A 144,179-nucleotide genomic window follows, 5' to 3' on the forward strand; every position below is an offset into this window, starting at 1 on the left:
CATCTTGCAAGGCTTTCCTATGATTACAATACCATTTACTGATCTTTAAAATTGTTTACCCCCCAGAATCTTCTCTGAGGTTAAATTTTAGGAGCTAGCCCTGGAATAATGGCAGTTAGGATTTCTATAAATGCTACTAGATTTGCCAGCATGAGAAATTGTACTTAATCACGAAATATCTCAAGGGCAACAGTAATGATGTTTGCTTTACAGTAAATAAATGTGCTTCAACTTCATCTGATAGTTCAGTTTACAAGCTTGTTTGATCCTTGCGCTGCTATTGAGAAAATGTAATACAGCTGCCAAATTTGATGAGGTCTTTGAAGAAACACACGCAGCCGTAATGCTAGACAGGAGCTTGAGAGTTTACAACCCCCACCATTCCTCTCCAGGACACTATCAGCTGTGCCCAAGCCCTTCTTCAAGTGCCTGTCACATCACTCCTTAGCAAGCAACAGCACCTGTACAATCTTCCCTTGCACATCTGTTTAACAATGCATAACTATTATTGCCATTTCAAAGGTTTTCATTCAACATCTAACTCTCATCTTCCTGCCTGCAGTTTTAGTCTATTACCTCTTGTTTTACCAACGGAGAAACAGACGCATGTGTTTCTTTATAATTGTGTTTGGGCCAAAATATTAATCTCAGGATTTTGAGACTAAAAGATTACTTAATCTTCTAAACACTCCTTTACTTCCTTCACAGCATTATGATTGAAGAGAACCCGTTAACCGACTGCACACACACATGCACAAGAGAAAAAGAATTATAAGAACAATATAAAGCAGCATATGGTAAACCAATTTATGTCTGTCTTCCTATGGCAGGTCAGGTACTGAATGGGATTCATTTCCCAGAGTCGTTGTTGGCAGTGTGGACACTACAGTGGTGGGTAATGTCTGGAATACTGAGTGCTCTGTGGTGACTAATTGCATGTTTAATATTTGTGAGATAAATTAATTAGCTGCTTGTTCCCTATGAATAGCCTGGATTCAAATAAAGCTCTCAGATGTGAGGTATGGTAGATGTACATGTGTTAAAAATAGCTCCTAAGGGGGGTGGGGGTGTGTGTGTATGCATATATATATGTATTTCAGTCTGATACTACAAAATTTAATTTAGCTTTGCCTTTAGCTAGGAGTTGCCTGGAGACTGGCTAATAACAAAAGCACTAAAGAATTTTTTTCTTTTTTCCTTCCTTTTCTTTTGAATATTTTACCCCTTCAGCCTTGATACAAAATAGCTAAACAAGCTGTACGCCATGGCATTCATTTATGCAAAACCTAGTCTAAACAGTGGATGGAAAAAAAAAAAAATGCTGTGGCTTTTACCTAGTGAACTAAAACTGCTCCTGGTTTAAGTCCCAGTGATATGATTTAGCTAATTTAGTAAAACAGTCTAATCTGGATTGGCTCCAAGGTTGCTTCATTATAAAATGGGACCAGTCCAGTACTGCTGGAGTGTCAACATGAAGTGGATTTAGTTCTTGGAGACTTCAGAAATCCAGGTGTTACTGATTTTATTATCAACTGAAATTAAATTGTGTTTGATTTTAATATAAGTATAGAATTGAGAGATATTTTAGTAAAAATCATTTTACATTTATTTGTCCTGGGTTGCAGTGTATTCTATTAGCATCCTCATGAGCTGTCGAAATCAGGTGGGGCAGTGTTTCATTTCTCCCCCCCCCCCCCTCCAGACTATCTTTCTGTTAATGGCCCGTCGATGCCTTGCAGCATGACTCATTATCCCATTGTGAGATGCTCCACCCAGAGGGAGAAAACCAGCATTCCATCCTGGATATAACCTGAGATTCTGAATACCAGATCTCTCTTTTCCACTGGATTTCCAGAGGACAGGAGCTACTCAGCCACCACTGGACTTTTCTGAGGAAGAGCAGATCTGGTTTTTTTTTTTTTCTTTTCTACAGGATCACTGCTTCGGGGGGACTGCAGCCACCTTTCTACCAGACTGCTACCACCACCCTGATTAACAGGGTGTCAGGTTGTATCCTGACTCTGTCAGTTTAACCCAGTGTTATTTGCCTTTTTTTTTTTTTTTTTTTTTTTTTTCCTTATTAAATTGTTATTCTGACTTCGTGTCTCCCACTAGTTTGTTTTCAAACTAGCACATATTTTGGTGCCCAACGTGGGGCCAGGCTGTTGAGAAAAGTCAGAATTACAATTTTGTATTGTAAAAGCCACCTACTCGCTATGATGTTCAACATGCTTACATGGGTCTTGTATCTAGCTCTCTATATTTTTCCGCACATGGGGAACTATCTGCCAATTTTAATGCTCCTGTGTAGACCAGGGTATGGTATAAAATTTGCTTTATTAGTCTATTATGCCTACTGCATGACAACCACCAAGACAGTGAACATAATTCGGAATATATACTCAACTTTGTCTGCATGTCCTACTTTAGGCTGCTACATCTGGGGCCTCAGCAATCATACCCATACCCTGGGGGGAGGATTAAAGAGTGTTCTTTTCCAGCTTTTCAGGCCGGACACAGCAGTTTTTGGAAATATTGAGTTCCCTGTGGATGTTAAAGATGGCATAATCTTCTTGTCAGTTCTTTTTTCTTTTTTCTCTATGACCTGCACTGTGTACACCATGCTTAGGATCAGAGCTATGACACAGCATCCTCAGGATGAGAGGGAAAAAAAGAGCAGAGCAACAAGCACCATGTCTACACAGACTATCACAGAGGAGAAAGAAACCAGATACAAGACAACAGCATCCATGTCTACGCAGACTGACACAGAGGAGGAAAAAAACAAAGGCGCTGAAAACATCTCCACACAAACCATCACTGAACCAGAACAGCCTAAACCGATTGCAGTTGCCCCCGTGCAGAAGAAGAAATCAAAAAGCAAATCAGTCCGCATAGTGACTGACGAGGATGCAGCAGGACCTTTGCACCCAGCAGAAGAGGCAGAGCCAGAGATCATCACTCGGTCGCTATCCCTGGGTGAGCTGCGTGACTTGCGGAGGGAATTCACCCGCCAGACAAACGAGTCTATCCTGGCCTGGCTGCTCCGCATCTGGGACGCTGCAGCCAGTGACACCATTCTGGATGGAAGTGAGGCCAGGCAACTGGGATCTCTGTCCTGGGATGTGGTCATTGACCAGGGGATCGGGAGAACCCAAGAAACTCTCAGCCTCTGGCAGCGACTGCTGACGAGTGTAAGGGACAGGTACCTTTGTAAAGAAGACCTCCAGGTGCAGCAAGGAAAATGGAACACAATGGAACAAGGTATCCGGTGCCTGAGGGAATTGGCTGTGCTGGAAATAGTTTTCTCAGAAGATGAGAGATTTCCTAAGAGCCCAGATGGTGTCCAGTGCACGTCACAGATATGGTTGAGGTTCGCACACCTTGGACCAGAGATGTACTCCCGTTACTTGGCAATGCTGCAATGGAGGGAAGGCGAGGACAGGGTGGGTGTCTTGGTCAACAAACTGAGAATTTACAAGGACACTGTCACAGCCCTGTTTTGCACCCATGTCTCCTCCGTAGAAACAAGGCTGGCTGAGCAAGTCCGAAGCTTGATTGAAGAGGGCCATCAGAAACTGAAAAAGGAACTCAAGGAAGAGATTTACCACATCTCGCCAGAAACAAGAGTCTCTGCCATTAGGAGCAGGCGTCCCCCAACCAGGGAGAGAGGATACACCCCACGAGGTAATCTCTGGTTTTTCCTTCAGGAACATGGAGAAGAAATGAGTAAGTGGGATGGAAAACCCACCTCCTCTTTAGCAGCCCGGATACGTGAACTAAAAAGAGGGACAACTACCACAAGAAGCTCATCTAAAGTCAACGCTGCCCCAGTCTCTCACGCACAGAATTCCAGACGGTATAGGGATGATAATATGACCGATCCTCTTGAAGGGACCTCAGGAGCATATTCACCGGAGGGAAGCAACATGTACCATGACCAGGAATAAAGGGGCCCTGCCTCTAGCCAGGTAGAGGAAAGGGATAATCGGATCTTTTGGACTGTGTGGATCTGATGGCCTGGCACATCTGACCCACAAAAATACACAGCTTTGGTTGACACCGGTGCTCAATGTACTCTGATACCATCAAGGTATGTGGGAACAGAACCAATTTCTATATCTGGGGTAACAGGAGGATCCCAGCAGCTGACTGTACTGGAAGATGAAGTGAGTTTAACTGGGAATGAGCGGCAGAAACACCCCATTGTGACTGGCCCAGAGGCCCCGTGCATTCTCGGCATAGACTATCTCAGAAATGGATATTTCAAAGACCCAAAAGGACATCATTGGGCTTTTGGGATAGCTGCTGTGGAGGCAGAAGATATCAGAAAACTGAGCACATTGTCTGGCCTCTCAGATGACCCCTCTGCCGTGGGACTGCTAAGAGTTGAAGAACAGCAGGTACCAATCGCCACAGCAACAGTGCACCATTGGCAATACCATACCAGCAGAGACTCTGTGGTTCCCGTCCATGAGATGATTCGTAAACTGGAGAGCCAAGGGGTGGTCAGCAAGGCCTGTTCACCTTTCAAAAGCCCTATATGGCCTGTGCATAAGTCCAGTGGAGAATGGAGACTGACGGTGGATTACCGTGGCCTGAATGAGGTCACGCCACCATTGAGCGCTGCCGTGCCGGACATGTTGGAACTTCAGTACGAGCTGGAGTCCAAAGCCGCAAAGTGGTACTCCACTATTGACATTGCCAATGCCTTCTTCTCCATTCCTTTGGCAGCAGAATGCAGGCCCCAGTTTGCTTTCACCTGGAGGGGTGTGCAATACACCTGGAACCGACTGCCCCAGGGGTGGAAGCACAGTCCCACCATTTGCCATGGACTGATCCAGACTGCACTGGAAAAGGGTGAGGCTCCAGAACATCTGCAATACATCGACAACATCATCGTGTGGGGAAACACAGCAAAGGAAGTATTTGAGAAAGGACAGAGAATCATCCAGATTCTCCTGGAAGCCGGCTTTGCCATCAAAAGGAGCAAAGTCAAGGGACCTGCCCGAGAGTTCCAGTTCCTGGGAGTAAAGTGGCAAGATGGATGACGTCAGATTCCCACCGAGGTCATCAATAAGATCACTGCAATGTCTCCACCGACCAGCAAGAAGGAAACACAAGCTTTCCTAGGCACCATAGGTTTTTGGAAAATGCACATTCCCTAGTACAGCCAGATCGTGAGCCCTCTCTACCTGGTTACCCACAAGAAGAACGATTTCCACTGGGGCCCTGAACAGCAGCAAGCCTTCGCCCAGATCAAGCAGGAAATTGCTCATGCAGTAGCCCTTGGCCCAGGGCTCTACTCTGCAGCCGGGAACTATGGTCCGTCCTGGAGCCTCTGGCAGAAGGTGCCTGGTGAGACTCGGGGTCGACCACTGGGATTATGGAGCCGAAGCTACAGAGGGTCCGAAGCCAACTACACTCCCACAGAGAAGGAAATCTTGGCCGCCTATGAAGGAGTTCAAGATGCCTCAGAGGTAATAGGCACAGAAGCACAACTCCTCCTGGCACTCCGACTACCGGTGCTGGGTTGGATGTTCAAGGGAAAGGTTCCTTCCATGCATCATACCACTGACACCACATGGAGCAAATGGATTGCTCTCATCACACAGCGTGCCCGTATTGGAAACCCTAATCGCTCTGGGATTCTGGAAATTATAACGAACTGGCCTGAAGGTGAGACTTTTGGATTATCTTCTGAAGAAGAGGAAGAGCAAGTGACTCGTGCTGAGGAAACCCCACCATATAATGAGCTACCGGAGACTGAAAGACGTTACGCCCTCTTCACTGATGGTTTCTGCCGAATTGTAGGCGCTAACCGGAAGCGGAAAGCTGCAATATGGAGCCCCACACGACGAGTTGCACAAGCTACTGAGGGACAATGTGGATCGAGTCAGGTTGCAGAGCTCAAAGCCGTCCAGCTGGCTTTGGATATTGCTGAACGAGAGAAGTGGCCGAGGCTCTATCTCTACACCGACTCATGGATGGTAGCTAATGCTCTGTGGGGATGGCTGGATCGCTGGAGAAAGGCCAGCTGGCAACGCAGAGGGAAACCCATCTGGGCCGCTGAGATTTGGCAGGACATCGCCACCCGAGTAGAGAAGCTAACCGTGAAGGTTCGACACGTGGGTGCGCATGTACCCAAGAGTCGGGTGAATGAAGAGCATCACAACAACGAGGTGGACCGAGCTGCCAAGGTGGAAGTATCTCAGGTGGATCTGGACTGGCAGCACAAGGGAGAATTATTCCTAGCTCGTTGGGCCCATGATGCTTCTGGTCATCAGGGGAGAGATGCAACCTACTGATCGGCCCGTGACCGAGGGGTGGACCTTACCATGGACAGCATCTCACAAGTCATCCACAGTTGTGAGACCTGTGCTGTAATCAAACAGGCCAAGTGGGTGAAGCCTCTGTGATACGGTGGACGATGGTCAAAGTACAGGTATGGGGAAGCCTGGCAAGTTGACTACATCACCCTTCCCCAAACCCACCAAGGCAAGCGCTACTGGATGGCTGGAGACCTACCCTGTGCCTCATTCTACTGCCCAGAACACCATCCTGGGCCTGGAAAAGCAAGTCCTGTGGAGACATGGCACCCCTGAGAGGATCGAGTCAGACAACGGGACTCATTTTAAGAACAGCCTCATCAACACCTGGGCCAGAGAACACGGTATCGAATGGATATATTATATCCCTTATCATGCACCAGCTGCCGGGAAAGTTGAACGCTGCAATACACTGCTTAAAACCACCCTAAAGGCACTTGGTGGGGGGACCTTCAAAAATTGGGAAGTGAACTTAGCAAAGGCCACCTGGATGGTCAGTACCCGAGGGTCCATCAATCGAGCTGGTCCCGCCGAGTCTGAACTCTTGCACTCAGTGGATGGAGATAGAGTCCCTGTGCTACACCTGAGAGGTATTTTAGGAAAGACTGTTTGGATTAATCCCACCTCAGGTAAAGGCAAACCCATCCGTGGGATTGTCTTTGCTCAAGGACCTGGTTACACTTGGTGGGTAATGCTGAAAGATGGGGAAACCCATCGTGTACCACAAGGAGACCTAATCTTAGGTGAGAACTGTGTGTAGGGTTCATTGTATACATATATGTGGGGGGGCGTGTGTAGAGTTTAAGGAAGGTATTGATTTGGGATGATGGAGGTGATAATAGAATAAGGGGTGGATTATGTCCTGGGGTTGCAGTGTATTCTATTTACTCCCCCCGCCCCTCCCCCACCCCCCCCAGACTGTCTTTCCGTTAATGGCCCGTCGATGCCTTGCAGCATGACTCATTATCCCATTGTGAGATGCTCCACCCAGAGGGAGAAAACCAGCATTCCATCCTGGATATAACCTGAGATTCTGAATACCAGAGACGCTCTCTTTTCCACCGGATTTCCAGAGGACAGGAGCTACTCAGCCACCACTGGACTTTTCTGAGGAAGAGCAGACCTTTTTTCTACAGGATCACTGCTTCGGGGGGACTGCAGCCACCATTCTACCAGACTGCTACCACCACCCTGATTAACAGGGTGTCAGGTTGTATCCTGACTCTGTTAGTTTAAGCCAGTGTTATCTGCCTTTATAATTTTTTTTTTCTTATTAAATTGTTATTCTGACTTGGTGTTTCCCACTAGTTTGTTTTCAAACTAGCACATTATTGTATTTTGAATCTAGCAACCAACTGCTACTCTAAAATTCCCTGTACAGCCCTGTACCAAGGCCAAAGGGATTGGTCATAATTGTTTAGTAGGAACAGTTAGAACCTAGGTAACAAAACACAAGGTGATTTGTAAACTGATTTATAATACATGTATAGGACTAGAAGAATGCAAGTAGTTGTCAAGGTCCAGGATTAATGGGAACTGAGGGCAGTAACTGTAACAGCTTGCAAGTACCTGACAAGAAAACTGTGTCCTTAAGTAAAAGGTAATTCCGGCAGGGGGAGATCGCGACCACTGACCCATGGACCACCTACTCACATTACACCCCAGAGCCATTTCTAGACATTTCTAACCTTTACGGCACAGAATCGGAAATAGGAGTAGAATATGTTAATGATTTCTTGGAAGTTGTATGTTTATGTATGGATAATGACTATGTATGAGTAAGTTCTATATAAGGTGTATGATTCTGGTGCTTGGCACGTGTTGTTGGTGAGAGCACTCCCCTACACGTCTGCCGTCAATAAAGAAGTGTCTGCTTATCTACATCACATTGGTGTCGATAAGTTATTTTTATCACGGTTTTCCATGACAGTTCTGACGACCCAGATAGGACCTCGCTGAGAGAGACTGGAGGAGTCGAGGACCTGATCGGTTCCAGCCGGCACTGAGGATTTCTTGGGGACACCCATCGATCCCCGATCCATAAGGCTCTTTGGGACATCCCCTGGATTTTGGTAAGACACCTCTTTTGTATTGGGATAAGGGGGTTAAAGTCCCACTTTTAGTGGGTTAGAGTCCCACCCGTGGAAAGTGGGTTAGAGTCCCACTGTATAAGTCTGCCTGTCAGACACGGCGAAAGCTGCACAGGGTTGGACCAAAGGATCCTAGTGTAAAGTGTATGCCTAGGCGTCTCCCATAAGACATAAGCGAAAGCTATTGCAGGGTTGGACAATTGTGGATTGGGAAACAAGAGAACCTATACACTATAGAGTTCTCAAAGGTAGTGCCTCTAACGAGAAGTTAGAAGTTTTTATGCACTCTAGTGTGGTACTGTTTATTTCCTCAGTTGAGTATTGTGTGGTAATTAAGGACTGTGTTATATTGTGTTACATACCTTTATTTATGGTAATAATTGTGGGAAGGTGTGAGTGTGTTTATAAGCGTGAGATGTGCAATTGAGCACGAAGCGAGTGCAGAGTTCGGATCCGCAGTTCTGTTATCCCACGAGGGGTGTAGCCAGAGAAGAATGAAGTGACAGACTTGAGTGATTGTAGATTGTGTTAAAAAGTAACTGAACCATGGCATCTAAGCTGACTCATTTGTTTAAAAGTAAAATTATGTATAATCTGGCTGCAAATGACAAAGTTCTGAAAACTTCTCTGTTAGGATGTTTATTAGCACACTGGGGAGATTTGCAGGATGATTTGCGAAAGAGTCAGATGATTGAATATAGTAATCACTGGTGGCCTCTGTATACTTTGGATGATCAGGAAAAAATGGCCCATGAATGGGACACTGGATTATAATACCATTTTGCAGTTAATGTTGTTCTGTAGAAGAGAACGGAAATGAAGTGCCACATGTTGATTTATTTTTCTATTTAAGACAAAAGAGGATTGGCAGAAGGGATGTAAGTTGATTAGTAGGGATAATTTAGTAATGGCTAGAACTTCTGATGATAAAAAGGTGAAAAAGTGTTGTTCAACATGTGAGCTTGGAAAAGATTGTTTAAAGGAAAGAATTGCTTCTGCTGAAAAGGATGAAGGGCCGGAATTAGATATATCCCTTCTGCAGAGAGAACGACATCGGGGGCGAGAATATAGAGAACAGGTAGAGGAACCTGGGAGTAGTGGGATAGAGGATGTGGATGAAGGGCCGTCTGAGGTTGTAATTCATACCCCTGTTCCTCGAAAGAACTCGGCAGCAGGTACAAACAATAGCTCCCCTGCAGCAGGGAGCTGGCAATGATGGGCCGGTGTATGTGAAAGTGCCTTTTCAGTGACGGATTTGATGGCTTGGAAGCAGGCAGCAGGAGTGTATAGAGAGGATCCTGAGAGAACAGGCAGAGTAGTAGATACTATCATCAGAACACAGAATCCGGATTGGAGTGATTTACAGGTGATGTTATCTAATTTGTTAGATGATACAGAAAACCAGATGGTATTGAAGGCTGGCAAAGCACAGGCAGAAGGGACTGTATTGAGTGGGACGACAGGTGGAATATTAGAGCAGAATTTTCCGTCTGGGGATCCGCAGTGGGATCCAAATAATGTGGAGCACAGAGAAAGACTGAGTCGGTATCAGAAATGGATTTTATATGGAGTTAAACATGCCATGCCTAAGTTTCTGAACTGATCTAAATTGTATGAGGTGAGACAAGGTAATAATGAATCTCCCCCAGCGTTTCTGGAAAGACTGAAAGAAGCTGCCAGGAAAAAAAAAAAAAAAACCAAACCTGATTTGAGAGTAGAAACAGAGGCAGCTCAGATATAATTGGCCTTGATTTTTATAGGACAGTCGGTATCAGATATAAGAAAGAAACTGATTGATAAATTTTTGAACTATAAAATTTTGGAGGAGTGTGAGTCTGAGTATAATACTCCTATTTTGCCAGTCAGAAAACCCTTGGGTGAATATAGGTTAGTGCAAGACTTGAGAGCAGTGCATCAAATACTTAAGGGTATGTATCCTGTAGCAGCAAATCCTTACACGCAGTTAACATCTTTAAAGGAGACTTACTAGTGGTTTACAGTGCTTGATTTAAAAGATGCTTTCTTTTGCATACCTTTTTAAAAAAAATAAAATTGTTTCCTTTTGAATGGGAAAAATCCACAAACTAGATGAAAGATGCAGCTGACATGGACAAGACTACCCCAAGGATTGAAAATAGCCCAAAAATTTTTGGAAATCAGCTGGCAAAGGAGCTTGAAACTGGGAACCAGGACAAACCAAAACCTGATCATTTGCTTTTACAGTATGTGGATGACACACTGATTGCTACAGAAGAAAGATTTACCTGTATACAGGTAACAATAGATCTTTTGAATTTTCTGGCACTGAATGGGTACAGGGTACCCAGGAAAAAAAAAAAAAAAAAAGCCCAAATAGCATGTCAGACTGTGATATATTTGTACTTTGAGATTTCAAAATGGCAGCAGCAATTAGGAAAAAAAACGCTAAGAAGACATTTGTGGTATACCTGAGCCAAAAAATATTCATTAACTCTGAGCATTCTTAGGAATGACAGGGTGGTGTCATCTTTGGATCATGAATTATGGTCTAATAGCTAAACTTGCTATATGAGGCCCAAAAGAACTCTCCTTTTATATGGGGCCCACAGCAACAATGGGCTGTCACAGAATTGAAACATGCTTTAATGTCTGCACCTGCCTTAGGACTTCTGGACTTAACCAAACATTTCCAGTTGTTTATTCATGAGAGGCAATGCCTCGCACTAGGTGTGCTGACTCAGCGGATGGGAAGCTGGACGCGGCTGGTTGGATATTTCTCCAAACATCTGGACACAGTGAGTAAAGGGTGGCCAAACTGCCTTTGAGCTGTGGCTGCAACAGTAATGCTCATACAGGAAACTCAGAAATTAACTTTGGGAAGCACAATAACAGTCTATGTCCCACACATGGTGATAACTGTTTTAGAACAGAAGGGGGGACATTGGCTATCTCTGAGCTGAATGATGAAGTACCAGGTAGTACTGACTAAACAAGATGATGTGAGCCTAAAAACAACTAACCTGGTAAATCCTGCAGTGTTTTTAAGTTCCACAGAGGAAGAAGGACAACTGGAGCAGGACTGCTTGGCTACTATCAAGTATATTTATTCCAGTCGAGAAGATTTGAAGGATGTACCATTGGAGCAACCAGACTAGGAATTGTATACAGATGGTAGCAGCTTTATGGCGCAAGGAGTTTGATACACTGGATATGCGGTAACAACAGACACCACAGTTATAGAAGCAAAGGCACTGACGAGTACCACATCAGCTCAGAAATCAGAACTCATTGCTTTGGTTTGAACCTTAGAACTAAGTGAAACAAAGTAAGTAAATATTTGGACAGACTCAAAGTATACTCTTGGGGTGGTACATGTCCATGGAGCTTTGTAGAAAAAAAAAAAAAAAAGGGGGGGGGGATTATTATCCTCTCAGGGATCAAATATTAAACATCAAAATGAAATTTCTACAATTATTACAGGCAGTTCAAAGACCAGATCAAGTAGCAATCATGTGCTGTAAAGCACACCAAATTGGGAACACAAAAGAAATTGTTGGAAACAATTTGGCTGACCGAACGGCAAAGAAAATAGCAAAGGAACAAGCATTCCAAATGGCATTAATTCCTCCAAAACAGTTACCCCTCATAGACGAATAGTAGTTCCACCTTTGTTAATGAAAGAAATAATGCAAACCAAACATCAAGAATGTCATCAGGGAGCAGAAGCTTTAGTAACTTCTTTACAAAAACAAGTTATATCTGTTAAAATGATGGACATGGCTAAATTAATAACTGCAAAATATGAAGTATGGTTTAAAAAAAATAAATAATCCAGTAATCAAGAAAAGAGTTCAAATGGGTAGGTTAAAATTTGTTACAGAACCTGGAGATTATTGGCAAGTAGATTTTTCAGAATTACCTAGGCAAAATGGGTACCGATACATCCTGGTGGGTGTTGATACTTCTACAGGATGGCCAGAAGCTTTTCCCTGTCGCACCACACAAGTCAATGAAGTAGTAAAGTGGTTACTATGAGAAATAATTCCAAGATTTAGAGTTCCTATTGGAATTTCGTCTGACAGAGGTCCACACTTTGTTGCAGAAATAGTCCAAAACGTTAGCAAAATTCTGGGTATCCCTTGGGATTTGCACACTCCATGGAGGCCACAATCCAGTGGGAAAATAGAAAGAATGAACCAGACTTTAAATAGGCAAATAAGTAAGATCTGTCAAGAGACCAATTTAAAGTGGCCTCAAGCACTTCCATTGGCATTATTACGAATCAGAGTACAACCAAAGAGTGGAACCTCAGTCAGTCCTTATGAACTACTGTATGGAAAACCTTAAGAGTCCCTAGAACCAAATCCAAACATACATGTAAAAGGAAAACAGGATGTGTATAACTATTTGCTTTCTTTAGGAAAAACTTTGACTGAGATCCGGAGCGCAGCGGTGTAGCATAGACCATTATCCTTAGAAACTCCAGTGCATGACTTTAAACCAGGAGATTATGTCTATGTGAAAACGTGGACTTCCGAACCTTTGCAGGAACATTGGAAAGGACCTTTCCAGGTACTGTTAACCACCTTCATGGCTATCAAGATTGCAGAATCAGATGCTTGGATACACTATACTCGGGTGAAACAGGTGCCTGCTCCCTGGAAAATTATAAGCTGTGATCCAAAGACTTTAAAACTGGCTCTGAAACATGTCTCATATTTTATATCAGTTTGTGATTGTTCCCCTTATATTGGCTTGGAAGGTGATGCTGGTGAGATCATGGGTTGATTTGGTGGCTAGGAACAAAAGGCAATCAAATACAGAACAATTAATTAACATTCCTAAAGGAATGCCTGAAGAAAATTTGATGTTAGGATTGATTAAGGGATTTGCCAATTTGCAGAATGTTACGCAAATTACTGCCTGTTTACCAATACCAAGAGCAGTAGGTAAATCTATTCCTTGGGGAATCTTAATTATGAATTTGACCAATCTGGAACATAAAAATAAGACTACTTACTGCAAACAAAAGCCAGTGATTCAATGGTATAAACAAGTGAAGGTTATTAGGAAACAATGGAAATCACCAGGAAAAAAATCAGACTGTGAGAAACTACTAAATTATGACTTTGTAACAGGGTCTCAACCTAGTGCTTTGGATCGAGTTCCCCTCCCAGGAGGCCCAAACCCTAATCTAGGATGGTGTTCATATGATGAACAAATTAAAAACAATGTGAGCAGGAGCATCATGGAATGGCAGTGTAACAAAACTGGGCAAAGTACCCAAAACCAGGCACGGTGGGACTCGGTATGGTCTATGTCCATATTCTCATGATTTCAGTACATGGCCAGAACCCCTTGGTGTTTTACTTGGGAGAGTACCTGGATTAACAGAGTGTTTGCAATCCTTCCCTTGATAGTAGATAAAGGCACTACCCGACTAGAAAAGGAGCATGTAGTACCATGGTGGAAATGTGAAAAGGTATATGATTGCAGCAATGCAAACTTAATAATTCGAAGAATTCCTCATTTGGCAGATGCTCTGAAGTTTGGTTCTTATTGTCAAGGGTTTTATAATAACCTCACCATGACTAGCATCTTTACACCCAGAAGAGGATACTTTTTTAGTTGTAAAATCTACCATTCAGAGTCCAGGGCACTTAGTTTCGGCATTAAGTGATGGCACCTGGACACCCCACTTACCAGTAGATGGTAAGGTGAAACAAATTACTTTAGGCCTGCCAACATTGTGTCTGATTTGGAAGAAATCACCATTCAAGGGCTCCCTGGAAATTTTAAAATTACAACGAATTAAAAGGTCTGAAACAGATGATGACACCTGGAATGAACCATCAACAGGAGTAAAAATTGGCTGGGCTTTAGAGTCTATTTGAATCCAATAGCGTCCTATAGGAATAGAGAATGGCTTTATCACTTAACAGGACAAGTAGAAAAATTGGCCAGTGTTACAAAAAAAGGATTTAAAGAATTAAACATCCAATTACAGGCAACTTCCCGAACGATACTTCAAAACGGGATGGAATTAGACATGCTTCTGTTAAAGGAGCATGGAGTATGTGGATATCTCAAGGATAGATTAGATCCTTGCTGCATTCATATTCCATATGTCACTCAGGATGTAGAGCATGATTTAGATCTATTAGGTAAAATTTTAAAAAAATCAAAACAAAACAAAACAAAAGCCAGAAACAATTCGAGAAGATTATGTCAGAAGATTGGCTAGGAAAAATTTTTAGTGGATTAGGATGGAACTTGAGCTGTTGGCTGAAATCCCTAATCAAAACTCCATTTTTGCTACTAATTGTCCTTTTGATGATGATGTTGGTGTATGCCTGTCTTAAAAGACAGTTTACTAATAGACTTGCAATACATCGTAGAACTATGAGAGAAGTACCCACTATGCCACCAGACTACAGCCCGCCACCACCATCATCTGGCAAGACAAACTTTGGCTTCGAAGATGAAAACGAATAAAAGGATGAAAGTATTGAAATGATTTTCAACACTTTCAAAGGGGGGAAATGTTACTGATTTTATTATCAACTGAAATTAAATTATGTTTGATTTTAATATAAGTATAGAATTGAGAGATATTTTACATTTATTGTATTTTGAATCTAGCAACCAACAGCTACTCTAAAATTCCCTGTACAGCCCTGTACCAAGGCCAAAGGGATTGGTCATAATTGTTTAGTAGGAACGGTTAGAACCTAGGTAAGAAAAACACGAGGTGATTTGTAAACAGATTTATAATAGATGTATAGGACTAGAAGAGTGCAAGTAGTTGTCAAGGTCCAGGATTAATGGGAACTGAGGGCAGTAACCGTAACAGCTTGCAGATACCTGCCAAGAAAACTGTGTCCTTAAGCAAAAGGTAATTCCGGCAGGGGGAGATCATGACAACTGACTCATGGACCACCTACTCACATTACACCCCAGAGCCATTTCTAGACATTTCTAACCTTTACTGCACAGAATCGGAAATAGGAGTAGAATATGTTAATGATTTCTTGGAGATTGTATGTTTATGTATGAATACTTAATGACTATGTATGAGTAAGTTCTATATAAGGTGTATGATTCTGGTGCTCAGCACGTGTTGTTGGTGAGAGCACTCCCCTACACGTCCGGCCGTCAATAAAGAAGTGTCTACATCACATTGGTGTCGATAAGTTTTTATCTCGGTTTTTGGTGACACAGGTAGCTGCCCTCAATTGGCAAAATGCCTCTCCCTCTTCTGCTGCCATGTGTTGGGGCTGTGGATGAGTCACAGCTCCAGTGACACAAAAAGACAAGCTACTGCACCATGTCTCCACAGCCAGGGGTATATGATGACTGAGTTTTGTTTGTTGTGATTTTCCTGTCAACCTGAAGTCCTACGGAAACAAGGTTTGTAAAATTACTCCATCTGCATGCATTTCTGCTTGTACCCAGTGCCCAATAACTTCTAAGGCTTTTTCTCAGAAACAGTGAAATCTGACAGAGGATTACTAGCCTCAGAAGTGAAAGAAGTTTCTATAATTTTCCCAAAAATAAGTGGCCAGGGTAAATGAAGGAGATTTTATTAATATTCTCACCCATGAAAAAAATGAATCTGCACTAGCTGGAGTTTATCTGTCCTGCTTTGTCCTCATCTAGGAGGATCTGAATACAGCTGGAAATGTTTGCAGTGCTTAAAAATACCTCAGAATCCTGGTGGGAGGGGGGTCTATCTCTGCTCTGCCAGCCCCACTTACCCTGTCGCTAATGTTTTATACCAGTCTTCATAAATCCAGCACACTTCTTTGTATATGTGCCAGCATGAATGCTGTCATTAACACCCAGCAACCTGATGTTCTCAAACCAGATGACACCTGAAGAACAGAAATCTGCATGCCAGGATCTCCTCAAAGAGCATGGATAACAAGACCTCTGTCTCGATCCAATATTGGGGAGGGTTCTTAAACAATCCGAAGAGCGAGATTAAGACACAAATGAGGTCAGATGCCGTACACCTTATGAACTTTATTTTCTATAACAACTGATAAGCGCGATAGTACAGAGAGGAAAAGAAAGGAAAACGTCAGAATCCCTAAGCAAGAAAATAATAGAGATGCAGCTAATTACCACCACCACGACCAGGGATCCAGCGATGTTCTGTCAGCTCGGTCCCGGTGCCGATGATGATGGTCCACACTCCTGGCTCCGCCAAAGTCTCAAGCATCCGTTAACAGGCATCCAGCAACAGGCAATAGGCAACAAGCATCTTCTGAGAGGAGTATGCAGTCTGTCCTTTTATAGTCCCCATCCCCATGATTTAGTCCGCCCATTTTCACAGGGCTCATTGTAATATGTGCTGCCCCGTGGTCCTCCATGCATGCATGCCCAGGTATTTATGGTGGTCATGCTGGCGGGGGTGAACCTGTGGTGCCTTCACCCTCTACACGTCTTCCTCGCTGCCTACCGTCTCGCACCATCTACCTGGCTCATGCACTGGTGTAGCTTGGTGGTCGCTACCAAGGCTGCTGTTGTTCTAGCCTTGGGCGGATGTCGTGGTTTTGTCGGGGACTATTTGTCTCCTTCAAGGCATACTCCTTCACAATAACAGGATGCTGAGGCCAAGAAGTGGTAGTCGCAAAGCAGCAATGTTGAGACAAATGAAGTCCAAACAGTCCCTTACGATCTCCTACAGCTGTGTCCCAAGGAGAAGTCTTCATTTAGCTGGGGCAGTGGAGAAGTGGGTATTACAACACACTGAAGTACAGCATCAGGTCTTGTCTTGGTGTGCAGGTTTAACCCCTGCTGGGATCGGAGAGCACGTTGCTGTTGCCCTTCCCCCACCCGCAGCCGGTCGGGCTGGAAGTTAAACACAGACCCCGGCTAAAATAAGAAGAAATTTAATACAACAGTGTGATAAAGCAATCTGAATAGCAGCAGTGGCAATGATAACAACAATAAACAGCAATAACAGTGAACAAGACAAAAGATATACAAAGAAATACCGCAAAATGGTCAGGGAGCAAGCCCGCTGTGTGTATGGCAACCCCCAAAACCCAAAGTGAAAGTAAAAGGGCTCCATCCCTGGACCTGACGTCAACATGGTATGAATAACCCGGCTGGAGATCCCTTCCCCCTCTCTCTTTGCTGGGGAAAACTTGACCCTATCCCAGCTGAACCAGGACACTTGGCTACTACCAGTCTTTAAGGATTATGGTAAACATAACAAACTGAAATAAGGATCATTACTGATCTGAGGAAAGCAAAGAAAAAAAAGCAAAAAAAAAAAAATCTCGACAAAGTTGTGGGGCCCCTTAAAAAACGCTAGCCCTCAGGCAATGTTAAGTAGATAACATTCTTACAGAAAACAAGATAGATAGTAAACTAATCCCTGTCTTTGACATAAAGGGGGACCCATACCAGCTAAAGGACTTACTTCCTGGGACATCTTGATAGACACAAAAGTTCCAATTAACAAAACAAACAGGTAAAAAGCTGACTCTACAACCTGGAGAGGAGCCAAAGGTCCAGAGAGCATGCGCAGGAAGCAAAGTTGAAAAGTTCATGAAGAGAAAGGAGACATCTGGACTTTGCTTAACAGCGGGACACCGTGAAGAGGACCACATACTTCTCCCCTTGAATAATTATAATAATCACACCTATTCCCTGAACTAATTGTAATAACCCAGCCCTTCCTAATGAATATGTATGTCATGTTGTAATAAATATCTACTTGCCAGAGACGGTGTGCAAGCTTTGTGGAGAAATCCCCTTGCACCCCAGCCAGAATAAACATGCCTGCTTTATAACTCTCTCTGAGTTGTAGAGTTTGTTTCCGTGCCTCATTTTAGCACCCCAGATGGAACACTCTCTACTCGGCTGCTGGAACGACTGAGGGGCGGACGTCCTAGGTGCACCCTAAGCTCTCCTCGGAGGAACTCCACTCTCAGCTGTTCACTGAGGGGGCAGACAAGAACCATCTAAATTGCGGACAAAGGTATGTTTATAAGTTGGTGGGCTGCTGGTAAGGCGTGCAGAGACGTCTGGCGCACAGCGTAGTCCCTGGAGGGTACCCGTTTGGGTTTGGGGGCACTACGGGAAGGGTTTTGCTTGTAGGTCTTTGGGGCAAACTATCTATGACTGGTATATAAGAGGTAGTTTACGTTTGGGCAGAGTGTCGGTAAACTACTGACATCCTGCGTTGGAAATCCTACCCCGCCCTCCTGGGCTTTCAGAAATCTCTTATTGAAAGGCATTACACAGGGAAGTTGAAAGTCACATAATGCGAGCCTTGCACAGACCTCTTATAAGAGAGGAACGCAAGCAAGATAGCTATCATTAAAATTTTACATCAATGTGGCTATAATTGGGATATTTGTGATAGCCACTTAAGATTACTGAGATGCACTTAAATGATTAGAGCACTTAAATTGTTACATCTTGCACTGTGCACTAAGTGTTGGTTTACATTAACTGGTTTTGTCTTTGTGGCAAATAGTTAATGGTTTATGATTTATGCTACACACGGACTTGTTGTTTTATCTTTGGTATATTTTGTGGTATGAGTGAAAAGCGTGACGGGCCCTTTAAGTGTGATAGAGTGCTTGTGTACCTGAGAGACTAAGTGCCTTCAGAGTAATAGAGTGCCTGTGTGTCTGTGTGCCTGCATGCCTGCAGGGTGTGAGTGAGATGCAGCATCGCAGTGAAGCGAGTGTGGAGTCCTGATCTGCAGTTCTGTTATCCCGCGAGGGTTGCGGCCAGAGATGAACAAAGCGAATGGCAGACTCTGTAATGGTGTTAACTGAACCTATTGTCAACTGCTGGTGTCCTATACACGGGTGTCGGGATTTTTCATGTTACCCAATCTTTGTTATTGAGTGTTTTACTTGTGACAATTATGTTTGGGATGGGTTTGGGAATGATTTTTATTGTGAAAATTGTAAAGCACTGGTCAGATTGGGACAGAATAGAGTGCTCGGAAGAGCTCATACAACTAATTTGTGGAAATTTAGATAGTGTAAAGAATCAGTAAAAGAATTCTTTAATGGAGGTCTGAGACTGTATGGACAGGACAAGTTAATATTCCTTAGTACAGAGCATGTCCTAGTGCCTTCCTGCTGTGTCATCGGTGTTGCTTGCTTGTGTGTTTGTTCGGTGTCTACTTTAGCGAGGAGGCTGTGATTCTGTGTCGGTTGTTTGGAGTCGGGGTGTATGCGCTGTGTTGGGAGGGACCTCTCAGAACACAGGGATGCAGGTTGGAACTTACGTGCTGCCTCCCTGAGAGGACCACTCCCCTGCTTTATACATGAACAGGGTTCTCGGGGAACAGAAAGCATCTAATTAAGGTGCAACATCCTAAGAGTGAATAGGGGGAAGACTGGATAGTAATATTTTTTGTGTTAATTAAGGTATGGCCTCCTGAGAGAGAAAAGGGGAAAAATGAATATTAATGTGTGACCCTCTCAGGATAACTCCTTTGTATTAGGAGGTGGTGGGAGGTAGCATTCCAATCACTGCCCAGACTCAGGTTCAGCTATACAGGCCCCATTCAGAAAAGCGATGGGACTGGGAAGAATAACCTGAATTAAAGCCTCCTTTAGTATGAATAAGTTTAGACGCTTGGAAGGAGGTAGTGACAAACTACCAGGATGACCCACAAAGTGACACAAAAAGATTTGAACTAAGACCCTGATTAGAAAGATATAGACTTAATGCTAAATGCTATGATGTAAATAGATAAACAATTGGTTTTGAAAACAGCTAGCCTCTTACTCTGTTTTGAACCAACATTTAACACCTATGGACAAAGATTTTATAACTGTGGTTGGAGCAACTGGCCAGACTGAAAAGGCTTTCTTTATGCAGCCTATAAAGTATAAATTACGAAAACAAAAAGGTATATAAGTTTCTTTATTTGCCTTGATTCCCTAAACCATTATTAGGGAGAGACCTGTTAGAACAACTAGGAACAAGGATTGGTTTTAGTGCCAAAGGAACTGAGTTTAAAATAAAGGAAGACCAATTAATCAAACTTTTAAGTTTGTCTTTATTACAGACTGAAAAGGAGAGCACAATACCAACAGAAATTCTGGACCAGGTATATCCAGGAGTGTGGGCTTCTGGAATACCAGGTAAGGCTAAGAATGCCAAATTAATAGAAATCAAATTGAAACCAGGAGCTGCTCCAGTGAGGATTAAACAATATCCTTTGTGTGCAGAAGATCAGATAGGGTTTAAAAAAAAAAAAAGATAAATTTTTGCAATTCGGACTGTTAATTGAATGCAAACCAGGGTGTAATATCCCTGTCTTTACTTATAAAAGAAAAGAAATCTGATGGCAAGTGTTATAGATTAGTTCAGGATTTAAGGACAATAAACAAAATTGTATAAGACCTATATCCTATAGTGGCAAATCTTTATACTTTGTTAACTAAATTAAAAGGAGTTCAAATATGATTTACCATATTGGATCTAAAAGATGCCTTTTTCTGCCTGGCCTTAGCAAAAGAAAGCCAGAAGCTATTTTCTTTTGAATGAGGAAACCCTGATACAGAACAAAAGTTAAGGCTGTACTCATACATTAACTGTGCCTTTCCCTCTCTCCAGTACAAGTTACAGGATAACATTAGAATCTGATTTGGCATATAGGGACTGCTCAATGCACAAAGCCGAGTATTTTAATGTGATATCTAAACTCTGGTCTTGGATACATAACATGAAAGTTTCATTTCTTATAGCCCTGGCCTTCACAAACAAATTCTTTGAAATACAGGTGCTCAATTCTTAAATCAGGGAGGCAACAGAATGGCTTGAAGTAATTCTAGTTTATGTTTTCGTAAGATTCCCAGGCACAGTCTATTCTGGTCACCTCCTCTTCTCTCCTAGCACAGGACCTATAGCATCTGCACAGGTGACAGTTGTTCTATATGCAGGGTGAGTGCAATACTGAAATTACCACAGATCAGGTCAGGAATGAAACAAACTGGCAGACCTCCCATGGAGTTGCCTGGGCTAGGATGTCACATGAAATTCTCTGGTTTATGAGCACCAAACACACAGAAAGAACAGAAGTGAAACCAACTCGTCTCTGGGGACCTGTGTCATCTGTGCAAGAAATGCTTGACTGGGAATTTTGTGTTTCCTTAAAAGCTAATAATATTAGAAAGTTCTAAGAAGTATTTGGGAGGGGATTTCTTAGAAAATAAATTACTTTTTGCCCAAGGATAGTACACTATTCCCATGGTAAATACTTGTAGAGCCTACAGACAAAACCAGGATTTACGTATCTTCTACAAAATGCCCTCCACTAACAGCATTTTCTGTTGTTCACACACTTTCAGATGCTTTCTGCAAGTCAAAACACATGAAACCATTGCACTTGGTAGAATTACAAGAATGGACCTGAGGTTTTTTTCTATGCAGCTGAAGTTTGGGCTGCGAGATCTGCAAGGCGGAGGGAGTCAGGTGAGACTTTGAAAAGTTTATACATAAGCATATGCTCTCTTTCAGTGCCAGATTTCCTGTACAGCCCCACTTGTACTGTCATCTACTGCCCTCTACGAATAAACCTGTTATGTTACTCTGTTGCTTATGTACAAACTTTCCTGACTGACAGCAAATCTGTAGGTTATCCAGAAATAATATAAGTCATTCTCTTAGAGCACAGAATTGCAAACCTCTGTTTTAAGTATTGGCCAAACTTTTTCTCCCCCCCCACCCCCACCCCCACCCCCCCCGTATTATTTACTTACTTTAATAAATAATCTAGGCTCTTGGCAAATATATTGCTTTTATTATGCCAAGCAAAGAGATCAGCCCATATTATTCTTCCACTTTCCAACATCTTCATCTCACAAACAATACAAGAATCAGGAACAAAGACTGGCGCATCCATAACAGAGACAAGACATGGCTGACATGTTAAGATGTGTGACAAAAGGGGGACTTGACACTGTGCTCAATGCACACTTGGATTTGCTACTTTTGAGGTGCTAACAGTAAATGCCATAGAACTCTATTTAATCAGCCATACCTCCTGTTATCAGTGGTAATGCTCAGCACTTCAGCAATTATCTCTTGTTTATCCCTGGCCCCCTGGAAAGTTATGGGACTGCTGCTTTCCACATGCAGGTTGTGGGGGAATGGGTTTTTGTGCAAGACCTCTGATGGAGGCTGACCTGAGAGCAGAGCAAACAGGGGCCAGGGTTAGAAATTTTTTCTCCCACAAGATTTGTCTGAAATGGCTCTGCTAAAGACATGTCTTCTTGCTGGCTGCAGATGGACTAAATTCAGAGATAACATCAGTGATTGAGATCTAGGGGATTTATTCAAGGTGAATTTAGGAAACTGAAGGTTTTTTTACAATGTTGTTCTCCTTTCATATCACCAAAAGAAAGGTTTTTTTCCACTGTATTTAAATGTATCAATCCATACTATTATTTGAACTACTACTAAAATGAGGAGATCCTTAAGGTACAGACCAGACTTTATTTTAATGTTGCCCAGCTTGATATCTTGGCTAATGAACCAGGCTCCAAGATATTTTCACAATACAAGCACATAAATCAGAGTACTTTCTCCTTTTTTCTTCCTTTTTGCAATCAGCCAAAATCATCCTTCCACTAAGTAAGTACATAGAAACACAGAAGGCAGGACAACTGGTGGCCCAAAGGACAAGCAATTTAAAGTTATGGTGGACTTAGTGCTCAGCTAGTTCTCACTGATGCTGTGAATGCAAGCATGCTTCCCTTAAGTGATATGCCCACGTTTTACACACATTGTATATTTATAGATTCACATATGTGCACAAGAATAAATCTTACAGATGAAAGGCAGCCACTTGTTGGGTGTAATGCAGAAGCTGGTAATTGCCACAGACCTTTTGCTTCTCCTCTGAACAAGCAGGAATGCCCAGGGTGCATGTGTAGGGACACAGCTAATGCTTCACACAGTCAGTGACAAGGGTGTCCCTCTCATTGATGGGACTATGAGGCAAAACTCCAAACCAAGTACAAAAAATGTGTCTGAGCCAAAATACACCATGACCAACGCAACTTCCATTGAACTCTGTGGACCTTGGATTAAATCCTAGAACTATTACGGTGTTTTTCATTGCTCATGCTGATTTTTTTCTACCATAATTCCTTCAATACTTAAAATTGCTAATTCAATGAAATCTGCAGTTTATATGCCCAGCTCAAGTACATCTTTCGAAACACAGGACTTCTTCATAAACCCCTCCTACTATATCCTGAGATGAGGCAGAAGAGACGATCTAATGATATGGAGGTTAGGATGTGGCATTCCTACCTCCCTAAGAACAACTGCATGAAAGCCTGAAGAAACTTTTCTAGAAAGATGTGGGATGTGTTACAGGATACAGGTCTCTTCTTAGGCTTAAAGAAACTCACAGCACTTTAAAAATATTGCCAATAAGTTCATCCCACTTTCATAGCATCACTGGGACCTACTCAACTGAATATGAGTCACTTTTATTTCCAGAAGTGCTTCACAGTATAGCAGCATGAGTAGGCTTAGAAAACTATGAGTCACAGCTGGCACAACTCATAACAGGTCAGTGAAATGGCATGAGATTGTCAAGGAACATTTCCAGAAAACAATTATTAACAAACAGCTATTCACATTTGTTATCAGAGTTATTATATCAGAGAAAAAATACTAGTTTAATGGCTAGTTTAAGGGGGAAGGGGTGGGGGGATTAACTAAAGAATGGTTAAAAGGGCACATAAGGGGACACTGACATATGCTATGCTGAACCCACACAGTACCCAGGCTTTGTTCCTCTGATCAGAATATTTTACAAGAACCAATATGTAGTACCTGGACTGTCAGCTGTGGTCTACCCATGTTGGCATCCCCCAGTCAACCCATATTAACTACCACAATAGGTATGTTAAATAACAAACATATACAAGGTCACTATCTGGATGCATTTTTATAAGCCTGCCTGTGTTATCCTTCAGCCTGTCATGAGTATTCTAAAAAACATCAGTACATGAATCCACACTACCAAATCAAAACCTAACAGTCAACTACAAATACCTATCCTGGGAGCCTGACAAACCTGTATTTTGTTGCTGAAATTGCTATTTAGCAGTACTCACTATTTCAAAAGATAACTTGCCCCTTCCTCCTGCTATCATGGAGTGGTATCCTGGATACCTCAGCCACTTTCCTGCCACTCACAACAGGAAAACACCTGGCAAACTGTGAAAGTACATCCTGGCAAGCATCAGCAAGGTTGATGGTTGATACACAGTAACTACTGTGTATTCCTACACAACCCTTTTACTTATAGATACTTGCATCAACAGATGTGTAAATTAATTATTGCATGAGGAGGCCAGCATTTCAAAATCAGACCATCTGGCCCATGCAAACTTATTTGTCTTAGCCCTACACATGCCATTAACTATTAATACCCAAGCATACATCATGGGAAAAGTCTAACAAAATAAAATCAATTGTTAAATCCACTAAATTAGGGCATCCATCACCCCATGCTAATCCAATTATACTCAGCTCTGTTAATTATGCACTTTTTTCAGTTCTTGGTCTAAAAAAGGATTTTTTTTTTTCCTAGTAAAAGAAAACATCAGTCCAGTTGAAACAACAACAACAAAAAGGGAATTTTTTTCCAGCAGCTTGACTGAGCTGGCCTGATTGATGGCTCTGATAAAGTGGTCCATGCAACAAGCAGTACATGTTAAGATGTTAGCCCCTGTTGGTTTCATCTGAGTATTTTTTTTTTATTTTTTTAAAATAGTCTCTTATCCTTTTTTGTTTGTTTGTTTGTTTTTGTGTTTTGTTTTGGTTTGGTTTTTGTCCTACGTGAATAGGATTTGTGCAAGGTTTTAAAACTTTGAGCTATGCACACAAAATGGAAAGGCAGAGGGTTACAATGTAAAGCAGTACGTGAAAATATCGGTGCTACTGCCCTTGGGGTAAAAAGCAAACAGCAGCAACAGAAATTATCTCTTCTCAAAGCTTATAGGTAAAGACAAAGAATCGTGTGTATGTGTATGTATGTTCATACATATATACAAAAACCCTCATATACGTGATTATCCACACACATTTCTAATCATTACTGTTCTTTAAAGTGGCATGCAAATGAATGGAAACTGCTGTTGACTTCTAAGCACAGTAAAATAAACAAACAGAAAATTACCACACAGGCTGTAAATGTTGCCTGAACAATAAGAGCAAATAAAAGTGTCAATAAATATAATCATTCTTTTTAATCACATAATGACCACAACCAGAAGTTTTAATGTATCTATTTGAATTTGTTTATCCAATTGTTCTCAACTCAATCAGATCTCAGAATATGAATACTTGTGTTGTAATCAGACAAAGCCAATTTTTATACAAATATATAATTTTATGTGGGTTCAATCAATTTAGGGTGGGAAGCAATAGGCAAAGCAGCGCTACGTGCATGGAGAGCCGCAGCTCTGCCACACACACACCGAGTTCCAAAAAACAGAGGTTTTTTATACTTCTGTGCCACCGTCTTTAACCAATCCTCTCTCATCAGATGATTGTCCTGCTTTTTCTCCATTGGGTCCTTTGAGATGCTTGAGTCTTTGTCCTCCTCCTATGGGGTCTTTTGGAAGTCTCGAAGATTTGGTCTCTTGGCGCGCTTTTCTCCTATTGGATCTTTTAAAAGCCTCGTGATTCCATCCTCTGGCGGGCTTTTCTTCAAACAGCAGTTACAGGTTATCTCTAGGTGGGGGGGGTGTGGGGGGGTGTGGGGGGGGTGTGTTCCGAGAAGCGGTTACATATTAGCTCTAGGTGATGGGGTTTCCAAGAAGCGGTTTACCTATCAGCTCTAGGTGATGAGGTTTCCGAGAAGTAGTTACATTTTCCAACCGAATGTCATACTTTATATTTTATCCATATATATTCAAACATTCATTGTAATATAGGTTATAGTAACTGCAAATAATTTCAAAACCCACACAGGGTACCATATTCTATTTTTACAATACTTTAGACAGCAGGATAGTGTGGTTTAACATTTACAGACCATTCAAACCTATTATACCCGCCTTGCTTAACTTAGCAAATTAGTTACAATAGTTTATTACACTTGCAAACTCTATGCTATGAGAGTTTGATTTGCAAAACTAGGATAGTTCCATTGGTGGTGTGGTTGCTTAAGCTGTTGCTGGGTAAGTTTTGTGCTTTGACTGAAGAATGTCAAAATGTTTGGAAAGGGAGAAAGGTAGTGGTCAGAAACTTATAAACAAATTCAGAATTCATTTTTGACAAATGCTATTTGTAAATGTGCTTTCTGTGATCCCACACACTGTCTGAATCTGATCGCTGAACTAAACATTATAGGGTCAGAGGAGGATGAAAGCATAAAACTGTCAGCAGCATTTGCTGCTGGGAATCTAAGTTCAGCATCACTGCAGTCTGCATCAGTCTTTAGAAAATGCATGGAGGTCCCTCCATTGACTTCAGTACATTTGATGTCAGATCTTTCTGAAATACAGACGTTGTTAAAGATTAGTGAATTAGATACAAATAATCTTCCTTCAGGCAACTCCACTAATCTGCTCTTTACCACAATCTGCTATTGTGGTAAAGGCTGAGCTAGTTTTTCTTATCTGAATCAGCAGATTGTCCCTTCCCTCTTATGGAAAGGCTGGCTGACAAAGATCAGTATTAAATAAAAACCAGTTAAACCCAATTATGTATTCAAGAAGATAACTGGAACAGCACAATGGAAGCTGAAGAAATACTCCCCAAAAATCAAGATTCCATAGAAGGTAATCCAGAAGTCTGAACAGTTTGGTAAAACCAAACAGGATACATGCATCAGCATTTGCAGACTCAAGAGTTCTGGTGGCATTTGCATTTCTGATGACTATGCATGAAAATTGGAACACCAGTCTCACAAATTAAACTGTTTTTTTTTTAAAAAAATATTAAAAATAACTATATTACATGTAGGATAGATAAAATAAATGTTGTGCCAATTCACTTTGGTCTTCAATGCAATAGTTTTAACAAAATCTTAGGGCATATCCATCTAAGGCTTTTGAAAAAGCAAAGATATGCTGAATTCCTGCTGTGTGCTTCTTATACGGCCTTTGGTGTGAAAGCATGTTGGTCTATAACTCGTCTAGCCAAGGTGCTAGCACAGTACAAGTTATTATATTTACTACAGTTAATTTTATTTCAGTAATATAATACAAACAACAATGATAAATAGAAAGGACTTCTCCCAGCTTTTAAGTGCCTGTGAAAATAAACACCACACACAGCAACTTCCTACAGAAGTTCAGCTGCAGCCTCCTCCCACAGATTCCTGCATGAGCTCCTAATGCTGCAATCTGCATTGGAAGGGGATGTTTTTGGAAGTGTCTGTTGTGTTAATAGATAATAATATAATCAACATGGCTCTTCTCCTTTAGACAGTTCATATGCAACAGTAGCACACCCTGCTGCCTAAAAGAAAAGGCAGTAGAGCACAATTCTCAGACGAAAATGTCTTTTTACTTTTCTGTAAATTAAATTGACTGTATTATTTCTTATATTCTCTCACATGGGATATAGTAGATGGGATCCCTAAATTTTTATCACAGAGCAAGTGCTAGGAATAGGAAGGAAAAAGTGATACCTTAATGAAAGTACATTGTTAGAGGACATCAAGCTCTTTATCTAGACATTATCAGTTAAAGTGATCTCGAGTCAGCTCAAAAGCCAGAACAGAAGGTAGTTTGGTGACTCATTTTTATGCTACAGATGTCAACATCAAAAGCTTCTTCAGGTCCACAAATAGCTAAACTGAGTCCTTCTCCCAGCACAGAGGGTAAAGTATTTACATAAACTGATAAACTCTTGGGAGTATTCTTTGCAAACCAAAAATGAGACCTATTTGCATCACAAAGTGGAGTAAGTTTGCTTCACAGCACCAGATATACAGCTGCTCTACTAAGTATGCAAAAATGAACCCTGAAGACCCAAGCTCACCTCCTGTTCCCAGAGACAAAGAGAACTGGAGAATTTAGAGAAGCACACTGACAAATACAGTATTTTACTCCTAATACACACACACAAGCACACATGCTACAGCCACAACCCATGTGTACATCGAGTAAAACAAAACCGCTGATTCCAGGCTCTTTCCCTTTCCTGTTTTAACAGCATTTAGGAAACTTTCAGGAAGACCAAATACAGAGACCTGTCTATGTACGGGGCTGAGATGTTGGGAAACATGCTGGCTATGTTACTAAAACTCCTGTTTACACATTCAAGTCTTTGGTGTGGTTCAGCAAGCATTTACACTCTTTGAAGTGTTATAATCAGACAAAGCCAATTTTTATACAAATATATAATTTTATTTGGGTTCACTCAATTTAGGGTGGGAAGCAATAGGCAAAGCAGCGCTACGTGCATGGAGAGCCGCAACTCTGCCACACGCACCCCGAGTTCCAAAAAGCAGCGTTTTTTATACTCTTGTGCCATCGTCTTTAACCAGTCTCCTCCCGTCAGATAGTTGTCCTGCTCTTTTCCATTGGTCATTTGGGTTGCTGGGGTCAATGTCCTCCTCCTATTGGGTCTGTTGAAAGTCTCGAAGCCTTGGTCTCCTGGTGCGCTTTTCTCCTATTGGATCTTTTAAAAGCCTCATGATTCCATCCTTTTGGCGGGCTTTTCTTCAAACAGCAGTTACATGTCAGCTCTAGGTGGGGTTTCTGAGACAGGGTTACATTGTTCCAATCCAAATGGCACACTTTACATTTAATTGTTTAACATTTACAGATCATTCAAGTGTACCTACCCGCCTTCCCCAGCCTAGCAAATTAGTTACAATAGTTTATTACAGCACCCGCCTTGCTTAACTTAGCAAATTAGTTACCATAGTTTATTACAGAAGTATGTTCCTGAGAGCACCACTCAGATATAACATAGTCATGCCTGGACAAGAAAAGACTTTACTTCCTTCTCAGGAAACTCCATTACGGAAGGCTGTAGATGCCTGGTGTCATCCTGCAGAGTGCCACTTACTGTCTACCACAGCTGCTAGCAAAACCATCTCCCAACGCTCACTGCGGACTCAACTAGGTCTTTAAAAAGCTCAAGCTGAAATGATGCATTTCCTGGAACATACTGAATCAGACTTCTAAGAAAAAGCTGGCAGACTTCAAATCACATTCAGACTTCACAGACTCGTTCCACAGACCCCAGTTAACCTTCCTGCCTTTGTATCCATACTCATCCTGAGGATATTGTTCTAGATCCAGCTTTTCAGTGACCTCTGCCCAAAAGCACCATGAGGTGAAAGAAGATTACTCACACCTCAACCTGCGGCAGAGTGGTGGTGGGATGTGTAGGAGGAAGGCTGAAGACCAGATTGCACATCATACAAAAACTGGCTGGATAGCCAGGCCCAAAGGGTTGTGGTAAATGGAGTTAAATACAGTTGGTGGCTGGTCACGAGTGGTGTCCCCCAGGGCTCAGTTTTGGGGCCACTCCCGTTTAACATCTTTACTGATGATCTAGATGAGGGGATGGACTGCACCCTCGGTAAGTTTGCAGATGACACCAAGTTGGGTGGGAGTGTTGATCTGCTCAGGGTAGGGAGGCTCTGCAGAGAGACCTGGACAGGCTGGAGCCATGGGCTGAGGCCAACTGGAGGAGTTTCAATAAGGCCAAATGCCGGGGGCTGCCCTTGGGCCACAACAACCCCCAGCAGTGCTACAGGCTTGGGGAGGAGTGGCTGGAGAGCTGCCAGTCAGAGAGGGACCTGGGGGTATTGATTGACCGCCAGCTGAATATGAGCCAGCAGTGTGCCCAGGTGGCCAAGAAGGCCAATGGCATCCTGGCTTGTGTCAGCAATAGCGTGGCCAGCAGGGACAGGGAAGGGATCTTACCCCTGTACTCGGCACTGGTGAGATTGCACCTTGATTACTGTGTTCAGTTTTGGGCCCCTCACTCCAAAAAGGACATTGAATTACTTGCATGTGTCCAGAGAAGGGCAATAAAGTGCTAAGGCTTGGACAAGCCAGAGTTGACCTATAGATGAATCCTCTATATTTTATAACTGAAAACCATTTTGCTAGTAGGTATTGTACTAAATTATAACAACCCACCTATGCTGATGTAAAAAGTGCTAAAGCATTGTAATACTGAAGTCTGAACAACAGGCCCCAAGCCGAAGCTGCTAACTTGGTATGTAAACAATAACAAAGTATGTAAACTCACTAGTGAAAGAGGCAGCTTAGACAAAATATAATCAGTAGTGATGAGAGAATGTATCCAGCTTCCCTTGTTTAGCCTTGTTCAAGGCTGAGAACCCAAGTATCCGGCCTTGTTAGAAACTCACCAGGCTTTGGGTGGAATCCAACAGGAGAATGAAACCAGAAATTTTCCGCTCAAAACAAAGGTGCCAGCTATTCTGGCTGGTCAATCTCTGGTATATAAGGCTGGGCCTGCCCACAGCGATTTTGGATGCCTCACCTATGGGTGGACTCACTGCGTAGGATTTCCCCCCTGCCAGGACAGGCTCTCCAAATCCTCGCTGTGATTGGGGCTCCCCAATGACTGTGGATCTGGATAATGATAATATAAATCATGTAGCAATGATTTGGTGCATTACCCTTTATTCTTTTGTTTGTTGCTTTAAGTACACTATTCTGCTTTTTCTTACTGCATGTTTTCTGTATTACACTGTTACATCACTTGGTTATCACCAGTAAAATACACCTACTCTTTTCACTCTGGTGTCCAAGTTTAATTGCTATCCTTAATCAGCAAAACAGGCAACGAAGCTGGTGCAGGGTCTGGAGCACAGGTCCTGTGAGGAGCAACTGAGGGAACTGGGGTTGTTTAGTCTGGAGAAGAGAAGGCTGAGAGGAGACCTCATGGCCCTCTACAGTTACCTGAAATGAGGATGCAGAGAGATGGGGATGAGTCTCTTTAGTACAAAGTGATAGGACAAGAGGTAATGGCCTCAAGTTGCACCAGGGAAGGTTTAGACTGGATATTAGGAAGTATTTCTTTACAGAACGGGTTGTTGGGCATTGGAATGGGCTGCCCAGGGCAGTGGTGGAGTCCCCATCCATGGAGGTGTTTAAGACTCGGGTTGACATAGCACTTAGGGACATGGTGTAGTTGGGAATGGTCAGTGTTAGATCAATGGTTGGACTAGGTGATCTTCAAGGTCTTTTCCAACCTAGACGATTCTGTGATTCTGTGATATATCACAACCAAAGCAATTCATTAACAAATAAAATGGTTTCTAGAATAGCACTTTAGAAGCACAGTGGGAACTCCCATAAATAACAATGTGGGTTGTTTTTTTTTAAGCACAAATGCACATAAAATCTTTCCATAGGGTAAAGGGAAAGCAAGAAAATCAGCCCAATCACAGAGTTGGTAGTCAAAATGCACCTACTTGTTATTCCACAGGGAAACACATATAGTTGAGTGGAGGCAGCATAAATTTATCTATTCCACCTGAGGAGGCATTTTGCATTCCAGCCAGCCACGGAATCAGAGGCGCCTGAGCTGTGCAGGACACAACACCACTGTCAGGTATTTCAGACGAGTCTGTGGGTGCCGGCATCAGCCTTGAGGCTGAGAGCAGAAACTGCAGCCTGGCTGACCACAGAAGTAGGCCAGGATGCGCAGGCTCTGCCATTTCCTACATTTGGAGCATTTGGCATGGCAACCTTTAATGTTGTTAGCATAGTTCCTTGAGATACAGTAGGTATTTCTTAAAATTGCCAACAGAAATTAAAAATACAGAACTAAGTGAGACCATCTTGTCTAAAATGCTTTCAAAGCTTCAAGCAGTATGATAATAATATTAACATTTATTGAGTACTGATCTAGAGTACAGCACACTGCGATAAGCGAAACTAGGCAAAGAAGTATTTGTTGATGGTAGGGTATGGTTTGGTAGGGAATGTTCACTCTGCAATGCCTGGGCATGTGTGTGTGCCTCAGCACACAGCCAACTGTTAGGCTTAATAGAGATCTTTTCCTATACTTCGCCTGCCTACTGCATCATTTCACAGCAAGTAAATTCATGGTCGCATGAGAGGAGACAAATCATAAAATAATTATATGTAGAGAAAAGGCTTTAAAGAATCATTGCACAATCCAGTAATTAGAGAGTTCATCTCAACATAAACATGAAAGCAGCTAAATTAACCATAAATCTGCCATTGCCTTCATTTTTAATGCTTAACACTGATACTCATTTAGCCGAATCTAGATGTAGCACACAGCATTTTGGTTCCTAAATAACAGAAGTAAGATTACATGCAGTGCAGGAGGACCATCTTTCTTGAAGAACTAGAAGGTGTAGGTTGAGCATATATTTTGGGAAAGAACTGTGCCACCTGACTGTTAAACATCTCACTAGAAAAGCCAAGTCAAGAACCAATACTGAATTCATTTACCATGACACTTAGTGCAAGGCTCGGCTAGGGATCCAGTCAAGGATCCAAAAGGCCTGTCTGTAGTCCTATTTCAACAGCTCAGTTACTCCTGGTATTCTAAATAGCTTTCTCAAAAGATTAATCATGCTCAGTTTTCAGTAAAATGTGTAAGATTAAGGACACTGACATATTCCAAGATCGGGCCCAGTAGAACTGATATTACTCAGAGAGCTTATTTTAATGTAAGCATAGACAAAGAGATGTGGGTGATTACTGTGTTTATGTGAAGAGGATAAAAGGAAAAATTTCCTGTCAGTAGGAACTACTTAACTAGCTTAACTAGTGCATGGCATACTCAGAGGGACTAGCATGAACAGAGAAAATCAGAAACTGCTTATAATGGATGCTTTGCATGCACAGTCATACCTCTGGTACATGAGCATATACCTACACATACTAAAGATGCAAACAGGATGCGGTAGGGGTGTCAAAAGCTGAGGGATGTTGTTAAAAGTAACTGTGGCAGACACTTCTGGCACGTGATATTTCTTGTTCTTGCTAAATCAAAATTCTCAAAGGAAAAGTGGTGAAACCTGGATGATACATATCAAGAGATAATGCGGATATTCTCATGGATTCATTTATAGTGGAAACCTTAGTTGCAAAAAAGCATTGAATTCTAAGTCAGGCCATAGTGCCTACTTCACAGAGTTTTGTTTATTTTTCATGAGATGCAGAATGAAACAAAATTAGGTCACAGGAGACTTCATATTCCAAGCAAATGCACTTATTAGTGGAACTAAGTTTTATAACTGTTTTAAAAACAAAACACACCACCAGCATGCCTCTGAACCGCAGGACATCTACCAGATTTCCATGAGGAAGAAGAGTTCCTACAGCCTCTGGCTGTGAGCCAGATAACAGAAACTGTTGCCGAACATTCAGCTCTGGGGTGTGCTGGCCCAGGTGAAAGGCAGCAACATGCTCTGGGATGTTCAAGGTCTGAGATTGGATGCAGAGGAGGAATCCAATGCCAAAACAGGCTGCTCTTAGCCTAATGCCTTACACACATTACAGTCAATTCTTACTGAGAAGCAACCTGGGGGGCAAAACTGTGTGAGCTGTGTGATGCCCAGGGCCAGAAAAGTGCTGATGTACAAAGACAGCAGTAGGAGGACACAAGAACACCACCCGTGTACAGCAGCCATCAGCAAGTTTTTCTCCTAAAGCACAAAGACTGCACCCTTTTACTCTCTCTGCAGCACAAACTCAAACGTGTTAGTGAGGGTGAGTACCCACTTCCACCAGGCTGTTGGTGGGGAGGCAGGCAGCCAGCTACGCTCCCTCAAGGGCTACCCTGAGACCCTTCACGAGGGTTGGGCATCACTTTGCTCAGTGATCCAGGCTCTGTCCTCTCCTGCACAGGCACCAATACAGCCGAGCCTTGAGCAGACATCAAGTAGCTGAACATGGGAACAGACAGGTAGAATGCTACCTGGGTGTACTGTTGCCCTAAGAACCCAGTGGTGTCTGTGATTCACAGAAAAAAGACTCTACAACTTGAATAAAGTTATAAAACAGGTATGTTTACTCCAGCACCGGGGTGCAAGGGGATTTCTCCACAAAGCTTGCACACCCACCGCACATTTTACCAAAAATTTATGGAGTGTGAATATACTTATTCAATGGATTACATAACACAAACGTCCATATGCATGAGTAAGGCTGGGTTAGTTAGAAAGGCTGATGTCAACAGTTTATGTCATCTTTGCACCTGCGCATTGCCTCCTGGTGGGCGTCTTCGGGGATCTTTGGGAGGAAGGCTCATAGTCTTTCTCACCTTGTTTTCACCCCGGAGCATGTGCAGATTCCCTTGGCCAATTTCTTGAATAACAAGAGTGGTTTTCAGACGGTTTACTCATTCTGTCTTATCTAAGAGAACCAACAGAACTTCTACCATCTATATACGGCTATCTTTACTCATTACCAAGACTCCAACTAGTTAGAGCACACCTGTTCCTCAAGGACAAAAGCATAATATTTTGCTGAACATTATAGTTCTTGGTAGATTTTCACAGTGATCTGCTTTGTTTTATGAACACAGTAGTCCTTGGTAAAATTCCACAGAACAGTCTGGGCAAGCAGGATTCTTAGCAATATTAAAAATTACTATAAGTAATACTAGAACTTGCTATAAGTAAGTAAATAAGTTGCTAAGCAGTTTTCTATAAGTAAGTAAATAAGTCTCAAAACAAGTAATCATTCTCTATATCATCTGCAAGGAGGGGTGGGCTCGCTGGAAGCTCATTCCTTCACTCACAGGTCTTCAGGAGCAACACAGGGCTGCAGGAGACAGGGTGCCTGATGGCATGGCCCCTCTGAGGCTCAGCTGGGCAGCAGGGGTCTGGCACTGACTGCAAACCAAGATTTACTGCTTGTCAGCAGCTCTGACATTATCCAGTGCTTTCTCTGGAAATCCAGGTCTGTCATTGCAGAAACAGTCTCTTGTTTGCTTCAGTGAAAAAGACAGCTTATGTTTTTTATCCACCTTTATTTATTTACAAAGGAGATCCTGACCATCAGCTCCTCTTCATAATGGAAAAAAACAAAAAGACTTAGAGTAACAGGACAACAGGCTTTTGACAAAAAGGGATAATGGTACTTGTTGACAACAGAAATGGATTAAGCTGCACTTTAAAGGGTAGCTGATGTGACAAGAGACAGCCCAGAGCATGAGAGTTTTATGGTTCTGAGTGTAGAGACTTATACAAAAAAAATCAAAAATCAAAGGGTCTTTCCACACATTATCAGACAGAGGAAACATATTGGTGCTTCTAATCATAATTGCAAATAAAACAAACACCTCTGGGGAAAGTCCATTACTGTCACTGTCATTTCTATTAGCACAGAAAAAGATCAATTTTGGGACCAAAGAGGGGAGGGGTAATTGAAGTGTTAAGGCTTGGACAACTGGACCAAGCCAGAATAGATTAATCTATAGATGAATCCTGTATCTTTTATAACTGATAACCATTGTGCTAATAGGTATTATACTAACAGTATAACAAACCACCTATTCTGATGTGTATTGAAGCCTGAACAACAGGCCCTGAGCCAAAGCTGCTAACTCAGGATGTAATCATTAGCGAAATATGTATGGAAGAGGTAGCTATCTTGAATGTATATTTATCTTTCTTTGTGTGTGGATTCAGCAAAACAGTAATACAGCTTTTTCTCATTGGGCTGGACTCCACAGGAGGCTGCTGCCTGGCACCAACCTGTCAAGCAGGGATGCTCCTTGCCAGCAACATGGCAGAAGACCCTGGAGAAGGGCTGGAAAACTGACATCACACCCACTTCCCAATCTTCATTAAGATTTACTGCAATAGAAAATGGTAATGCACAGATCCTGCTCCTTACTATCCCCACATTTCCTTCAGGGAAGGAAAAAAGGATAGGACCTCTCAATATCAACTATCAGAATAATAGTTATCCCTTGCCTAGTTCCTCCTTCAAGGGCAGGGGAAATGAAGTGCAAAACTCACATACTTCTAAATCAAAGTCTTTTTCTCAGGACTCGTTTGGGAGATAAAGCATAAGGAAGGTGCTTTAGGACACAGAGGATGAATGTGCAATCACCTTTGGCTTGAAACAAGTGAAAGAATGTAAGGGAAGAAGAGTCAAGATAGCAGCAGGAAACAAATAATGTAACAAGAGAAAGTTAGAGCAAATTCATGTTTAAACTGCAGCAACATAGAGTCTAGAACCAGCATATTGTATTAAAATGCTTTGTATGCATGTAAGGGAGTATGCCTCTGCAGAGGGAATGAAAACTAGAGAATCTGATGTGGTAGAGAATGAGGTGGAGAGAGATGCAGGGGTCTCTGGGGTCTGATGGAAGCTGCAAAGAGCAGCCTGGGATGCTTACGCATGTGCTGAACCAGTTCTGCTTTTAGACTGCACAGCCTGCCAGGCTTGGCTGTCTGGGAGCACTGAAGTTTTAAATAGAACATGACTTGCCAAAGGCAGATTATAGCTAAATACTCATCTCTTCTTCCTCCCCTATTCTTGCATAAAACCTTTCCCCTTGACTTGGAGGTGGGGGAAGACCTCTCAACTGGAGCAATCACACTGTAGAGTTCAAGATTTTACGTGGAACAGACTTATTAAAAGGTGGAGATATAGCACCCATACTCATTCTCCACTCTGTAAACAACAGCTTGAGGCAGCTCAGGAAGGCAGAGAAAGGGCCATGCCTCAGAGCCATTTGGTGAACATTCACTTTGCTTTGTCATAACAATAGAGAGATAAGATGTTCTCTGCACACTAGATTTTTTTACAGTCGCCTAAAATCTGCCTTCTTTCTAACTGATTCTGCACATATACAAATAGTCTATTGCAATTTGCGGGGAATGTAAAGCCATATTTTTTACAGTACAATGTCCTTCTGTATGCATTTTCTGGGCAAGGATGATAAACGGTTTAAAAACAAGGTAACCATTGCTGCCAGTTGAAAGTCCCCTCTAACAGCCTTAATACAAATCACTTTAACCTCTTCTCACCCCTGACCTCCCCTCAGTAATGTAAGCCCTCCTTTTACAGCCTTTTGCAAACAATCCATAGAAAGTGCTATAAAAAATAAGAATCATTATTATTTTGCTTCCTTGTTATTGTCCAGAATACAGGTATATATCTAAGGTTGTATAATGAACAATTTGAAAAATGAGATATGACCATGTAGATTTAAATCATAATGCCTGTGCAAAGACAAAGCAGGTTTAGGATTACACAGACTTTTACTCTCAGCTCTAATTGCCCACTGAGGGGAAGGGGAACATGGACAACTGGCACAGCATTTGAAGGCCATTATGACAAATAAACTAGGCAAGCTGTCCACCCCCAAACCCACCCTTCCCTCCAGTTTGACCCACTCCAAACCGTTTCTCAGGTTTGGTCTATCACTTATATTACTACAGACTGGGTGAATAAAACTAGGGAGTCAAGTACTACCATTGACTTTGATAGAGGTACAAATGTCTATAAGGACTCTAGGATGGTAAGGAAAAGGTCCTCAACTAAAATTTAAATACAAATTTAGCATGACTAAAGTCACAATATTAGGCAGTTATATTATGCCTGAGGGAATGCAGAAATGCTATCATAATCTCAGTTTAGAATCTCTTTTTCAGTCTTAAATTTCAGAGGGTCTTTAAAGTTAGGTTTACAGTTCTACTCTATTTGTAGAAATCCACAATTTTACTAATCATATACTTGAAAATAATAGATAAGTTGTAACCCAAACCCACACAGCAAACGCCTATGCAGGACTATGCCCTTGCACATCCACGTCCTGTAGCTTGGAAACTGCCCCTTTTCTGAAGGACCACCTGAAACTCCTGCCCATTCTGCCTTTGAAGAAGAGGACAAAGCCAGAAAAACATAAACCAGAGAAAAGCTAATTTGAAAATGCAGCTCCCTCCTTTCTGTGACCTGCTGGGTTGTGTGCCTTTTGTAAATGGCTCTCAGCCCCTCAAGTTGCCACCTTCAAGGGGTGTGCAGTGCTTTGTCCTCCTAGCTGGGCAGCAGCCTTTCCAAACACAACCCTATTATTTCATAGGGTAAGTGTAATAGCTCATCTTATTTTCCAACAGGGATGAAAATTAACGGCTGCTGCTTATGTGCCACACTTACTAGACCTTACATAAGTGACAAAGACCATCCTGGCTCTGCTGAAATGAAGCCAGGAGAAGTCATCTGGATAGCAGGAACTATCTATTATAAATAAATCTTATGCATGCACACAAAGAGAAGTTTTCACCCACACTAAACACTTTTCTCCAAGCAAGGTGTCTGCTTTGTACTCCATGAACAGGAAAATCACATGTCCTGATCTGTAGATAAAAAAATGCTCTGGAGTAAAAGAGACGGGATAAGCACTTACTCCAACTATCACAGTGAAAGCCTTGAAAATTAGCCCAATGACTAAATTCATCTGTATTTCTGAGAGGTCTAATGCCCATGCACTTAGACAGAAACAGAATGGCATTTTGTAAAGCCCCTTTTACACTGTCTGTGCTTAATTTTAAAGGGCTCATTCACTCCAAATTACCTCACCACCAGTCTGAAAATTGTTGCATGTCATTTTCTGCAGTCATCACTTTCCTCCCTTCAAGTACACAAGGACCCCATCCAGCAGCTATCGCACACATCTTCCACTGCAGCGAGACAACCAAGTGCTCATCCCCAGCAGTAACCATGCTCCTGACCAGCTCCCTGACAGTTTGACTGCATATGAACCATACATGGGATTAAACTCCACTCAGTTTGACTACTGTGATTTTACTGAAGCAGCACCATTTTGATGTAGCATTAGCAAGAGCAAAATCCAACCATCAATACAAAGTTGTACTTAACCATATCAGGAAAACTCTGTGGCTCTAGGCTTCAGCCGCTTACTCCCACCATGAGGGCTTCCTACAGATTCAGCTCCTGAAGCACAGGAGTCCTAACATGTCCTGTTAGCACAACATTTAATAATTCTCTCACCAGAGAGAAAACTATGCTTTTCTGAGATCAGTTCAGAGGTAACAGTGTTATTCCCAATTCCCCAGCACTGGCTCTCTTTGTGACTTTGTGCATGTCACTTTGGCTATATCTGAACAGCAGATGACAATGTAGATCGGTGCCTGCTTAGTTGAACTCCCCTGCGTAATTGTAGTAATGACAGCAGCTGGCACAGACTGTCTTACACAGCTGGCACAGCCTTTAACATACACCATCTACCCAGGGCCCACAGAGGTTCTGCACAGTGCTTGCCAGCACAGGCTATTCTTACCCTTACAAGCATGGTACAATTAACACATCACATCTTTATTCTGCAGTGTAGCCAGATCTCAGCCTCATCTTTGAAATAGCAGTAACTGTACTTCCTACACCACAGGGATACTGTAGGGTTATATTTGTTCAGGGTGGTGCAGGGCTCAGATAATATGGTATCTAGGGCCATGGGCCTACCCACAAAGGACAGATGTTCTTTATGAACAATCTAGTTCATAGATACAGAGACCCACTGTATTAAAAGCAGACATAAACCAGTCTGGCAATGGCAATGTTGCTGCTATTTAAACTAGGTGTCATTTCAGGAAACAAAGTCTTTAAGTCTTTGTTGGAATTCATGATACTGATCAAAATGCACACCTTTTAGCAGTCCATCAGCCTTCCTGTTTCTCACAGTATCACAATTTTTACAGTGCAAGGAATGGATCATCATGGAGAGAAATGTTTTAAGTAGGAGTCCAAAGGAGAACTCACTGTATGGAGAAGAGGATCTTTCAATACACACATCTGGCATCAGCGGTGAGCATTCCATCTCCTCTGGGCACTTCTAAATAAGACCTGAAAGCCAGGAGCTGAAAACTGACTCTAACTTTTCTTTGTGACTGCATCATCCCAGGAAAAAATTATGTTTCTTTGGAGACAACATTACACATTTGAACAGCTTTCAGAAATTAGTCACAAAGGCAACAGCAGTGTAATTGGAACCATAAAGCCAGGCCTGTGCTGAGCAACACAGAATTCAAGACTAGGTCTTCTGGTTAGCCGGAGTCCTCTGCAGAGATGCCTTCAGGTAGCAAAGCTCCAAAGCAAGCAAAGGGATGACTTATCAAACTCAGACACACTTCCATTATGCATCAGCCTGCTGAGACATAATACTGAATTTTGCCATAGCTGTTTCTACTTTAGCTTTATTAGCAACAAAATACACATTATGTTATTATGCAGAGCATAAGAGTGTTTATCACTGTAATTTTATCTCTGAATTTCCTAAAACAACAACAAAACACCAAAAGACAACCACTCAAGGAGGAAGGGGAAATAAAGAAACATATTTTAGTCCAAAAAAATATAATCTTTTAAACAAATGGCTCAGTACCTACTGTGAAATCCATTCAGAAGCTCAATCAAGTCCATGCCAGGGCTCGTCAGTGCTCAGAACAGCTTTGCTTTTATTCCTGTGTCCTCCCTTCCAGTGAAGGAGGATTGCATTCATGGGTATCAACATCTGATCCAGACTCATTTCTAGATCAAACTGACATTTGGAATGGTTTGATGTTTATGGGATCTTTACCCAGAATGAACTATTTGAAGTTCTTGGTTTTCCTCCTGCTAATAAAGCAGCAGCAAAAATAATGCTACTTGAAAATAAATTACACTTAATGTCAAGTAAGTCCAGTTGCCATCACAGAACTTTTTATTGCCATCACAAGAACTTGTTTAATGAAGGTCATGTTAACTATTATTATACTTATCAGCTTTAAGTTCTTTTATTTCTAACAGTGGAGTGATGATCTCATTTCTTTAAACACTCTCTGGGATTCAAAGCCATATTTTCCCATCTCTTCCTTTAAAACATCGTTTTACTGTCATCCTCAACATATCAGTCAGCTCAGGAATCAGAAAAGGGACAAGTTATTCTACATGATAGTAGTAAAAATGAAACACGGGCTGAAGCTGAACTGCCAGGAGATTAATTAAAGTCAGAGATGCTACTACTCACAGGGTAATTTCATGGGCATTCTTTTCCTTGTAAATCAGATGAACTGGTAGCCTCCAAAGAAAATTAATGCTAAAAAGATTAAAGTACTTGATCATATCACAAAGTCCATTTTCCAACCCAAGTGCCCTAGGCATCTGGTATATATGTTGAGGAATGGATAAAGATCAATGGAAAGTTCTCAATAAGATTGAAACGAGAAGAGTCTTTTGGGGTAAACAAACCCAAAACAAAGAAAGAAAGCAGCTGTAGGGGTATGCTGTCGGTTTTCTGCTTTGTTTCCTGTTAGCTGGGAGATTCCTCCCTTTTAGAACCCTCCAACATGGAAGGAAGTTTTTGCAGCATTCTAGCTCCTTTTGCCCTGCTGCTCTTCCCACATCCCTGTCAGTTATTCCCTGGGCAGCAGACACCAGTCAAGTAGAACTGGAATATCTCTGAGAGGCTTCACCTATCGCATCCCCTGAAATACTTCCTTTTGGTAAGTGGCAAGGAGAAAGCTGCTTCTCCCTCTCAAAAGAAACATTTCCATTCAGGATTTGGCTTTCTCTCTACCACATCCTTGGAAGATGTTCTTTTGCAACCATTATGGTGTCTTGTAAGACGAGCAGCCTAGCTGGACTCCTCTGCTGAGGCCTCATTTATTATTCAATACAGTTGCATGGATGAAATGTACTGCAACACACTGGCTCTTTCACACTGTCTAAATAGTGTAAAACAGATGAAACCACACGAATGAGTTACACTGAACATCAATAAATACTCCAAGTCAGCTATATGGCCACTTTGTAATAAGGGAGAAGCAAAGTTTAGCTTGAAGTAGAGATACATGCAAAAGAAAGGATGGGGGTGGAAGAGAGTGTCTCAACAGCAGAAATGAAAGCCAGGGTGGGGGTAAGTCTTCAATGTTGATTGAAATAGGTTGTTTGGTCCAAAACCAGAAGTTGCATTTAATTTTCATGTTCTTAAAAACTTTTTGTCCAATTTCTATTTAAATACAAAAAAGTTCTTTTCACATAAAAATGTTTCATTTTTAAAAATATTTCTACATTTTTGTTTTCTAAACAATTCTTCCGTCACAGCCTAAAACATCTTATTGTTGAGCTAGATCCATATCAATAAATATTTTTAACAACTCTGAAATGCATAGCCTGGATTCACTAGAAAGTGTAGGTTGTTCAACAGGGAAGACAGACATTAGAAGAGAAGTGCGCTGGGAGAACTCTGAATTACAAAAAATATCATTGCCACAGAAGAACTACTGAGGTGGCAAGGATGAAATAAACTACTAAGTGAAAGCTACTCAAAATTTTTTGTTAGACTGACTATTAATAGCATTTACTTGTGCCCAGTGTGACTCAGGACATACCATTATAGTAAAGTAAGAGAGATTTTCATGTAATCTTAAATTTTTAAGGCGTGACCTATACAAAAGCCTCTCAGCATTACTGGCAGAAACAATAGCTATTTATTTTGTAATATTTTACAAGAAGAGGGTCCAAGTAACCAGAAGCAGATGACAAGATGAAGACATCAGTAGCTGGAAACAGCAAGTATCAGGAAATTGGCAACCACAGAATCTGAGATAGCAGCCTTATTTCCTAACACTTAAAATAGTATATAATGTTAGTATTTATGGAGTTACAATGCAGCAGCTCATTGCAAACATTTAAACTTTTTATAGCAATCTCCACAGACTTGATTTTTAAAAGGACTAGATGATCACAGACCATGCCATCTGTTTACATTTTTGAAAAGACTTGGACCCTAGAAGGAAAGCACTGGGGCCAAAGCAGTCAGTAAACAAACATCTTCCCACTTACCCAAGGGTACCTCAGAAGTTCTGCAACAATGAAGCTTCTGCTGCAACCTAAGCAGAATTTTCTGCCTATTTAAACCCTATTCACAGCTTTATATTCAAGCTGCTCTTATGGTACAGGTGAAGTGCTGTTTTATTACCTCATGGCTGTAGTGGACTAAAAGAGATCAAGAGGAGCCATGAGAATGGCTGAGCTGCACAACACCCTTTCTTAGTTGGGTACTCGGCATAATCCTGTTCGCAGTGTGCCACAGACTTCAGGGTGCTGCCAGGCCCAAAACAACTCACACATCAAATGAGAACCTATCATCCTGCTAGTGTCCCCAGCCTGAAGCAAGCATTCACAGCCACCTCACCCAGGAGCACCCAAGAAAGCAGAAGAAAACCTATGCTGTTAATTCCTCCAAATTAAAAAAAGATATGTACCTTAGGTCAGCAGACAGTGCCACTCAACAAGTACCATGACACCTCTGGGTGATTTAATGAGCTGGCTACTACTGGTATAGTCCATATGGGTAGACCTCCACTATCTATATTTACACACACACACACAGATTGGTCATATCTTTGAACAGCGTATGAAGAACAATAAAGGATTTAACTGAGGTCAATATTCACGAGTGCACACAATTCAATCGGTTCAGCAGCTAAACCAAGACCCACTGCTATTACAGGGCAAGTTTGAGGGATATCAGCTGCACTGAATTCATCCAGACACAAAAGCAGATATCAGGATCAGAATCCAATAAGGAGAGAAGATTCATAAGTAACTGAATTAAATGCAGGTAGTCTATGTAATAGATCAGATAATTCCTTGGCTGTTATTTGATATAATGTTACTGTATTTTCTAATGCCAATGTTATTTTATTCATTTGCATTTTCAAAGAAGTATGTTCCTATTTAACAAATTGCCAGATGGTTTCCCATCTGACTGTATGAAGAAATTACAGTAGAGATTTTTTTTTTATCAGATTGGCAATATCAGGGGAGATAATATGATGCCCATGGCACCATAAAATATTCAACATTGTGAATAAAGTTCTTGATAAAAAGACCAGCAGAAAGCAGTATTTTATTAGAGCAGTGTGCTTAAAGCATGCCTTTAAATGATATAATTTAAAAATTAAATTTCATTTTAATAATTTGATTATTGTTAAATAACAATGCACAAATTGTATCCAAGTGACTGCTTAAAAAAAACCAAAACAAAACAAAACAAAAAAAACCAAAAAAACAAAAAAAAAAAAACCTCCCCCACAGATTCTGCTCTGCCTTGCCAATTAAAAAAAAAAAAAACGTATTAGGAATTAGAAATTTTCCCTTACAACCAGCCAATTCTAATACTGTCCTGGAGAGCTCCTTTCTTGAGTTGCATCTTAAAAAGTCTTTTGCAGTTCTAAAAGGAAGCCATAGATGGTCATCATGACCAACTTCCTGCCCCATGGAGCTCAGCTGTACACCTTCACTGGGTAACAAGCTCCTGCCTCTGCAGTCAGCAGCAGAGGCTCTGCTGCCTTTAAGGGCAACAAGTGAGCCCTGGCCACAAGGAACACAAGAAAAAGCTAACACTCAGCATTTCACAGCAGTGGGTGTTCAATGATCAGACACTGCACACAAGACCATGCTGCATTTTGTGGCTTCTTGTGAAAATGGACACTTTCCAAATAAAAGCATCTTTCACTAAGACTAAAAAGAGCCTTCCTCGCCTTAGTGGCAGTACTGTAAGATTTTTGCATTTAGGACAGTTGCCCATCTTCCACCTGCAGGGTAGGTTAGATGTCCCAAGCAGAGAACTGCATTGATATCTGTGCACCAGTGCATTGTATATCAAGACACTTCTAAGGAGAATTGCTCCAGCTTCCAAAAGAATCAAGTCAGCCCTGGGTAACCACAAAAAAACAGGAAAATAAAAGGATGCTTTAAAAACTGCATTCTATTTCCCTTACTCTCATTTTTTATACCAAATTCATCTGACAGTGACAAATCTGATATATTAACCTATATTGAAATTCGTCCCTTTTTTTGTCACAGGACAAAGACAAGCATGTAATGGAAGAGAGAAAGATATGGAGCTCAAAAAAACTAGGCAAAGACATTCACCACTTAGTATCTGTTTCCCAGAGGCAAAGAACTGTTAGACTTTGTTCATAAGAGCCACCACAAGATTTCTGTTACAACCTTTCAAAGATAAATTTGTATTCATAAATAATATGTAAAACTATCCCAAAGCAAAGTACTGCATGAAGAGTTTCTCTGATAAAATTTCATGTGAAGTTTTGAAATACTACCATCTTACAACAGGAAATAAACTCTCGGTTTGTTCTTTTACGTCTACCTACAGGCTGCCTCTTTTCCTCCATTAAAAAAAAAAAAATAATTGAATGACAGAAAAAGGAAGAGAAAAACGCAATTAAATACCTAAATTTAGAGATATAGAGGGAAGAAATTGTCCAGCTGGCTTCTAATGAAAAAAGTGTTAAAAATCCCTATAAATATTTTTGTTGAGGGGATGATGACACACACCCCATTTAATCTTCGAAAACAAAAGCTGTCCCACTTATCTGGACTAAATTAGACTGTTTCCTTTCTGACAAATCTGTGTCTTAATCTCACTGCTTGAAAGCTTGAACCATAGTTCATCTTTAGAGGTAACCTGCCACAGAACATAACTTCATAGTTCCCACCAAAGGAAACAACTTCAAGTCACATAATGCAGAAAGAGCTATGCCTCCAGGCACTCCATAATAAGTATTGTTAAATATTACCCAGCCAGGGTTATATAAATCTTCAAATATTCCCCTCCTGTCCCAGACTAAACCATATGTAATTCTATAACTGAAAGTACTACTTACTTCTCTTTCAGATTAACTAAAAGAATTGATCTATAATCAGAGCAGCTGTCTCACAATTAAATCTGTCCAAAAAAGCGTATTAATCTGTGGGGGAAAGCTGTCCCATAAAGTAAAAACACATGCAGAGTATTACTCAGCAGACTGGCAAATAACATCAAATGCTTGGGAAGGGGTTTAGCTTAATCCACTTCTTACAAATACACAGGCAATGGAAACATTGTAAACTAGAAGTATGAAATTTAAAGCAAGACTTTGACAGAGGAAGCTTCTGGCCACTGAGGATATTTGAAGACTAACATCATCTACTCTGTTCAGTTTTTAGAGCTGGTTGGTCTACATGTGTTTTACAGTCACATCTTTGGAAAAACTTAGAAACGCTAAATGAAGATATAAACTATGCATTACAGATGCTCCCCCCCCCCCCCCCCCCCCCCCCCCCCAAGGAAAACAGCTTCTTGCCTTCAGTAGATGTGGGCTGATTTATTCCAGTCAGGCAGTCAGGACTCCAGAAGACATTTGTACACTTAGAGAGGCTTTGTGCCATGTTGTAAGTTCTTTAATTTATGGAAGTTGCTACTGTATTTTCTTTATACTTTCCACTTGAGAACATTTTTATGAAGAAAACATCATTTTGCATGGCTCCATATGATTTTTAATTATACTTCTCAAGTATCAGATAATCTCATAAAGGTACACTGTGCATGAGGGTGTTACCCTCCTCTCCCTTAATTAATTTTTAATGCTCAAAAATTGCAGTTTTTAAAGAAAACAATTTAAATGATTCATCAAAAAACCCCCAACAATGCCCTTTCAGGATGACTCAACCACTTGCATTTATTATATTAGCTCAAGTCAGTGAGCTAATTTGGAACTATTTTGGAAGATGAAAGTCATGGAGTTATGAAATGGAAAGGGGATACCACACCAAAACAGCCCACATTTCTCAGCATTTTTAGAACCAGCAGAAAGAATGGCTAAGGCACGACATGTGAAGTACAATGAGAGCTGAGGGATCACTGAGAAGGCAATAACCAATAACAGGCATGCATGGGAGTCATGGTGAGATTGAAGTAGAGCCACAGGGATAAGCCAGTATTTTGATACTTAGGCAAGCTGAACCAGGAAGATTTCCTCAGATACCCATCCTCACTACCCTTCTCAGCGGGCTCTCTGGGCACTAACTAGGGACTGCTCCTTTCCAGCTGCTGCTTGAGTTGCAGCGCCTAGCTGAGCAGGATGCTCACACTGACTCCTACTCTGCTTCAGGCACTGCAAAGTTGAGTCCTTCTTAGGTCTGAACCCTTGTTTTTCCTTCAAGGAACAAAATGCACTGTGGGGTAAATGCTAGATTTAGCATTCTTCAGTTATGCCTTTATTTTACTTGCCCTTTTCTTCCCCCCTCCTCTCCTTCCTTTTCCATTTTTAAAATGGGATTGCTCACTCATATAGTTTCACAGTTAAGTGTAGCTAATCAAGTGTGATAAAGACCGTCTCAGTGAAGGGGTTCCTTGAAGGTCAGCTAAAAATGGTCCATGTAAAAGAATACTGTACCCATTTGAATCCCTATAAAGTTAATCCAAGCAAACAAGAGATAATTTCAAAAAGCCAGACCTTGGGCAAAATGTGACATCATGTTATGGCACTTGTTTAGTGACAGCTTCATGCAAAGCTGCCACCTACTGAATGATCAAAAACGATTCTGGTATTTTCACCATGTCTCCTTAATAACTTTTCGCTTTAGTCTTCAAGGGGATGCCCAGAACAGAAGAGATCTGAAAACAATCCCAAAGATTACCATACCGGCAACCTACATATAGTCACTTGCACCCTTATTTTTGACAGATAATAGCTTCATTTTTCTAGGCATTTTTTTAAACAATATTTTATCAAAAATCACTACTGAAATCTTTCATCTGTAGTGGACTTGTGATTTTAGGATACAATTATATAGTCTTGCAAAAAAATTATGGCATCCCCTTTTCATGCCCCCCTTACATAAAAAGGAAGCGCTAATATGTTTACATAGGTCCCCAAAGATATCTAGCTGAAAGTAGCTTAACAAGAAAGGAATGGCAAAGGAAGGGTCACCTTCCAGACAGTGATTGGGACTGACTGTCATCACTCCCTCAGTGAAAAAGAAAGGATGTTCACTCTTCAGTACTGGGAAGCTAAAAACCTTACGTGATGTCAATTTTTATGTTTTGTGCAAGCAGCAAATCATAGTTCTCACAGTGAGATGACTCCACAATAATTTACACATACATGAGAATAAGTAAAGGACAGCATATAACTAAACAGGACAAAATGTCATGAAACAGAAAAAATAAGCCTGCTGCACGAAGCCAGAAAAAAAAAAAATCCGAATTTGTTTAGAAAAGCAATGTGCTGCTTTGATATTATGCTTCTATTTCAATCTGTTCTATTTAGTTATGTCAAGGAGAATGTTCAGCTAATCAGATTTCATAGAGTACATGTTGAAAAAAATCCATGGCACAATGGCCAAAGCATCAAAGGTTTTCTCACTAATTAAAAAATGCATCACTACTAAACTCTTCTAGAGCAATATGCAAGAGATCCAGTTCCAAAGGCTCAGCTCATTCATTATTACTTTTCATTTTGAATGAGAATATAAAGTTAGCAGAGGCTGGAAGATTTTGCTTAGTTGCTGTATATAACTATGGCCAAGTCAAATAATCTTAAACACTTGGCATACCATTCACAAACTTTCTTTGACCCTTAGTTTTTCTGATTATAATTTCTGGAAAAAATAATTTGATACTTAATGTATATTAAGGTCCAGAGCTTGGGTCTAGGTCTATACCAATGAGATGCAAACAAATCTTATTTTTTAATTGCATGGTTACAAATTTTGTTAGTAAGCATTAAATTATTCTCTTAATTAAGCAATTTAAATAATTGCAGTACGAATGTCAATTCTTGATGCTCATTAATATTCCACTCTTTAAATAAGCATCACTGTACGGAGAGTGGTATTCAATGAGGCATTGGAGTCATTAGAATAATTTTCTAAATATAGGTATAACTGTCACCTAAGTGGCCAAATTCCTACATCAGTTTCATCAGCATGATCCAGAATAGATCTGTAAGCTAAATATAGAAGCAACGAAAATAAAGGACAGGAATGAGTAGGCTGCAATCTAAGCAGAAGGGGAAAGCAACACAAATATCTCCAAAATGTCTAGCTCTCATGCTTTACTGAAATTGCTTAATATGCCAGGGAGGGGAACAGATACAGTGCAGTTTTACAAGCCATATATTCTCAAAGAATTCACACTGTTATAATGCACATACACGTAATACGTGCACACGCACAGAGGGAATATCATCACTTCATTATTATTTACTCTCAGAGACAAAGAATAATACATAAAATACCCAGAAATGACAAAACATACAGCTTTTCCTAACTTCAGAAAAGCTGCAGGAATTACAGAAGAGACTCTTCTCCACTAGCTTTGGAAATACTGTCTGGCCTGGAACAGGGTCACCTACCTGATGTTTTGCTGATCAGGGATACCAATTAAACTCAGACACCAGAGTGGAAAGAGTAGGCATATTTTATTTAAAATAATTAAATAATGTAACAGAATAATATAGAAAACATACAGTAAGAAAAGACAGAACAGCATGCTTAAACAAATAGGAAAATACAGGGTAATGCATCAAATCATTACTACCTGAGAAAGAGAATAGTCATTAAGAAAGATACCTCACCACTTGCATACTTTACCATCATCCAGATCCGCAGTCACTGGGGAGCCCCGGTTACAGTGAGGATTTGGAGAAACTTTCCTTGCACGTGGGAAATTCTACACAGTGCGTCCACCCATAGGTGAGGCTTCCAAAGTCGCTGTGAATGGGTCCAGCCTTATATACCTAAAAATTAGCTAGCCAGAATAGCTGGCACCTTTGTTTTAAGCGGAAATATCTGGTTCTATTCTCACGTTAGATTCTCCCAGGGCCTGGCCAGGGCTCAAGGAAGAAACTAAGGTAGTTTCCCAGCTTATCTAATTGATTTAATGCCAAGGTCTCACGCCAGGTCACAGGGCCAGACAGCTGTCTCTGCAACCCTGTTATCTTGCCTATACACAAGGAAAGATAAGGATATATATAGGTGTATATTTAGCATAAACATGTTGTAGGGAAACTTATAAAGAAAAATGGTCATACAGTATTGATAGTTGCAAGTTGGACAAACCTGACTGGCTTGCTGAACTGCAGCTGTCCTTGGAGTCACCTTTGGAGCCATATAAGGCAAAGCCCTGGAGTAAACAACAGGGTTAGCGACATGTAGAGCGGGGATGCTGCAGCCACAGCGGGGAGTGCCCTCAGGTAGAATTGCCTCGTGACCGCTTACACTGCGCCGGTGAGGAGTCAGCTGTGGCGCGTGGACTGAGCTCAGGGACCAACCACGAGTTGTTATTGCGCATGTGGTTGTCACATGCACTGCATTTACATTACATATACTGGCCAGTTGCCTAATAAAGTTGGAACAAGTCGGTAAATCATATTGGTGTGTACGCTTGTTACCCGGGCTCTACCCCTACCGCCACAACATGTTTAGTACAATACCTACTAATACAATGGTTGTTAGCTATAAAATACACAGGATTGATTTATAGATTGACTCTGGCTTGGGCCCATTGTCCAAGCCTCAGCACTTCGATCAGTTATCTTGCCTATACTTAAGAAAAAATAAGGAGATAGATAGATAGATAGATAGATAGATAGATAGATAGAGATAGAGATAGATATACTCAGGATAAACATATTTAGTACAATACTTACTAGTACAATGGTTGTCAGCTATAAAATATACAGGATTCATCTATAGGCCAGCTCTGGCTTGGGCCTATTGTCCAAGCCTTAGCACTTCACCTGATAGTTGCAGTTGTTCATTGCAGTGGAACAAGTGGTTTAACTGATGACAACTATGGTAGCAGGAGCTATAGGAAGACTAGAAGGGTGAGATTTCACTGACATCGTCTCCTGCCCATCCCCAATTGCCACAGGCTGTTTTTTCCCCTCATCCTAAAGCACTCTGCTATGGCAGAGTTGCATTAAGTCAAATCCAGAAGGATTTAAAAAGCCTGTGGATCAAGCCTTCACAGAGAAAGGAACAAGGCCCCATACATCTGATCATCTGCCCTAGGTATGCAAACAGCTCTGCTCATCACTGTATTATCATAGCATATCACATGGGATATGTGCCCATCTTGTGGGCATCCCTTCCCACAACAGCTTTTGATGTAAAGGAGGGTTTACTCAGGTGCTTTTATAAAAGCTGAGGCCCAGAGAGACTAAGGCAAGACAGTAACCCTGTGATGCAGCATCAGCCTGAACCTCCTGACAATTAGGCTAGAAACCTGGAATGTGGTTGTGGGATCTCATCAGTAACTGCCAGACAAAACGGACAGCAGATCTCTCAGCAATTTACATCAATGGGCTCGCAAACTCTTTAACCATTTATATTTAGCCTTCTAGTCAACACAATGGAAATTAGAAGGTCCTGAAAGCCCATATAATAGCTATCCCCCCATGTAAAACCTATCCCAGTACTTCACCAGACTACAAAACTCCACTTATGGAAAACTAAGACCTCAGGTACAAAAGACCAGAAGTTGCAAATGACAGCACATCACAGGAAGATAAGAGAGACCATGAGTATCTCCAGAGATGTCTCACTCCAACATTTGAGCATTTCTGTGCAAGTTGCCCACATGCAAGGAAGCAGTCTACTGTCCATGTCACAGAAATACTCCACAGCCTTTGGCAACCTGAAAATTCCTCCTTTGAGCAAGACTTGAGACCAAAATAAACCTAAAAACTTGAAAGAATTAGAATTATTTCATTAATACAGGGGCTGAATGTCAAAGTTAGATCCAAACCTACCCCCTACCCTAAATTCTACCCCCACTGAGAGTGCTTGGATTTGAAGTTTGAGCTCAGGGCCAAGTCCAATTAGAAAACATGTTTTCTGTCCCACAAAATACCTAATTCTACTTTTGTGGCATGTGGCAAGGGGAAGAAAAAGGGAATATGGATATAAAGGGAAAACATATTCAATTTAGGAGATTCAAGCATATAAGTGTTTCATTCTGAGTACAAACCTGAAGACATTTTCTATTCCAGTGAGGTGCATAATAGAGTTATGCTGAAGTCTCTCAAAGTCATTCAATTCCCAACACACATTTGTTTTCAAGAGAAGCAGCAGAAAAATCAGAACTCCAGTGTTGCAGATACATATGTCCAAGACATGTCACAACTAGCACATGAGGAGTTCTCTTACACTGGTCTACAAAACTCAACATTAGTCAAGGTGAGAAATGGCAACTGGTGCTGCGCACAAACCACTGCTCAATGCTGCCAGATAGGCCCGAGTCAGCTGGCTGCTCTTGTCTTTCAGGCTCAGTTGCAAAATACAGAACCAGGTCCAAATCTTAAATTCTCTAACCCTTAACCACCTGGATCAAGGGGGACTTTTCTCATTTGGCCTCTATACCATCTCAGAAACTAACGAAGAAAAAAATTCACTCACCTGCCCAAGAGCTGGCACATATCCATCAAGATATAGAAGTTGATCTCCATATACTTTCTACTCATTTATCCAATGAGTAAAGAACAGTTACATAAGTTGTACTGATATCTGCAGGGATGTAGTCAGAGTCCTTCATTTCAGAGAAGGTAGGGAGGGAGAATTCAACTTATCTTCATCCATTAATTGGTTACTTTTCTATCTTGGCAATGATAGGAGGGGATGCAGGTTATTGATTGGCTTTAAGTTAGGATCTGTATACAGTGCAGGCAGATGAAAATGAAGTAATATTCCTTTAAGTTCAATTAAAAAGTTACTTTTACTATTAAGAAGTAATTATTAAAAATTATTCTTTCTCTAGCTTCTAACAAATCTCTGAAGCCTCTCTTCTCCCACTGTTCAGCACCCCAGGTGACAAGATAGTAACAGCAAAGTGCCAACATACTAGGCTGAAAAGAAGGAATACAAGGTTCCTTTGATCCCAGGTCACTTGCACCTTCTAAACCTGACCCAACGCACCAGATGCTGATGATTAGGATAAGATCAAGCCAAGCCACTGCACAGGATGTGGCTTCACAGGGGAGAGTGCTCCACAAATGTGCTGGGCACAGGCCCACCCACAAAGAGGACAAGGTGAGAGCAGACTGCATGAGCCTACTTCCATACCATTCCAAAGCTTCAGGGTTTTACAATTCAGCTGAACCCACTTGTTTCGGTTGAGTGCAGTTTTCTTTCAGGGTCTCCTGGAAAGATTCTGTAGCATAGGTACAGAAATAGCAATTGAAAGCTTGAAGCAATCTCCATAACAATCATCTATGAAAAATCCCCCATGACATTAGAGCCCATGAAGTGCTTTGAGCTCAGTCCTTATCAAAATGGTGCTATACAAACAACACACAACTGTAAGGAAAGAAGACTAGTTACTAATAGAAAGCAGTACTGGTAGCAGTAACATAAAAAAAATATTACTAGGATTAATATAACATAGTACAGCAAAAAAGCAATCTTGGTTTCATATCAAACTATTGATGCTATGTGGGATAACATCTCTGACAGAACCCTCAATTTCACAAGTCAACAGTGGGTGACCACATTGATTGACTTACTCACAAACTAGTATCCGGCTACAACAGGAAAAATCCTGGCATCAGACGTGTAATCAGCTTTGATAACACAATACCTTTTATGACCTGTCCTAGTGCATACTGTCCAGTCAGACGAGCTTAATCAACTCTATAGGCTCAAAGACAAACTGTCCAAGCACTCATTACCCTTTTTTTGCACTCTGCAGTGGTATGTTTCATTTTCCTTTGAGGCAAGGTGCCAGTCACCACACTGATAGTTAACACCAACCCTGTCTAGGAGCTTCCTATCCCTCAGTTAAGGGCATACCTGTAATACCATACATGCAACCAGCTGTCAATGTCTGGAGAAAGAGGTCTTTGTATTAGCATTTCAGTTGGCACCTGCCCACACTTCAAGCAACATCTAACAGGGTGAGCGGACAGGGCACAGACGCTCTCCGGGTTCCTGAACTTATCCAAGCTAGCCACTTTACGGTCCTCCACGAGTAGACCAAACCATGGTCTCCACTCACATCAAAACCACCGCCAGAAAGAACGTGGCGACCCAGATGGAGCTGCCACACAAACATGCAGCGGTCCAGGTCCCAGGCTGCAGGGAGTGCCTGAGCCTATCAGTCCTGCCGGAGGGCAGCAGGGACAGCACCTGTGTGTGCTGCCATCAGCTGGATGACCTGCTCAGCCTGTAGAGGAACTCAAACAAGAGGTTGAGAGATTAAGAAGTATTAGGGAGTGTGAATGGGAAATTGACTGGTGGAGTAACACCCTAGCACCCCTGAAGCAACAGGAGCTAATGGAAGCTCCAAACAAGGCAGGTAATCCCTCATCCTCTTGTTATCAGGCAGAAGGAGGGGCCCTAAGAGACGAGGGAGGCTGGAAACAGGTCCCTGCTTGGGAAGGCAGGAAAATCCTCTCCCTACCCTCCATGGTGCCCCTTCACAATAGATTCGGGGCCCTGGAACTTTTGAACAAAGAAAAGAATGAGGAAGAAAATGAGACAAATGAAGAAGACCAAGGTCCACTAAGGCCAGGTCACTTCAGACGAGGTATTAAAACCAGCTCTGAAAAGAACCCCAGAAGAGTCATTGTAGTGGGTGACTCCACTCTAAGGGGTGTCGAAGGCCCCATATGCAGATCAGACCCGCTTCACAGGGAAGTCTGCTGCCTCCCTGGGGCCCGCATCAAGGACCTCACAGCAACACTCCCTACCCTAGTGAGACCGAAGGATTACTACCCTCTCCTGGTTTTTCAGGTAGGTAGTGACGACATCACCAGGAGAAGGCCTAAAGCAATGAAGAGAGACTTCTGGTCCTTGGGAAAACTTCTTAAGGGGTTGGGGGCACAAATTGTGTTCTCCTCCATCCCTTTGGTTGGGGGGATGGATGAAGAAGATTACAGGAGAATTCAGCAGATGAATGGGTGGCTCCAAGACTGGTGTTACCATCAGGGCTTTGGATTCTTCAGTCACGGGTTGGTATACAGGGCACCTGACCTTTTGACATTAGACGGGATGCACCTGCCCCAGAGAGGGAAGGGGATTTTGGGCAGGAGTTACCTGGACTCATTGAGAGAGCTTTAAGCTAGATTTGAGGGGGGAAAGGGGCAAAACATCGGCCCATCTGAAGTGCATGTATACCAATGCACACAGCATGGGTAACAAATGGGAGGAGCTTGTAGCGGTGATGAAACAGGAAAATTACAATGTTGTTGCTATTACAGAAACATGGTGGGATGTCTCCCATGACTGGAGTGTGCCAGTTGATGGTTACAAGCTCTTTAGGAGGGACAGGCAGGGAAGGAGAGGTGGTGGGGTGGCTCTGTATGTTAAGGACTGTTATGATTGCTTCGAGCACAGGTGTAGTGAAGACAGGGTTGAGTGTCTTTGCATTAGAATCAGGGAGAAGGCCAACAGGGCAGATGTTGTAGTAGGAGTCTACTATAGGCCACCCAGCCAGGACAGAGAGATGGACGAGATATTTTATAGGCACTTAGGTGAAATCTCCTGATCCCTTGCCCTTGTTCTTGTGGGTGACTTTAACTTCCCATCTGCTGGAAATACAACACGGCAGAACGAGACCAATCCCAGAGATTCCTAGAATGTATGGGAGACAACTTCCTGACGCAGCTGGTGAGTAAGCTGACCAGAGAAGGTGCCCTGCTGGATCTCCTCTTTGTGAACAGAGAAGGGCTGGTGGAAGACGTGGAGGTTGGAGGCCGAATAGGGCACAGTGATCATGAAATAATAGAGTTCTCTATTCTTAGAGAGGTCAGGAGAGGGGTAAGCAGGACTGACATCCTGGACTTCAGAAGGGCTGACTTTGTCTTGTTTAGGCACCTGCCTGAAAGGATCCCCTGGGAGACTCTCCTGAAGGGTATAGGGGCCCAGGAAGGCTGGGTGCTCTTTAAGAAGGAAGTGTTAATGGCTCAGGAGCAGGCGGTCTCCAGGTGCTCTAAGAGAAGCCGACGCCAGAGAAGACCACCCTGGCTGAACAGGGAGCTGTGGCTGCAACTCAGGGAGAAAAGGAGAGTTTACAGCCGTTGGAAGAAGGGGCTAGCCACACACAGTGATTACAGAGAGGCTGTGAGGCTATGCAGGGTGGAAATCAGAAGGGCTAAAGCCCAACTGGAAATTTAATTTGGCCTCTGCAATCAAGGATAAGAAGAAAAGTTTCTGTAAGTATGTCAGTAGCAAAAGAAAGTCCAGGGAGAGTCTCCATCCCCTGCTAGATGCAGGAGGAAATTTGGTAACAAGTGATGAGGAGAAGGCTGAGGTGCTTAATGCCTTCTTTGCCTCAGTCTTTAATAGCAAGGTTAGTTGTATTGATGAAACCCAGCCTCCACAGTCAGAATACAGAGACTGGGAGAACGACCCCCCTGCAATCCAGGAGACAGTCAGTGACCTACTGCATCACACAGACACACACAGGTCTATGGGACCGGATGGGATACACCCAAGGGTGCTGAAGGAGCTGGCTGGGGTGCTTGCCAGGCCAGTTTCCATCATTCACGAGCATTCCTGTCTGACCGGGGAGGTCCCGACTGATTGGAAATTGGCCAATGTGAGGCCCATCTATAAGAAGGGTCGGAAGGATGATTCGGAAATTGCAGGCCCGTCAGCTTGACTTCGGTGCCCGGGAAGCTGATAAAGCAGCTCATCCTAAACACCATCATGCAACACATGAGAGACAACCAGATGCTCAGGCCCAGTCAGCATGGGTTTACAAAAGGCAGGTCCTGCTTGACAAACCTGATCTCCTTCTATGACAGGATGACCTGCTTATTGGATGAGGGAAAGGCTGTGGATGTAATTTACCTTGACTTTAGCAAGGCTTTTGACACCGTTTCCCACAGCATTCTCCTGGTAAAAATGGCTGCTCGAGGTTTGGACAGTCGCACACTTTGCTGGGTAAAAAAAAGGCTGGACGACCGGGCCCAGAGAGTTGTGGTAAATGGAGTTAAATCCAGCTGGCGGCTGGTCATGAGTGGTGTCCCCCAGGGCCTGATTTTGGGGCCACTCCTGTTTAACATCTTTAGTGATGATCTGGACTAGGGGATGGAGTGCACCCTCAGTCAGTTTGCAGATGACACCCAGTTGGGTGGGAGTGTTGATCTGCTCGAGGGTAGGGAGGCTCTGCAGAGAGACCTGGACAGGCTGGAGCCATGGGCTGAGGCCAACTGGAGGAGTTTCAATAAGGCCAAATGCCGGGGGTTGCCCTTGGGCCACAACAACCCCCAGCAGCGCTACAGGCTTGGGGAGGAGTGGCTGGAGAGCTGCCAGTCAGAGAGGGACCTGGGGGTATTGATTGACAGCCAGCTGAATATGAGCCAGCAGAGTGCCCAGGTGGCCAAGAAGGCCAGTGTCATCCTGGCTTGTATCAGGATTAGTGTGGCCAGCAGGGACAGGGAAGGGATCTTGCCCCTGTACTTGGCACTGGTGAGGCCGCACCTCGATTCCTGTGTTCAGTTTTGGGCCCCTCACTACAAAAAGGACATAGAGTTACTCAAACATGTCCAGAGAAGGACTATAAAGCTGGTGCAGGGTCTGGAACACATGTCCTATGAGCAGTGGCTGAGGGAACTGGGAGTGTTTAGTCTGGAGAAGAGGAGGCTGAGGGGAGACCTTATCACCCTCTACAGCTACCTGAAAGGAAGCTGCAGAGAGCTGGGTTTGAGCCTCTTTAGCCTAGTAGAAAGTGACAGGACAAGAGGGAATGGCCTCAAGTTGCGCCAGGGAAAGTTCAGACTAGATATTAGGAAGTATTTCTTTACAGAACGGGTTGTTAGGTGTTGGAATGGGCTGCCCAGGGAGGTGGTGGAGTCCCCATCCCTGGAGGTGTTCAAGAGTAGGGTTGATTTAGAGTTTAAGGATATGCTGTAGGTGGGAATGGCTGGACTAGATGATCTCCAGGGTCCTTTCCAACATAGATGATTCTGTGTAACAATACCATTTTTCTGTTATAAAGCACTCCTTATCTACAGATTCCAAAGTGCGCAAAAGGAAGACCCTTCCCATTTCATAAACTATCCTAGATATGGGTAACAAGGTATGGCCAGGGGAAGAACTGAGATTACGCCTTGGATATCCCACCACTCCTCCAACAACTAGGCATCATTGTTCTGTTCACCACTCATTTACTAAACTTAGGCTCAGAAACATATATATTGGTTTGGACAGAGGTTCTGCCACAGGGCAGGGAGAAGTGGCACTTTCCTGTTGACCGTATTTTGCCTAAATATGGGTCTTTCTTACCTCCAATCTACAGGTTCTCAGTAAAGGCAAGCTAGTCCTTAACTATCACAATATACAACACAGGAAGACCTGCAAGGTGTAGAAGAAACTCTATGCTAAGAAAGTGGGGCTCTGTCTACAGTGGGGAAAAGTTGGTCTGAATTTTAGTTACTGCTTCAGCATCTCCTTTGCACGGCAGACAGAGAAATTGGTTTAGTGCTAAAACCCTCAGGGAGACTGCTTTCCCTTTTAGCTTAACTGTTTTAATGCTCCTTGTTTGACTATATTAAAACTAGAAAAAAAAGGAAATAGAAAAGGTAAAGTTTTAAATAAAATCAAACACACAAAGCACACAGTAGCCTCTGAAGTTCCTCCTGCTGGAACCACAATTTCTTTTTGTAAGAGAGGAAAACTGCATGCCTTTTGGCAGCAGCTACACAAGTTCTCCTAGCTTACAGGACTCAGCCCAGCACGTAAAAGGGAAAACTGAAATAAAGCAAAAAATGTTCTGGTGTCTTGATATCCCAGTTTCTGTTGGCCAGCAGAACAATGGACAGGTGCCTCTAGAAGGCAGCGGACTTGGCCTGACATTGCACTCCCACACTGCTCCACAGCTTGTCAGAATGTTGAATATGGGTAACATGCTCATTGCATTACTCTAGGCTTGAGAGCTGCTTGTCTGCAATAGGACATCACGGCACAGTGCACCTTGGAAGGACACTACTTCCTTCAGGAGTCTATAGGTCTGTCTACCCAAACATGACCTTATGTTACTGCTTCTTCTAGCACTGAAGTGCTGAAGCAATCATTTACTAAGTGTGTTACACACACAGATTTATAGTTGTGTTTCCTAACCCCATGAGTGATAAGGGATAAAAAAAATAATGTCTTAGTCTTTTCTTGGGAAAAAGTAAAAGTAATTTGTCTCATCAAATTTCATCCCCGTCCCCTCAAGGAAATTTCTAATTGCTCCTCATTAATTTCAGTCTTTGGCTTCAATAACATTAGTGAGCAGTTATGCTATAGCTTTTATGAGTTTCTTCAAGAAAGAGTCCCTAGTTTGCTCTGAACAAATTCAAAGACTAATCCATGCATCATTTGCCATTGAAAGATATAACAAATGTATAGACGCAGACTGTGATGACAACATATGTACAATGACATGTTACTATAGTGTGTGATGTATCTCTCACAGCACAGGGAAAGGTACAGGTGATATATTAGCTAATGGAATCCATAATTTCTAGTGAAAAGTCTCTGGATATAAAATTATCAATTTCATTTTTGGGCCTCTTGCTCCATAAATTGATTTTCTCCCTTACATATCAGCATCTGCATTCATCTGCTCTGTGGAGTCTAATCTCTTTCAGGGCTTTCTGCAGCCAAAAGCAAAAGATAAAAGATGTTTACTCATGAGTTGAGCTACCACAAGCCAGTGCACCCCACACAATCTCCTCTTTCTTTCTAGAGAAGGAGAAGTTGGAGTTATTGCATATGTCTGCCAGTGGAGTGCCAAAGCCTTCTCTCAGTAGAGTCCAGCAGTCACAATGAAGAGGCAAGCACTCACCTCATTCCACAAATAGCCAGTCAGGTGCTTCACTAAACCCTATTTATTGCGTTAAACAGTAAAATGACTCAAGTGTTTAGGTGAGCTATGTGAATGAGTGTCTACAAAACACCACTTGATCGCTTACAAGATGTAGCCTGATGTCTGTAAGACATCCTGTGAAGTTATATCTGGTATTTTATAGGTGCTGTATTACAGAAATCTCTACCATTAAATTCAAAATGGCAAGGGGAAGAAAATAGCTTTTTTTTAGCATAGTAAGACTCTTGTAACTGCCTATCACAAAGTATTCAATGGAAAGAAAGGTGCAGAGCCTGCAAAATAGTTGATTAATTTTACCCAGCGTCCATCTTTAATTATAGGGCACCCTAAATGCTAATAACATAATCAAATCCTCACTGTTGTAGACTCTGAATAATCATATGTTGTGTTGTGGTGGTTCTGCCTCTCCAGCAATGGGAACAGAATGCCAGTTTGAACACCTTTTTCTTTACACATACTTCACACACATATTTCTCTGCTGTGGCTAATAGAGCTAAGAATATAATGACGGTGTATAGGATAAGGTGCAGGGCTGCTGAACTTCATGCATTTTTCTACCGAGACAAATATAGCAGGCTGGGCAAAGCTGCCTCGTGACTCCCTTCTGAAGTTACACAGCTGCATGCTTGCTTTTTGGGAAAGCTCACCAGGCTGAACAGACACAACCAGAAGAGGAGCTGGGTGAGAAGAGATTAAGCAGTCCACCCAAGGCCGGTGCCAGGCCTGTGAACACAATCCACATTTGTTGCCAGACCACTCCCCAGTGCCCACACTGATGCTTCAAGATTCAATTGAATGATTTGACATTTATGCTAAACATATCCTTGACTTACCTATAGACATTTGCTAATGCATGAAAATAACTTTTCCTCTTTGAAAAACACTACTGATTTTGTTTCAATTCAGCATCCTCTTGCCCTCAGCCCCTTTGCTGTGAGAGCCCACTGTATCTGTACATAGACAGTGCATACATCAGAAGTACTTCAATGTCAGTGCTCATCTTTCATAAGGACTTTCAGGCAAGTCTATGATTAAAAGTAGATATTCAAGCAGAAGATGAATATACTATGTCCTCAGACTCCTTAAGTCATAATCCATATTTATAAAGCAAGACTAAGGCTTCTGTTAAATAATTACATCTTTTGCCTGCTCATTCTTCCTCCCCACCCCAATATGTATACACACATGTGCAAATGCATATATAGCATTCAAAGTGAACACTTACACATCCTAAAGACAGAGTAATTTTGAGCATATGCATGCTAGAGTTTAATTATTTTGCAAGACTTGCAGTAGCAAACTTAGTTCAGATTGAGACAGCTTCCTCTTACTCATCATGAATAAAAGCGAGAATAGCATGTTCCAGAGGAGCTAGAGCACTCTGTAGTTAAAAAGCCAAGCCCTAGGGAAAGGACTCTAGTAGCCACAATCATTCCAACTCCAGGTAAATATTTTCTTCCAAGCAGAAGTCTATAATTTGAAATTCCTGAGATCCTACTTGGTCAGGGCTTCAGAGTGGAAGTTGCTTCTTTAGGAATCAATGAAAGCCACTTTAAAATGTTTGACAACCACTGAATTGAGAAATCATATGAAAAAAATACAACAGTATCTGAAATATTACTTTTCAACTAATGTTGATGTCCCCTCTCTTATTTTAAGTCATCTTTCTCAGCAATAAGCAGTGCCACTGGATGACACAAAGTCACTGCAAGAATCAGCTTGCTGTTAAAGTCAGAAATCTGATTAGAAGGAGCATTTGGACCCATATCCTAGAAACTTAAGCCTGTATTTCTTCATACATCCTCCTCAGGGTTACAGATTTCCTTACAGAAGATGGAGAGCACCAGTGTCACTAAGAAGGATTCCACACAACAAAACAGAAAAGCACTGCATAGCTGGAAAATGGAGCTTTCATGCATATGTGCATGTACATGCATGCACACACTTCCAATTCATCAGAAAACGAAAAGCTTTTTTCGGTAAACTGAACACTCTCCATCTTTAGTAATCCAGTTCTGGAAGCAGAAATGCTGTCAACAACATCAAAATAACATGCTGTGAACAAAAATGTTTCTTGACAGAACCCTGTGTTTTGCCAAAAAAAACTTTATTAAAAAATTCCTAGCAGCTCTCATCACTCTTTTCACCTCTCCTAAATTTTGCCTTCCAATATGCAAAATGAGGAGAAAGCAGTGGGAGCCCACATACAGCTCTCTCACATGGTCTCCGGTTACCCAAAAGCAACTTCTATGGCAAATTTGTCACCATAGACCTAGTCTCAGATAATCACAGTCAGTGAAATGTATTTGGCTAATTGACATGTCTCTGATGAGATTAGTTTAAAATCCAAATCCCTTAGGCAGAAGTATAAATCGCAGCCACACTGGTCCATTTAAAAAAGTCACAGCAGCAGCCATAGCTGTCACATATTCTGGTTGCTGACAGAGCCAGACAAGAGGAACACCCATGGAGCAGTCTTTAATTTGAAAATTAAGCACTCCAGCACTGAGCAGGTCATCAAGACTTCACTCAGAAAGTAGAAGTATGTGAAATGCAAGTGATAGCACGTTGCAAGGGGGAGGCAGGGGAGGGCAGCAGGCAGAGCATCACAGAAGCAGCTCCTGGCTTCTTGTTTTATTCATACCATTAATGGCTCAGAAAGACAAATGAAAAAACTGCCTTGTCCCCATTGCCTTGCTTGTGGCTTAGCAGTATCAGAGCGATTTGGTTTTCCTCTTTTTCCCATCCATCTCCAAAAGAGTTAAGCGTTACTTTTCATAAAGCGCTAGACTGGAATTGTATCATACACCCTGATCAAGAAGCAGGATGTAACCAACCTACTCCTGAGCTGTCCTCTCATCTCTCTTGTCAGCAGAGAAACAGAGAGACTTATTGGTCTTGACCTACAATAAATTAGTTCAGCTCTGCACTGCAGCAGATGAAGGAAGTCAAGGCTACACCTACAGCCTCTATAGAAGAAAGACAAAAAAGTATTGCTGAGACTGCAGTCTGATTACTCTTTGAAAGACTTTTTGTTAATTGAGAGAGGCTCCAATTTTCCATGCAAGCATTTGTGCCTGCCAGTAGGGTATACACACAGCAAAGAGAGGTTGGGCTGTTGAATTTTCACAGGGTAAAGATAGGCCCCTAGAATATTTAGTACCTCACCAATAGGATTGTGTTGGTTTAGGCCCTGCCGGGACTGGAGACCACGTTGCCGTTGTCCCTCCCCCACCCTCAGACACAAGTAGGGCACGAACCCCAGGTTAAAATAAGAAGAAATTTAATACAACAGTGTAATAAGCAATCTGAACAACAACAGTAGCAATGATAGAAATAAACAGCAATAACAGTAAACAAGACAAAAGATATACAGAGAAATACCGCAGTGAACACAGCCAGCCCACCGCATGCTTCCCGCGACCAGAGCCACAAAGGGAAGCTTCCCCGTGCTGCCATGCTGGACCTGACCTCAGCATGGTATGAATAACCCACCTGGAGATCCCTTCCCCCTCTCTGCTGGGGAAACTTAACCCTATCCTAGCTGAACCAGGACAAAGATATATTTACACATAAGATAGATGTATTGTCTTTCACTGCAATCCAAACAACAGTGTGAGGTCTATTCTGCATCACTTAGCACACTGCAGTATTTCACACCAAAGGATATATTGTTTCTACCACACACAGCAATTGCACCTGAAGAATTCAGTTTCTAACCACAATTTAGAAGACAATAAAAGCAAAATAAAACTGTTAGTAACCAGTATGCGTTTGTTATTATATTTGTACTTTATCTCAGTTAGAAATCAGGCTAAATTCCTGGAATATTTTAATATATTTTGCTGCTGGAAAAAATCCACAACAAAATGCAGTCATTGCATTTGTGACACATGTTCTCTTGCACAGTCCTAAAGATGATCGTATTTTTCATCTCATGCCATATAGGACATGCACTCTGCATTTCACTCATTCTGCCAGCTACTTATAGTTTTATGTTGCAGGTTTCCTTACCACTGCGTGTATCTAGTTCTTAAGAGCATCATTTATGACTAGTACTTATTTGGTGAAACAGATACAGGATGCAGTCCCATTAAGACACAGGACAGCATCGGCATCTGAGACTTGCTTCTGCTTTGTCTTTATGAATATAAAATACTACAGACTTTGGAAGGAAGAAAGCAGCATCATCCTTGCAAGCGTGTTTTATGGGGTAGGTAAATCTTGCTTATAACAATAATTGATGTACTTCTGGCATACTAGTATTGATTTCTGGACACAGTATAGCATACATGAAAAGTCAGATAAGGTGGGGTAGAAGTTCACCTCACCAAGCCAAGGGGTGCAAAGTGGTGACAGCTAAGTTACAGTGTGCTAAATTGAACAAAACTTTTGCAAATCACCTCTTAATAACTTAATTGCATCCAGGTTATCATCACAAAAACATTAGTGATAACTGCAGTCCCACTCTTGCCAGCTGGCTTGTCTGTGGCTGTCACAGAGTTCCACTGCTCACAAACCAACCCCATGTGGACTTAAATGGCTAGGAGCAGCTTGTCTGATTTATGTCTCCAAGACTGTCCTCAAGGCAGAAAAGGATTTGTTCAGCCATTCAGGTCTCTCTCTCGGGAAAATCTTAGGGAGCCCTGAAAAGGAATGTCTTTATGGGTGCTACTGCTTTTGCCATCTACCACTGTGAGCCCTGGCGCTGCCATGAGCCAAACCTTGCTGTCATCCCAGCACAGGTCTATTCACCTGAAAAGCAATCTTGGGGACTGAACTTGCCTCAGACAGAACCCCCCTGGGGCTGCCAGCATCTTTGCTCTCATTAGAGCAACTCCTCTGCCATATGGAGTGCACACACACTTTACAAGAGGACACAGAAACATGCACCCAGAAACATAGGTCACAAAAGAGTAGAAGGAAAGCATTTAAAGAATTAATGGAATAGTTACTGAAGGTTCAATATCAAACATCCACTCCTTACAAACATGAAGCTTGAAACATTTCTGGACCTATTTCCCTACCCCAGATTTGGTCCTAGCTGGCAAGCGCAGAGAAGCATGTCTTGCACACACGCCAAGTCTGTGAGATGAATGCAGTGAAAATCTACCAAGTGTTCATATCCCAAAAGAAAGTTTATGACAGTTGTAGGAACTGTTTGACTTCAAACTCCAAAATACAAATTTAAGTGCGAAAAACACCCAGAGAAGTTTCAGCAGCACCTATATTTGTTTAGCATTTAGTAAAGGCAAACTGGCTCCACTACAATAGAAACAAAGCTCCCAAACCAACCTGGGATTTAAGTCTTAAAGCACACTTTTATTCATGAAATTGCAAAATGGCCAGTCCTGTTCTGGCTGATTAGAATAACAGAATACCCTCAGAAAGACTGCTCATATATTTCCTGGACCTCAGCAAATCAAAATCCAATCAGTTTTACTGAGATTTCACACTCTCCCTAAGTGAGAAGATGAAACTCCAATTAAAAAACAAAAACCAACAAAAAAACTACAAACAAAATCCCCGACCTTTTCCCAGCTACAAACACACAAGTTATTTCAGTACTTCAGTTAGCCCATACAACCGCATACTGCTTTAGAAAGCCTTATTTTTTTGCCAGGACTGTATAAAACTTGCATTTTACTGTATCAACTCCTCCAGAGGCACCATCTAGAGGAAGAGAGAAATACATTCTGGAGAGCTGGTGGGTTTTCTCAGCATACATCAAGGTGTATGCAGTAAGTGACATTTTGTAATGCCCACAGCATGTTTTTAGCAGAAAACTGACCCAAGTGATCTAGCATAGTATGACATCACATTCAGTGTGACATCAGAGCATGGTAACACCTTTGCCAACACAAGTTATTTTACCATACACTGCACAGTGTCCTGACCTAGCACAGTCCTTTACCTATGAGAATAGCCTTTATTATATCTCAAAAATAACCCAACTTCTGACATGTTGACTTAAAATGTACTTCCCTTTGATTTTTAAGTCATTACTGGATTGTATGGTCAATTCTGCACTAAATACTGCTTCATAGAAATTTTCCCTGATTCAATTATATATTTATTAAAACAAACTCAAATATAATTTAGTTTAAAATAATTTAGTCAGCTCTATTACTTTTCAGAGTTGAAAACATTCGTTTAAGAGAATCTGAACCATGAGGTTATAGACTATTCACTGAATAACTTATTAAGATGCAGCCAGAAGACTCAAAGTTAACTTTTGAGAGTACCTGGGCAACACTCACCTTCATCTTTTTATGAATTTACTCTTCACAATACTATTTAGCTAAAACTCCTCTAATCATCAGAAAACTTGTCAATGCAGTTTATCTAGTTCCTACAAGTATCATCTATTTTGCCTTAGACATCACCTGAGTCAGTGCCCCTGAAGCCCTTCTCCATGCACACCAATGCATCCTTTTTGCAGCTATTTGTCAACATTTGTGTTTCACAGTGTTAACAAACATACACCAAGGAGGTGCTGCTCATTTGCCTAACCCAAAACTCATCAACCCCCACAGGGTCCAGGTCAAGGCTGAGATGGATTTCTCAGTACTTGCCACCTCACTTTGCTACTGGACCCCCAGGGAGCAGGGATTTGCAGATTTGCATGGCACGGACAGGGTTCCCTGTAATCTCTCCTCCGAATGAGAAGATAACAGGGGCCCCATTCTATTACTGTAAACCCTTCAGTCTGAGGGATGTTTCTGACCGTGGTACAGTGTTTGCTGGGGAAGTATTTTTAAGGGTCTGACCTTGATCTTTGAAATGGAGACTTTGCTGTCCTTCCACACAAAACTGCTTCTGCATCTGTTCTTCATACACAAAAAAGACTGACTTCACAGCAGCATAAACATCACAGCTACATACAGACCACAGACCTACTGTCAGGGGCTTTAGCAAGAAAGGGAAAAAAGGTTCTGTAGCCAGTATACTGCACTTTGGCCAACCTGAAGCTGGAAGGGGAGTTCACGTACTTCTGCATGAGCATCACAGAGACAGTTTCAGTGCTGGGGAGTAGCCCTCCCTCCTGCTTCAGGCTGCCTGCCCAGGTCCTGGTTCTGCAGCAGCAGCTAGTGACCAACAGCTTGCAAGAGCGAGGTGTGCTTCACTATTCAGTGAGCGTAGGATTGCCCTTCTGTATCAAACACTGTCCAGCTCCCAAGTCAAACAAAGTACTGCTCTGCCTGCAGGAAAATAGAGAATTCTCTAGCAAAGGAAGAGCAGAGCTATCTTTGAAGATATCATGCACATGCATATTCAAAGGCTACCAGCATCACAGTTCCTTTAATATTCATTCACTTAGATGAAGGCTCCCCACCCCTGAAAACCAGTGGAAATTACTGCTTTGCCTTGATGTTTTTCCAATAGTCTCCGCATCAGCCTTTGATTAGCAAGGTAATCTTTTTAAAAGCTACTACACCATCCAGGCAGAGCAGCCCAGATATCTGCTTTTTATTTCTTGCAATTACTAGCAGAAACTCAGATGTGCATGCCTCAGCAACATCCTCAGGACAGAGGAAGTTCAGATTGTTCTTCAGCACTCTGGCCTACTCTAGCTGGAACATTTAAGTATTTTATCAGTAAAGCCAAGCACAGTATCAGAGGTCTGATTTCCTAACTATGCAGCAAGCATAGCGACATCAGACCTGATGGGCACCCAGGGCTCAACTTCTAATGAACTGTGAGTGCAGCCTGGAGACACTGCAGCTGACACTGCTATAGTCTGTAAACAGATACAGTCAAAAGCCTCTGATTTGTGAACATCATATTTATACTGAAAATGTCTTTTTAAAAAGCAACCAAACATTTTTACGTGCTGAGTACTTAAGACATTTTTAATGAAGGAGGATTTTTGATTATTTAACAAACATGCAATGAGCTTATACCAAATTTGAGAAAATTGTTATAGTCCTTTTGCCATTTACATGACTACATTCTTCTGGGTTGCCAGACATATTCTCGTTTAAAATAAAGATGTTTAAATATAAGACTCTTTGTTTCTACCTTACTCTGCAAAAATCCAGCATGTGCAGCATAGCGGTATTCATGTGCAATTCAATACCATGACTACTACTTTACTGGTAACAAAGGGAGAAAACTTTAGTCCAGTAGGCTCAAAAACTGTTTTTCAGATGCATTGTTGCTTCCAAAGGGACAAACAGCACTTCATTTGTTCCACAGATACTAATGTAATGTCAGGATGTCTTTGATCTTGTCCAGACTAAGCTAAAAGCTGTCCTTTAAATTATACTCGTTAAAGTGTTTTCACCCACTTTGAAACAAAATGCAGTTTTTGCACAACCTAACTTTAATTATCTAAGGTATGTGCCTAAATTACGAGGACAACATCCTTAGCTATCTCCTCCAGAAGCTATCCTCACTGAACTGGGGAGACTGGAGACAAACATCTCCTTACTTAACTTGAACTCTCTGGTCATTTAAGCACCCTCTACAATCAAAAGGGAAGCCCCTCCAGAGAGAAAGATTCGTCTGATGTTACAACAGGTATCTGTGGAATGACTTGCCACATCTACACTTCCAATAACTAATGACAGGACAGAGAAATCTCCAGGAATTTTGAATTAGGAGAGATTAATCCCACTGCACTGATTACAGAAGGAGGATAGATGTCAACCTAAGAACCACTTGATTCTTGACATTTTGGCAAGTAATTTGAGGGGAGATTAAGTCAGCCGTGTCCTTTTGATACAGGTGCTTACATATTTGACCAAAGTTGACTCCCCTCCTGCTGCAATGCTTGATCTCCACACATTTCAGGAGTTACACATTAAGTTATGCCTTAGATAAGAAAGTGTGGAGGTAGGAGAATTAGGAGCAGGACCCAGTGCTCCAGTTCCCAGTTTGGGAGCTCAGCTTGGGAAGAGACACAGTGTGTAACCAAGGGATGCACTTGATCATGTGCAGTCACATTTCCCATTTACACCTCTATCTTCCATTGCAACATGCGAGTGTTACCTTTTAAAAAAAATCTTGAAAATATAGCCATTTGTTTTCATCCATCTACATGGACGTCTGACACAAGCCAAACAAGCTGGAGGAGTATCAAGAGTCTGGATTGCTGAACAGATGAAGAACAGCTTTCAGCTCTTCCACTGTATATGCAAAACTTAATATTAAAGCAGTTAACACTAACTGCCTGTAAAGTACTCTGTCTCCAGAGACTTAGCAAGACGGAATCCATAACCTCTTGCTACATATCTTCACTCAGAATCAGGGCACCTATATTTTAAGCAAAAAGCATAAGACAGCTCATGCCAAAATGCCTAATAGCAGCTTGGCACTTAGAAAATTCTCTCAGGGGTAGGAGACGGGGTTTAAATCCACCTCACCAAGGTTAACATCATCCACAGATGCTACATGCTAGGTGAATGCTGCAACCTCAGAGCTCTCGGATAAGAGAGGGAGCAGCACTGCTTCTTCCTCCTTTTCTCTGCGTTTTGTGAATCTAGCCATGAAGTTATATTTCTTTTTCCAGCTGTCACTGCTGAGCAAAGTCGCAAACAGTTTGAAGACAAGCAAACTGCAGTTTGCAGCAAATTATCCCTTGGTCTATTTTTTTAAGGTGTCAGCCTGCCATAGAGATATATGGTGTTACTGATCACAGGAGACGGTATCTTCAGTTTTGACCACATTGAGATGCATCCTTCTCCGCCATACAGTCTTCCACACTGATGTGCTGTGGCTTTAGTCAGATACCAAGGCAGCCAAATCCCTCCAGAGGCACAGAGGCCAGCAGGGAGTGCACTGAAGGGTGGATATGTGCAAAACAGCCAGCCACAGAGAATAGAAGTCTTAGGGGCATCTGCTCACCCCTCAGCCTTGCACCATGAACCCTGATCCTCAGGTCCAGCACTTGGAGCTGAGGCCCATCATTCACTTGCACTTAACGATGGTTCCTCAAGCACGGGGCTACAAAAACATTGAAGCATGTGTAAACTTGGCAGTATTTTATCCTTACTGACCATTCTGTTGATAAAGGAATCCATAGACAACACACGCTACCCATGCACTAATCTGATCACAACTAGTCTTTTTTTTGGAGGAGGGGGTTCAATTACTGCCACTTAATATAACACAACCAGGTTTTATACATTTTGTAGCTCATATCTAGGCCAAGATGTATAAACTATAAGCATCCCTAAGCAATTCCTGAGCATTTAGTCACACTGTTTGCATAGGTTTATACTGTACCAAACAAATGTATTATACTATTACTGCATGAAATCTACTAGAGTGCAATTTATTGAAGCAGTAGTCATAAAGAGCAGAGGATATCTTATTGCCTACAACAAAATTCTTTCCCCTCCTCCAGCCATGAAAAGGTAGAGCACCTCCCCCATTTTAAATAACTGCTCAGTAATCTCCCTTTAAAGAATGAAACTGTATCAGACTTCAACTCCTTTTAAAACCAAATCCACAGTAGTTTCCCAGCTCCCCTCTGGATTATTCTAGGTATGGCAATGACAGACAGTTAAGGCAACATTGCATTTGAAAGCTTTCCAAAAATATGTATGACTGAGAATACGAGGTTATCGTTTCATAATATATTTAAGTAAATAGCATTACGATGTTAATCTGACAGTGAATTACGTTCTGAAGCATGCAGAAAAAAACGTGCCCATACAAAACCTCAACTGTATAAAAATCTAATGGTGGTTTAACCTGCTCCCAAGGCTCAAACATCCAAATATCCTCTGTTATTCTTATATTGGTCTCACCATTTTCTGCAGTGCCATAAAGGCAGATGTCAGACTAGTAACTTGTTGATTCAAGCATTGGTTCTCCTCTTGTACTTGTTCCATCATGACTTGGTCAGTGCATAATCTCATTTGTAACTTGTGAAACTTCAATAAACAAACATACATACATGAGGGACTTGTCAAACAAAGCAAGCTGTCTAATTATCAGAGTGCAAATCAAATGCCAGCATTGACTATATGATATGCCACACCTCAGCTGACGAATTTCAAACACAAAGCACAATGAGAAGGAAGAAGTGGCTCCAAATTTCTCTATATTAGCAACAACGGTGGGAGACAAGTCTCATTAAAAACAAGCCTGGAAAGCATTTAAGAAGTAACATGTGTGCACAGATTTGTTTGAATTTCCCTTAACACTGCAGTGCATGTTTTCAGAAACACTTCCTTTCTGCAATTTAATTCTCCTAATAGAGCTTCCAGTTAAAAAGTATTTCTACATTTCCCTCACTATACATGAAATTTTCACACATATAACATTTATTTCACTTTCATTTTTTCTGCTTCCAATATGTTTTCCCATCAACACATGATTTGAGCAGATTAGTGAGCTGTACTATTGGTAAAGTAACACACTGAATATTAATTATGATGGGTTTCATCATTTTCCTCTGTATACAAAAGAGCAACTGCAACTGCCAGTCTTGAAGATTTATTCTAGATTAAGGACAACAAAGGAAATAAAGGCAAAGATGGCAGGTGAGAATAAAGTAAGAAAGATAAGCTTCATATCAGCTAAGGGATTTGCTCCGTAGGTACAAAAGCCATCCAGGGAAAGGACGCAGAGGTAGACTGTAAACAAGTGCCAGGCAAGGGAAGGAAAGTCCCAAGCAAATCCTTGGGAGGTAAATGGGAACCTAAGAAAAATGCATTTTTCAATTCAAGTCAGCAGCACTGCTGAAGGAGTAGCCTGGGATGTTTGCCTGCTATCCATATTTGAGACGGTAATTATTCTTTTAAGGCCTTTTTCCAACTATAAGTGTATGGATATATATATAACTGGAAAATTACTTTTTATAGGACTTTATATATGGAAAATTGTGATATTTGATCCATGTATCAGTCAATGCATTTAAAAAACCTCAACTCAGCACTTTTAGCTTTTCTTTTTCTGTGTAGGTATACAAGTACATTATTTTCTTATTAACATGTTGCTAGTTAACAAATTTTCATTTGTTATTCAATTTGTGCAATGGTGATGAATTAAGTAAATTTTGGAGTTAAGAACAGTGTATTAAGGGAACCCAGTCGGCTAGCCTCTAACTATCCCCCCTAATTGGTCAGAGATTACACCTCAGAAATCTTTAGGTCTGACTTCTTATGCTACTTTCAGACCTGTAAGACACCCAACTTTGAAAACCTAAGACACAGCCAAGAAGAACACAGATGTTGCATTGGACCTCTATCCTGGCATAAGTTTCAAATCCTTGTTTGTATTTCTGCCAGCACACCTAAACATCACACTGTCTCATTTCTTGGGTAACTAGCCTAAGGTGACAAGGACCTAATGTGCTGAGAAGTCTTGAAACCCTAACTGGGGCAAACCATTCCTTACTTGGTGACATCTCAGGATACCACTCTATTGATTCTCAAAAATAAAGGCATTTAAAATGCAGACATGAAATCAGAGAACACATTCACAGAGTATCTGAAAACTTTCAGATACCCCACAATCAAGCTTTTTCACAGTTGTCCTGGTTCATCTAGGATAGGGTTAAGTTTCTCCAGCAGAGAAGGGGGAAGAGATCTCCAGATGGGTTATTCATACCATGCTGACATCAGGTCCGGGCACGGGAGCGCAAGAACATTTTTCCTTTGTGGCTTTGGTCGCAGGAAGCACGCGTGACAGGCTGGCTGTGTTCACTGCGGTATTTCTCTGTATATCTTTTGTCTTGTTTACTGTTATTGTTGTTTATTGTTGTTATCATTTCTACTGTTGTTGTTCAGATTGCTTATTACACTGTTGTATTAAATTTCTTCTTCTTTTGACCTGGGGTTTGTGCCTCACTTCCAGCCTGACAGGCTGAGGGTGGGGGAGGGGGAACGGCAACGTGGTCTCCGGTCCCAGCAGGGCTTAAACCATCACAGCCATTTTTGACACCCAACATGGGGCACAAGAGTGCTGAAATAAGAATCAAAAAGGGACAGACCCTGACCAGAGTGTGTTAGAGCAATCTGTTGAATGTAATTTTTCTGTTTGTATTTGTATTTGTTTGATAAGAAAATGTTTGCAATGCTGGCCCACTTGCTTGCATGGTGGGGCTGGATTAGTCCTCATATCCAGTGTATGATCCCAGTGCTGGTGTTTGTTATCAGTGGAAAATGTATAAAGGGTCTTCTGTTGATGTACTGGCTAATGACTGCTTATAATGTGTTTGTATCGCTGTCTGTGGGAGCGGGCTGGTACCTGTTTGCTGGGCTTTTGTTAGGGGTCTCACTCCCTCTATGGATGAGCCAGGGGAAGAGATCCTCTCGGTTTTGGGAGTTTCAATTACCCTTGGAGCCTGCAGGCCAGTGTGATTGTGGCACAATGCTTTCTGAATGTCTGCCTCATTTTGGTTTTGGCCATGCGGCACTTCTCTAACAATAGCAGTGCCCGGAAACCTGCCCCGAGGTCAGATAATAGTGAGTGGCAAGGGGTGTGGGAAAAGATGGGCAAAGGCCTGAGTCAGTGGGCACCTCCAAAGCTTTGGAATTTCACTCCCGAACAAATGCAGAGCCCTGATAAGCTGATGGAGTGCTTAGAAAGGGTGTGTTACCAACCTGGCAAAACCCAGGAGACACAAATGGCTGCAATGTGTTGGGGACTTGCCCATGCCTACCGTGTCCTCTTTAATACCACCCACTGCCCTCAAGGGGGAGAAAGGGCTGCAGGATCTGAGACTGAACTCACTGGTACAGCAGCTGGGCCGGAGGAACAGGCAGAACCAGTATCAGTCGCTTCCACCAGCACAGCAGCTGAGCCAGAGAGCCAGCCAGTGCCGGTATCAGTCACCCCGATACAGAAAACCAAATATACCAGAAATTCAGTTCGCAAAGTGGGGGATGGGGATGAGCCAGGCCCAGCACGGGAACCGGAGGAAGGGCCAGTGGTGATTGTCCGATCTCTATCCCTGACTGAGTTACAAGATATGTGGAGAGATTTCGGCCGCCTAGGAGGCGAGCAGATTTGCACCTGGCTGCTCTGATGCTGGGACAATGGAGCCAGTGCTTTTGAGTTGGAGGGGAGAGGGGCCAAGCAGCTGTTATCTTTGGCCAAGGATGCTGGCATTGATAGGGAAATAAGGAAACAGACTCAAACCCTCAGCCTTTGGAAGCAACTTCTGCTCAGTGTAAGGGAGAGGCACCCCTACAAGGATGATATCCTATGTCAGCTGAGCAAATGGACCAACGTTGAGAAAGGCATCCAGAACCTCAGGGAACTGGCTGTGTTTGAGATGATCTATGGTGATCTGAATGATGAGCAGTCACCCAGGGACCCAGATCAGGCCCCTTGCACACACCTGATGTGGAGAAAGTTCCTGAAGAGCGCACCAGAAGCACACTCGAAAGCACTGGCAATAGTGTCCTGGTGGACAGACACCCACACTCTAACAGTGGATGGAGTGGTTGGCAAGCTCTGGCAATATGAGGGAAATCTCCCTTCATCTCAGCATTCCTGGGTCTCAGCTTTGGAGGAACTGTCTCAGAGGGTCCAGAAAATGGAAGAGGACATGTCCTACGTTCCACCTACACGGGCTAATGTCTCAGCCATTAGAAGTAAATGTTTCCCCCCCAAGAGAAAGGCAGCAGAAGGTACACACCACAAGGCACCCTGTGGTTTTTCCTCCGCCATCATGGAGAAAACATGAGGAGGTGGGATGGACAGCCCACTGCCGCCCTAGCTGCACAAGTAGAGCAGCTGAAAGGGAAGACCGTCATAAAAGGGGAGTCCTCCAAGAAGAGCGCAGCTCCAGTGTCCAGTCAGAAATCCCCCAGACAGAATAGAATGGTGAACGTCATGTCTGACCCTCTTGAGGGGAAATCATTCTTACAAGAAGTGAGAGATGATGAGTAGGATTAGAGGGGCCCTGCCTCCAGCCAGGTGGAGGAAAGGGATAATCGGGTTTACTGGAAAGTGTGGATCCGATGGCCTGGCACGTCAGACCCACAAGAGTATAAGGCTTTGGTGGATACCGGCGCACGGTGCACCCTGATGCCATCGAGCTACAGTGGGGTTGAATCCATTTGCATCTCTGGAGTGACAGGGGGATCCCAGCAGCTGACCCTATTGGAAGCTGAAGTGAGCCTGACTGGGAAGGACTGGCATAAGCACCCCATTGTGACTGGCCCAGATGCCCCGTGCATCCTGGGCATGGACTATCTCAGGAGAGGGTACTTCAGAGACCCAAAAGGGTACTGGTGGGCTTTTGGTGTAGCTGCCCTGGAGGAGGTTGAACAGTTGTCCACCTTACCCGGCCTCTCAGAGGATCCCTCAGTGGTGGGGCAGCTTAAGGTTGAGGAGCAGTGAGTGCCGATTGCTACCAGGACGGTGCACCGGCGGCAGTACCGCACCAACCGAGATTCCCTGGTCCCCATCCATCAGCTGATCCGCCAACTAGAAAGCCAGAAGGTGATCAGCAAAACTCACTCACCCTTCAACAGCCCTATATGGCCAGTGAGAAAGCCTAATGGCGAACGGAGGCTAACTGTGGACTACCGTGGCCTGAATGAAGTTACGCCAGCAATGAGTGCTGCACTGCCGGACATGCTAGAGCTCCGGTATCAACTGGAGTCGAAGGCAGTCAAGTGTTACGCCACGATTGACATTGCTAACGCGTTCTTCTCCATTCCGATAGCGCCAGAGTGCAGGCCACAGTTTGCGTTCACTTGGAGAGGCATCCAGTACACCTGGAAGCGATTGCCCCAGGGCTGGAACCACAGCTCCAACACTTGCCATGGACTGGTTCATACTGCACTGGAGAAAGGTGGGGCCCCAGAACACCTGCAGTATATTGATGACATCATTGTATGGGGGGACACAGCCGAGGAAGTCTTTGACAAAGGGAAGAAGATAATTGAAATCTTCCTGAAGGCTGGCTTTGCCATTAAGCAAAAGAAAGTTAAGGGGCCTGCAAGGGAAATTCAATTCCTAGGAATAAAATGGCAAGATGGGCATCGCCACATCCCAATGGAGGTGATAAACAAGATAAAAGCCATGGCCCCACCAACCTCTAAAAAGGAGACTCAGTCTTTCCTGGGCGCTGTGGGGTTCTGGAGGATGCACATCCCGAACTACAGCCTGATTGCGAGCCCTCTCTACCACGTAACCCGTAAGAAGAATGATTTTGAATGGGGCCCTGAGCAACAACAATCCTTTGAACAAATGAAGCGGGAGATTGCCCAAGCAGTAGCCCTCGGGCCAGTCCGGGAAGGGCAGGAGGTTAAGAACATGCTCTACACCGTAGCTGGGGAGAATGGCCCTACCTGGAGCCTCTGGCAGAGAGCACCTGGGGAGACCCGAGGCCGACCTCTAGGCTTTTGGAGCCCCGGATACAAAGGCTCTGAAGCTAATTACACACCAACTGAGATGGAGATACTGGCAGCATATGAAGGAGTTCGGGCTGCCTCAGAAGTGGTCGGCACTGAAACACAGCTGCTCCTGGCACCCTGACTGCTGGTGCTGGGGTGGATGTTCAAAGGAAAGGCTTCCTCCACGCATCATGCAACTGATGCCACGTGGAGTAAATGAGTTGCATTGATAACACAATGGGCTCGAATAGGGAACCCCAGCCGCCTGGGGATACTACAGGTGATCGCGAACTGGCCAGAGAGCAAAATTCCAGATGTCACCAGAACGGGAGGTGACATGTGCTAAGGAGGCCCCACCATATAACGAGCTGCCGGATGAGGAGAAGCGATATGCCCTGTTCACTGATGGGTCTTGTCGCATTGTGGGAAAACATTGACGATGGAAGGCTGCTGTGTGGAGTCCCACACGACAGGTCACTGAAGCTGCTGAGGGACAGGGTGAATTGAGCCAGTTCGCAGAGGTGAAAGCCATCCAGCTTGCTTTGTATATTGCTGAGTGGGAAAAGCAGCCGAGGCTCTACCTCTACACCGACTCATGGGCAGTGGCGAATACCCTGTGGAAATGGCTGCAGCAATGGAAGCAGAACAACTGGCAACGTAAAGGTAAAACCGTCTGGGCTGCTGAAGTATGGCAGGACATTGCAGCCCGTGTGGAAAACCTCGTTGTGAAGGTGCGCCATGTGGATGCCCATGTACCCAAGAGTCAGGCCACTGATGAACATCGACACAACAAGTAGGCAGACCAAGCTGCTAAGATTAGAGTGGCTCAGGTGGACTTGGACTGGCAGCGCAAAGGTGAACTGTTCATAGCCCGGTGGTAGAGATGCAACATACAGGTGGGCTTGAGATTGAGGGGTGGACCTCACCATTGACACCATTGCACAGATCATCCATGGATGTGAGACGTGTGCTGCAATCAAACATGCCAAGCGGGTGAAGCCCCAGCGGAATGGAGAGCAATGGCTGAAATACAGATATGGAGAGGCCTGGCAGATCGACTACATCACACTGCCGCAGACCCGCCACAGGAAGTGCCACGTGCTCACAATGGTGGAAGTAACCATTGGATGGCTGGAAAATTACCCGTCACCCTACGCCACCACCCGGAACACCATCCTGGGCCTTGAAACCCAAGTCCTGTGGCGACATGGCACCCCAGAGAGAATTGAGTCAGACAACGGGACCCACTTCCGAAACAACCTCATAAATGCCTGGGCAGAAGAACACGGCATCGAGTGGGTCTACCATATCCCCTACCACGCACCAGCCTCTGGGAAGATCGAGGGCTACAATTGACTGTTAAAAACCACATTGAAAGCACTGGGAGGTGGGACCTTCAAAGACTGGGACATGCATCTAGCAAAGGCCACCTGGCTAGTCAACACAAGAGGATCTGCCAGTCAGGCTGGCCCAGATCAGTCAAAACCTACATGTGCTGTAGATGGGGATAAAGTCCCTGTGGTGCACATGAGGAATATATTGGGAAAAATGGTCTGGTTTAGTCCTGCGCCAGGCAAGGGTAAAGGCAAACCCATCCACGGGATTGCTTTTGCCCAAGGACCTGGGTATACCTGGTGGGTGATGCAGGACGATGGAGAGGTCCGATGCGTACCACAGGGGGACTTGATTCTGGGTGAGAACATGCCGTGAATTATGCTGTGCCTTAGTAAATTGTTATTTTGTTATTGTTAACTGCTAAATGGCAGCTGGACATGATGCAGATGGTATAGAATAAAGGGGTGGATTATGTCCTGGTTCAACTAGGATAGGGTTAAGTTTCCCCAGCAGAGAGGGGGAAGTGATCTCCAGCTGGGTTATTCATACCATGCTGATGTCATGTGCAGGCATGGGAGTGCGGGAACTTTTTTCCTTTGTGGCTTGGGTCGCAGGGAGCATCGCGAATGAGCTGTCTGTAACCATTGCAGTATTTCTCTGTGTATCTTTTGTCTTGTTTACTGTTATTGCTGTTTATTGTTGTTATCATTGCTACTGTTGTTGTTCAGATTGTTTATCACACTGTTGTATTAAATTTCTTCTTATTTTAACCCGGGGTTTGTGCCTCACTGCCAGCCCGACCGGCTGAGGGTGGGGGAGGGGAAGCAGCAACGTGGTCTCCGGTCCCAGCAGGGCTTAAACCATCACAACAGTAAAAGCTTTTTCTTAGAATAAGAGATGCTCTGATAAGCCACTAACTGCCCTAACCTTCCTTAGGTCATTTTACAACATTCCTGTTTGGTTAGCTTTTGAAATAATTTCAGCAGTAAGAGGAACACGAGGTGAACACTAACCCATAAGATCATTTTGAGGCAATATATCTGCCTGTTTATATCAGTCTGTTTTGTCCTTGTGCTATTTACTGTAATCGGATGCTGTCCCAAGAAATGGTAGAGTAAGTTTTAACACCATCTGGAAAACTACAAATGTTGGGTTTGTCTACATACAATCACCTGACCTCAAAACTCAGAGCATCAGCTGACAAAACTAGGTGGGAGTAATAGTCAATGTCAAATTCTTCAGATTTAACAGTGCTTGTATCTGAAGTTTCAGACAACCAAGACTGCCATTGTGATCACTAGAAACTTGGGGTTTGCACCAATCAGGAGGAATAAACACTGCCTGAAGAACAACAGACATGTCAACACAGAGCTAGAGCCATAGCTGGAGCTGTTACAGAGTACCATTAAAGGTCTGAAGAAGCAGCTGTCCAGCAGCTCCAGAGACAAAACCAGGATCAAATTATGTCCAGCTCTGTTGCTTTTTTGGAGGTATAGATAACACTGAGCCCTATTCTCAACTCTTCTACAGTCCCACCACAATGCTTTTCTCCTCTCTACCACCAGATAGGATGGTGAAAAGGGGTGCCAAGGGGACAAGCAGAGGACTGTGTTTAAATATATTACACTATGACTTATCTGCTTCCGAAGACCCACAGGCACAAAGAAAATAGAACAGCAATCAGCTTTGAGATTGCTCTTTGATAGGCTATGAGCCATGCGAGGTCCTGGCTGTCCCCAGATGCAGGGACCACAGAAGACAGCTTAACACCATCTTTCATCCTCTCAACTCTCACTTCCCCTTTTGCACATAGCAGAGGAACAGACTGTGGCCTTCAAAAGGACAAGAAATGGCCAGTTCTTGTATGAGTATCAATCACACTGAAAATGCTAAATACCAAGGAACTGTTGGTCCCAGTAAGACCTAGACTTGTATTAAAACAGTAAATGAAGCATCAAGTGAATTAAAATATAGTAAGAGATCTAGCATTCAGTCAAAACATGATTAGCTCAGCACCTACTTTTGGGAGGTGGGAAGGGAATACCATTAGGTGCTGTTCTGGAAACAGAAAAGGTTATTATGTTCTTTGAATGTTGTTTTCTAAAGGTTAGAAATGTTTTCACTGGTGGTTTTACTGGTCTGGGGACTATACTACCACCAAGGTAAGACAAAGTAAGAACTACAAATATTAATACCAAAACAAACAAAAAAATATTAAGACTTTTTGACTGCAGCCTTGCACAGGAAAAAAAAAAAAAAAAAAAATCAGCCATAAAAGAAAGACTTCAAATCAAATACCATGTATGTTTGAGGAAAGATAAGTGGCCTGGGGGTTACAACAGCAAACAAACAACCCAATTCAAAGACCTCGCAGCCCCTGATCCTGCCAGTTGAAGCCATTCCTGGTTGCGTTTCCCAACAGCGCCATGGGATTGCTGAAGAGCATGGAACAGGCTGTGCCTTAGATTAACCATTTGAACAAAAGGACCATACACCATTACCTCCCCCAGAGAAGCTGGCCATAATGGCTATAGTACTTATGCACCACCCTCATCCTTCAATATAAAAACATGGAAAGTGAAAGGTATGATTATTCTTCAGTGTCATACCCAGTAAAGTATTACAAAGCTCAAAATTAAGGCATGAAGAAAAGCATCTACAGAACAATTTTCTCTCCATTAAAAATAAAGCGTTGCTGCTTCTCACAGATTTTAATTTACTAATGTCTTTTCCAGTCATGCATCCTGGTCAAAATGTAAGATCCCTTCTGCCTAACAGGAGTCATTTACTGAACTTTATGAGCAGAAGAATGCTGTTACTGACTGATTCTAGAAACTAATAAATATTCAAAGTGATACTCTCCTGGACTTATCGGGGGGGGGGCATACGGAAGTGTAGTCTAGGGGAAAAACACAAAGTTACAGGAATAGGGTTGGTTTATACTGCTGCTTAAAAGAAAAAAAATCCCCCCCATAGTGGGAGGATCTTTTACTACAAGCCTATATGCAAGATGCACAGTGCAATTAAGACTCTTTAGTCTTTCAATATTATAATGGTCTCAACCATGCCATAACCTGTTACGTGTTACCTTGAGTTTAGAACATGCAAAGCAATTAATTATATATAAGGAATGTTACTCACATCAACTAGACAATGTGTTTAAAAATGTATAGTTAAAAGCAGCGATGTTGTTAGAACAGAGCAAAATTAAGAAGAACATCTGGGTTCTGTTTTCATAGAGTACGGACTGAGCTCAATCCTGTAAATCAAATTTAATCCTCCTCACCAGAATTGCATTCAGTCTTAGTACAGTCATTATGAAAATTAATACTTCTAATGTAAAAATAAATACACACATTGTAAGATATGAAAATATACCAACAACTAAATTGCTTTCAAACCTGGGGTGATAGTTCACTCTGAATTATTAGTTATTGCAATTTAAATTGGAAACCTATAGATTTAATTTGGAAAAGTTAGCCCAATTCTCCAATTCAGTCAGGGAACATTCAACATTTAAAATAAATAAATAAATAAATAAAATCATTCGTGTCTTCTGGATTTTTGTATTTTAGGAGATACTTTTGATTATAGAGTCTAGCTGAGCTCTGTATCTGTCCCTACTAAATCAGGGCAAGACAGGCCCAGAACAACACTGAAGGTGCCAAAAATCCCAAGAAGTAGGTAAACTTATACTGGATCTTTCACTGGGTGCATCCCCAATGCTGACAGCCTAAAAAAGTGAAGGGCATGGGAGCTACCATGGCAACTTTAATAGGCATAAGATCCTCACACCACCAGGAGATACTCTCCAGTGATTACTTGATCTACTATGAAGTCATTTTGTATTTTCTGAGTGCTAAAGAACAGCTTTAATACACTGATGAATCAGACTGAAAAGCTATTTAACTGCAGAGAGTACTGGAAAGCACATATAAATTATATTTTCCCAGGGAAACACACACTCAGATTCTCTATATTCCCCACACACAAAGGGATGTTTTCAATACTCTCTTGGTGGTTATTACACAAAAAGCTCCTGAGCACCTTCAGTATTTGAAACAAGCATAAAGGAAATTGTGCTGGTTTAGGCCCTGCCGGGACCGGAGACCACATTGCTGTTGCCCCTCCCCCACCCACAGCCAGTCGGGCTGGCAGTGAGGCACAAACCCCGGGTTAAAATAAGAAGAAATTTAATACAACAGTGTGATAAACAATCTGAACAACAACAGTAGCAATGATAACAACAATAAACAGCAATAACAGTAAGCAAGACAAAAGATATACAGAGAAATACTGCAAATGGTTACAGAACAAGCCTGCTGTGTGCTCCCCACCACCAAAGCCACCAAGGAAAAAGTTCCCGCACTCAGACCTTATGTCAGCATGGTACAAATAACAAAGCTGGAGATCCCTTCCCCCTCTCTCTCTGCTGGGGAAACTTAACCCTATCCTAGCTGAACCAGGACAGAAATAAAACAAAGACAACTAACAGACTGCTTGTCTACTTATCAGTAAAGTCTGTGGGTAAGCTACAAGATAGCCAAGACCATACTGCTGAGGTTCAATCCAGTTCTGTTCCAGCATGGGAACTGGGCAAGGGATGGCAGAGCTGCTGACAATGTCTTGGGTTAGGGAGACCACACAGCAGTTTCTACATCTGCCTGTTCTCAAAGTGAATTCAGTCTTGTGTTGATACTATCATTGGTTGCTATGGAAGCAATACAACTTTACAACTGGTGGTATGCAGTGAGCATCAGGCACTGAACAGAGATCCTTACCAACAGTTTATGGACTGCAGGGAACACATCCCTCAGGGCCTTTTCTCCCCTGCAGAAAAACAAACAAACAAACAAACAAAAACCACAAAAAAACCACCCTCAAATATGTCTGACCCTTCATATAACTTACCACAATTTTGAGAGGACTTGAACTGATAGCAGGAGTATTCAATCCCAGGGTAATACTTGGCTTACAAATACAGCCTTTCAAATCCACAAACTGCCTCTTGGCTAAGTCCCTGTTTTACTGGGCAAGGGCAAAGCAAGCTGAAAAAGCAGGGGGGAGTGACATTGCCCTCCCTGTCTTTTTGTCCATCATCATGGCGGCTCCCCTCCTCCAAGCAGTCAGTCAATCCCCACCCTGCAGGAAAAGGTGGCTGCAAACCCCTCTCTGCCCTTGTCACAGATATGCCAGGCACGAGATTCTGCTGCTGTGCAGTCTACATGTGCCACAGTAGTGAGGGGAGCCATGTTCTAGAGGCATTCAAGGCATCTCCAAAAATAACATCTGTCCTGAGGGTTTGAATCCCCAACAAGACCTAAATCAAAATAAAAAAAATTTGACTTTCAACACTCAGGAAGAATCCATGGAGTCAGCAGTTAAAGAAAAACATCTCTGCAGTTACGTGGAAGGATTTTATTCTGAAAGTCGGTAAACACAGCACCCTGGGATGCCGTTTTCTAAAGAGCTTCTCTTCAGGGAAGAGGGGAAGTGACTCACAAGCTTTGAAGGAAGGGCCAGGAACAGGAAGGGCTTCAGAGAGAGCAGGCACCAGCAGTTAACCAGCTTGCTGCTCATGTGTTCCTCATCAGGAGCACAGCTTTTAACAGCCAGCATCTCTCAGCACTGTGCCTGTCTTCTTGCTGTATGTTATTGGCATCAGTCATGTTGACAGTAAGTGTGTTAGTTATGCTACAGGAATTTTAATTTCTGTACTCTCTGCTTAACAGTTACTTTATATCCTTCACATAAAGCTCTATGTTTGAGTTTTCTTACACTAAGTAAAATATCACATATGGGGTATGTATCAGGGCAGGGTGAGCAGGGACAGAAATACAGTGAATTTCCCTCACAATTAGTCCAAGAAATAAAATGCCTATTTTTAAAACAAACAAAGCACCATTTCTCACACAAACAGAAACACATATCTATTTTCTTCCCAGCTCTAGGAGGTCCGCAAACATATGGATATTTCTGCTTACACCACATTTTTGAGCCTCTGCCAGCATACAGAAGGTAAGAAAACACATTCCCTATGAAAATCCCTACAGGCACACATGCACTGCGTATTGCAGCAGTAGGCAGAGGACCCTGAGCAATTCCATGAGATTTGGTCCACCTTACTGCCCAGTGGTACCCGACAAAACACTGCACTTGAATCTTGGAAGTGCTTATAGTGGGGAGTGAGCCACACAACGGGATTAACTGTCACAGAGCATCTGGTGACACAGCTTGCTTGCTCCTGGTGTCCAAGCTGGGTCACTTGGCCCTAGCTTAAATGCCTCTGCCCAGTTCTGCACCACACAGTGCAGACAACCTCCAGGGCATGAAACGGCACACCTAAATTTAGAGGCCACACAATGGAGGGTTATTTTAAAAATAACATGATCAGATTTTTAAACAGGTTCCCTAAACGTTAAAAAGCATCCATGAAAACACCCACACCCCACACTGTCAAATGCACAGGCAGGGGAGCAGTTTTTCAAACAGAAAAAAAATGGTCCAGTTTTGTTAGTTTAGACTCAAGGCAAGAACTCTTCAGTGATCTGAGGAAAGCAAAGGAAAAAAAAAAAAGAAAAAAAAGCCAAAGGAGTCCTAGCCCTCAGGCAATGTTAAGTAGATAACATTCTTACAGAAAACAGGATAGATAGTAAACTAATCCCTGTCTTTGAGGTAAAGGGGGAGACATACCAGCTAAAGGACTTACTTTACATCTTAACAGACACAAAAGTTCCAATTAACAAAACAAACAGGTAAAAGGCCGACTCTACAACCTGGAGAGAAACCAAAGGGCCAGAGAGCATGCACAGGAAGCCAAGTTGAAAAATTCATGAAGAGGAAGGAGACATCTGGACTTTGCCTAACAGCGGGACACTGCAAGAGGACCACATACTTCTCTCCTTGAATAATTATAAGAATCACACCTATTCCCCTAACTAATTGTAATAACCCAGCCCTTCCAAATGAATATGTATGTTTTGTTGTAATAAATAGCTGGCTACTTGCCAGAGACGGGGTGCAAGCTTTGTGGAGAAATCCCCTTGCACCCCGGCCGGAATAAACATGCCTGCTTTATAACTCTTTCTGAGTTGTAGAGTTTGTTTCCGCGCTTCATCAGAATGAAGAGCTAGCACTCTCTGTTCCTGTCTATGTCACTATTTGCAGTTCAGAACAGTAACAAGGGCATTTCTTCTACATACAGTATTCGAAGTAATGAAAATACTTGGACACAGGTGGGTCCTAATAACTTCTTAACTACATAGAAGTATGTCACATATATACAGAGCCAATCCGCTTAGGGCCCAGGGAGCCACCACAGAAAGTGAGAAGAGCCTGGAGAAGAATCCACCTATCCAAAAGACACGCCTTGTGATGACTGTATTTACCTTGACAGGTTGTACCTTTTGCCTACAGCAAAGGGTGGTACAGATTGTAGTAGGATGATGAACTGGGCTCCAACTGAAAAGCAGTAAAACTTGAGAGAATGACATAAAAGAGGAGTAGGAAAAGGAAGGTCAATATGAATAAACTGAAAAACCTCCAGAAGCCTTATTGTAAGGTACTTGGTCAGAGGTGGTTACTTTCAACTTGCAAAGATTTTAATGTTTTGTGTTTGGGATAACTCAGGAATTTCTTCTCTCCTGTAGGAATAGGAACATATTTAGATCTCTACTAATAAGCATAATGAAAAACCGCAGATTTGTTCATAACCCAACAAGGAGCTCCAGAGCAAGCATTCCTTTTTTTGCCCCTCAGATTCTCATCCTCAGTTGAGAATGTTTAATGACCTACAGGATATGTTGCAAGCTCTCTCTGTTTTTAGGAAATCACCTAAGTACACCACTTAGAAGATTCATTATCATCTTATTGTGGTCTGGATAGTCAACATCAACTAGATTTTCATATTCTATTAATGCACTTAAAATACTGGAGATTAGTTGAGTACCTAGATCTTTACAAGAGACACACAGGAAAGACACTTGGAAAGTAATGCCAGTATTGCATTTTAGCCTTTGACTTCAGAAAGGAAAACACTGGCATGGTAGGAGAATTTTAAAAACAATGATTTTAAAAGATCTGTCTACTTCTGTTGCCTTTTTTTTTTCCTTTTTTTTTTTTTTTTCAGGGAAAGAGCATTGAGTAGTGAATGAGACGCCATCGGCTGAGACTGAAAAAGGCAGAATATTTAAAATCTTTTGCATAATTAACCTATAGAGCCCACTGTTACAGGTGACAGTTAAGATATATGAACAGCCATGAAGACAACATTAAAGTAAAATAAACATACTGTTAAGTCTAGAAGGGGTAAATCCTCACATCCCAACTTCCATCTATCAGAGCCAACTGTACAGCCAACTTCCATCTATCAGAGAGGGGGAGGAACTTTCCCTGAGGACATTTATCCAACCAGTGCCCCCAGTAGGGTCTCTGCCATTTCCCACTGAAGCATCTGGTAGGGGACACTTGCAGAGGCCATAGTCCAAGGCCAGCAGACCATTGCTCCAGCTAGTTACAGAAAATTCTATCCATGACAACTAGGAGATGCTGGTCGCAGAAGTGTATTTATTTACTCAAGGAAAATCCCCCCACTTAAAATAGCATAAGCCAGATTCCTTTCTTCTATTCCAGTGTTAGCCAAGAGAAACACTATTATAAGTCCTTCTAGCTTGACGCTTGGGCAAGCCTAACAGTATCAGAATAAGATGCTGTAGTAGAGGGTAACAGGAAAAAAAGGGAACTATTGAATTGCAATAACAAACCCACTGGAGTGCAAAACAGACTCCCAGAGGAAGTCAAAAGCTCTATATAGCTGATAAGTAAAGAGGAAGGAATAAATTACTTTTTTCCTTAGACATTCTCATCACTGAAGAAATAATTGGACAAAATGAAAAGAAAGATAAAACCATAATCTTCCCTGATACAGAGAAATTACTACTTTCCTTGCAAATTATTTACTTATAGCAACATATGATGATTTCTGAACGTTGTCTGAGAATCCTGCTTGTCCAGGCTTGTTCTGTGGATTCAGTGTAGTTTACCAGATAGCTTGGGGATTGGCTATGATAAGAAAGTAGCAGGTAGCCCAGGGGTATGAATTAAAAGGACAACTCACCAATAGCAGAATCAAAGCCCTCAATGGGCACCTATTCAAAGCCCTGAATGGGCACTTAGGAAAACTTAAACTTGAACAAAAGGACTCAGAGATGCTATCTAGGGAGGATGATCTTACCGATTTAGGAAGGAGAGATCTGGACTTTGCTTAACAGCGCATGCCCTGGAGAGAGCGGACACTGTGAAGAGGACCACATACTTCTCCCCTTGAATAATTACAATAATCACACCTATTCCTCGAACCAATTGTAATAATCCAACCCTTCCTAATGAATATGTATGTTTTGCTGTAATAAATATTTGGCTACTTGCCAGAGACTGTGTGCAAGCTTTGTGGAGAAATCCCCTTGCACCCCGGCCAGAATAAACATGCCTGCTTTATAACTCTGTCTGAGTTGTAGAGTTTGTTTCTGCGCATCAATTTTGGCACCACAGATGGGACCCTCTCTGTCTGGCTGCAGGACCAGCTGAGAGGGGGACATTTTAGGCACCCCGAGGTTCCTTTCTCAGACAATCTCCCTCTCTCTCTCGATCTTAGCAGAGGTAGACAAGGACCATCCATCAGCGGACCAGGTATGTTGGAAAAGAGGGGACCTGTAAGTCATGAGGAGACGTCCTACGTGAGGTAAAGAGTCGGTGTGCTCACCCCTGAGTTTGGAGTTTGAGTCCCCGAGTGGTTTGGGGTTGGAGTCCCCAAGTGGTGGTGGGCCCGTGGGTGGCAGGGTGCTTTTGACACTCTGGCCACATTGGTATCCTGGGTCGACCTGGGTCCTCCCAGTACAGGGTTATAGGAGTGGTGTGGCATTGCTGTGTTACCATCAAATGTAAAATCTGGTACCGTTTATAATAATTTAGTTGATATTGATCACCTGTGTCTCTGTGGTGAATGATAAATGGCAAAATGGCTCACGGTTTATGATTTATGCTGGGAAACGCAACCTTGGCAATTGTTACAGTGTTTTGATTCTTGTAATATTCGTTATTTTATGTTGTGTGAGTAATATGTGTAAGAGGCCTCTTTGTGTGATTGTGTGATAGTTTTGCATGCATGAGATGCAGCCCAGCTGTGAAGCGAGTGTGGAGTCCTGATCTGCAGTTTCGTTATCCCGTGAGGGAAGTGGCCGGAGATGAAGAAAGTGCATGGCAGACTCTGTAATGGTGTTAACTGAACCTATGGTCAACTGCTGGTGTCCTATACACGGTTGTTGGGATTTTTCATGTTACCCAATCTTTGTTATTGAGCGTTTTACTTGTGACAATTATGTTTGGGTTGGGTTTGGGAACGATTTTTATTGTAAAGATTGTAAGAAGTGGTCAGATTGGGACAAAATAGAGCGCTCAGGATAGCTCATACAAGTAATTTGTGGAAATTTAGATAGTGTAAAGAATCAGTAACAGAATTCTTTAATGGAGGTCTGAGACTGTATGGACAGGACAAGTTAACATTCTTTAGTACAGAGCACGTCCTAGTGTCTGTCTGCTGTGTCATCGGTGCTGCTTGCTTGTCTGTTTGTTTGATATCTCCTTTAACGAGGAGGCAGTAATTCTATGTCAATTGTTTGAAGTTAGAGTGCATACTCTGTGCTAAGCATGTACTTTTGTACCACTTGCCTGAGCAAGATATTGTTTTAAGTGTTTCTTTGGTTAGACAAGATGCGAAGTGGCCAGAGTGGGGGAATAGTTAAAAAGAGTCCCCTAGGCTGTATTTTAACACAATGGAAAAAGATAGGGGGACCTCCAAGTGGAAGTGTGAACCAAAAGACCCTGATAAAATATTGCAATCAGTGGTGGACCCTATATAAATTGGATGAAGGGGAGAAGTGGCCCCTAAATGGGACTTTGAATTACAACACCCTGCTACAACTGATGCTGTTTTTAAGGAGGGAAAGGAAGTGGGATGAAGTCTCCTATGCAGACATGTTTTTCACCCTCCGAAACCATCCTGAGTATCAGATAAACTGTGGCGTGGCACCCCCACAAGATCCACCAGTGCTGGCACTGGAGAAAGAAAATAAGAAGCAAGGGAAAGGGAGGTTGAAAAGATGTTGTTCATCATGCAGTATAGGACAGAGATGCACAAAACTGAGGAAGGAGAAAGGATTTGAAATAAAGGATTTACCAGAGCACTATAAACCACCAGTAAGAAGCTGGCAGGAGGAGACTGAAAGTTCGGAGGAGCCAGAGCCAGGCTCCCCACCTCACAGCCCCATATCCTCTCACTCTCGGAGACAGGAGAAATGAATGGTCTTGCAGGCTCCTCTGAGAGAGGCTGTGGGGCTGGATGGGGGCCCTGTCAGAATAAAAGTCCCATTTACTTCCCTTGATCTTGAAACTTGGGAAAGTGTAGCGAAGGGGTATCGAAATGATCCTGTTGGGGTGACCAAACATTTTCAGTTTCTAATAAAACAACATGATCCTGATTGGAGTGATATACAATTATTATTGGATCACATGACAGAAACTGAAAAACAATTAATATTAAAAACAGCCCAGGATCTCCTCAAAACTGATCTCTGATCACCTCAGAAGCACAGGGGGAGATATAAAAGATCACTTCCCCTTACAAGACCCACTCTGGAACCCTAACAAGGGAGCCCACATTGAATTGCTAAAAGTATATAGGGATTGGATAGTAAGGGGCATGGAGTGGGCTATACCGAAATCAATTAATTGGTCGACTCTATATGCTCTTCAGCAGGGACCTAAAGATACTCCATCAGAATTCCTGGATAAACTGTAGGATACTATGAGGTGGCACACACCCTTAGATCCAGGATCAGAAGTGGGAATGCAACAGCTAGTGTCATTATTTATAGGACAATCAGCATATGATATTCGAAAGAAGCTGCAGAAGCTGAGAGTGCCAGAGAATAGGAATTCGGAGACTTTGTTAGATGAAGCATGGATAATATATAGCAATAGGGAGGAGGAGGACCGAAAAAAAGAAAAGCGGGCTTTAGTAGCAGCACTACAGGAAAGTAGAGGATTTAAGAATGTGGGACCCAAGCGGCCTTTGGGAAGGGACCAGTGTGCATGGTGTAAGCAGAGAGGACATTGGAAAAATGAGTGTCGTGAGAAGCAGAAAGGAAAAGAGAGGGTACAAGCGCATGTCAAGGATGATTGACAGGGACCTGGGGAGTCTACCCTAGTGGATCCACTGGTTGTAATAGAGTTAGGGAAACAACAGCACAATATAGATTTTTTAGTTGATACTGGAGCAACATTTTTGGTTTTAAATGAAGCCTTAACACCTTTAGATGATGACTTTGTGTCGGTAAGGGGAGCTACTGGCAACGTGAAAAGGCATATTTTCTGAAACCTCTAAAATTTGAATTAGGAAAACAATTAGGTGTACACAAATTTTTATACAGGCCAAATTCACCAAAACCCTTATTGGAGTGAGACTTATTAGGGAAATTAAAGGCAGAATTCAAAAAAGGAAAAATGGAAATTAGAGTTGGGGATAAACAGTTGGTTGAAATTCTGAGCTTAGCCCTCATAAACACTCCAATTAAAAAGGAGATTCCTGAGGAAGTACAGGACCAAGGACATTCAGTGGTATGGTCCTCAGAGATACTGGGAAAGGCAAAAACTGTCTCCCCTATAGTAATCAAACCAAGACAGGGAACAAAGCCTGTGCGAGTTAAGCAATACTCTCTTAAATTAGAAAAGAGAAAGGGAATTTAACCAATGATTGACTGGTTCATTAAATTTGGATTACTGAAAGAGTGTGAATCAGAATATAACACTCCTATCTCACCAGTCAAAAAGACAGATGGTAATTATCAAATAGTACAAGATCTCAGGGCTATCAACAATGTTGTTACGGATCTGCATCCTGTTGTAGCAAACCCTTATACACTATTGAACAAACTAGTACCTGAATTGTCCTGGCTTACCGTGCTGGACCTAGAAGATGCCTTCTTTTGCTTGCCTCTGAGCTCAGAAAGTCAATTATTGTTTGCATTTGAATGGGAAAACCCAGAATCCAGAAGAAAGACACAATTAACATGAACTGTATTACCCCAGGGATTTAAAAACAGCCCTACTCTCTTTGGAAACCAGCTGGCCAAAGACCTGGAACAGTGGGAACAGCCACATGGAAAGGGAGAAGTCCTGCAGTATGTGGATGACTTATTAATAGCCACAGAGACTAAAGAACTGTGCATAATATGGACGAATAGTTTGCTGACTTTTTTAGGACTTAATGGCTATCAAATCTCTCCACAGAAAGCCCAGGTCTCTCAGCAGCAAGTAACTTATCTTGGATATGAGGTCATGGCTGGTCAACGAACCCTAGGGACTGCAAGGAAGGAGGCCATTTGTCAGACCCTTTGGCCACAGACAGCTAAAAAGCTCCACACGTTCCTTAGAATGACAGGATGGTGTCGCCTGGGGATATATAACTACGGACTCATGGTAAAACCCCTTTATGAACTATTAAAATCAAATCAAAAAACCCTCAGTTGGAATGGGGAGGCAGACAGAGCATTTCATCAGCTGAAAAGGAAGCTGATGGATGCCCCTGCTTTGGGTTTACCAGACATCATGAAGCCTTTCTGGTTATTCTCTCATGAGAAACAGGCAATAGCCCTAGGGATCCTAGCCCAAAATTTGGGACCAGAGAGAAGACCAGTAGCTTACTTCTTTAAACAACTTGATTAAGTAAGCAAAGGCTGGCCTAGTTGCCTGAGAGCAGTAGCAGCAGTAGTTTTAAATATCCAAGAAACACAGAAGTTCACACTAGGCCAGAAAATCACAATATTAGTATCCCACACGGTGTCTGCAGTACTAGATATGAAAGGAGGACACTGGCTTTCACCCCAAAGGTACCTGAAATACCAAAGTCTCCTAGTGGAACAGGATGATATACAAGTAGAAGTTACTAATATTGTCAACCCAGCTTCTTTTCTCAGTGGGATCACAGGAGAACCAGTGACGCACAACTGCCTAGAAATGATTGAAGCAGTTTATTCCAGCTGGCCAGACCTCAAAGAAGAGCCATTAGAGGAAGCTGATGAATCCTGGTATACAGATGGGAGCAGTTTCATCCAACAAGGTATCTGCAAGGCAGAATATGCGATAACCACTGAAGACCAGGTAGTAGAATCTAAAGCCCTTCCTCCAAATACCTCAGCCCAAAAGGCAGAAATAATAGCTCTAACACAGACACTGGAAATGGTCAAGGGCATGAAAATCAATATATGGACAGACTCTAAATATGCTTTCGGAGTGGTCCATGCCCATGGGGCAGTATGGAAAGAGAGAGGACTCTTGTCTGCACAGGGAAAACATATAAAGCACGCTGAAGAAATCCTCAAACTCCTGGAAGCAGTGCAACTGCCTGAAAAGGTAGCCGTAATGCATTGTAAAGCTCACCAGAAAGGAAACTCCACCCATGAGCTCGGCAACGCTATGACAGATCATGAGGCCAAAAGAGTGGCTGAGGAAGGTGAAGTAGAAGTGCAGTCTTTGGTCCCAGGTGGTAAAATACAAATTGATAGTGAACCTCAATATTCCAGGGAGGATCAAAAACTTACTGAAGATTTAGGCGGGATGAGAGAAAAGGGCAGGTGGGCAAAGACTCCTCAAGGTAAAATAATAGTACCATTTGCATTACTTTGGGCCATAGTTATGGCTGAACACAGAAAATCCCATTGGGGTGTAGAGGCCTTATATAAGTATCTAAATCAACATATAGTTGCCCGAAATCTGTATACTACCATCAAGCAGGTGACACAGCAAAGCGAAATCTGTTTACAAAATAATCTAAAATAGGACTGAAGACTCAACCTGGGAGGATAGGGAAAGGAAATCACCCAGGACAACAATGACAGATTGATTTTTCGGAACTCCCAAGAAAAGGGCGGGTTTCGGTACCTTTTGGTCCTAACAGATACCTTTTCTGGGCAGCCATAAGCATTCCCTTGCCGAACTAATAAAGCTAGGGAATTAACTAAAGTATTGTTACAAGAAATAATACCAAGGTTTGGGGTTCCAGCAACAATGGCATCAGATCCAGGATCACATTTGGTGGCAAAAATTGTCCAGCAGGTTAGTAAACTTTTAGGAATAGATTGGCAATTACATACCCCATATAGCCTACAAGAAAGTGGTCAAGTAGAGAAGATGAATCACTTAATTAAATTACAAATAATAAAACTATGTCAGGAGGTCAGATTGCCTTGGCCCCAGTCACTGTCTTTAGCACTTTTGAGAATCAGAACCAAACCCAGAACTAAGGAAGGATTAAGTCCTTTGAAATAGTATACAGGAGACAATATATGATACAGACGGGGACATCGACTTAGATTAGGAACGAAATAGTAACTGATTATGTTATAAGCCTACAATAACAGCTGTGTGAAATAGAGAAATTGGTCCTAGGGACCAGAGCTCGAGGTCTGGATGGGCCTGTACACAACATTAAACCGGATGATTATATATATATCAGATCTTTTTCAGATTGACCTCTGGAACCAAAGTGGGAGGGTCCATTTCAGGTGTTGTTACCGTCCCATACAGCAATCAAGATTAAAGAACGATCATCATGGATACATCACACTCAAGTCAGAGGAGCCCCAAAACAGAAATGGGAATCAAAATCGACTGGACCCCTAAGACTCCGAATCCAACGAAAGGATGGACACTGACTATCAACATGGTTGGACTATGGGTAGGGACCATAAATGCATGGGATCAAAACTCTTATCTGAAAATGACTCAAACAATTGCAGAAAGTTTTAACCTCTCTGATTGTTGGGTATGCACTGCTCTCCCCAGAGGAAATTTAGAGACTCCACTCTTGGGAATTCCAGTATCTTATAACAAATGGAGCTGGCCCCACTATAGCTTAAATAACTCCACTTTGCCCACAGGGAATAACATAATCTGGAACATGAATACTAGTTGTGGCCCTGGCCAACAGGAGAGCCAATTACCCTCAGGGGAAACCATATGTTGGGGTTCCCAGAGCCCACTGCCTCCTAAGGAATCAGTCCTCAATCATTCTTGTGGGAACAAAAATGGCTATCCACTTAAATTTGATTTGCAAATATTAGACAAGCCAGTCATCGTCAGACAAAATAGTAAGACTGCCCTGAAGTTTGGAAGATTTCCTTTAAAAAATATAGCCAAATGTGAAATAAAGAGAAACCCTCCATGACACCCTTAACAGCACTTGTCCACCAGCTATACTGAAAAGACTGGTTCAACTATTCTTATGACTGTATCTCTAATGGTCAGTGGTGGTTGTGTGGGGATGGAAGGGCAAGGAAATCTCTGCCTAAATATTGGGATGGGGATTGCACCCTGGGATATGTGATTTCCCCAGGACAAAATATATAACCACTCACATCCCCCACCTGGATTTATACAGACATGTGAAGAACAGGGTGGTGATTTATGTTAAAAATATAATTACTTTAATATGAGGAGCATGGGTGCCGCTGATGTTTTGCTAGGTACATAAGCTGAAAGAGATTTATTGTAGTTTTATTGTCATTGTTATTGGTTTGGAGGTTTTTTATCAAGTAAATACAGACTCATATGGACAGTTACTGCAAATGCGGAAAAGTACTGGAAAAATCCCTGTCAGAAGGACTCTCGTTTTAGCGAGAAAAGGAGTGGAAAAACAACTACAAAAAAAACCCAACAATGCCAGAAAAGCTGAGAAGATTCGAGAAACTCCACTGCGCTTGTGCGGACTAAAACATACCCATCTTATGAATATGTATTAGAAAGACTATAAAGAGTGGTGGGTTTGTTTATGCTTTGTCGTCACGCATCCATCCATGCAGCATCCTCGGTCCATTGGTGCAGAGCGGAAACCCCCCCCGCTCCCAGGCGTACCAAACCTTTTTTTGTTTTGCTTGTTCTCATTTCAATAAATTCATAAAAGTTATTTTCTGGTTCAGCCTATGCATTTATAACAGACCCCTTGGTGGAAGATGCGTACTGATCTAGAAAACCCTCTTATAAAAAGACTGACAGCTTATCATAGTTTTGTAAGATGGCTCTTTCCTCAATTAGGAGTCAGTGAATTAGAAAAGGCCATAGTAAATATTTTGGCTACAATGGAAAAAATAGTAAATTCCACTGCAGATGCCATCCAGGGGCTACAAGTAGAAATTTCCTCAATTAGTAAATTAGTCTTACAAAATTGCATGGTTTTAGATTTAATAACAGCTAAAGAGGGAGGACTATGTTTGATAATAAAACAGATATGACCCAAATATGGCAGCAGTCAAAAATACTACACCAAATAACTCAGGGCAATACATCATTAGGCTTTACAAACTTATGGGAGAAACTCACATCTTGGCTACCAGGCTTAACATGGTTAAAGCAGCTCTTTATAGCCTGTGTTTTAATAATTATTCTAGGAATACTGATATGTTACATGTTGCAGTGTTTTATGTGGATATGCAAGTATACCAGCAACCATTATGAGGACTGGAAAAGACATCGGCTACGCCAAAAGGTGGAGAGTGGTGCATACTTTGCCAAAACCCTTAAAGGGAATGGCATGATATAGCAAAAGAATTTGCATAGGTAAAAGAAAAGGAGGGAATTGATACAGAGAAATGACCACTTTCCTTGCAAATTATTTACTTATAGCAACATATGATGATTTCTGAACGTTGTCTGAGAATCCTGCTTGTCCAGGCTTGTTCTGTGGATTCAGTGTAGTTTACCAGATAGCCTGGGGATTGGCTATGATAAGAAAGTAGCAGGTAGCCCGGGGGTATGAATTAAAAGGACAACTCACCGATAACAGAAGCAAAGCCCTCAATGGGCACTTAGGCAAACATAAACTTGAACAAAAGGACTCAGAGATGCTATCTAGGGAGGATGATCTTGCCGATTTAGGAAGGAGACATCTGGACTTTGCTTAACAGCACATACCCTGGAGAGAGCGGACACTGAGAAGAAGATCGAGTACTTCTTCCCTTGAATAATTATAATAATCACACCAATTCCCCGAACTAATTGTAATAACCCAGCCCTTCCTAACGAATATGTATGTTTCGTGTAATAAATATTTAGCTACTTGCCAGAGACAGTGTGCAAGCTTTGTGGAGAGATCCCCTTGCACCCCGGCTGAAATAAACATGCCTGCTTTATAACTCTGTCTGAGTTGTAGAGTTTGTTTCGGCTTGTCATCCCCAATCCCCAAATAATACTTATAGCTCTGCTATTCAGAAGACAATGAATTTCAATGTGTTTCTTTACAAGTCACTGATACAGATGCTGGATTTAAGTGTTTAGAACAGGTAAGAACCTGAGTCTTACTTATGCTACATTTGGGAATACAGAAGTGTAAATGCACAGCATTAAGTGCTTTTCTTAAAGAGATCCCTATTGGTAGTGAAGCGAGAAACTTTAACAAAATAGATGCAGGGCTCTCAGCAGGATAAGCTCTCAGCAGAATAAGCTCTCAGCAGGATGGGCTCTTGAGATAAGGGAGGGGCTGCAACTACTGAGTCCCAAGATAAGGAACGGGGGATTCAATAAATTCTAAATCGACAGGCTGAAAAGACCTAATTGGGTAAAAAGTCACAAGAGGAAGAGGAGGCATCTTCAATCTTCATCCTGAAGACCCCTGATCAAGACCACCAGGAACCACTGAGCATACGGAATGGGGAGGAACTTGGGGCAGGATTTATGATAATGAATTCTCAAAACTAATTGTAATATCTCTCCCTATTCTCGGGATTATAATGAATATGTAAATGTTTTACACTATAGAAATGAGCTGCTTTTCGCTCCAAAATGTGCACGTTTGTGGAGGAGCGATCCCTCGTGCACCCGGCACTGAATAAACATACCTTCTTTATAACCTTACTGGTTGTAAAGTCATTATTCCACATGTCATTTTGGCGACCCAGATGGAACACTCTCTGCTTGGCTGCCGGAATGACTGAGGAACGGATGTCCTAGCCACAGCCCAGGAATTCTCGGAGGAACTCCGCTCTCAGCCGTTCACTGCGGGGACAGACAAGAGCCATCTAAACTATGGACAAAGGTATGTTTACAGGGTAAGGTGCACAGAGATGTCTGGCACACAGTGTAGTCCCATGCGCTGCTGGTAAGGTGCGCAGAGACATCTGGCACACAGCGTGGTCCCACAAGTGGCTGTTAAGGTGCACAGAGACGTCTGGCGCACAGCCTAGAGGGGTACCCAGTTTGATTAAGGTTCCTCAGAAAGAGCTCTGTTTAAGGTGTTAAACAGGATAGCTATCATTCATGTAATCTGTTGTAACCCATGGGAAATCAAAATATTGAAATTATATGTTTTAAATTGATGTTAACTGTCTTTATACTTGTGGCAAATGATTAATGGTTTACTGTTTATGTGGTATGCGAATTTGTCTGTTATCTTAATTGGTACACTTTGTAGCATGATGTGATGGTTTGACTCTGGCTAAATGCCAGATATCCACCAAGTCGCTCTATCACTTCCCCCGCCCCCCCCCCCCCCCCCTTTTCCCCTTGTTTTCTCAACAGGGTAAAGAGGGGAAAGAAGATAAATTAACCCTTGTGGGTGAAACAAAAGCAGTTTTAATATAAGCAAAACGAAGCAAAGGTCCGCTCACAGAAGCAAAAGAAAACAGATTTATTCTCTACTTCCCATGGACAGGTGATGTCGGGGCTTCTCAGGAAGCAGGGCTCCAATACGTGTAGTGGTTGGCTCAGAGGACCAAGGGTGACCCCACCCCCTTCCTCCTTTCTCCCAGCTTTATACTGAGCAGACGTCATAGGGTATGGAATATCCCTTTGGTCAGTTCGGATCAGCTGTCCTGGTTGTGTCCCCTCCCAAGATCTTGCCCACCCCATTCCACTGAGGGGGGGAAATGTCAGAAAGAGCCTTGGTGCTGTGTAAGCACTGCTTAGCAGTAGCCACAACATCAGGGTGCTATCAACACCTTGCCAGCTCTCAGCATAAACCACAGCACCGTGAGGGCTGCTATAGGGGAAAACCAATTCCAGTTCAGCCAGACCCAGTACACATGAGTATGAGTAAAAAGCAAGATGGGCCCTTTAAGTAACTGTGTGACTGAGTGCTTGCAGTGTGAGTGAGACGCAGCACAGCTGCGAAGCGAGTGTGGAGTTCTGATCCACGGTTCCGTGTTCTCCGCAAGGAGAGTGGCTGGAGATGAACGAAGTGAATTCAGCTGCCAGGCAAGCAAAGTGGTTGTAGGGGAATATCCAACTTAACATATTAAGAGTGTATGAGGCTGGTATGACGGGTTGTATGTCCCTGATGATCATTGGTGGGACAGTAGCTGGAATAATAATTGTTGTAATCCTTTGTTGCTGTTGTTGCCATATTCTGTGGTAACACACTGACTCTGTGTATAGGGTAAAAACTGCTGGGGTTCAGTTGTGGTATTTGCCTGTACCAATATTACAGTTGTCACAGTTGAGATAGGTTGTGCTTTGGGATAAAATTGGGAAATTTCAAGCATAAAGAGAAAATATAGGAGTGTCCCCCGTTTGTTCCCACTTTAATCTGAAGCAAACTCTTTGGGATTGGGGTGGGAGCAGGATGGGAAATACCCACAGTAAAGAAGCCCTAAAGAAAAGCCCCTTAGGATGTATACTAATGCATTGGAAAGATATCATTGGGTCTGGGGGCACAGAAAATAAAAAGACTCATAAAATATTGCAATCGGTGGTGGCCACTTTATAAACTGGAAAATGAGACACGACGGCCACTAAACGGAACTTTGGACTATAATACCCTCCTACAGTTAATGTTGTTCTTAAGAAGGGAGGGGAAGTGGGATGAAGTATCATATGCGGACATGTTTTTCACTATCCCTAATCATCCTGATTGGCAAAAAGATTGTGGTCTAATCATACCACAAGATCCCTTGGTGCTTGCTTTGGAGCAAGAAAACAATAAAGGATTACAAGGCAAACTGAGACAATGTTGCTCAGCATGTAGTGTTGGCCAGAGATGTACAAAAAATGGAAAGGTGCACCAGGGATCAGACCCTGACCTGAAAGACTTATTTGAGCCTCCCCCACAAAAGCAGTCTCCTCCACAGCCACAAAAACAATAACAAGACTAAGATTCAGACCCTACTCCTGCCCCCCTCCCCCAGGTAGCCTGGTGTCTTCCTGCACACAGGGAAAACCTGCTCAAACAATTCTTCAGGCACCCCTCAGGGAGGCAGTCAGTCCAGATGGGGGAGCCATGCTAATAAAAATACCCTTTTACCCTTTTCCAGCACAGACTTAGAAAATTGGAAAAGAGCTGTAAAGGAGTTCTGGAGTGACCCAATAAGCGTGACCAGACAATTTCAGTTTATACTGAAACAACATAATCCTGATTGGAATGATATACTGTTACTATTGGATTACCTAACAGGGACCGAGAAACAATTGGTTCTGAAAGCAGCAGGTGATTTGGCCTCAGACTATTGCAAAACCATGGGGAACGAGGTTAAGGATTTCTTTCCCCTTCAGGACCCAAGGTGGAATCCAAACAATTCTGCTCAAATTGACAGGTTAAAAGGATACCAGTATTTAATCTTAAAGGGATTGGAAAAGGCCATGACCAAAAATATAAATTGGTCAGCATTATATGCAATTAAGCAGGGTCCTTCGGAATCACCTTCTGAATTCCTGGATTGGCTAAGGGAAGTGATGTGTTGAAATACGCCACTAGACCCAGGATCCAAAGCAGGAATACAACAGCTGGTATCGTTACTTTGGGGGCAATCCACAGGGGATATCAGACTTAAGTTGCAGAAACTATGCACCACGGAAAGCAGGAACCTAGAAGTATTACTGGATGAAGCATGGAAGGTGTTTAGCAACAGGGAGGATGAATATAGGAAGGGGCAACGAAGAGTGGTGGCAGTAATAGAAGAACTACAGGGGAGGAAAATTAAGAAGGGGTTTCTGGATAAAGACCAGTGTGCATTTTGTAAAGAAGGAGGGCACTGGAAGGCTGCCTGTCCAAAACAAAAGCGGAAAGGGAAAGTACTTGCATCAATAAATACAGATTGACAGGGACCAGAGGAATCTACCCTAGTGGATCCACTGGTTACAATAAAGCTAGGGAAAGCAAAAGAAATAGAATTTTTAGTAGATACCAGAGCAACTTATTCTGTACTTAATCAAGCTCTGATGCCCCTAGGAGAAGAATATGTGATTGTAAAAGGAGCTACTGGACAAACTGAAAAAGCTTGTTTTTGTAAGCCATTAAAATATAAATTGGGAAAGCAAATGGGTATACATAAATTTTTTTATCTACCAAATTCACCCAAAGCTCTTTTGGGAAGAGATCTTTTAGAATAATTGAAAGCCATAATTACATTCAAAAAAGGGGAAGTTACTCTGAAGGTAAATAATCAACAATATGTACAAACGATAAGCTTACTTTTAACAGATCTTCCAATAAAAAAAAAAAAAAAAAAAAAGAAATAATTAGTAAAGAAACTATGGACCAGGTATATCCTGGAGTATGGGCAACTGATATACCAGGGCAGGCTAAAAATGCTATGCCAGTTATAGTAAAATTAAAAGAAGGGCAAAAACTGGTAAGGATAAAACAATATCCTCTAAAGTGGGAGGATTAGGAAGGCATTCAGCCCACCACTAAGAGATTTTTATATCAGGGATTGCTGAAAGAATGCAAATCCGATTTCAATACCCCTATCCTTCCAGTAAAGAAACCAGATGGGTCCTACTGGGTGGTGCAGGATCTAAGGGCAATTAATAAAATAACCGAAGACCTATATCCTGTAGTGGCTAACCCTTATACCTTGCTTACCACCTTGACCCAGGAACTAGCCTAGTTTACTGTTCTAGATTTAAAAGATGCCTTCTTTTGCCTCCCTCTCCATGAGTCTAGCCAGAAATTATTTGCTTTTGAATGGGAAAATCACAAAACAGGCTGCAAAACTCAACTAACTTGGTCGGTGCTGCCTCAAGGATTTAAGAACAGTCCCACAATATTTGGTAATCAATTAGCTAAAGAACTTGAAAGTTGGGACCAGCCAACTGACAAAGGCAAGATTCTTCAATACATGGATGACCTGCTTGTTGCTACGGAAACCAGAGAAGGGTGTATCGCCTGGACAGTGAGCCTCCTAAACTTTTTGGGTCTACAGAGGTATAGAGTCTCCCAGAAGAAGACACAAGTGGTACAACAGGTTGTCTATATGAGCTATGAGATAAGCACAGGAGTCCGTACCCTGGGGCAATCCCGAAAAGAGGCAATTTGCCAAACACCACAACCCAGAACTGTGAAAGAACTGCGCACCTTTTTAGGCATGACTGGGTCGTGTAGGCTTTCAATATACAACTATGGGCTCATAGTCAAACCTCTGTATGACCTTATTAAGACAGGCACAAGTGGAAATAAAGTGGAATGGACCCCAGACACAGACAGGGCCTATATGAACTTTAAAAAGGCCCTGATGTCAGCACCTGCACTTGGGCTCCTGGATCTGAGTAAACCTTTCTCTCTATTCTCTCACAAAAAACAGGGAATAGCTTTGGGAAACCTAACCCAAGACCTTGGGCCCTATAGAAGGGCTGTGGCCTATTTCTCCAAGCAATTAGACAAGGCTGCAAAAGGATGGCCAGGATGTTTCAGAGCAGTGGCAGCCATAATCTTGAATGTCCAGGAAGCTGGTAAATTTACCCTGGGTCAGAAAATGACTGTGTTTGTCTCCCACACTGTATCAGCAGTCTTAGAAGCTAAAGGTGGTCACTGGCTGTCACCACAGAGATACCTGAGGTACCAGGCTATCATGGTAGAACTAGATGATGTAGAAATAGTGGTGACTAACATTGTCAACACAGCTTCTTTCCTAGATGGCAGGAACGGGGAACTTTTGGAACATGACTGCCTAGAAACTATTGAAGCTGTGTACTCCAGCTGACCAGATCTGAAAGACACTCCATTGGAGGGAGCCGATGACTGGTTTACCAATGGAAGCAGTTATATGGTAAACGATACCCAACAGTCACAACAATCAGTGAAGTCCTGGATTCTGGGCCACTACCTGCTTTGACTTCAGGCCAGAAAGCTGAAATAATTGCCTTAACAAAGGCCCTTGAGAGGGCTAAAGGACTAAAAATCAACATATGGACTGATTCAAAATATGCATTTGGAGTGGTGCATGCTCATGGGGCCGTCTGGAAGGAAAGACAACTTTTGAACTCTCAAGGAAAAGCCATCAAACATGCCACAGAGATTCTGAAACTCTTAGAAGCCGGCTTGTTCAATTACCAGAAAGGGTGGCTATCATGCATATAAAGGCACACCAGGAAGTACAATCAGCCATAGAAAGAGGCAATGAGCCTGCGGACAGAGAGGCAAAACGAGTGGCACAGGTGGAACAGGTAACCGAGGGAGCACTAATCCCAGATGGTAAGGTCACACTAGGGGAAAAACCCCACTACAATAAGGAAGACCTTAAACTTACAGGGGATTTAAGGGAAATGGGACAGGGAAATGGGTTAAAATCTAAATTTCAGATCCAAGTCCAAGTCGAACCAACTTGGCTGAGTTTTTCATTGACAGAGACAGTAGAAGTCAGCTGTATATGGAAACGTCTGGATGAAAACATAGTTTTTAGAATTAAAAATGGAACAAGGCCAACAAAGCCAACAACGATGACAGTTAAGCCAACAATGACAACAACGGTCAAGTCAATAATTCCCCCTACCCTGGATACCACATTCATGAAATAGGCCCACACATAATTCGGAAAACAGGTCAGCAAATCGTATTGTACAATCCTAAATGGTCATTGAAGCAAATAGAATTACATTTGCAACTAGATATGTCAAGCATCCACCAAAAATGCCTCCCATTTATAAAAGCAAGCCAGGAGGGATGGAGAGAGTGATTAAAATCTCGCACTATAAGGTCAAGAAGGGATGTGACAGGGGTTTTAGGGACAGGACTAGGAGTACTAAACAGCATAGACTCAGAAGTAATAATGAACAAGCTGGCATCTGCAACCGGAGAGCTGGTCAAACTAAAACAACCTTTGATATCATCCTTGTTAGCCTTAGGGAATCATGAATGGCTGACATCTAAACTACACCCTGGTCAGGAAAGAACCAATATTAAGGACCATTTGATGATAGTAAAAGGATTGGAAATGATACCAAAAGACGTATCCTGGGCCCTTAGTTGCATTCAGACACAAATGTGGATGCAAATTGTGATTTCCGATATCTTAAGAGAAGGTGAAGAAGGAATCCTTCCAACAGAGATTAGAAAGTAATTTGGGAAAAGGCAGATCCTCAAGAGAGGGTGTTGCTGTCCTGGTGGAAGCTGGTGAATTTTACATATGAAAGTCAGGATGACAAAATAATTGCCTTTGTATTAACAGTTGTAGAAGCTGCCCAACATAGCATATACTCTGTTGCCTCTATAGGACTAAACCATGGAGGAATGATAATCAGTCCCATAGGGCATAGGGGATTGGTATGGAAGCAAGGAGATAAATGGCAAACCATCAACACAGAACTATACATTAATATGGGCCAGCAGGGATACGTTTGTGAAGGGAATGGCATACAGGCCAAAGAGATGTGCTTAGACACACATCAAAAAGTGTCATTTTGAGATACAGTCATCCATAAACAATTACACAGTCATGATATATATAGGAGAAGGCTGCATATGTATTTGTACCCTTTGCACGTGTGCTCATAGATAGCTATCATAGAGTAGAGATAGGAAACTATTCCAATCATTGTGTATGTAATTTCACAAAAATTGAAGGGTGTGATTTTGCCTATACTATTCCAGTACTAACCTCTCAGGTAATAGAATCAGATTATGCCTTAACTCAAAAAAATAGATCCCATCTCTATAGGAATGAATTTGGATAGGATTAAAGAAATGTTGCAACATAAAGACTTACTCTCCATCCTAGAAGATGTAAAAAGGAAAGGAAAAAAAAACATTAGTTGTAGTGAAATATGATACAGAACAAATTCATGAAATTCTAACACAAGTACAGAAGACCACTGATCACCACTGGTAGGATACTCTCCTTGGGTGGTCACCTACAGCTACTGGAATAGTTACTATAGCTCTCCACCCAATTATAGCATTGTTGATAGCAGTAGTGATCCTACTCTCACTATAGCCATATATGTCTGGAATTGGAGACTTACCAGGTGCATACAGGTTATATACGAGGCTCTTCACTTTACTCCGATACCAAAAAACAATAAGGCCCTGAAAACTAGATTTAAACTATAAATATAAGATAATAGGCATAAGTATAAGTGTTAGAGTTAAGAATAAATTTTAGTAAGTAAAACCATTAGTTAGTATAAGGATTATGAGTAAATTTTAGCTAATAAAAGAAGTAAAATAATTTACTACTAGGAAAAGAAAGGGGAGAATTGAAGTGAGAAACTTCAACAAAATAGATGCAGGGCTCTCAGCAGGATAAGCTCTCAGCAGGATGGGCTCTTGAGATAAGGGAGGGGCTGCAACTACTGAGTCCCAAGATAAGGAACGGGGGATTCAATAAATTCTAAATCAACATGCTGAAAAGACCTAATTGGGTGAAGTCACGAGAGGAAGAGGAGGCATCAAGATCAAGACCACCAGGAACCACTGAGCATACGGAATGGGGAGGAACTTGGGGCAGGATTTATGATAATGAATTCTCAAAACTAATTGTAATATCTCTTCCTATTCTCAGGATTATAATGAATATGTAAACATCTTACACTACAGAAAGGAGCTGCTTGTCGCTCCAAGATGTGCACGTTTGTGGAGGAGCGATCCCTCGTGCACCCGGCACTGAATAAACATACCTTCTTTATAACCTTACTGGTTGTAAAGTCATTATTCCGCATGTCATTAGTATTTGAAGTAACATGTTGCTATAAACATATCTTTCACTCACTTCAAGCAGGGCAGATAAAAAATAACAGAATGCTTCTGACTCAGCAAACTATTTAATTACCTTCCAAATATGGAGCATGCAGGTAACTTTGTTAAATTCAGATGGTATTATCCCCTAGCTCTAACAGTAACATTAGGCTTCAATACCTCTCCAAACCAGGATTATTGCTTCTATGGCATCATAAACAGAAAAGATATACAAAATATTCCCTGTAACCAATTTTAAAGAAAATTCGGACAAGTTGAAAAAGAATCAGTCCATCAGTCATTTTTGAACACAGTGACTCACAAACAACTTCTGCCTCAGGAAGGCCCAAAGCAACAGCTTGCCAGAAAGAAGGAAGGTATTCTAGGGAAAGGCTGGCTTGTCCTCTTGCTTTAGCCTTTGCTAAGCATCTGCTACTTGACAACACCAGGCGAGAGTTCCGATATTTATTTTCATTTGAATCATTAAGCATTTTTCTAGCATCTCTGAAGAAATTTATAGTCCATGTACTCTCTCTCCCCACAATTAGAAATTTTTTAAAAACCACCATTAAACACAACTTGTGTTTCAGCAAACAAGTATTTTTCAACAAGACAACCTGCTGAATGTATGCTGACTTGATCTGGCAAAGAAAGCAAAAAAACTGCAGCTCATCTTTCCTCAATCACTCCTGAACCATGGTGGCAGATGCCTCATCATGAATACAACAGAGGCCAAGTAACAATAATCAGCAGGTATTAAAAACAAACAACAGCTGCATTTTTAGGTTTTGTGACTAGCAGGTACAAAGTAGAAACAAAGGGGAAGGGCTGTGAGCTGCTTCCAAAATCGAGCCATCATCCATATGCCTGGATGGTGGAATACAAGAACACAACTTCGCTACTTTTTCTTATCTTCACTATTGCCAAGAGGTAGTAGAAGCATAGGAGGTGATAGACTCAAAGGAAATGTGATTTCTTTCCTTAATGTTTACATGTTCATTCCTATCTTTAACAAATAATTACTTAGCTCAGTCTTTGCTACAGGGGAAAAAAAAAAAAAAAAACAACCAACCAAAAAAACAACAAACCTTCCTATTCCTCAGGGGAGTGCTTTTCAATTATTTCTGCACTTCTTTCTCTGCATGTCTTTCTTTACTTGACCTCTGTTAAGTGACATAAAAGCAAAGAAAATATATTATTGAATGAGCAAATTGACTACAGAAGAGAACTGCTTGAAAGTTAAAGCCTTTTTACCTTGCTCTACAGCCCTCCATAAAACAATATTACGGAAGTCAAATGCAAGTTTAATTTCCTTCCCCCTATACCCTTTAAGTTTACTCCATTCAAAGCTCCAAACTAGGTATTTTTATTCCACATTTCTGCCCTTTCCTCTGTCTTCCATAGGCATCTGATATCCAGGTACCTTCACCCTCAGACTGCAGGAAACCTAGTTTACCCACATAATAGCAGAGCACAGTGCTGGTTTTAAAACAGCAACTACATCCTGCCCAGAAAAAAGCCCAACCCAAACAAACATAAAACAAATCCCCACATTTTTATATTTAAAACAGGTCAGCATGGGTTTATGAAAGGCAAGTCCTGCTTGACAAACCTGATCTCCTTCTACGACAGGGTGACCTGCTTATTGGATGAGGGAAAGGCTGTGGATGTAATTTACCTTGACTTTAGTAATGCCTTTGACACCATTTCCCACAGCATTCTCCCGGCAAAATTGGCTGCTCGTGGCTTGGATGGTCACACATTTTGCTGGGTAAAAAAATGGCTGGATGGCCGGACCCAAAGAGTTGTGGTGAACAGAGTTATATCCAGTTGGTGGCCGGTCACGACTGGTGTCCCCCAGGGCTCAGTTTTGGGGCCACTCCTGTTTAACATCTTTATTGATGATCTAGACGAGGGGATCAAGTGCACCCTCAGTCAGTTTGCAGATGACACCCAGTTGGGTGGGAGTGTTGATCTGCTCGAGGGTAGGGAGGCTCTGCAGAGAGACCTGGACAGGCTGGAGCCATGGGCTGAGGCCAACTGGAGGAGTTTCAATAAGGCCAAATGCCGGGGGCTGCACTTGGGCCACAACAACCCCCAGCAGCGCTACAGGCTTGGGGAGGAGTGGCTGGAGAGCTGCCAGTCAGAGAGGGACCTGGGGGGTGTTGATTGACAGCCGGCTGAACAGGAGCCAGCAGTGTGCCCAGGTGGCCAAGGCGGCCAATGGCATCCTGGCTTGTGTCAGCAATAGCGTGGCCAGCAGGGACAGGGAAGGGATCTTACCCCTGTACTCTGCACGGGTGAGGCCACACCTCGATTCCTGTGTTCAATTTTAGGCCCCTTGCTACAAAAAGGACATTGAATTACTCGAGCGTGTCCAGAGAAGGGCAGCGAAGCTGGTGCAGGGTCTGGAGCACAGGTCGTACAGGGAGCGGCTGAGGGAACTGGGGGTGTTTAGTCTGGAGAAGAGGAGGCTGAGGGGAGACCTCATCGCCCTCTACAGCTACCTGAAAAGAGGTTGCAGAGAGCTAGGGATGAGCCTTTTTACCACGTAATAAGGAATAGAACAAGAGGTAATGGCCTCAAGTTGCGCCAGGGAAAGTTTAGACTGGATATTAGGAAGCATTTCTTTACAGAAGGGGTTGTTGGGCGTTGAAATGGGCTGCCCAGGGAGGTGGCAGAGTCCCCATCCCTGGAGGTGTTTAGGAGTCGGGTTGACATAGTGCTGAGGGATATGGTGTAGTTGGGAACTGTTAATGTTGGGTTGATGGTTGGACTGGATGATCTTCAAGGTCTTTTCCAACCTAGACAATTCTGTGATTCTGTGGTGTGTGTATAGCTACTAACACAGGATACAGGCTTCAGGAGCTGTTTGAAAACATGTATTTTTTGTTGCTGCCAAGAACACTACTAGAATAGAAGAATTCAGTCCAGCTGGGAAGCTACTTGAGGAAAATCCCAGAAGAATTATTGCTGCTGGACTTGTGGGTACTTCATACTTCTTGAGTCAAAGACAGACAGACACAATTCTGTTTAAAATACAATTTTATGTTTGTATTTCCTTAACCTATTGAGGCTTCACATTTTCTTACTCTCCCACCCTTACCCCTCTTCTACTTCAAATGCTTTCCTTACGTCAGACACCTAGCTGAGACACTTGACATATACACCTCTCCCGCAAAGCCTTTTCTGGTGCTATTGCCCCCAGCACAGAGCATCTTTCTTTTGAGACCTGAGATGGCCTGAATGAAGCTGGAAACTTATCTCTAGCAGAAGACCCGCAGTAGCAGAGCTTCTCTTCTTCTCTGGGCAAGTGTCCTTGGAGAGCTGCAGATAATTCATTGTTTTCCTGCCTTTTTGGTTTAGTTATTTGGTTCTGTTGCTGTAGCCCAACTGTCCCCCTGGGGAGTCTGGATGCTCAGGGGATTTGCGTTGCCCTCTTCCACACTGAAGCACAGACTCAACCATAGCTCAGCTCAGTAGCAACAGCAAGTCCTTAGCACCAGCAGCTGTACTGGAGCCGTTATGAAGGAGCAGGTAGTCAGGATTGTTGATATATATCAGAACAAGCCTTTAAAAATGATACCCATTAGTGGTTTTGCTAGTGGCCCCAGCAAGGCTAAGGATTAAACAAGAATCAGCAGCAGTCTGGTCCCACAGGAGGCCACCCCGCAGATCAGGATTGAGCTGGAGCAGAGAGGAGGCCTCCGGTATTCATGCCTGGCTGCAGATTTAACAGGTCTTCAGAGCTGTCAACAGATCACCTTTCAGTAGCACTAAACCCACAGATATGCTACTTTAGTGCAGCAATTGGGAGCATGCAATGAGAAGGTAAGGGCTCTAAGGGAATTCCCAACCAATAGCATTTCTAGGGTGGGCTGAAAACTGATCCAAAAATCCTGTCACAAAAAAGAGCAGCCTCAGTGCTGTTTTAAATTGCAGAAACTCTCACTCCTGAAAACTGCACAAGCATGTTCTTGTTTGGATTCACCTTCTCCCCTCATTCTTCAGGCCTAATATGGAAGACTCCCACAGAAGTGAATAAAAATGCATGAGTGGAAAGAGGTTCTCAATGCAGGCCTCAGCAGCTACAGAGCATGTACCATTTGATCAGACAACTATCAGTTTGCCAGCCTGTAGCTTCCAAAGTACGTTATAAGTGTGCCCAAAAAAGAATGTTATCATAGAGAGACAAGGCATCACTTATTGCTCAGACAGCTCTCCCTCTCACCCTTGTGAAGATTTAGTTATGGACTGCACCTTCATGCCACCTGTTACAAAATGGCATTGGCCACTTTGCACTCTTTAGTCTAAATATACTACCCACAGAGATACTCCATACATAGAGCCTGACTCCCTTCACATTAACAAGTCAAGAATAATTTTAATCGTAACAAGGAAGAGTAATTTCAGTGTAAAGCAACTGCAGACAGGAACAGAATAATTTTTCCTTTCAACCTGTATTACTCGTTTTAGAAATAACGTACTTTCTAGTGTCTTAGTTTTAACAACTGATTAACTGATTTATAAAAAAATTAATGAGTATTTATTAGAAAGTCAGTAAATGAGACTATCAGTAACATCCTTATAAAAATCTCTAAATCACATTGTAATAAACTATGGTAACTAATTTGCTAAGTTAAGCAAGGCGGGTGCTGTAATAAACTATTGTAACTAATTTGCTAGGCTGGGGAAGGCGGGTAGGTACACTTGAATGATCTGTAAATGTTAAACAATTAAATGTAAAGTGGGCCATTCGGATAGGAACAATGTAACCGTGTCTCAGAAACCCCACCTAGAGCTGACATGTAACTGCTGTTTGAAGAAAAGCCCGCCAAAAGGATGAGATCATGAGGCTTTTAAAAGATCCAATAGGAGAAAAGCGCGCCAGGAGACCAAGGCTTCGAGACTTTCAACAGACCCAATAGGAGGAGGACATTGACCCCAGCAACCCAAATGACCAATGGAAAAGAGCAGGACAACTATCTGACGGGAGGAGACTGGTTAAAGACGATGGCACAAGAGTATAAAAACCGCTGCTTTTTGGAACTCGGGGTGCGTGTGGCAGAGCTGCGGCTCTCCATGCACCCAGCGCTGCTTTGCCTATTGCTTCCCACCCTAAATTGATTGAACCCAAATAAAATTATCTATTTTTATAAAAATTGGCTTTGTCTGATTATAACAACATAATCATCTTTTAAAGACCTTAACACACGGTATTCCTCTACTAATTTACAAATGTAATTACTACATTACATTACCAAGTCCTTAGAAATATCTCCCTTTTCTTTGAGACAGATTTAATCATTCTGTGATTTCCTTTCACTCAAATGCACAAGTGCCCTGGGAAGCATTCTTATATTCTTACACTACTTGGTTTATAATTTTACACTTTATCTAGCTAAATGGTCTTTCCATGGATTATTAGTTTCTCATCAAGTCTGTTTCCAAAAAAAACCAAAGAGTCTGTTCCTGCCTGCCATGTCAAATGAACGAGTAGTGTTGACCACCATTTCTCAGTCTTTCAGACATGACAAGTCACCTCTGGCTCAGCAGCCTGGCTTTGGCCGGGGAGCAGGGGAAAAGAAGAACTAGCTGCAAACACCAATTGCTAAACTGACCCTCTCCCAGCCCCCCATGGGTGCCGAATTCCTGCCATTTATTAAATGCTCTTAGCAATTCTCAGGCCTGTTTACACATTTTCAGCCAGTAATTAAAACCTGTTCTCACCCCTTTTACCCTGAAACAAATGAACTACTGCAGACCTCTAGAAGAGCAGCCACATGATTCAGTGGCACAAAGCTGGCTGAAGAAGTTTGTGCTTTTTCCCTTATCCAGCCTCACAAACTCATACTGTTCCAGCTACTGATTCTTACCCCTATGCTTACTGTTTCCAAAACTGACAAATAACTCAGTTCAAAAAGAAGCCCAAGACACTCCAAATATCTTTAACAGTATAGTATCAAACTGTCACACTGTAAAAAAACAAGAGATCAGTAACATGCCACGTAGGGCCAGGAACAACACTACAAAACTACAGCAGCTAGTGCTGTACCTGTGGCCAAACAACCTGGGACCTCTGAATCACTTCAGAACTGAGCAGAGGTCAAGATCCACCATTTGGGACATACTAGCTTAGGTTCAACAGTACTGTCAGGGCCATCATTCTTCCTCCGCACCCACTCACTCCCTAATGAGACCATCCAAGGTCCTAACAAGTTTATGGCAGACATATAAACATCTGCCTGAGGGGATGTTACTGATTGTTACTGATTTGTTATTAATTTCAGCTGATTTTAATGTTTTTTTGGTGATTTTGATAATGAATGATTAGGCCTAATCAATTAAATGGAATTTTACAGGAGTATCGTTTTTTAAAAAAGATAGTAGTATAATGTTTTAAGAAGTTCTGGAAATACTGTATTTAGTTTAGAGTAACCATACAACCAGTTATGCTGCTAAAAAGTCCTTTGTAAATTCCCAGGCTAAGGCCACATAGGCTAGTAATAATTATTAAGTAGATTTCTTGTCAAAGAATAAGACTCATGAGGAGGTACCATTGTTACACTGTTTGGTAAGGACATTTTATCTCCCTGTAGACCAGGTATTTGAAAAAAAAATTTGTGAAAGGGCCCCAAAGCATGTTAAAATTGCAATGTGAGCCAAAGTCCTTGAGTCAAGGGCATTGGAGGGTCTTTCTTTTAGGTCAGTGGTCCATGGTGGTCACACAAGCAGCCCCCGACTCATTTCAGGACTTGAGTGCACATGACTGGAAAGAGGTGGGAATAAGAAAATGAGTTACAGGAATTATCATATTTAAGGATGAGAACTTGATTAATATGTATTACTGTATCCTATATAATCAGCATGTTACATGAGATAGGTGTGCATTGTTGGTGAGAGGACTCCCCTACAAACTAGGGCATTAACAAAGGAGCGTCTGCTTATCTACATCACACTGGTGTCAATAAGTTCTTTTATCACATTTTGGCAACAGGGTCACAACTCACTGCTTATGTTACACACTATGATCAAGCCAAACAGCCCACTGCAGACTGCAGTGCTCTGTGTAATAAACTATTGTAACTAATTTGCTAGGTTGGGCAGGGTGGGTACGATACACTTGAATGATCCGCAAATATTAAACCATAAAAATGTAAAGTGTGCCATTTGGTTGGACAATGTAACCGTGTCTCAGAAACCCCACCTAGAGCTAATATGTAACTGCTGTTTGAAGAAAAGCCCACCAAAAAGATGAGATCATGAGGCTTTTAAAAGATCCAATAGGAGAAAAGTGCGCCAGGAAACCAAGGCTTCGAGACTTTCGAAAGACCCAATATGAGGAGGACACGCACCCAAGCAACTCATATGACCCAATGGAAAAGAGCAGGACAACTATCTGACGGGAGGAGATTGGTTAAAGATGATGGCACAAGAGTATAAAAAACGCTACTTTTTGGAACTCGGTGTGCGTGTGGCAGAGTTGCGGCTCTCCATGCACCCAGCGCTGCTTTGCCTATTGCTTCCCGCCCTAAATCGACTGAACCCAAATAAAACTATATATTTTTACAAAAATTGGCTTTGATTATAACATCTGGAATGCTCAAAACACCACTGCAACTGTTCATTGAATGAGCAGTTCCCAAGACACCTACATACACATCCATTTTTCTCATTCTCACTGCTTTCCTCCTATGTAAGCAGCAAACATCCATTTGACAACTTGTCATCTCTGCAGTTGATCACAACATGCATTCAGTAAGCACACACTCTGTTCCTGTAGGGATATAAGAATTTGCTGTTAGTCTGGAAATTGGTGAAACACACTTTTCTTGTAAGAAATCCCTCCTGCAGCATTAAAACTGCTGACTGTTGCTATGGGGGAGCTGCTATTTACTTGGGAGCATAATTCACTCTACAGTAAGCTCAACAGACAAGTTCTGTCAATTGAAGTGGCCTATGGATCAGAACGCTTGTTCCCTATTGTAAGTGCATTGCCATTTCCACAGTGAGCTCTTATTATTACTGCAGATGCCAGTGTCATTAACTAGGCTCAAGAGATAAACTGCACCTAACCTGCTGAACTTCATAACCATAGAATTACAAACCTAGAGAAACAGGAATTCAGATGTTACAAAACTAAGCGTCAACAGTCCTGGCAGAGTTGCTATTGCAAGTCTCTTACACTCTCAAAGACGAGACAAGGAGAAGAGTGACACACAAAAGGAAGTATTCATTTTCTCCTCCTGAGTGAGTGAGCAGACCAACAGCTACAGGAAACACCAAGGGGCCTGTTCCACAGGCTGGAGAGGGGACATTCAAGAGACAATACCCTTCAGCCAGCTGCAAGGAGACTAGATCATCCCACCAGCCTTTACATGTTTCTTTTAAGTCTTCAGGCACCAATTCATGCTTATAACAGAGCATTAAAAGCCCGGACCTTGTCTGAATCTTTAGAAAATAAACACTTTCTCCTCTTTGAAGAGCTGGGTGTTAGTGGAGAATGACAACACACATACAAAAGTATTCATCACAGTTGATCAGTGTTTTAGGAAAGCCATATAATATAAGCATCTGTAAATGTTTTAATAAGGATTCTTTTACACTGAAAAAAATATTAGGGGTTTTTTTGTTGTTGTTTTTTTGGTTTTTTTTTTAATCCAGAGTAATGTTTGAAGTGTTCTGATCTTACCAGGGAAACTGTTGACTTTGGGAGTTAATAGCTAATATAATATTAAGTATACATTTGCAGCTCATCAGAAGGAGCACACCCACTGATCAGAAACATCATGTAAAAGAAGAGCTGTTGATGAACTGTCATAATTTACCTCCTCAAATTTCCTCACTGACGCACAACATGAGAGCCCCTGCAAAGAGAGCCAAGGCTGCTTCCCCCAAATCAAATAGGAAAGAGGAATTTTATTTCTGAGGAACCTAACCAACTCGGGAACATAAAACTTGCAGACTATCCCCCCAGGGTGGAATTCATTTTACCCATGCCAGAGCTTTGCACCCTGGGTTCCCCCTTCATAGTTAAGAAAGGGAATTAAGTGCTATCGCATGCAGTTCATCTCACCTGAATATACATGACAGGAGATCAGATTAATTTCACCTTGCAACACACCTTTGAAATTGCCATTCAAAAAGTAACAGGTTATAGTGGGAAGAGAAATGGGACTAGAACTTGTTTTCCAAACTAAATTTTTCACTAGACAGACCACTGTGAATTTCACATGGCTGCAGTGGCCAGAAGTAAAGCAGTCCTTAGCATGTTTTATACTAAAGATACATCTATAACTAGCTCAGTAGATGTGCTACAGCAATAACTAATAGATGTTATACATGTTTCAAATACACACAACTTGTAGAGCTGGCCAGAGAATAAGAGTTCCATCAATCACAACTTTTGACATTTTGGTATCTGTTATGCTTTCATGTTGGAAACCAAACAAGAGCCTGCGATAAATTATTACATAAAAGTATGTGAAATATCCATTTATTAATAGATTGGTTGATTTTTGCAGTTCAGGCCCCAGCACACCCTCTGGATTCAAGAACCTTTCCATTGGAAATTTCATAAAAGCAGTAAAGGGTGGTTTTTTTTTTCCTTAGTAGAAAAAAGCATTACAGAAACTATCATCCCATCGGTAAGATGTTACTAAAAAACAGAAGTACTGACATTCCTCTTGGGAAAACACAACAACAACAACAACAAAAAACCCACTAAAAATTATTAAAGTAGTTTAAAAGAAGATTTTATATAAGTGAGTCAAATATGGTTTTCATCTACCAACATGTTAATACGTGAAAAAGCAAGAAGTCTGTTGAAATGATGCCAGTTCTATGGATCTTCAGAGCCTGTAATGAGAGTGGGGTAATGATGGTCATGGCAGTTCTTACTCTTACACACACACACACTGCACTGAGGTAAGTAAGTTAAGATTATACATAGTCAAAAAAACCCCAACAACCCAAAACACAAGTGGATGAAAGCTTTGAACAGGCACACAAATCATAACCTGACATGGTAAATAACAATTTTGGTGCTATTAGCAGAAGAGCATTCTGATCTATTCCCTCCCACCCATCCCCTAATAAACATTCCTTCAAATCACAAGGATTCATTAATCTATTAAGACATTATGACCATTATGCATTTACAGCATGTAGGTTGCATAGGCTGATTAATTTATCATTCAATAGCTGTTTCTACAGCAGTTCAAAAAAAAAGTTTTAGTTTGATTTTCTTGGGTCATGAGCTTTGTTTCATAAGGAAATTAAGCTTAAGCATCTTATTAACACATGAGCATGTGTGGATGGGTATGCACACACACAGAGTCCCCCTCACCTCCAATAGCTTTTGAACTTACTGACTAATTTCAAACAGGTTTTATAGAGCTGCCAAAATTAAGCTCAGGACCCAGACAAAGAGGAAAAAAGCAAAATTAACACCTGACTGAAGGAAAGGCTACAATTAGTCACCAGAGGATCAGCTCAGAGGTGCGTGACAAGAAATAAGACTTTGTAAGCTCTACCGCTGTCTCCCATATGGAAGTTATGACTGAGGATATTTGAGAGACATGATGAGTTCCTTATAGACAAGCCCAGAGGTATTTAAAGCACTCATTTCAGACAATTTTGCATTTGTGAATCCTTGTACTTTTTCCAGTGGAAGTGCAAATCTGTTTAGGGCACTTAAGCCTGTTGATAATTATTTTTTATGGCCTATCAGAAGGAGTCCCTGGATCCTCCAAGACTGAAATACTTCAAGTTGTAAAATGACTTATCTCAAGACTTCTTGTATCTGTAATTTGGGGATAGAAGTTTCAGGAAAATTCAAGGAGATTTGTGTTGAACTAGAAATATGGCTGAGCAGCCTCTTTAATAGTGTTTCAGCATTTCTGATCATGGCTGAAACAATAAGAATGACAGCAGAAAGTAACCTTAGCTTTGGTTCATATCCAGCATAATTTTTCAGAGAAGATTTAAGCCTACTTTTTAATAGGTATTTTCAATGAAAACCCTTTCCTGTCTCTGGGTAGAGGTCTTCTAGTCCGCTGTTGTGGGATAGGTTACAGCAAAGGCTTAGTTTCACAACCTCTTCCTCTCTTCCCCATCCCAAAAGGGTCTGGTAAGCTTGGTCTTAAGACTTCAGCCCAACTCTATGCAGTAGCACACTCCTTCATACACAGACAGCCTTAATGAGAATTTTTCCTTAAAAAAGCTGAAACTCATACTTTGATTCCTTATATTTTTATTAAGCTATAAACAGAAGAATATACAGATTCATTTGGGCAGCATTTCAAAACATTTAACATTGTTATTTGTTTGTCAGATACTCTCACATAGATTTCCTTATTAAGGTTCTTTTGAAGAGAAATAAAATTTGAAATGAGGATGCATCTATTAACTTTCAGAGACATTACTTATTTGATAGCAGAATTAATGTTTTGCTAATCAGCTGCTAGCATAGGGAATTGAAGAGAAATCCATGAAAATGTGACAAGAATAGAACAAGAGACACATGGCTTAGAATAATATAACACCTTTCTTGGACCTTCTCAGACTTTCTCAAAATTTGTGTACTTTGGAAGAGCAAGACATATTCAGAACTTCTGTTTGCATGAGTGGCTCATTTCAGTGGGCCACAACACTTACAAAAATTTATCAGAAGGAATATAAACAGATCAGCCAATTACTCCTATTATCCTTCCGGTTTGTTTCTCACACACACATACACTTCATTGGCATATTACTTTCACTGTTTTTTGACTAATACATTTTTGGTGCCATTTTTCAGAAAGCAGGCTGTTGATTAGGAAGAAAATTGTAATTATGTTTTATCTTGAAAAAGGGAACTACAAGCTATGCATGTTGACTAGTTACTGGTTTTTTATATTAAAAAAAAAAAAAAAAAAAAAAGCCCATCAACTCTACACTGTATTAACAGAATTCTGTCTCTCAGAGCCCTGAGGGCACCTATGGCCTTAATGGCCCTGGCCAGCCTCTCCTGGGACCCCATACTCACCCCCTGCCCTTGGGCCCTATTGCAGGTCAGCCCTAAGGGTTCAGTCCTTGCTGGTGGTGGCATGCCTGTGCCTAGCCCCATCCTAGCTCCCTGACAGGTCCTCCCAAAAAGCTCCAAGCCTATGCTGTAGGTAGCCTTATTTCCAGTCTTGTTTCTGACCCTGTATGCTGGATAATTCTTGAACCAACACTCTAGGTAGCTTCATCTCTGGTCTGGTCTCCTGCTGTTCCTGACTGGACTCTCCTGGACATATCCCAGACCTGACTCATCATCTCACCTTGTTTAGGTCTGTCAATGGAGCCTGCCACTGTCACCAGGTACCATAACCCTGGGCTCTGGGAAAAGAGGGCCTTGCACGGCCTGTGCTGGTGTCACTTTGGTCACAACTCATCACCCCCATGTAGGGTAGCCCCTATCAGGCTGCTCCATTACATTAGGTTGAGACAAAACCACAAGAGTTTTTGTTCTGACCTAAACTGAATAACATGGTCATGTACAATATCTAAAGAGAAACACCTTTCCTGTCAATCTACTTGCATGCTATGTATGGACAATCCATCCTGCTTGGCCACAGCTAGTCAAAGCAAGGCAAACACTGCTCATTCCAACACGTAAGAGAAGAGATCAAAGTCTTGCTTCAAAAGACTTAACTGCTGCTTTCAAAGGCTTACAGTGAGGAAACACTGCACACAGAGAGCCAGGTAGAACATAGGCTACGGAAGTTCAGACCAGAATTTTACCCACTGACTGCTATCACTACTTATGGATAAGTGAACTGGACAAACTGAGATAACAGAAAGCCCAGCATACCTGGAACTAACAGAACAGAAAAAAAATTAGAGGAAAAAAGAGGAGCTGATGTCTCAAATATCTTGAGATAGTCAATTATTCATATGCACTAATGGAGAGGACAAATAGCAATATTTCCAGTTCAGCATCAGCACATACTTAAGGTCCTGTGAAAAAACACTAGAGGTGTGAAACAGCTGTCAGGCATATTGTGAAAAGGCAAGATTAAATACCCTTCTCACCCAGCAGTCTTAGTCTAAGGATAGCAATCATGAGTCAGTCATTCAAAGCAAGATGTCTTATTCCAGGAAACTGACCTTAAAAAAAGACAAAGATAGTTTGGAAATACATACAGACAAATCCACATGAACAATCTACCCACAAATGGATATTATATAATCTATAGACTATACATATACAAACAGACTGTTCTAAGACACAGTGTGTGGGGCTGGGAGCATATCCTCCTATTCTGTCTTCTCCAAATGAGAAAGTGAGGATCTCACTAACATGGGAAATGGAGAGGAAGGAAACCTCCTCATACCTAATCACAAAGGGCAAGTCCAAGAAAAGTAGGGGTTTATTTACAGTCTTCTAGAGTCCCTGCCTATCAGATGGTCCTTTAGGGTTCCTTGGTGTGGCACAATTTAGAGCAGCATTAAGACTCACCAGAGCTGGGCTGACTCCACAGCAGGAAGGAACCAGGAAATTGTGCCATGTGCCAACAAGATGAGACCACACTGTATCAGGTGTGGATGAGCTCATTTTCTGCAGAAGATGACATTAAGAAGAGAGCTGTGTTTTTTTTCAGAGGTCCTGGAAGGAAGAAGGATGTTACTTTTTAGGAGAAAAAAAACAACCAAAATAATCCTGGGAAGTACCCCTAGGAGGTTATACTAGATAGATGCCTAACTAACTACCTTTTGTTCTTCTGAAAATACCTTCCTCCTCCCATAGCAAACAAATCAGGACCCTATATTGCCATTCAAAGTTAAACATGGGTCCTATTGACTCTAGGGAGGCGAGGATTTGAGCCTCTTTGTTTTCATAAAGCAAAACATACATGCTTTCAGAAATCACTGTCTTCTGATTCATTTCCTACGGCATTTTATTGTTAAATTATTTAAACAAAATGTTCAGTTTTCTCCTCTTCCTCCCCCTCTCCTTCAGGGCCACTTTTCTCCCCAGCTAGGAGAAAATCTAACTTTCTTAATAAGCTGTTACTGTAGCTGCTAGCCTAAAGGGAGAAACCCCCCCCCCCCACTGTGAACCCTGAAAATACTGTGTATTAGGGCTTGTAAAGTAGACAAATGAAAGCAGGAACACATGTTATACATTAGAGGCTCAAATTTTGATGGTAGGCTGCTGCAGCCTACTCTTGAATTAATTTCACCCCTGCTTTATTGGCTTCTCAAGTTTTCTGAACTTTACCCATTAAATTTGGGGTTGTATCACTCAGATTCTGAAGGTTTCCTTCGAGGTGGACAGAGAGAGCTTCTGACCACATGAGCCCCACTCATCTACTGGGATCTCTAGCATTTTAAGAGATGAGATATGAATTGAGACAGTCTTAGGAACAGACTGTTAAAAAAGTAGTCAAACATAACCATATAGCATTTATTACTACAAAAAGAAAAAAAAAAATGCACTGAGGTTCTGTAGCCATGCATCTGCTTAAAGAAACCAATTATCTGATTGCTAAGCCTGGTTTTAAGGAGTAACCTATGTTGTAATCAGACAAAGCCAATTTTTATAAAAATATATAATTTAATTTGGGTTCAATCAATTTAGGGTGGGAAGCAATAGGCAAAGCAGCGCTGGGTGCATGGAGAGCCGCAGCTCTGCCACACACACCCTGAGTTCCAAAAAGCAGCGGTTTTTATACTCTTGTGCCATCGTCTTTAACCAGTCTCCTCCCGTCAGATAGTTGTCCTGCTCTTTTCCATTGGTCATTTGGGTTGCTGGGGTGCGTGTCCTCCTCCTATTGGGTCTGTTGAAAGTCTCGAAGCCTTGGTCTCCTGGCGCGCTTTTCTCCTATTGGATCTTTTAAAAGCCTCATGATCTCATCCTTTTGGCGGGCTTTTCTTCAAACAGCAGTTACATGTCAGCTCTAGGTGGGGTTTCTGAGACACGGTTACATTGTTCCAATCCGAATGGCCCACTTTACATTTAATTGTTTAACATTTACAGATCATTCAAGTGTACCTACCCACCTTGCCCAGCCTAGCAAATTAGTTACCATAGTTTATTACACCTATAACATGCTTCTTATTAGACTCAATTACAAACTGCTGTGGGCAAAAGGGCAGGAAGACAAAAAAAAAAAAACAAAAAAAAAACAAAAAAACCCAAAAAACCTAGCCACAAATGTAGTATTTACTATACGTTTTACGTCAACAGAAGAAAAATATTTCAGTTGCAACCTACTGCTTCCCAAGGACTAAAGAGATACATTAAAAGTAATGTAAATCTCTTCAGCTAATCGCCTGCAAAAGTCAGTGGTAGGATTTAAACCCAAATAATGAAAACATGCCTTAAAAATGCTTTTATCATCATGGCCAGCTTCCACACAGCTCGGTCCTGTGCAGCATCTCTTGCTTTTCAGAGTAAGGGATGGCTTGTCACCACACACATGCCACGCCACATTAGCTTTCATAAGTTGATGTTTTTAAAAACAATGGAAGATGATCTCACATAGCACAACATTGTCTTGGTGCAGAGCTGCAAATTACAGGACAAGCCCACGGTCTTCTTTTAATAATACATTGTGATAATACATGAGGGAAAAAAAAGACCACCAAAAAAAGGAAATTTGTGATTTAATTCAAAACCAAAAAAGTAGGGAAAAAATATTAGGAGTTCTTAAATAACATTTCATTCATGTAAAAGCATCTTTATATATGCAACAATACCAGATATTAATACTGCAAGAATTACCTTTTAATAACAAGTTCCAGATATCTGTTTTACATTGAAATGTACTTATTGTTGCTGAAGAGATTAAATTCTACTCCACTGAAAAGCAATTTTATTCATTATTATCACACATAAATACATATGATATGAATTATATCAAGTAGCTGGGTCAAGTGAATCATTGCTCTTTCTAGCTGCCTCAAAGATTTAGTTGGGGCTAAACTACTGGTAATAGTTTATGCTTCAGATGAAATCACTCTTCTGGAGTGATAGTGTTGCGGATGAAAGTATTGACACGGTAATGATTTAGTAAAAATAATCTAGATTTATTAATAACTAACAACTATTTGTCAATACAAAATAACTCAGAAAAGCGACTTATTCAGATTCTAAAATGACAAGATTCACTCTAACTTACTTAACGGTACCTTAATTTATACATATATATACATGCGCATACACAAAACAGACATATACATACAGAAACAAAGGTATTTGGATACAGTAAAATGAACACAAAAGGGACAAACACACAGGAACAAGGACAAGGGTACATACCCCCACACACACCAATAAACAGGTGAAATAGAAGCTAGCTCAAATTTCCCTCTCTAGTTTAGAGCAAATACTCACAATGCCTTGGCATTCCTCAACAGGCAATAATTGAGACTTGAGAAGGTGGACTTCGCCCTGGTCTTCCATCTGGAGCAGACAACACCTTAAGGGTTTTGGTACCTGAGAGGCGTCCCAGCTCAGGGGAGATGCTGATCACAGGCCCGCTGGGATCCAGGAGAGCTCAAAGGATCTCTCTGGTGGTCACAGTTTATAGGGTCCAAGATAACTGACTTTTGCCAAATACTATCTGGTGCCTTCCGGCAGTTGCACAAGAATTTGAATAACATGCAACGCTATTGTTGTTCCATCTGACCACATGCCAGGCACAGGTGTGTCAGGCCATCACGAGATGATGGGCCATTATAACCCTTTCTGAGCAATCAGAGGGGCACAGGAGCCAGGCTCGTTAAGGTTATCAGTCCTTATCTCCACATATTGGTGTATGGCTAGGGGGAATGTGGATGGAATCGCACCTCACACCAATCAGCCCAACAAGGAGGGCAGGGAGGGATAAGAATTGCACCACCACAGATAGTAAGCACTAGAGAGATTCAGATGGCCTAAACATTCTGTGTACAATGTTAGAAGCTAATCCCATCTCTGTGAGGGAGGAGCAAGGGAGAAATAGCAGTCAGCATTAGAGAGAGAGGACATGCTCAAACTCCCTGGCTGATGAGATTCACAGAGTTCTAACATGTGCAGGACTGTTACATCATACACATTGTTCTGGTTCCAGCAGTCTGCTTAATGCATCAAATAAAGCTTCTGTGGGGAAAAGGAGGCAGAAGAGCGAGCAAACTCCTCATCAGCATAACCTCAGTTAAAGCTGCAGCCAAGTCTGTGAGGTTTGGATCCAGATCACCTCTTCCCAGCATCCAGATCTAGAGACGTACTTACTGCCATTACAGAAGGAGGGGCCAACAGGGGCAATAAATACATAAATATCAAGCTTCAGCTGTGACCATCTCCCTCACGCACAAAACCTAATGTGGTTTGATCTGTGTCCATCTCTCCCTGGTACAAGAACTGTCCAGCCAGTAGCAGAGGAAGGTACTGAAGATCTTCAGGAAGATCAACAGAGATCTTCCCCTTCATGCCAGGGGAAACACTTCTTGGCCTTGGGCATTTCCTCCCCACATTAATTCGCCTCATTCATGCTTGAAAATAAAAAGACAAAAAAGCAATAATCATTCAGTAACAACAATATCAATTCACCAGGGGAAACAACAAAGGCAGAGGAACACAGGGAGGAAATGTTTACATATGCATAGGAACAGCCAAGAAAATCAACTACTGAAAAAGACAGAAAATAAGAAAATCCCATCCTCCCTACTCACCCCCCACCTCCAGCTGCAAACCAGCCAGGACTTTGTGTCAACCTGGTGTAGGTGCCAAAACTTCCTACAGGCAGCCATCCAGTTGGCATGGGGTTTTTGCTCCCCCCAGGCAGAGGGAAAGCAGGCAGCTGCCTTGAGCAGCAGAATAGCATGGATAGTTTAAATCACCATGTTTTGGTTAATCAACCTTGTTTTGCTTGTGGTCCACTGGGCACACTGCTAATAGCTGCCACAGTGGAAACCATCCCAGTGCACAAAGCTGCTCTTCCCGAGACAGGGCTGAGCAGAAGGCAGGGCAGGCAGAGGAACAGGAAGCACTGTAAGTGCCAGCCAGCAGGCTGTCCTTCTGCACCAGCCGCCAGAGGTGGTGACAGCAAGCTCCTACCTCCCTCACATCTTCAAGCACACACGCCATCCAAGTGCTGCCCTAAGCCTCATGGAAGAGGCAGCCAATTCAGAGCCTGTCCCTAAATACCCTCCTCTAAAGGGATTTTGTTTCTGACACTGAGAGCCTTTCATTTCTCGTTGCTCCTTCCTACTCCAGGGGTTTTATCATACTCTTCATTAGAGTAAGCACCTTGGATTTCGAGTGCCCCACACTAGGCGATACTGCTGTACAGTCATTCAAGGGTGGTGGCAACAACAGCCTTCTAGTAGCAAGTCATCTGTAGCTGGCAACAGCTTTATAAATAGACCCAGGTGTTACTGATTTACCAATAAGTTGAAATAATTGTGTGTAATTTAATAGAAATACAGAAGCATAAGAAATAGTGTAGTATAATTTGTTCACATTTATTGCATTTTGCACCAGCAACCAACTGCTACTTTAAAATCCCCTGTACAGTCCTGTACCAAGGCTGAAGGGAGTGGTCGTAATTAGCTAGTGGAAACAGTTAGGACGTAAGTAACAAAGCACAAGATGATTTGTAAACTGATTTATGATGCATACATAGGACTAGAAGAATGCAAGTAGTTGTCAAGGTCCAGGATTAATGGGAACTGAGGGAAGTGACCGTAACAACCTGCAAGTACCTGCCAAGAAACCGTGAACTTTAACAAAAGGTAATTCTGGCAGGGGGAGATCGCGACCACTGACTCATGGGCCACCTACTCACATTACACCCCAGAGCCATTTCTAGACATTTCTAACCTTTACTGTGCAGAATCAGAAATAGGAGGAGAATGTGTTAATAATTTATTGGAGATTGTATGTTTATGCATGAATAATTAATGAATATGTATAAGTAAGTTCTATATAAGGTGTATGATTCTGGTGCTTGGTGTGTGTTGTTGGTGAGACGGCTCCCCTGCGCACCCAGCCGTTAATAAAGAAGTGTCTGCTTATCTACATCACATTGGTGTCAATAAGTTTTTATCCCGGTTTTCGGTGACACAGGAACCAGTACTGGCTGAGCTAAAACAAAACCCCAGCTGCCGTCAACTCACTTGGGCTGACCCTCCCCTACCAAAACCACCTTATATCCATCCAGGCTTTGAGATCTCCCACAGGCAGTACCCTTCCAGAATACTTCTGAGATGAGGAGCTAGGAAATTAAAATAGGTTATATAAATTAGGCACTCAAGAGATAAAGATGGAAGACTTAGAGATCAGGCTAGGGGCCCATTAGTTAAAAGATAACCAAGATTAAATAGGATAATAGATCATAGTTGATGGGCCAGAGAGCAGAACAATATAGAAACCTTGATTAATAGAAGCTGTGAGGGAACACTTCCTGATGGAATAGGAAGACAGCTCTAAAAACTGGTCAAAACCAATGCTATGGTCCAGCCTGAGTCCAGGAGGCTACAGAGACTGTGCAAGAAACAGAGGTAAAAAGTTCAACAGTGAGGAAGAGGAGCTACTTCAACTCTGCAACCCCAGCCCATGTGAACATCCGAGTGGTTGAGGGGGAGGCTTAAACTTCATCCTGTGGTTGAGGGGGAGGCTTAAACAAATCAGTTAAATCTTGCTCTGGTGTCTGGTGAATTTTATCTATTTTAGTGCATTTTTGCCCAATACTACACACTGAGCACCACCATTTCAGTTTGCCTTTAAGTTCCTTTTTATTATCTTGTTTAAGGGCCAGTACTAAAGGGTCCTGTGGTCATACAATCCCACAGTCCCTTTGCCACTCTGGATGATTTCAGAGAGTGAAAAACATGTCCACATACGATCCTGTTTTCCTTCTCTCCTTAAAAACAATATTAACTGAAAGAGGGTGTTATAATCTATTGACCCATTAAGGGGCCACTTTGCTTTATTATCTAATTTGTAAATCGGCCACCAGTGATTACAATCCTTTCTAAGAGTTTTTTGATGTCTGTACCCCTGGTTCTGACAATATCCCTCCAATGTATCAATATGCAACCAAGGGGGCTCCCTTTTAAAACATCTTTATCCTGAGTATTACCCATTTTACTTTTTATTCCTTCCACCTTAATTTCCTTCTACTGCCTCTGTAGGTTTCCTGTGTTTCCACAATACGCTCCTTTAAGCTGACCCGAGCACTCGATTCTGTCCCAGTCAGACTCCTTCCCTTGACATTTACTACACCAGAAATCGTCTCCAAATTCCACCTAAATGTTTTGCCCATAGACAAAGCATTCACAAACAAAGATCGGATTACAAGAAAAACCTCAGGTTTGTGTATGGGGCAGCAGAAATTAATCACAGGCTCAAATAACACTTTTTACAATCTGACATACACTTCGTTCACTTGGTTCATCTCCGGCTGCTCTCCTAGCAGAGAACACAGAACCGCGGATCAGAACCCCACACTCGCTTCACAGCTGTGCTGCGTCTCATCACACAGACACAGATACTCATTCATTAATTTAAAAGCTAGCTTAATATAATGTCAGTTATAACTGATCTGAGTTGTTCACTCTTGGATCCACAATTCGCTGATGTTATCTCTCTGTACCAGGCACACCATATAAACATTTTTAGGTGGTAACACGGTTTCCTAAACATACATGAAATTCCTAAACATTTTACAAATTATGTGCACAATTACTACATTCCAGTTGATAACCCTCCAAGAGCTGTTAATGTTTTAGCACTTAAGAGGTTCTGCTTACCTTTCTCCTGCTTCTTATACAGTCATTAGCAGGTCCTTCCTGGCTCCCAAAACTGGGATGCAGCGGTGACCTCGGATTCACTGGATCTACTCCCAAGATCGCTAGTGGCCGCTCTACTGGTCAGCGAATCCCCTTTACCATACAGGGTACCCTCCTCCCATATGGGGACTGTGCTGTACGCCAGACGTCTCTGTGCGATTTATCAGCAGCCCCAGCCAAGCATACAACTTATTGGCTTCTTTTGTTAAACATACCGTTTGTCCACAGCTGTAGATGGTTGTTGTTTGCCCCCACAGTGAGTGGCTGGAAGCAGAGTTCCTCCAAGAAAAGGACTCAGGGTGCGCCTAGGATGTCCGCTCTTCAGTCTGTCCTGCAGGCAAGCAAAGCATGTCCCGTCTGGGTCACCAAAAATGAAACACAACTCCACAACCTCTAAGGTTATAAAGTAGGTATGTTTATTCAGTGCTGAGGCACATGGGGGGGTCGTGCCACCACAAACATGTGCACCTCTCGTGCCACCTTGTCTTAGCTTTATGCTAGAAAGCATTGCATATTCATAATATGCCTATACATATGCATGACCTATCTCCACTTTGTATTATAATGAGCCTGAAAGTCATCTTCATACGTTCTGCCCCAGTCTCCTCCTAGTCATGTCTGCGCAGTGTGTCCCAGTGGTCATGGGCTGGGGTCGCAGAGATGAAGCAGCTCCTCTTCCTCACTGTTGAACTTTTTACCTCGGTTTCTTGTGCCGTCTCTGTAGCCTCTTGGACTCAGGTTTTGACCAGTTTTTAGGGCTGTCTTCCTATTCCATCAGGAAGCGTTCTCTCACAGCTTCCATCAATCAAGGTTTCCATATTGTTCTGCTCTCTGGCCCATCAACTATGATCTATTATCCTAGTTAAAAGATAACTAAGATTAAAATAATAGGCCTCTAGTCCCTAGCCTGATCTCTAAGTCTTCCATCTTTATCTCTAAACTAAGTTATACCTTCATTTCTTGAGTGCCTAATTTCTATATCCTATTTTAATTTCCTAGCTCCTCATTTCAAACCTACCTGTCCCCAGTCTAAGGGCAGAGCAGAGCCAGCCATAATTTAATAGCTGTTCTGGAGATGTCAATGGTGTTTAAAATCAGGTTATGGAAGCCTCATGTTCAGGTCTACAAGGCTTTCCATGAGCTTCTTTTCTTGCAGAAGCCATCAATATTCACCTACTAAGGAGACCTCATGGTCTCACAACTGGCTTTTCCCCCACCCAGCTGTGCTCTAAAGCTGTTTTTGTTTGTGTAGGTATGAAGAGATAGAAAGAAGTACTCACTTGGGTCTCTAGAGTACAAAGCCAGAAGCCTAATCATAGAACCACTCCTTTTCCTTCTGTTGGGCTTCATTGTCAGGGCCCAGAGTGTCATTATGGATCAGCAAGGTGACTATCAAAACACAACAAAGGGCTTTTTGTCTTGTGACTTTGACACCATTCTCTTGAATTCTCTAATACAGAAGCTAATTCATTCTGTGCTTGTTCTTTTTAAATCCATGCACAGGAAAGATTTTTGTTGCCAAATTGTTGTTTTAGTGGTTTCATCAGAAAACAAAAGCAGACTAAACAGAAAAATTAACCCTGAGGTTTCAGGAGGAAACTTAGAAAACCTGAACCTGACAATACTGATCACAACTGACATAGTTTCAAGAACACTATTTTTGGCAGAGTATCGGGAGCTTGACTTACTGACATTCAAAGGACCTCTCTTTCATTTCCCTTTGAGCTCAGGTTTTCATTCTTGGGTATACTTTCTTCTTCTCCATCCCCTTCTATTGTTCCTGCCCCACCAGCTCCTGTGGCTCCACTGTAGTAAGTTAAGCAACCACAACCAAAAATCATAATCTCAACAGGGAAATAGTTCTGCTCATTTACAAGACTGATGAAAGCAGTTCCCAAACTAACGAGAGCTTAAACTCCCCTGAGTCCTGGTGGGATGGGAAGCCATCAGTCCAGGTGGAAGTGTTCCCATGGTGCTCACCAGGAACAAGATTTAATATTAAAACACATTTTAATAATTTAAGTACTGACAGATCCTTTAATGAAACAGCTCTAGCACTCACTTTATAGCAAACTAAATAATAATCTTGCTCTGAAAGTTTACAGCATAAAACTATTAGTAATCTCTACAACTCTCAAGTAACTTCTTCACACAATTTTAAAACACTTAGCAACCATTCAATGAATTAAGCATCACATCACCTTCCCAACCAAATGACTGAAATCACCATGACAACATACTGAATTTTCCTGCCTGCAGGTTATTCAATTTGCTTTCTTATCATTCTCCTCAGATACAACACCGGCTCTTCACTTAGCAACTAATGCAGTTGAACATACTACAGATGAAGAGGTACACAGACATTTTGAATCAATGAATTAAAGAGGGATTTACACCTTTTACAAGCTCAGTCACTGCAAAGTTCAACATTATTTTCCTCGCCATCAGCAGGTAGGCTCCAGAGAAGTAATACTGCATGATGGCCATGAAAGTTGATCTATATTAGATGCTGTTAGAAAATACACTCCAAAAAAGCAGGTTTCCCATTATCCCCACTCACTGTACTTTGGTTGATAATACAGAGGGGCTGAGAGCCCACAGAAAACACTTCTTTCAAGTAAAACTAAACAGAACAATCAGCTCCATTTGCTAAGGGACATTCAGTCTGCTGGATGAAGCTGAGTAACCCAAAATACTGTAGACACCAGGACCTAAGCAACAGTTATTTTGTGCTACAAATCACTTCCTATTGGGCCTCTTAATTTAATAATAGAGATATAGCCACAAACAACATACTCCTGACAAGAAGTACTGAGGGTCTTTAAATCTGCATCTTAGTAGAGAAGGAAAAGTCCAAGCATCAGAACAGAGTTTTCAGTTTCTTTCTTTTACACAGCAATTTGCAGAGCAAAAAAGCTTGCTTAAATTCACACAGAGACAGAGCTATTTGCCTAGTCAGCCAGGAGCTGATAGAGCCATGGCTTTCTGAGCACTTTGAGAATTCCAGAAAACCAGCTAGAGAACTTCCCTTGGAGGAAAGGGTCAACATCTATAGAGCAACATTTCTCCTGGCCCTGACAATTTTTCCTCTTTCCTGCAGTAAGAGCACATGCATCACAGTCAGATTTGAATTCTACATATAATACTAAGAAGTCTACTCAAAGAATATTTACTCCTCTTGTAGAAGACCTGTGATAAGTCACCCACAAACAAAATTAATAAGTGAAATAGAACAGAGCTGGCACGTGTAATCTGACATTAGGTAACAGCTAGCATCTATTCACTGAACAAATACACCTCTACAAGTAACTGCATAAAGCACAAAGTAAGAGCAACTTCATATTCAGGCAAAATCAGTCAGTAGATTAAATCACGAGTTATCTAAAGCCTAACATATTCACACAGAAAGCTGCAAAAGAAGCCAACTATATCACAAGCAGACTACAAGACCAGACCCAAGAACTCGTCTTTCTCACTCTACCTAAAAGACAAATATGAGGAAAAAAACTCTCTACCAGGAAGCGTAAACAGCTATGACTGGTACAGCAACGAGGCACAAGAGCTTAATTTTGGCCAGTCAGCACCAAAGATAGCTTATTAAATCCCAGTAATGCAGAGATCCAGCTGACAAAAATTATGAAAAGGCCTAGACCTAAATTTTGCACTTGTGGGGAGTTTCTTGTACCTTCGTATTTAAGAGTTTGGCCATTTAAACACTCTCTTGTACTGCTGCTGCAGTTCAGTTGAATTAATCTGTGCTAATCTGTTTTTGAAGGAAAGTCAGCTCTGTGGGAATAACAGCATAATTAAGGGGCACCAAAGATGCATGTTTTAAAGGGAAGGTTATTTTTCTCACCTGTAAACAATTTTGTCTTTGAACTTCTAGCTGGTGTTGGAGTTGCAGTAACCCAGTCCTTCAATGTCAGTAGCTGGAAAAACTCATTCTTGTGCCTAACGTTTGAGGCAGATAAGGACAAATAAACTGATGTTTGTTTTGTTTTGTTTATACAGTGAATCAGTTCCAGTGAGTACTGTTGTGAAAGTACAAATTACTAGCGTTTGGAGGTGGGGGTGGAGAAGTCATAAGAATTTTTGTGACCAGGGTTGCTTTGTCTCTCAGATGCCCTAATTTGCGTCTGTTGAGTAGTAGCCATGGTAGCAATGGGGCAGACTTTTCAGGAAAAACACGTTCTCTGGTCACCTTGCATCCTGATATAGAGAAACAATTACTTGTTTTAAGACTTACTTATAGAAAACTGCTTAGCAACTTATTTAGTTATAGCAAGTTATAGTATTACTTATAGTAATTTGTAATATTGCTGAGAATCCTGCTTGCCCAGACTGTTCTGTGGAAATTTACCAAGGACTACTGTGTTCATAAAACAAAGCAGATCACTGTGAAAATCTACGAAGAACTATAATGTTCAGCAAAATATTATGCTTTTGTCCTTGAGGAACAGGTGTGCTCTAACTAGTTGGAGTCTTGGTAATGAGTAAAGATAGCCGTATATAGATGGTAGAAGTTCTGTTGGTTCTCTTAGATAAGACAGAATGAGTAAACCATCTGAAAAACACTCTTGTTATTCAAGAAATTGGCCAAGGGAATCTGCACATGCTCCGGGGTAAAAACAAGGTGAGAAAGACTATGAGCCTTCCTCCCAAAGATCCCCGAAGACGCCCACCAGGAGGCAATGCGCAGGTGCAAAGAGAACATAAACTGTTGACATCAGCCTTTCTAACTAACCCAGCCTTACTCATGCATATGGACATTTGTGTTATGTAAGCCAATGAATATGTATATCCACACTCCATAAGTTTTTGGTAAAATGTGCGGTGGGTGTGCAAGCTTTGTGGAGAGATCCCCTTGCACCCCGGCACCAGAGTAAACATACCTGTTTTATAACTTTATTCGAGTTGTAGAGTCTTTTTTCTGTGAATCAGTCCCTAGTGCCTTTTGCAGTATGTGCCCCTGATCTGGGTGAAACCCGGTTTTCATTCAACAAGGCTTTCCAAAACAGACTTCTGTGAGCCTTTAGGTGGTCAACATACCCAGTACAGGTCTGCTAATCTGTAGGTTAGTTTTGGTTATTTATAGAATAGATGTAACAGAAAAGCAACAGTTTTAATTGTTCTTTTAAAAGACACCAACTTGACCATGCAAAGAGACAAAGAGAAACCAAACAGATTTAGATTCTCCCTTCTTTGTTTTTTAACAAGTCTGGTGGAAGCACTCACATGGCTGAGAGGAAAATAGTTATTTGCATTTGGACCCTCTTAGTCATCACTTCTTTGCTCTGAATAGATCATGAGCCATTGTTTTTCTCCTCTCTTTGAAACTAGTGCTGGGGGCCAGTTTTCCTAAAGGCACTGTGGAGGAGGCTTTTGTCTTCCTGGCTCAATTTCTGGCAAGCAAACTGCTTGCTGCAGGGTGGTAGACCCAGATAGATACCAGTGTAAACTTTGTGTAGATAAGAAATGTAATTACACTGAACCCCAATTCAACAAGAATTTAAAGAGACCTCACTTACCAGACCCAAACTCTTCTTTCTGGGAGTATTAGAGAGGCTGAGTGTAAACAACTCACACATTGTCACTGAAAAGATTAAAAACTGCTGCTTGTTTATTTTTGATGTTAATGAGTGGAAACTTTTTTTTAAAAAGCTATGTAAAACATTACCCTGAGGATCATAGAATTTGGCCCAAGATCTTTTCCAATTTCACTGTCATGGTTGAATACACACTCCAAAAAGACAACTGAGTCATGTAACATAGCTCATTATAATATAGAATATCTAACTACAGGAATGATTCAGATGCTGAAGGTACTACAGAGTGAGTCAAATAAAGTTCACTATTTAGGGGTTACTTAAATCCCTATTATGCTTCTTTTTCTGAAGGGGAAAAAGAGATTTTGAATAAGGAAACATTCTTCTTATAAGGCATTTGTTTTCTTCAAACACATTTGGAAAAAATTATCTGCTTTGTACTACATAATCATAATTTTTCTTCTATGTTGTAGGAGAATTTTTTTCTAGCCTTGTTCTTGAATTGTTGTTTGGATTGGCCTCAGACATAACTTGTGACCTTGCTTTTTCTGGGGTTCACTGGACTGTGGATGGGACCTGTTGCTATCACTGCTCTTGCTCTGTTCACAAAGCTCAGAACCAGTGGGTCTGTGCCCCACGGCATAGGGAGCGCATGGTCCTGGCATCACCCTCGGCTATCCGCTTGCCCTCCCTGCATGGGGCAGGTCCCTTGGGCTGCTCCCTGATGCTGTTCAGCTCACTACCTTGACCTCTTCTTAGCCATGTTATTGCTTCTTTATTGTATGACCAAGATGTTACATAGCTCTGCAGCAGGTTTTTCACTGGTAATATTAAGGCAGAATACTTAGCAGAAGGCATGGTCATCTCGAGAGGTTACAGCAATAATTCAAAATTCTTGATTTCTGTTATTCATAACACTGTATTCATACCAAACTAAATTCTTAACTTTCCTGGTACCTCACTCTTACTCCCTTGGCAGGACTAACACTGCTTAGATAAGCAGTAGATACTGGCTGGCTTGTCACAAGGCTTAAATGTATTTTTACATTCTTTCAAGGTCTCTAGATTAAATGAAACATTGCCATTGTGAAAATAATTATTTATACCTGCCGCAGTGCCATCACACAGTCAAATTGCTGTTATTATACACAAACACCAGGGTATATTCACATCTGATTTCTACAGAGAGCTCAGGATGTGTAGAAATGCCTGGGGTTATGCTGACACTGGATACTTCAACACCCAGCTCAATGTTCTTGAAGTCCCAGGACGTTCAGCAGAGCAGTGATACCTGAAGGCAACTCTTTATGGCTTGTTGGCAAGGAAAGGGCTTATGAGCTTCAGGAGGCTTTTGCTCCTTTTCTTTTTCTTTTTTTTTTTTTTAATAAGTATGCAAGGAACATAGAACCAAGCTGAGAGAATTTTCTGTTTACTTAGAAATGCACAATAGCTACAGTGCAACTCCAAGCCAAGACTGCTGTTGCCCCAGGTGACGACTGGAGTCTGGGATGAGTGACATTTTGTACCACACCAGTGCTGTTGACTCAACAGAAGCTAAGCTGAATTCTCTGTGTCACCCAGACAAAATGTCCTTGACTCCAGAGCAAAACCTGCCTGATCAAAGCCTGAAGGATGCAGTCCTGAAGTATACAGTTCATTGCTACTGCCAATTAATTGAGAATACCACACTCATCACTGACTGGGGATCATTTCCACTGTATCAGTATCAACCTTTATAGGTTTTGCCAGGGCCTCAGTGGCTTAACTGAGTTTGGAGAGACAATGTGCTAGGCAGGGTCTCAGTAAAGAGATAGCATCTGTCTCCAGGAGTCAAAGGGCAATACCTCTAGGATCAAGGCAACGAATAGCATGCAAGTCCTCTCACTTTCTGCCCTGGGCCCTATCCATCAGAATGCATTCTTTTCCCCATACTCAGACCAAAAAACAAGGTGACTAGCTTCACCTCCCTCTGCTGGAAACTGCTAAGGTCATCAAAGTCCAGTCTGCTACAATCACAGAAGATAACATTTTAGTCAAGCTGATTCTACAATATATGCAATAGCTTAAAAGCTTCTTGGCATTCCAGCATGGAGAAGACAAAAAATCACAAATATAAGGGAAATAGGGTGAAGTAAATTGCTACATTGCTAAAACCTAATTCTTAAGATTTTGTTTTCAGCCCTGCCAGGTTGCTATACAATGCAGTGTTTTCCTTGGTGTTTCCTTCCTGTTAGCAGGTGCTAAACTGGCTAGGCTTCACGCTTGCCTCTCACACAACAATCCTGGATCTTTGAAGTAATAATACATGCATTCAGATGTTGCACAAATAACCATGTCATGTTTGCCAATTATACTCTGCTTGTCTGTTGTTAACAAGCCATGCAATTTCAAGTTTCCTGTAATAAATTCAAGCATAATTATCTTGTAATCTTACAGGTATAAATGTAATTAAACCAGGGAAACATAGTAATAATTGTCAGGTAGATACCAAAGACACTATGTTGATCCTAAATGCTTCTGTATGATGCTAATCATGTCACACGGTACTTGTATTTCTTTGATACTTTCCTTAATATCTTTGCGAACAGCCATGTGAAACTGATTATCTTGTACATTATTAACTGGGGCCTTCAATTTAAAATTACTTTCCAGCTTGCAAGGCAATCACAGATCTTACATGGGACAGAGATGTGACAATTTCATTCCTAGATAAAAATACAAATGTGACACTAAGCTGCGAATAACAATTGTTGTCCCTCACACCAAAGTAGTTTCACATTAAAATGCATTGCTCAGTGAGTTTTTTGAGATTGCAGAGATTCCTATGCCCTGTGTCGACTTCCTGACAGGAAACATCATCTGCCAAAATTCCTGCTTGCCACACTGGGGAAGAAGATGACAGTAAACATTTTCTTTACCAGAGCCATTGCATAGCACAGGACATCTGTGGGGAACTGCTCCCAGCTGGGCAGGAAGAAGAGTAAACAAACAGCAAAAAGGGATGAGAAGAGACAGGTACAGTGAGGAGGACAAGTCCAAAACATGTGGAATCTCTGAAAACAATTCACCTGGATACCCCTTCATTTTCTAATACAGTATGAAGCTGAGACTAGCATGATTTTGTGAGTGTCCCTGTACTTTCTGAAGACACAGAACAGTTCAACAAATAGTAGTTTTTAAAGCCCACAGAAGTGCTCATGTTTCACAGGGAAAAATAAGGACTTCTCAAACATATCCTAAGGTACAGTAGTAATACATCTTCATAATAGGCAAAGTCAGAGTTGTTAGGTCACATACACCTCTATAAAGGACAGAAGGTGAAGGCTCAGTGAATCAAAGAGCTATTGCTCATGCAAATGCACACATGAAGGCAGCAGTTTTGTCTAACTGTTAACAGAAGCTCTTCTGGCTTTTCATCTCCCTGGGGTTCATTTCCACTTCATCTGCTAATATAGCAAGTTAAACTGTATTGATTCTCATCAAAGTTTGCTGATCAGGATCCAGACTTTCAAGCTGGCAGCAAGCCTTGAGTATGGATTTGTCACAATCATAAGCAAGGCTGAGATATTTTGAATAAACATGGACTCCCCTGGTGCAGGGCCAATTTTTCATCTGAATATGAGAACTGTAGTTATGGATAGTAAATGCCAGAACACTAAAAGCTTGAAGACTCCTGAGAAACCCACGGTGAGTCAGCCCCCTTATCCTGTGAGCCTAAGCAAAGCAAAAGCAAGAAAAACCCCAGACAGTATTTGCATTTCAAAAGCATTTACATTTCATTTAATAATATTTGTAATGCATTCAGTGAATAAGCTGCAGTGAATTTCAACAAACACTTTTATACCTAAGCAAACTTGAGCTCCAAAAGTGGTTGCCAACTCAAGTTAAAGACCTGAGCAAAGCGAACATTTCCATGAGGCAGCAGACTGTTGAGGGCAACAGCATGGTCCTGCTGCCCACTGCTTGCAACTCCAGGCTGCTGCCTGCTGCTGCCCACAGTGAACAAGGGCTCCACATGTAAGGGGCAGCTGTAACTGCTGTCTCAGAAGAGTCGGAGGAAGGGGATTCCTTCTTCAGGAGGAGTAGCCACCCCCTCATGCTCACAGTGATACAGGATAAGAAATGTTTAAGTAAAATAAAATTTAAAGTTACTATATGTTAGCAATTCCTTTTCTGTATAATCCTAAACTAATCATTAACTGGTGGTCTGTTTGTAAGAACAGTTCTGTAACAAACACCATAGTTTAGGTGCCTGCTGAAAAACAATTGATTACCTTGCAATCAGGATATTCTCAAGGACACATCATAAAGAAGCCTCAAAGCATGTTAAAACTGCAATGCGAGCCAAAATCCTTGAGTCAAGGACATTGAGGGGTCTTTCTTTTGAGTCAGTGGTCTGTGATGGTCACAAAAGCAGCCCCCCAACTCATTTCAAGACTTAAGTGAGCATGACTGGAAAGAGGTGGGAATAAGAAAATGAGTTATGGGAATCATCATGTTCATGTATGAGAACTTGATTAATATGTATTACTGTATTCTATATAATTAGCATGTTACCCGAGATAGGTGTGCTTTGTTGGAGAGAGGACTCCCTTACGCATCCAGTTGTTACTAAAGAATGCCTGCTTCTTAATACTGCAATAGCTTAAGGAGTTTCTTTAGTCCTGATTTTGGTGACACCAGGGTGAGAAGGAAAAGCAAACCTGGCTTTCAGAGACTTCTCTTTGCATTATTCCCTGTCTCTGTACCCCTTAGCAGCTTTGCTGGCCCCTCTCCCAAACCATGACCTCTCACACCCCAGCCATCAAAATTTACTGCTACCTGAGCAGTCAAACAGGAGGACATCTCTTTAAAGGTCACATGCCCTCACACTGGCATAGGTGCTGTTTGCATAGCCATGCAAATAAGATTGAGCTTATACAGTCAGTGAGGAGTGCATTAGGCCCAGTCTCTGGTTGCTCCCATTGAGCTGATGGCAGCCAGTCAGCCAGCTAGTTTTTAAGTGCAGCAGATGCCATGGCAGCATGGCTGATGCAGGGTTTGGGGCAACAGCAGAAATGGGACTCTTTAGCTAGACGGTAGTTCTTCTGTTTTAGAGCTGATCAGCCAGTGCCTGAACCCCAGCCAGCCCCCGACATACATGTTGTGCCTCCTGTAAACACCAGCTGCGGAAAAATGTCTGTGTGCCATGAGGTGTGTAGGATCCACCCTCACCCAGAGCCAGGGATAGGAGTCCCCCACCCTGATGGCAGTGAGCAGTATTTTATGCCCAAAGTTATTGTCAAACCTGGGTGGTGCCAAGCACACATGAGAGAAGACTGAACATGCCATGCTTGACAGCACCTTGCCAGTTAGCAGCTTTCTGTGAACATCCCAGACATAAGAAAATCCGTGTGCCCTTTTCTGAAAACTCAGCTTTGTTTCTTCTTTGAGGCATCACAATGTGCATATTTCACTGCTTAAGTTCTGTCCTGGCAAGATCCAGCAGCATGGAAGATCCTCTTCAGGTACATAATTTGATACATAGTTTTCTCTGGAGTTTTGCTGCTGCTAATTGGTCATCTCTTGCTGCTTGCCGTAGGTAACTGCTTTTTGCCAGGACTGGCAACCACCTCATCTTCTAAATGGTAAGTGCTGGAAGGATTCATTTGCCTGGGGAAAGTGAGGATATGTGACCATTTGTCAGTCCTAGAGAATAACTTAGCAAAAGTAAGCTACTGAGCCATCAACTGCTGCTTTCACAGAGCCTCAGACATGGCCCTGCAATGGCAAGTCTCTGACTGATGGGGTAAAAGATCTAGCTCCCTTTTCTCTCCAGACATCTAAACTATCCAAACTGTAAAGTTTTATCTTCTGTTGCATCACCTTGCTGGAGCCTTGCAGCCTTCACATGCTTGGCCCAAAACAGTCCTATGCCTCCTTATCCAAGACTGCAGACTGGTCTGTCGCCCTGAATCAGGATGAGAGACTGTTTAAGTCATCTCAGAGACTTCTCTAGTATCTCTGAAGAAACCCACTCTTGCTCTTCCTTTCCATGTGAGGAAAGGATAGCTCTCCCCAGCACTTCAAAAGCTCATTTATTAAGCTTATTGAATAAGCACAGCGCAAAGCCCACAATACAAAATTTCACTAATGTAATGCAATCATTTCTAGCAGTAATTAGCCACATCTAAAGCACATCATGTTTCCCACAGCTGTCAAGCAAGAAAAAATCTGCTGTAAGGTAGTCTTGTTTCACTTTGAATAAAATCCTACCTCACTTTTAATATGAGAGTCTCCAGAGGAAAGAAGCAGAGCTTTTTCTGATGTAGAACAGCTGCTCCAACTCATTGATTCATGTGGGACACCCAGAAACCTTCACAATGGTGCTTTGTTACAGATGCTGTAACACAGACTGTTAAAAGCAGTTGCAACACTACATTACCACCTCAAAGCTTCTATGAAGAACCAGAGCAGTGTAGTGAGCAGGCTGGTAAAACACACATTAAGAGGGAAACTCTTAACAAATTACAAACTAAACATCCAAGGTAGACTTTATATGGAGTTCTTTTGATGTTTACCTGGAGGACAAGCAAGGTAGAGTGAAGAAAGATTTTCCACAGGAATGCACATAATTAATTCTGTTGCATGTACATGGGTCTTTAGTTAATGTACACTGATGCAGCTCTTGTGAATTAGATGGAAGATGCAAGCCTATTTTCATCTGAAAAAGAAGTGTATGGAACAAAATCTATGTCTTCAAGCACTGTCACTGACTGTTGCTACCCTGATGTTCCTGACTTCAGTGCTACAGCAAGCATGGACAGCTCAAAAGGAACTGATGCCACAGCTCAGGTATAGGCAAAGAGGGTGAAATTCACCCTTAAGCAGAAAGGTCTGGGTATCACATTTCACTTAAGCCTTCAAATGATACTTTCAATGATACATAGATGTTGTGAATGAATTGCACCCCAAGACAGCAGTGTATGAGTACCAAAATCTTGATCTAACAACTTAATTCCTCCAAAGAAACCCCAATACCCAAGAGGTCAAGAAGCAGCTTTCATTCTTGGCTAGGTGTAGAAATCTAAATCCTGATGGAAAACTGACAGAGACCATAAAGCTGCCAACAGTAGGCAGGCTTTCGAATTTGCAAGTCTTTCTTTCTCAAATGACCAATTAAAATGTCTAATTTTCTGAGAAAGAGTCTGTCATTAACTGTAATTTGTTCTTGTCTCACCAGTCCTTTCATGGCTGCCTCTTGCGAAAGAACTATTATGTATGATCTCAATCTCCATATTATAATGTGGATTTTTTTTATAGTTTGCTATAAATAGGAAAGGATTCATTAGGAGAATAATGAATTCATTGCCAATCCTTTACCAACTACTTAATGACTGTCAAGATACATTAAACATCCTTAGCCCTACACTGGGGCCCGAGATTATTCTTGGCTATCATATCTGACTGTGTTCTGCACTCAGTGCATTAATGCTAAGCAAAAAATAGTCTCAGTGGCTATGAATAAATTTTAGAGTACTTTATTTCATCATAAATATTGACAGTGATCGTTGTAAATGCCTTCCAAAAGAGGTGTTCATATTGACTAGATAATCTATCATCATTAAAGAGAAGGAAAAAAAAAAAAAAAACACCACAAAACAACAAAACCCAACAAAATAAAGCACCCAGAAAACCCAATCCAGTCCAAGATATCATATTCTTACCATGCTCTCCTGGCTATTCTCACCTGAGCAAGCTTGTCACTATGATAGGCCCCGTACAAGTAAAAGGCACTTTTTAAGCTGTATTACTTGCTAGCTGATTAGCAAGATAGTATAAATCCATTTGTATCTTTTCTCAAACCTCACTTTCACGCCATGTCCATGCATCAGTGTATTTACCAAAGTGTACTGACCCCCACATCTAACTTCAGAATACATCAGGCATTGCTCAAAAGTCACAGACCACATTCTGTGCTCTTGCCTACCCAGCTACAAAGAACAAGCTGCAAAGATTGAGCTGGGGTCTGAGAGGATGCACAAGCTCCTTGATCTTCTGTACTATCCAGGTGTTCCCTTATGGCAGGCTCATGGGTCCCCAGGAGAAGGTGCTGGAAAGGTGTCCAAAAAAGCCCAAGATCTGGCCATTGCAACAGGGGGACAGGAAAAATATTGTTGGAAGTTGTTTGTCTCTTATACCAGTGTTCATTTCTAGCTCTTGCATTTACAAGGCCCAAGGAGGAGTATCTGTTATGCTACATAAATTCAAAGCATGTATTTTTTAAGAAAACTGAGTGGAGCTAGGCAATATAGTCTACAGGGAAGGTCTATGATGTACAATTACATTACAGAACATTAGCCTGCGTAGTGTATATTGGTACTGGGAGCAACCTGTAGCCTTCTCTGTAATTGTTTATGAATTCGGCATGAGACCTCATTATTTGTTATATGCACTGGGAATATACAGCGTGTTAATTCAATACCATGTTGCCAGGGAGCACAGGGAGGATGGATGACTACAGTCCAGATTGAGTCTCTCAATACACCTTCAGGATTGTTAGGTTGCTATCCTTTCTTCTTCTTTTCTCTAATTACTTTAAATAAGCTGAGAAAGAATGGAAGAATGATAGTCTGTGGAACCCTTCAAAGACATTTCCTAAGAGAAAAGGGAACACACCCAAACTTTAGGGTTTAGACCAAATCAGAAGTTAGAGCTAGCTAAAGAAGCCATCCTCAGAAAGATGATAGCAACAATTTTCTGAAGGAGCTAAGGGACTTAGGCACATTATTGAAAGCAGCTTGCTATTTTCTAGTGGAAGTGACTGTTGCAGCCAGACAATTGCTCCAGGAAACTTTGCTTGGACCATTCCTGTCTTTTCTCACAGGAGCAGCACCGGCTCTACCTGACCTGCCTCCTATCTGCTCATGCTCAAATAGGGCACCCTGAACCCATCTCTGACCCGTGCCTCCTCTGCTGGGAGTCCACCACTTGCCCAGTTCCAAATAACATGCAGTAGAATCTAGTTCCTCACATTTCTTCTAAGGTTTCACCTCACCAGATAGTAACAGCATCATATCTGGGCAAAGAAGAACATCAGTTTGTGAATTCCATATACTTATGCTAATCCCTGCAAAACATTTTCTGCTATGGTACCTAGTCTCCCACTGAACTAATCAATGTCAAATTAAACATATCCTTGAAACTTTTAATGAAATTCATGCATGACATTTGAACATGGTACAGACACTTGAAGCTTTACTTCATTTAGTTCTTCAATAAATCATTAAGAGATGGAAATAACAAGACTATAACCTGGAGAAAATATATATACCAATTACAAATCAAAGAGAAAGGAAAGTCTTTAGTCAATATTCCTGAGGCAAAAGCGTTAAAAAATATGTATTACCTTGTATATATTGTGTTATGTACAATAAGGAGCTGATACAGCTTGCTGGCAAATAACACTAAATAAGCTAAGAACTATTAACCCAGTTTATTGAAGCACTCACCTTTCCCCAGATGCATTCACTAATCATTGACAATCCAAGAACTGTAATCCTAGTAAATTAACAGTATTTGCTAAATTAAAGAGTATCACATTCAAATTATGTTATTTTCTAGCTATAACAGGCCCCATGTCCTATAAAAGCTGCTTCCAAATAATAGCAGTACAAATAGGAAGAAAAGATCGGAAATCCAATTATTTAAATCCTGATTCAAATGAGACTGAGAAAGCCACAGTAATAAAACATCTCAAAGCACAAAATCCACTTTTATGGAAAATCTAGAGTAGGTAAAGAAGCAGCAGGTGTGAAAATAGACCCCTCCTGGTGACCCCAAAACAGGAATTTATACAATAGACAGGGTCTAACATTTATACAGATACTGAAACATGACATATTCCAATTAAGACCAAACGCTGTTTAAAATGTTCAGTGACTGTTAGGACGAGGACTCTGATTGCTAAGTGCCATTTGTCTGACAGGGGGATACATAGTCTTGAGTAACATCATTTACATTTCCCTCTCCTTTGTATCCTTTCTTAAAGGAAGTGTTCAGTAGACAGTAGTAGAAGAAAGACATGTGACCCTAAATAATATTCCTCACAGTTGCAATGCCTTGATCTGCAGTAGAATCTTTCCAGAGGATGTTTAAATCCAAATAATGTCAGCATTTATCAGCAGATACACTATTATCTGGGCAGTTCTCTATTCTGAGAATAAAGACTATTCCAAATATTGGAGCTGTCTCAGGAGCACTGATGAATGTCCTTCTCCCTGCAGATGTCTAGGGACGGAGAACAAGCTCAGGCATGAGAGTGGATGTTAGGGAACACGACTCTTCTGGGCTCTGCCACCAGCCTACTGGCGCACCCAGAGCAAATCACTTCATTTGTCTGAGCCTCAGATGCCTTAATGTTATGACAGGGATAAGAATTAGAGGTGCCTGAAAGCTTATGAAACCAAAAAGAAGCCATGGGTAGAACAAATAATGTTTGCAAGAAAATATTTATGTATAAATGTTTTGGCAGTTTGTAATAAAAAAATCACATAAACCATCTTTTTTTGTTGTTGTTTCCCTTCTCATTTTTGGCAATGAAAATCCAAAGCTTTTCAGTGAAGACCAAGGGAAAAATGAAAACTAATTTTCTTCCCTAAAACCTTATTTTAGTTCTGTGAAAAAACAACAAGTAAGTAAATCTTTGACTAGCCTTATTGAATCTTACTTATCACAGAAAAACATTTTGGCTGAAAGGCAGCATATAAGAGACAAATGCTATTACAAATCAACTCTCTCTTGATAGTACAGTTATGCTCAACCCGTAGTCCAGCTGACAGCATCCTGACTTTTGCAGGTCAGGTTGGTTACACAGGTGGAGACAAGGTCAAATTGTGTTGAAAGCACATTAAAGTCTCATGCTAAACCATTTTGCTCCCACTTACACAGACAAGATTGAACTGAGCTATGTCAAGGTTAAATCACTATTTTGTTTGAGCCAGTGACTCAGACATTAAATAAAATGGAAGGTTGATGGTACCTAACATCTCTTTTTCATAATGGTCAAGGAAACCATGCCAGACTCCTGCTCATTAAATCCTTGTTAAAACACTGTTGTTACTAGCTTCAGTTTCAGGCACACTGAAGGCTCTGAGAAGAGTGAGGAACCCAGGGCTGTCTTAATAGACCAGTAAAAACAAACAAACATAATCATGTTTTAAACTGTGTTCCTATTCCAACACAGAAAAGTAGCTTTGCTACATGAAATGTCACAGCAACGGCTGTGAGCACACAACATTAAGAACGTACTGTGTTTGTATGTTTGGACACCCAGCAGCACTGAAAACCTCTCAGCAGAGTTGTGAAGGAGAGACAAAGAGATCTTCAGAATGCAAATATTTCATAGCACTTCCCCAAAATAACTTTAATGGATGGTGGTGGTTAGATGTTCTTCCTGCCCAGGGGTTTAATTTGGATTGCCCAGGGTAAATGATTCTGATAATGTTGCCTCTGCTTTCTGTGGTTTGTAATAGAGCTATTATTTCCAAATGGACTTTTCAAATAACAATGGAGATGAGAGCCCATCAAACAAACACTTGCTGTAGGCCTTAGGGATGCTAACTGGAAACGGTGTCAGAGGTGTTGTTTGAATAGGCAGTCAAGAAAATGTGCATTTTGATGAATGTATACAGGCATTAGTCTCAATCATCTTTTCCTTCCAAAACAAAGATCTTGGAAATGAAGCACTTGTACCCAGCTGTATATACTTCTTCAGGCATGTTCCTAATATCTCTTTCAAAACAAATCTTGCTGGGCTACTTTCCTTGACCTGTCAGGAGAATAGACAATAATGTGAAGTATCCTCAATGCAGCTAATTGCTCTAACCTGTCTAGGCACATAACAGAAATAGAATAGATATAAAATAGATATAAAATAAATAATATAAATAGATAGAAATAGAATAAATAGAAGGTATTTCTCTTTCTGAGTAGGAATCAGCTACAGGAATTATTCATGTAGGGGAGAAAAGAGTGTTGGTCATTTGGCATAAATCAGTTCCCTTTGATGTTTGCAAAACAGAGCAAGATCATAACATACAAGCAGACTGAAATTACAGCTGAATAAATTTATAGACTTGTTTTTATTCATTTTAAAATGAGATTGTAATGTCTGAAAGCAATCAACTGATGGTTTTGGTCCATTCCTGTCTAATCATTGCTTCAATTGATGCATCTCCTAAAAATACTTGAAATCAAAACCATCATATATTAACAATATCTCTTCTGCTGTTAGATAATATCCAATCAGTGATTATGGGCAGCAATGAAGCTTCTTAATTCAATGACTATATGCCATCTATCTTCCCTATTTTGCTGACTGAAGATCCAGCTGTTTCTGATTCATGTCAATGCACTTCAGAGATTGGCAAGTATAGCTATAAAGCTAAAAACAGGAACACTCTGCATCCCACATCAGTCACCCTTTTGTAGTACAAGAATTTTAGAAAGTTCTTGAATAGGACAGAAAGATGGAATGGGTTTTATTTTTAATAAGCGGTAGACACTTATACTGGTAATCACTGTTATATATTTTCTCCAAGTAAGAAAAAATTACACCCTTATTGGTGGGTGGGTTGACTCTTGGGCTGCTTTTCCTCCAAAAGAATTATCCTATACAAGGAGACTGCTACATCAATCTTCGATCCAATTCCTGCTTGCAAAGTGGCTGAGGGTTTGATCAATGAGACAAGCAGTTCAGCTGTTTTTTCTTCCTCTGTCGTTCTTCATTCTGTGAGGCTATGTTCACTGTAAAAGCTTAACCTAATAAAGGACACGGGAAGCTCAAATCAGAGATAGCATATTCACCTTGACTGATACTGGGCCTTTCTTGATGTGAAAGGTGGTGACACTTATACCACATCAAAGCTCAGGCAATGATTTCTGTAACCAAAGAGTGTACCCACTGTACGGATCTCACTGGTGGGACTGCATAAAGATGAGTTAGTACATGTAGGTGTCAAAATGACCGTACAGCAAAGTCAACTCACAAATAAGTAGGCCTGCTTTGAGGATAATGTTATTAACTTTAAAATGTTCTAAGGAAGTGTTTGACCACCAGCTTCCAAGAGCTGAGAACTGTTTTAACCGCAGTGTGTGCAGGACAACTCCAGACACTGTGTTAACTCAAGGCAGTCTGCTTT

General features: G+C 42.0%; 1 long non-coding RNA gene and 1 pseudogene across 1 annotated transcript; both read left to right on the top strand.

Annotated features, from left to right (window-relative positions):
- Positions 1–18,162: 18,162 nt before the first annotated feature.
- On the top strand, positions 18,163–84,706 carry LOC141958507 (uncharacterized). The gene is made up of 3 exons (XR_012633285.1): positions 18,163–18,392; positions 83,604–83,676; positions 84,414–84,706. It is a non-coding gene; the product is annotated as an uncharacterized LOC141958507 (long non-coding RNA).
- A 7,427-nt stretch (positions 84,707–92,133) lies between these two features.
- Positions 92,134–95,308, top strand: LOC141958375 (endogenous retroviral envelope protein HEMO-like; annotated as a pseudogene).
- Positions 95,309–144,179: the final 48,871 nt, after the last annotated feature.

The sequence above is a fragment of the Athene noctua genome, chromosome 3 (genome assembly GCF_965140245.1).
Source record: "Athene noctua chromosome 3, bAthNoc1.hap1.1, whole genome shotgun sequence".
In the NCBI taxonomy this organism is placed as follows: domain Eukaryota; kingdom Metazoa; phylum Chordata; class Aves; order Strigiformes; family Strigidae; genus Athene; species Athene noctua.